The following is a 138,590-nucleotide window of genomic DNA, read 5'->3' as shown; positions in this document are numbered from 1 at the left end:
CCGCCTGCGCGACGTGGGCCTGGGCGCGTCGTGGCTGCCTGCAGTCCTTAGCCCAATGGCCAGCAAGACCACAGTTCCTGCAGCAGTCATCTTGTGCCGGCTTGGGTTTTTCGGCGGCGGCGCCTTGGACACCTCCGCGGGCGCCTCCGTTGGCACGCCCTTGCGCCCCGGCCTGGGCGCCTTTGCGTGACTTGCCGCGCTTGCCACGCTTGCGGCTGGCTGCTGCAGAAGAAGGCTCCCCCTTCTTCTTGTCACCTTGCCCGGCAGCCCACTGCTCCCGGGTGAGAAGGAGCTTGGGCCCCGAGGAGGGTTGTGGCTCGTCAATGTCGACGACCTTGAGGCGACCTATCGCCTCCTCGATCGACATCGTGGAGAGGTCTAGCAGGGACTCGATTGAGCGAGCCATCTGCTTGTACTTCTCGGGGACGCAGCGGAAGAGCTTCTCGACATCTCTCTCCTCGCTGTAGGTGTTGTCACCAAACTGCACCACTTTCCGCAGCAAAGTGTTGAGACGGAGAGCAAAATCATCAACGTCCTCACCTGGCTTGAAGGCCAAGTCCTCCCACTCCTTGCGGAGTTGCTGCAGTGTGGACTTGCGGGCGCGATCACTGCCGATGCGTGCTGCAGCAATGGCGTCCCAAGCATCCTTGGCAGTCCGCTTGCTGGTAAGTGAGAACTGCATCTCGGTCGGGACTGCAGCGATGAGGGCATTCAGTGCCCGTCGATCCTGGTCGTAGTCGACGTCGCCGTACCGGACTGCCTCCCACATGTGCAGCACCTGAAGTCTCACCTTCATCACCGCAGCCCACTCAACATAGTTGGTCTTGGTGAGGGTAGGCCACCCACCACCAGGGCCAACGTCCCTGGCAACAGCATGGTACCCGTGGTAGCCACGGTACCGGTCCGGGGAGAGAGAGCCACGCGGCCTGCGAAGGCCGTGCTCTTCCTCGACCCGTCCACCGCCGTTGCCATGTGCGCCTCCTCCAGGAGCGTCGCCGGCTCCACCACGGTACCGGTCCGGGGAGAGAGAGCCACGCGGCCTGCGAAGGCCATGCTCTTCCTCGACCCGTCCACCGCCGTTGCCGTGCGCGCCTCCTCCAGGAACGCCGCCGGCGCCTCCACGCCTGTCTGGACTGCGGCCACGCTCGTGGGCGTGCACAGCTGCCCACTGCGCCGCTCGCCGGCGTGCTGCATCTCTCTCCAGCAGCTCCAGGTCTGGGTCAGCACTGTCATCAGCAGCGATGGAGCTGCTGTGACTGCTGCGCAGGTCCTCAACCTCCGCTGCCGCTGCACGCGCTGCATCTGCAGCTGCTGCTGCCTCCACCTCCGCTCTGGCTGCTGCCAGCTCCGCTTGGGCCAGCCTCGACGCCCTCGCTGCTGCTGCAGCGGTCGCTGCCGCTGCTCGCCTGCGCTCCTCTGCTGCAGCGAGGTCGGCCTCCTGCCGACGCCGCGCGCTCGAGGTGCCCGAGTGCTGAGACTGCCCTTCTGCGGCCATTGCGCGCTGCTGCGCGGAGAGCAGAGGCAGCCGGAACAGCTGCTGCTGCCAGCCGGGGCTGCTGCGAGGCAGGGAGCTCGACTGGAGAAGGGATTGAGCAGGAAATGCTTAGGCTACAGGATACTACAGCTCTGATACCACTTGTTAGACGCTGGATCCTTGCTCTAGGTGTGAGCAGGATCCTTACTCTCATTGAGAGGATAGCACACTGAGTTGGGGCAATTTTCTGGGTTTATTTCTCACACAATGCTATGCCAACCTGAGGGGTTGGGGATACATATTTATAGGGCTGCTAACCAGCCAGCATATGCCAAGATGCTAGTCTAAGATGCTAGTCTAAGATGCTGTCCTACAGATGCTAACTGCTGTCCTAAAAGCAGTCAAGATGCTGTCCTACAGATGCTAACTGCTGTCCTAAAAGCAGTCAAGGATGCTGTCCTACACAAGGACAATGTGCTGCCTACTGCAGCCCACAACCACCAGCCAACAGAGACTTATCCATCATCTTGCAGTAGCAAGGAAGCTTCATGCTGTGATCATACCATCATGCCTCAAGACCCAGCCAATAACTCAAATATACAGATAGACTAGGGTTATACTAATGGATTCCCCATCACCCGGCACATGGCCTGTTCCCCCCACTTGACCACATACAGGTTGCCAAATATTGTATTGACAATTAACAAACAGGTTAACTTACAAGGTACCATAATAATAATAGTCTCATTGATGCCCTTTACTTAACAATCACACAAGCTTGATTAACAACACTGGAATAAAATCACCAAGTAGATTCTGGGACACACGGTAGGGGACATCACATAACACCAATCCAGCCACACACAGATAGATTATTGCTTCTGGTCCATGAACAAATTGAACAAGACAGGTCTCCCTCCAACTAGTAATTAAAACACATTATATTTCTAGAAAAACCGCAGCACACTGCAAGGGCACCATTCTTTTGACACAATGGGCAGCATCTTTAACGCTGCATCTTCTTCAGCTCTTGTTCTTGCACTTGTCCTTCGTTCTTGGTGCTGTATTTTTTAATGAAGAAAACATAGGCTGTTAGCATTGACGCGTAAATCTTATAATGGAACTATGGAAGATAATTTTATCTGGAGACACTAACCAAGACCTATGGCTTCAGAACTCTTCATGATCCTCAGACGCTTGCATGACTCGACAAACATCCTGCAGGGACAACAATCAACAAGGCAACATATAAGAAACTGAAGTCTGAACATTTGCTTGATCACACCCTAATTATGGGTCAGTAAATATGAAAGCAGATGATGGCACACTAGAATGGAGAACATACTCCCATGGGACGTCACCAACAAGCATCCAGTCGCCGTCCTTGTCTTCGTAAGTAGTGACCACATCAGCACCGCTGACTGGATCAACCAATTTCCCCTCATTCATGTTGTTCCCTGGTAAGATGGATCATGGATGCAGCTTCTATGAGTTCAGGTCAACTTTGCATCTGCTGAATTTGTAACTGTGTATGCTGCAGATTCCCTATGCCAACGGGGTGACTTACCAGATGTGGTGAAGGTGCTGAACATCTTCTTCAGAGCAATAGAGAGGTCCTTGTAGCTGTTGTACATCTTCAGGTCCACCTTGCGCAGGTAGGGCGCGCCGTCCATGCTGACCTTCACGAAGGCGGAGCTGTTGCCGCTGGCGTTGGCAGCGGCCGACTGCTGCTTCTCAGGTTCCTCTTCCTTCTTGCTCTTCACAGACTGGACGGTCATGACGTTCCTGCGGTATGATCGGACTGGTGGCCAACCCACAGCTTGTGCCCTGATATGCAACACGGAGTTCTAGTTAACTATCACTTGATTTTGTGGGTAACAATTGCTCTAGTCATAGCTTGAAATAGATATTCTTTACTATGCTAACTGGAAGATCCATCGAGATTCCAGCCAAGATCATGCATGTTTAATTTATAATTCTTGTTTGCACCAGCTCAGCTTTCTGCTAATAATGTGTATAATGACAATGTGATTTGGTTAAGGCCACATGAATCATGACCATCATTATTATTCAGAAATCACTTGGGTACAAGTGTGGTTCTCCTGATATCCAAGATATTCCATTAATCATAACCGTTCATTCTATTCAGTATAAAAGGGGGAAAAAGCTACAACCTACAAGGCCACTTTTTCCTAATGGAATCTGCCAAAAGGTTAAGTAAGTACATCATTCTTTTCAGACATCGACCGACAAAGGCAGGCATCAAATGAACATACTGGTATGTGTTTTTTATTTTAAAATGGCGATGATAATTCGCGCCGCGCTTTACGAGCGACAATGAACATACACAATAGTTTCTCCGTATGCACTTTCTGCCAGAGGATCTGTTCTATGGATATTTTGCCCTGCTCAAAGTGTGTCTCGTTGATATGCTAAGATTACTCGGCGTACTATAAATGCAAAACCCTGAATAAATAAAAGGAAGCAAGGAGAAATAAAGAACAGCAAAGCACATGCACATAAAGTCAGGCACACGCTTTCTACCAAATGCCATTACGCTATTTTTTTTCCATACAAAAAAAAAGAGAGAGAGAGAAAAACATAGTCCCTTGTATCATATATGGCACTCACAGGAATTTCATGGCTAATAACGTTACTAATCATTAGTTTAAAAAGGTTATCATCGCGGATTCGCGGTAATTAAATAGCCACGGTAAGTCGGTAACTGCGATACTAGTAGCAGTCAATTTAAGCCTTTAACCCATGCAGATAAATCAACACGCGTGCAGATGTGTATACGTACTTGGGTGCAGGTGGCTTCTCGGCATCAGCTGCCGGCGCCTCGGCGGGCCTCTTGGCCTTCTCGGCTGCCGGCTCCGGCTTGGCGGCGGCAGCTTCCTCCATGCCGGCGGTGGGCAGCTTCAGCTTGAGGTCGATGGTGTCCTCGAAGCCCCTCTTCGCGGCCTTGGCCGCCTCGGCGCCTCCTCCCGGCAGGCCGAGCCGGAGCTCCGTCCCGACGTCGACGTCGGCGCCAGCCATCGGCTTCGGCTCCGCAGGAGCTAGCAGCTGGTTGCTAGCTAGCCTGTCGCGGCCGTCGTTGTCCCTCTCGCCTTGGGCACCTCCACGCTAGCTAAGCTTCTGCTTGCTCGCTGTCGCTGCTTCTGCTTTCTTCTTCTTCTTCTTGGGTCTCGGCCCCTCTGCTGCGCGTTTGTGAGGAAGGGGAGATTTGGGGTTGCAGTGGGTGGGAGAGAGGACCCAGGAACAGGGTGGAGATGTGTATATATAGAGGGAGGGAGGAGGATGGAAGAGAGAGAGAGGGAGAGAGAGAAAGTGGAGGTAAATACTCCTATTCTAGGGTGATGGCAGGAGGAGAGAGAGAGAGAGAGAGAGAGAGAGAGAGAGAGAGAGAGAGAGAGAGAGAGAGAGAGAGAGGGAGATGGAAGTGGGGTTGCAACTTACGATAGCAGTTAGTTAGAGCATGAGTGAGCCTAGTTGGAGGTTGGGAGCCAATAATTTTTGTTTCCATGTTTCCTCCGTTTGGATTCTCCATTCATGGGCAGAGGCCAACTTGCTAGCACTGCATGTGTTATGTGTATTGTTTATTTATTTTTGAAAACAAGTTCATGTGTAGAACTTTAATTGGATGCTGAAGCTAAAAAAAATGATGTTACATTTATTTAATTTATCTAGGAGCTTCTCTTGTTTTATAGTACTTTTCCAAAAGGAAAATATATTGAAACCTAATTTGGATCTGAGAAAGAATTATAATTCCTCCATATGAATCGAACCACTTTTTAGTGAAAGTATTTGTCCTCAAACGAAACAAGGAAAATAGCTTAGGACGCCAAAACCATACAAAATATAATCTTTCTTCCAAGATTGAGGATGAAATAAATTGTATAAGTGAACTTCCTCGATTTCACAATATGACGAGATAATGTAAAATGTAGTAAGTATAGAAGTCGCGATAAGTGTCGACAATCAAAGGAAAATACTATGATTTATGGCTTTCTGCAATGTGGCCATTCAGACTTTTAACTGTAATAAAGACAGTCCATTCGACGCAATAGCTCTCAATTCTCATAGCTTGCATGTGTCAAAGATCTGTTCCCAGCTTTCATCCATCGAGGTCCATTATTTGTGTTGCAAGAGATGAGTTTGCATTCAATATAACTAACCATCGTATAAAATCTCTTTGTCACAAACTTGCAAGGACCATAGCCTAATTTTAAGGTTACCTTTAAGCCCATAAACTAAATACCAACCGATCCAATGAATGAGTACTAAAGCACTCTTCCAAAAACTTATGCTAATGCACGGTTTATATGAGCAAAAGATGACGAGAGGTTCCCCTGAAAACAGGGGAGGAAACAGAGGGGGCATGCAGCACGGCTGGCTAGTGAAAGGAGCCGGGCCACCCTGCATGCTGGCTGCCGACACGTGTCGCAGGGTGAGCTGGACTACGCCGATTTTGCCGGTGCCCGGTGCCTCCTCCCCTTGCGTGATGCGCTGCCTGACGTCACCGTCCTTCCCTGCTGAAATCGGATGGGTTTTCACCGCCGGCCCCACGGGCGTGAGTTGGTGGGCCACCCCTGGCATGTGGCCCCCTCGGTGATGCCGATCTGTCCACCCGTCAGGCCCACAGCGCAGCACGCAGGATCTACCTCGACCCTTTTTCTCCGTCAGAATAAGCTCCCTAGGGTTGGGTCTGAATTGTGAAGAAGGGAATTTCGTCGAATTTTTTGAGCTTAAATGTGCACTGCTAAGTTGTCTTGTTCATTTTTTACATTTAAGATATCAAATAAATGCATTATCAAAACATATATTTCATAGTGTACTAATGAATCTTGTTTGATATTCTACTGTTTTGTATTTTCTATAAATTTTGTTAAAAGGTAATGAACTTTAACCTAGTATATATATATATATATACTTCCTTATCAGCCGTATTTTTTCAGCGAACACAATAAATCAACATCAACATCCGCCAAGTTTCAACGACATGGTGTATCTCTAAATGCATAGTAAAAAAATATGTGTCTTAAGAATATCAAATTATTTTATAATTTAGAATAGATCAATATAAAACTAAAACGACTTACAGTTTTAAATCATAGGAGCATTAAATTACTCCTACTTATTCTAAGAAATGTTTCACTACCCTAATTAGTAGTAGTAGTAGCCTTCTTACAGTATTTGGTTAGTCATCAAATTATTGTACCCTTCCACTCACAAAACTTGCCTAAATTCTTGGGTTTTCTGCCGTCCACTTCGAGATATGCGGTTCCCATACCGTCAAGGCGTCAACAACATGGCCATTACGATTTGACACCATCCCGGAAAACAGCCTTTAAGCACCATCATTGGCTCATTGCTATGGTCAAATGGTGAAAGAAACTGATGGCTCATTGGCTCGTCCTTATCTTATCTCCACTGCTCTTTGCTCGATATATCACTGCCATCGGCGTCACCGTAAAACACTGCTGGTTACGTGACCACAACAAAATAAAGCCACTAATTTCTCTAAATTAGGCCTTGTTTATTTTGCAAAAAAATTTGGTTCAGGACACTGTAGCATTTTTATTTGTTTATGACAAATATTGTCCAATTATGGACTAATTAGGTTTAAAAGATTCATCTCGCGATTTACAGACAAATTGTGTAATTAGTTTTTATTTTTGACTATATTTAATGTTTTATGCATGTGTCGTAAGATTCGATGTGACGGAGAATCTTGAAAAATTTTGAGTTTTTGAGGTGAACTAAACAAGTCCTTACTCATAAAAAATACTTACTTACTACTTATACTGGTAATAATAAGGCAAAAGAAACAAAAAAAAAGCAATCTGATCTTCCAGTATCAGCCAAGGCAAACGGATTGACGGTGACAGCTGTAGGGTGAAACGAACGACGCCTTTCACGATCAGCAGCGAGGAGAGAGAAAGGGAGGGCAGCAGGAGCAGGAGTGGTTGGATTCCCAGGCCTCCAGGGTCGGCGGGGCCCACGTGCCGGGAGCGGTGGGGACAGGTCAACTCAGGTGTCGGCCCCACGCCGTAGTGCATGTGGGCACGGAGCGGATTCCCCCAGCTCCACGCGACCATATTCCGGAACGGGTTTACTTTAATTAATCCGGGCATTAGCATGATGGAAGCAGCAGCACCGCGGCGGATTAGCAGCATTTCTTGGGTTCCAATCATTCTCCAGCCCACCAGAGGACCCGCGCGCTAACGAAAAAAGCTTTAAAATAAAATCACAGCCCTGCTGCTAGACAGCGGAGGAAATGCACTGTACTGACACAGCTCAGAATGCTTTGCTGAAAGAGGTAAGGTCGTCGAAATAAGGATGCAGCACTTGGATCAAGCGTCAGGAGAATCTTCATTGGACCTAGCCAGAAAAAACAGCAGATTAAAATGTTTATTTTTTAAAAAAAAATCACAGTACATTCATACATGTACACACTCACTGTACTCTACTTCTACAAGCATATCTAAAATATTGAGATTATGCATCCTTATTAAGTCAAGACTTGAACTTAGACGGATAGGTTTCACCAGAAGAGGCTCAACCGGTTAAACTACGCTCAGATTTCAACTTTCTTTACAAAAAAGGACGGAAATTCTTTGATTTGGCCAGGAATGGAACAAAAAAAATACCCCAAATTAACCATTTTGCCATTATTGATAAAACATGATTGAAGGCGATAAGGAGAAAAGAAATATGAAGTCAATCATACTTAATGCATTTACATTTAAGATTGATATCAAAATGATGTATCAATATTAAGAATACATACATACTTCAATGTGAGATTTAGAAATAATATAAACCTGGTAACATATACTATATAAAAGAATATCTATATTGTGAAAAAATATAAGCAACATTCTTGTTTATTGATCTACCTAGCCAAAACTATTGTCCCCTCACAAAGGAAGAAGATGATTCAACCTGAGGTCAAAATGTGTTGACACTTAGATGATGCTAAAGATTGTAGTGTTGTCAAATTGTAGTTGCAACTTACGGGAGGTTCTTCACTAGTTCAAGTTACAAGGGCAGTTCGAATGCAAACCTCGCCAAAAAAAATACATTTTTCTTTATTTTAAATTGTAAGTCGTTTCTTTTCTAGATACATAATTTTAATTTTTATTATGTATGTGGACATTGTATATTTAGGTGTGTAGTCTGGAAAAGTTAAAACGACTTGTATTTAAAATAGATGGAGTATTTAAGTAACTTTCCTAAAAGACCACTGTGTTGCAGACGGCAATGGCATGGACTACACCATGGATGAAGCAGGCGAACAAATGCATGGTTAAATCAACTAATCAAGTACATATACATAATATATGCAGCAGCGGCAGCATCAAAGAAGTCGTGGTGGAAATGGTGATGTCCCCTGGATGGAAAGCCTTTAACACAGGCACACCGGCCGGCTCCGGCTAGCATAATAATAGCGGCCATGATCACGCACAGTAAAGCGACCAAAGACACGGCGGTGGATGGGCGCTCACACGAGTATATTATTGGCAGCGACGGTCGGGCATTGGCTCGTACAAAAATGCACGGTACGGTTCGGTGCCGGGTGGGGTATAGTGGAGAATGGAAGCGAAGCCGATCGAAGGGGGCGCGCCGGCATGTGGGCGGTGTCGCCGGCGCCGGCGCGGAGAGAGACCCAGGGCCATGTGCCCCGGGCCGGTGCGCCCCACCACCCCTGAACCCCCTCCCCCCTCCCCAGCTTCCGTGCCCGCGCGCTTCCATGCGTATGCTAGGGCTATGTTTAGTTCTCCATCCAAATTTTTTTCGTCCATCTCATCGAATCTTTGGACACATGCATGGAACATTAAATGTACATAAAAAAATAAACTAATTACACAGTTTGATTGAAAAACGTGAAACGAATCTTTTAAACAGTAACTCACATGTGCTAATGATAGATTAATTATGCTTAATAGATTTGTCTTGTAGTTTCCTGATGAGCTATGTAATTTGTTTTTTTATTAGTTTCTAAAAATCCCTCCTGACATCCTTCCGACACATCCGATGTGACACCCAAAAAATTTTCATCTCCAATCTAAACAGGGTCTAGGGCTATGCTAATGCTATGCAGCTAGTGTATGCGTGCACAGGTCTAGAGCCTAGTGCTGCTGCCGCATCTATAGCATGCATATAAACAGATCCCGATGTGCATAGTTTTCTCCAACCTTGTCTTTCAGGGATCCTGCGTCATCATGCATGCCATCACCTTATTACTATCATTGACAGTTTGACACTAGCAGTGATCGGTGAATGGGATTTGATTAGGTTGCACGCGATGACCTTGTGACTGAGGTACAAGCTAGCAATAACGTTACCCACAGGAAAGCAGCTAACCATCAGTGGTACTGCTATGTGCTAGACTGCTATCTGTTCTCCGTGGCAACACAGCTAGTATACTTACTACAGTAAGTACACGTAGTACTCTCCCAATCTCGCTGGACCGAGACCACAACCAAAGCGTGTGTTGTCCGAGATGAGAAGGCCGGTCGGGCGGGCCGGTGATGAGATCGTGAGTCATCAGCTTGGGGCAGGGGACACTCCTATAGCTAGAAACCCGAGCATAACCTCGCTCAGGCCAAATAATCATGAAATGGCCATGATTGGCATCTCATCATCTTCCTTTTCATTGCGACTTGCGAGCAACGTCGGTGTGGTTGGGATTAGAGACACATGCATATCCTAACACTTGCATGACTCTCGAGCTAGCTCTAGCGCGCCCTAGGCAATGCACGCATCTAATAATATACTACGCGCGGTCTAGAAAATATGCTCCCATCCGTCCGTCCATCGCATGTGCCCGATTCTTCGGCCAGTCTCAATGCACAGTTTCATGGTACAGTTACCAAGACTATAAACTAGGTAACCGAGCCAGATGAGTTTCATGGGGATGAAACTCCTCTCTCATCTGATGAAACTCCTTTATTTAATGACCCTGCCAAGTCAGCAATTTTGCTTATGTGGCACCCTATTTAATGTGCATGACACTCTTATGAAATATGCATTGAGACTGGCCTTCCTATACCCTACCAAGCTACTAGCTAGGTAGAGCGGCTACACATTGTGCACACTGGTCGATCAGCTAGCAGCACGATCCAGGAAATGTCAAGGGACGGAGGAAACAGGAAACCCTACTACTGGCATCGCCTGCTGGCTGCTGTGCTGCTGTGCATGCAGCTAGCCGGCCGGGAGAGAGCCCAGCAAGTTTCTCGTATCGGCACGCAGCCAGGTCGGCATGCATGCACGCACGCAGTTTTTACTTCTCTGCTGTGTGCTGTCCTGGCGCACGGCAGTTGCCCGGCCGGCACGCGCTGGGGAACGTGTCGCCGTTTCAGATTGACAAACGGGGACGCCGCGACGGGGGCCGGGATTTTACACACCACGACGGCTAGCTGCTTCTGACCCGGACGGCCGGGGCGCAGGTGTGCTGTCCGAGCGGCCCGGCGCAGCGGCGTCAGGGGCCACGTCCCGGTGTCGCGGGCACCGGGCCGGCAGGCAGATCGGAGCAGGAGGGAACCCATGCTCGATCGGTCCGTGGATGTCGTACGCGCCTTGTACCGTCCTGTTGGATTCCTTCTTCCGCGAAGGAATGTACTATATATACTGTACGTACCTACGTACACTCCCGGTTTACGTAGCATGACCACTTCGATTTTCTTATCTCTCTTGCTTATTGACTTGGATTTAGAAAAGTTCCTTGTCGTCGCCAGTAGAAGTAATTAATTAATTAAAGATAGTACAATAGCAGGATAATTGGTCTGTGATTCGAGTCGACAGGTCAACTGAAACAAGCTAAGGCCGCATATGCGCGCCAAGTTGCCAACGGTTCACTCTCGCCATGTCGCCAGTCACCAGCAGACTTGTTTTGGTTATTGATTACACAAGTCAAAATCGCAGAGGACATTATTTTACTAGCTACATACCAGTGCTAGTTTCGAACAAAGGATATAGTCCTTGCAAATTGCAGAAACAAAGAATGAACGAAAAGAGCAGTCTCATTTTTTTTTTGAGACGTAACCCGACCAAAAATTCTGATTTTAAGATCGAGATCGTAAATACTACTAAGCCGAAACATGATGCGCGCCCGTCCGTTTGGAAATTGGAAGGTACGAGAACGCCACTACTACGATACATAGTCAGTATTATCAGATGGAGCACTCAACAACTGATCCGATGCGAATGCGATCGACAGAAACATGGCGCGTGGACCATGGAGCTAGCGAGTGGAGCGCGAGACGTGGAAGTGGAGTGGAGCAAGCATGGCCGACTCGCCCTCCCCTGCTTGCCTGCCTGCCTGCCAATAGCGCACCCCAAAAGCACGCGCCGCACTCGCGCGGCGCGCACATCGCCTCTAGCTAGCGACTCCCATATCATGGCACATTCCGGTGCGCATGCATGCCTGGCCTGCGCGATCTCGAGCGCGCGCGTGATATGATCGATCGCTATCTCCCCCTGTGGCTGTGTATGATCCTGAGACTGGGGCGTACGGCAAACCACCGATCGACGTGACGCGCGCGTATAGCGTAGGAGCGGGCACTCGATCGAGGAGCCGGCCAACGGGCAAGCGCCAAAAACTCCGGCGGCCGGCGGCCGTACCGTGCCACGGGATCTCTTGTCGCCGTCGACGCCCACTAGCTGCCGCCGAGGGTGTGTGTGTATGTGGCTTTCCACCATCATTGCGGTACGTAGTGGCAAACCAGCACTTCGGTGGTGATCCGGCTACAGTGATGCCGGATCTTTTGCACGCAACAAAATCCAATCAAACTGGCCAACTTTCCAAGGAAAACAGGTCCATGGGCATGGAGCAAACAGCGCAGACTTTGTAGTTTTGGAATGAAGAGGCAGGCTAAGAGTCATGTTATGTTTAATTAGAGATGCCAGCGTGGTCTTTTGTAAACACTACTACATAATTCTTTTACTGTGGCGGGCACAATCACTTTACCAAGGCAGGCAAACCGACCGCCTTGAAGAAAAGGTCACCATTAATCAATGTTAGCCGAGGCGGTTCTAATGCCCGCCACGGTATATCAATCGGGTAAAACAAAAAAAAAATAAAAACTTGGATAAGCCCGCTGAACCCATCCACAGCCCACCGAGCCCATCCCTAGCCGCTGGATCTGCAGTGCACGCCGCCGCTCGTCAAGGCTGTCCTCCACCAAATCAACCACGTCGCCGTGAGAGTCCTCCCCAAGTAGAACCGCAACCGGATCCACCTCCTCCAAACGTCGTCGTGACCGAGAGATGCCTCCTTGAGCGCGTAGCCGTGGATCTACCATAGAGAGAGAGAGGGGTGAGGTGGATCTGAGAGAGGAGAGAGAGAGAATGAGTGCATACCTCTTCCGTCGGGGCATGGAGCTGCTACCACCGGGATCCGACCCGTTTTGTTACACTTTTAAAAATGGCACATAACTCATCCGTGTGTGATTTCATTAAGTCTTTTTAAAATATATGAATGCGGACACATATGCCCGTATATCACAAAAGAGTTTTGAGCTACTATAGTCATATAATCTTGCGTGCGCCCGATGATCAAGTACACACATGTAGACAGGAATCAAAATCCTAGGTAATGGTGAGCATATCCAAATACTGATGGACAATTGATGCAGCTGCAGCCGCGGCAGCACTGCATTGAAAGTGCAGCTGAACAGACAGTAGGATAGGAAATAGTTTGCTACGAGGATAATATGTTTGCATTAGGTATCAAAGTATACAAATTATCAACAGAAAATCTCTCCTAATACACAAATCAACAATTGCAGTACCACTAATATTGTGCTCTGTATTAGAGATATTTTTCACTCATTATAGTTGATATTGACAAATCAATAGTCGCAACATCAAAATTAGGAGTGATTGTGTTCACCGTAACAAATCTAATAGTACTTATTTAATATTATAAATATTCTTATTTTTATTTATAGTTAGATAAACTCAAGATATTTGTGTTATAATTGTATTCTTATGTGGATAGAGAGAGTATCTATGATGCGTAATGAATATTATCAGAATAATCATGTAATATATTTGTAATAGATCTATTTAGATATATAAATGTTGATATTATTTTCTATAAACCAAATATTTTTTTAACAGATGCAGTAACGCTGCTGGTCTGCTTCATCTACTGCATCTATGACTATATCCTGCCATTCTACGAGCCTGAGTCCCCACCAAAGGATGCGTGAAAAACTACACATGGCATGGGCGCACGCGCACGGGGAGGAACTGAAGCTGTAGAGGCCGGGGGGACCGCGCGCCGTCGATGGCGACCGCGACGACTTCCGAGTCCCGGACCGTGTTTCGTGCAAGTGCACCTTTCCTAACCAGCACCGCAGCACGGGCACATGAACAATCCCCCGGAGCGCGACCCTACCGTGTGCACCCATCCGGCCATCCCAGCTTACACCCGAGCGCGCGTGCGATGCAAGTGCAAGCGGGCCAGACGTGCCGTGCGGGGGCGGGGCGCTTCGCGAGTCGCCACGCCGTGCGCGCGCGGACGCCGACGGGCCCGGCGGGCGAGAGGACGTCAGGACGAACTGATCATGCAACTGGGATTTGGCCCCGCCGGCGCGCGCCCACACGCCACACCACCTCGAATCCTCGATCGACGGCTGGGCGCTGGCCTCATTGCCCGAAGAAAGCGGTCGCAGCCGACGACGACGACGTACGGGCGGGCGGGCGCGGCCGACCGCCGACGCGCGAGTGCACGTGAAGCCCAAGTCCCACGCGGCCCGGCCGGCGGGCGGGCGGGCGCGAAGGGACACGCCCACGTGCGCCCATCAATGGACCATAACCTGCCGGCCATGGGCTACTGCCTACTGCCACTCCCGGCCAGTGCAGGCGTTTCGATCCCGGTGGACCACATAGAGCGAGCGAGAGGGCGACGAGACGACGACGTTCCGATCCGGCGGCATTGGCTGCATGCAGCAGGGAGCCCAGAGAATTCGATTCGACGCGTCGATCGTCTGCTCTGCTCTCGGCCGGCTAGCGCCAGACCGCTCATGCCGTCGTGCGCCGCCCCGGGGCTTTCCGCTTTCGTCCCGTCGCGGCGGCGTCGCCTGACCCGAGACCCCAGGATTCGCTGCAGCCTGCAGCAGCAGCTCACATGGTACGGTAGCAACGGTACCGAACACTGGCACCCGCAGTGATCGATAAACCCAGGCCAGTCGGCTGGCACTGGCAGGCCATGGCCCATGGCCCATGGTGCGTCTCTCTCTCGATCCAACGGTTTGTGGGCGGCGCTGACGTCTGATGGCGTGGTCGCGTCGAGCACCCGCGCGTGGCAAGCGGCCAGATGCTGACTATTCCGATCCGAGCACAGCCGGGACAGCTCCTGCAGACGAGTGATGAGTGAGTGATCGGCCGTGTTCTGTGATGACTGCTGAGTTCAGAGCACGAGCAGTTGAAGATGTTGTTGCCTCCAGCAGTAGTGCTGTCTGCATAGGATCCAACTGCCGTATATTCCGACTGGTCCACACGGACCACGCCGGAGCTTAAGCTACGGTTTGGAGGTTCGATCGGCGGACTTTCGAATCGGGTGAGAAAGAACTGTGCACGACTGCCAGTAGTGATACTGATACCAGTGCATGTGCTATTGTGCTCCATACTGGTGTACCGAACAGATATGCCCTGCCCCAGCATGCATCGTATCGCGGAAAGTCAGTGAAATCCCCGGTCCGAATGTCCGGCGATACGGTTCTGATACTTGAACGTTTCTAATGTCGCCCACTTGCACTTGGTACATTCTTGGCAAAACACATCGTGGTCGGATCGGATACGGTACTCCCTGCCTCTCTCTCTCTCTAGAGTCTAGACCTTGGCAGATAATGCTGCTCTTTTCTACCTTCCCATCCTCCTGTGCTGCCGTGCTGGCATGTTACAGCGTCGGCATCAACGTGACATATCGATGGTCAGTGCAGGATCAGTCGGCCCAGTGCGACATGGATCGATGAACAGTGCTGGACGGTGCTTCCATTCCCTGCCGGAACCATGACGAAGCCGGCCACTGCACGCGGCAGGAGACCGGCCGGAGCTGGACTTGAACTGACCCATGCATGGTTTCGATCCACACCTCTGAGAGACTGAAACGTATGGCAGCCACCACCGTCGACCGCACCGCTCGCTTGGTGGACCGGTCAGGACTCAGGAGAGACTGATGAGGCTGAGAGGGACGTACTGGTGATGAGGAGCACGCTCACCTGCACCCCACTACGACCCCGTGTCGCCTAACCAACACGGTGGGATCGGAGGGAGGATCTCCGCGGCCGTTCGCTGCTGTCGATCTGCCATGCACGGGCACGGCCCGCCGAGCGGCCGGCGCGGCGGCTCCTAGCTAGCATGCACGAGCCGGAGATCCCTTTTCGCCGATGCGGTCGATCGGCCGGGGGTGCGAGCAAGAGCTCGCGGCGGCGCGCGTAATCTCTCGCCACATGCGTGCTCGATCCTGTCCTGTGTGGTCGGCCGTCGGCGGCAGATGCGTGCAGCAGCGTGCTTACATTACAGTTGCAGACTTGCAGGGGCAAAAGGAGCGGTTACATAGATAGACCTTGCTGCTCTCGGCCGGTAGCAGCTCAACAAAGAAAAGAGACGATCAGATCAAGAGGGTTGATGCAACACATGCCAGTATCCAGTGCTGCCGCATGATATGCCAGTATCCACTACCCAGTGCTACCGCGGATGATATGATTCAGCTCGAGTGACAGCAAACGAATGATTCTCAAATCCCAAATGCATAGCGGATACTCAGAGCGCATGCGTATTACGTGGGGACAGGCCTGCCTGTCATGTTGAAGCAAACGTTCGTCGATAAAGTTTCAGTAGATAGAACGAGCTAGATCGAGACATGGATGTCGGATTTTCGACTGATGCTAATAGGTCCTCTTCTTTTGACTGATTTTTCCCTTCGTGCGTACAAGCAAAAGCAACTCACTAGTACTTGAATTTTAATGGAAACGGTTGTTTTTGGTTAATGGAGGTAGACCAATCCAACCGCCTCCAATAAAAGACCTCGGTTAATCGATGATGCGGTTACACTACTCACCTCCACTAAACACATTAATAGAGACGAACACTATAAAGCAACCGTCTTCATTAATATGATTAATGGAGGTGGGCACTTTATAACGTCCGTCTCAGTTAATTGATCAGAAAAAACAAAAGAAAAGAAAAGAAAAAAAAGCCTAGCGAGCTTGGCCCACCAAGCTCATGCTCATCTAGGCACTGCTGGTCGGATCTGCACCGCCGGTGCACTCGCACGTCGGATCTACACCACCACCGCACCCGCTAGCCGAATCCAGAAGTTGCTTGTCGGATCCGGCCATCCGCTTGCCAGATTAGGTCGCCTGCACGTGGATCTGCCGCCCCATCGACCCAATCCGCTGAAACCACGACATGAGGAGACTAGGAGTGGGAGCAGGCCGCCGATGGAGAAGCCGCTTGTCCGTCGTCGTCGCCATGGATCTGCGACAGAGAAGGTGAGGTGAAGGGTGACCCTAGATCTAAGAGAAGGGAGAGAGAGAGGATGAAGGCATATCGCCGGTGCCTTCTTGGAGTTGAAGGAGGGTGAATCGTCTACGCTGCTAGATCTAAGAAAGAGGAAGGGAAGACCGGCGGTGGGAGGGGGAGGCCTTCCTCCCATGGCCTGCACGCGACGAAAGGGTGAGGGAGGCCTACCTCCCATGGCGGAAGGGAGAGGGAGCGGAGCCGCCTTTTTTCTGAGGAGAAAGAGAACGAGAGAGGGAGAGTAAGTGTAGTAGAAATCCTAACTTCGTGTATTTATAGCAACGACAATTTATAGAGACGGGCCTTATAGTGCGCCTGTCTTTAAAAACCAATTTCTGAATGTGGGCACCTTAAAATGACCACATTCATTAATATGGATTAATGAAGGCCGACCTTATAGCGTGTCTGCCTCCAAAAATTGATTTATAGAGGCGGACACCTTAAGGCATCCGCCTCCGTTATTATGGATTAATGGAGGTAGGTCTTATAGTGTGTCCGTCTCCATTAACATTTAACCTATGTGGGCTATTTAGGGATCTGATGTGGCTCGCTTGGCTAAGAACAATGGAGACGGACAAAAAGTGTGCCCTTCTCCTATAAAAAAAATCCCAACACCACGTAAAAAAAAATCTATACTAGTGATTGATAATCCTTTAAATAATACTCCTAAGAAACACACATCTCGATTCATGTAATCATGTTACCATACTTATGAAAAGCGCTACTGGCAAGGCCAATTTTGTTTCTCACAGCTTCACCACATGCTGAACAATGGGTCATGTGAACAATCTCAAGTTGCAAATCTAAGGTTTTTCAATCTGCTAGTCAACCCTACTTGCCATGGTACCGACCAGGCGACTAGTTGACAACCAGATCGTTCAGTTGGTCCTAGTTTGTCATCAATGCATCCTATTATTACAAACTGAAAAATCAAAAAAATGGTAGTGTGTGTGCAGGTGTTCTCATGCTCATGTGAGCTCATGTTACCTTAACGAGCAGGTTCGTTTTTGTTGTTTCACGTTGTTCTGGGCATGGATTGCGTTGCGTATTTGTATGAAATTGCAAACCCATTAGCTAGCATTATCTGCTCCCCAACTCGGTTCACTTAAACAGTCACACAACAAAGTTCTAGTTTTTATTTTTTTAATAACAAACGACATTTCATTAAGCACAACGAACTGTGTGACATATTTACAGACGCCAGTGCATTCTTAACCGGGCACTGGTATACATGAGCACGATTTGTGCAAGAAAACACAGGCTGTGATGGAGGCTGGGACAGTAGTCTATGTGCCTGCTTAGCTAGGGAATGCGCTGTTATATTTATTTCTCTTGTAATCTTGTACACTTTGATTTGGTTCAATTCAAGAGAATGTATGAAGTCTTGGGTGTGCGGTTTTATTCTCCGGTCTGGTGGCGTGGACAAACTGTTGCTGTTGAAGAAATTCACCAGGAGTTGATTTTCTGTCAAATAATTTGCCTGCTGAAGACCTAGAGCTTGGGCAATTCTTGCTGCCAGAGCCATTGCTGCAGCTTCTGCCATAATCACTGATGATACGTTGTCGATGCTGCCTTGGATGGTGATAGTTTGTGTTTGGTTGGTTTGTGGATTGATGATTAGAACCCGAGGCCTGCGGCTGTGGCTCTGTGTGGTGCTGTAGTTTGATCCGTGGCTATTGAAGCATCTGCTAAGCATCTGGGACCTGGAAGTAAGGCAGGAATGGTGATCTTGTAGTCCGGAGGTCTTCCCTGTTGGATAAGCTCTTGTTGTTGTTGTTGTGCTTTTTGTGTCGTCCTTCCTGCTATTAAATTGTAGTACATGTCTTGGTTATTAAAATTACCTTCCTTGTTGAGGTACTTGGAGAAGGCACATTGCAGTTTAGTATTTCCAGAAGAGTCCCTGTCTTCAGAGAAGGGCACAACCTTTTCCAGTTTCCTGGCTTTAGTGTCAAGTGTCAACAGCAAACATCCAACCACTCAGCTCGTGAAACCTAAACAACTTGGACGTCAGGTAGACAGTATCATCATGGTACATGTCCAGTGTAGGGCGTGAGCTTATAACGTCCTTGCTCAAGACCGTCCTGATCTTCTTCTTTACGGACCCTCTGACGGACCCAGATCTCAGGAAACAGGTGAATGAAACGTTGGTCCGAACGCGAGAGCTCAGTAGAGGCCACGGTGTGGCACCTGTCCCATGCATTGCCCCGAAGAAATGCTTGTCCTGAACAAGGTGGCCCTCCATCGAAAGTCAAGCGGCTTGGTTGTATCGTCATCATCTATTTCATATGGATACTCGATCTCGATGCAACTGAAACGGCCGTCTCTGAAGGAGACATCACGAAGTGGATACAGAGGAGGCCTGGAGCCATCCAAACCCTCCCCGTGGTCGCGCTTGTTGCTGGGCAACAACTGGGGCAGTTGGATCAGCCGTAGCTCGGGTTCCTCGTCAAGAACGTCGCACATCATGATGCCGTGCCGGAGATCGACCCAGGCCAGCGAGCCTCCTCCGATGGAGAACACCTTGGTGGGCTCAACCCGATGCAACCCGCTGCCGTACCACTGCAGGTCCGTAGCAAGCCGGGTGACCTTAGTGCTCCACGACATTGTCTTGGTACAGAAGACTTGGAGAGAATAGCAATAGCTCAACCGACCAGGATCCCGCTCGGGGACGACGACGGAACAGTACCGGTTGACGGTGTCGCCGGAGTTGGCGGCTAAGACGCCGACGGCGGTTTTGTACTTTGTAGTGAAGGATTATTGGATAGGGGCGCGGGACGAGATGGAGCGACGGTGCCCTGGGGTCGGCCCTGTAGACGAAGACGTCGGGGAGCATCCATTTATCGCGCACGGGGAAGTACACGCGTATGAGGACGAAGGCGCCATCCGCGCCGATGACCATGGCCCAAGCCCTCGGATCTCGCTCCTGGTCGGGCCAGTGGACGACGCAGCGTGAGAGACAGGGCGGATCGACGATCTCGAAGGAGACCTTGATGGGCCATAGGGCGCTCGTCTTTGCTTCGGCGGTGGTTGCGTTGTTGCAGTGCCCGATGCGCGCTCTAGTGTCCAGAACAACCCAGTCCGGGAAGCCTGAGAGCAGGGACGTCGTGGTGGTGGTGTTGCTGGCGGCGGCGGTTTCCTGCATGGCAGGCAGGAAAGAGGAAGCGGCCGGCAGCCTGGATCTCGTAGGGGGAGATTCGGTTCGGTTGGTTACTTCGGTTTTTATAGAAATTCGGTTTCTCGAAAAATATAGGTACCGATCGGTTCCTTCCAAAAATCGGTACCGAAGAAATTCGGTTTCGATACTTTCGGTTCGGTTTTAATATTTATCGAAAAGTACCGAATTGATCACATAAACATATAATAGTAAGTTCAAAAGCTAATTTTGACATAATTTGGAAATAATTCTTAAAGAATATTAGTGTCAAATACATACATATATAAGTCTACAAAATTATGTGAGTAAAGTACCACATGTATAAAATATAATAGACTAAAATTGTGCTATTAATAATATAACTACACTCAAACTCAGCATATTTCGGTAAATTCGATTTACCGAGGTACAGTACCGAATTTACCGAGGTACATAATTAGGAACCGAACAAGGTACCGAAAAATTCGGTTTCGGTACTTTCGGTTCGGTTCTCGGTATTTTCGGTTCGGTTATCGGTATTTTGTGCCCAGCCCGAGGGAGAAGTCGTCGTAGGAGGATTGTGTTTGGGACTCACAAAAGTATCCAGCAATTTTAAAATTATGTCAATCTATATATACCTGTATATTAGTAAGAAGGAAAAGAATTCTTCTTCCGTAATTTTCTTGGCCCGTTTAATCAGAGTCCGTTCCGATTTATCGGTGTTTTTTTTTCTGCTATACTTTTTAGGTTCGAATGTTTCGGTATTTTCTCCTGCTGTCAATTTTGTGCTCATGTACATTCTATTTCGACTTTTAGCCAATATATGATATGTCTAAGGCCTTGTTTAGTTCCCAAAAAATTTTGTAAAATTTTTTAGATTCCTCGTCACATCGAATCTTTAGACACATGCATGAAGCATTAAATATAGACAAAAATAAAAACTAATTGCACAGTTTGGTCGGAATTGACGAGACAAATCTTTTGAGCCTAGTTAGTCCATGATTGAACAATATTTGTTAAATACAAACGAAAAAAGCTACAGTGTCCATTTTACAAAATATTTTGGAACTAAACAAGGCCTAACAAGTTTATAGAAATCAATGCACAGTTCAAACACAAATTTCTGGACAGACGTTCAAGCACAGTCCATTGACAGCATCGCACCAACGCTCATTGGGCTAGTCGCCCGATGGACTGTAGCATGGTCCCTTCCAAACGGGAAATGAGTCGCTCAAATCACCAGAGGCGTCTCCGTCCCAGCCATCTAGGAGTACCTCCACGTCGTGTGAGACATGCTTTGAGACATCAGCTGAGTGACCACGCGGACTCACTGGTTTTTTTATTGCCTCAAACTTTGATTACAAACTATAGTATTTGGCACTAACTCACACCCCACACACAATCTATATCTAGGTCTATGTTGAACACGAATGATAGGTACGATAGTTGTAGCGCATCCGTGCAAGGCAGCTGAAATTATTCAAGAACCTGCCTCGATGAGGCACGCAAGTTGGTTCATCAGGAATCAAACCCTCGAGCGGTGCCTTCACACCGACTCGCTCCGTCCCAAAACAAGTGTCGTTTTCGCTTTCTGAGAAATAACTTTAACTAAATATATAGTAAAAAATATTAATATTTATAATACATAAGTAATATCATTGGAAAGATCTTTAAGTCTAGTTTTTTAACAAATTTATTTAGAGATATAAATATTGAACGTATTTTCTACAAATCGAGTCAAACTTGTGGCAAAAAACCTAAAACGACACTCTTTTTGGGACGGAAGGAGTAGAAGCTAGACCAACTGAGCTATCACTTGGTCCTCCAGTGGTTTAGAGACAATGTTATCGTAAATGCTAAACGGTAAACAGTCGATTATCCTTCATTTAGCGTATAAATGGTTTAGATGGTGTTTAAACAGATTAAAACGGTCTAAACAGTTTCACACAACATTACAAAATATACATATTTTTTAATGTAAAATCAATTATTCTAACATTTATACATATTTATGCAACTAAAAAAATCATTTATTTTAGTATGTATATATGTTTATGCATATTAGAAGAATCAAATATATGTATTCATGCATGTAACAAATCAAGTGTACATATTTATAAGTATAATAAATTTAAGTATACAAATTGTTGGTATAAAATTCAACCAGATTCACCTGGTGTTTGCCTAAACGGCCGTTTAAACAGCTATTTAAAACAATTGTTTAGCATGTTTAATATTGTTTACAACCGTTCTATTTAGGCCTTTTAGACCGTTTAAATAATCAACCGTTTAATTTTCTGTTTACCCCCTAAATAAAATAATTTGCCACCGTTTGCCGTTTAGTGGCTGTTTAGAGGTGGACAACAGATGAGACATACAATACCCATCGAGGTCAGCACACCTGGCGCTCCATCAAACTTCGTATCCACTGGCCGCCTACAAACACATTTAGCGAACTTGGGCGCCGTGCGTGTCAAACTATTTTTATGGCTAGCGATATGGGGACGCCACTAGACAACAGACATAAAGGAGAGACAGGGGCTAGATGCAGAACACTGCTACTTGTGCGACCAAGAGCCCAAAACTCCAAAGAGGTATGGTGAAATATACTGACTGCACTTGGAATAGATGCGACCATTTTGTTGTGGCATACATGTTCATACTCCAAAGAGGTATGGTGGAGTACACTGACTGCACTCAGAGTAGATGCGACTCAAGTGAGATGACACTATGCTCGTTTAGTAGAACTCCTAGAGGGATCAATGGAATAGCCAGATGAGAAAGGGCGCCTGCTCCGCCTGCTCCCTCTTCACGCTAGTGGCATGGGGGCTCTCGAAAGAGCGAAATTGAAGGTGCTTTCGTGTCGACGCGACAAGCATAACCTAGCTGCTCGCTATAATTCGACACTCGACAGGACAATGGATCCTAGTAGGCATGACAGATCTAGGCTGCTTAGTTACTGAGTAATAGTCGTGTAGGTTCATGTCTAGGGGAGGAGTGCACAATTTATATTAGTTGCCTTGCCCTAGTGCGCAACTGCGATAGTATATCACTGTATTTTAATTTTATCTCGATTTTAATATAAAGATGTGCAAACTTTTTGCTTATTAAAGAAAAAAAGTTTATGAATCCATGAAAATTTAAGGAGCGCTCATGTATATTCTTCTGCTTTCCCTATATTTTGTTTTTCAACTTGCCATTTTTAACTAAAAAATTTTCAATGAAAACATGAACTGTCTCTGGCCCAGAACTAACTTGGGCCTCAATTGGATCAATGAAAATATCTGGGCTTAAAATTACTAGGCTCCTTGAAGGGTTCAATGTGCTGGCTGGGCCCATGACAGGTTGGGTGGTGCAGCCTGCTACACGCCGCCTCGTCGTCGTCAGAGCCGACGCCGCCTGAGACCCGGCCGCCGCGGGAATTCCGGCGGCCAGACAGCGGATTCCTCCACAGCTAGCGAAATCTCCCGGTGCCGGTAGTCTGGTACCGGGCCGAGATTCGAACCCCCTGACCCCTCTCCTGAGCACACGGCCACACACCCCATCTCTCGCGATGGCGGCCTCTGCCGCCGCGGGGCGGAAGTGGGACCCAACCGTCTCGTTGCGGCTGGGCCACCCTGCGCTGGTGCTCCTCGAGCGGTGCCGCGGGGCGCGGCCGTTCCGGGCCATCCTCGCCCACCTGCTTCGCCTCGGCCTCGCCTTGGAGACGTTCCCTATGAGCCGGCTCCTCCACTTCGCCACCGCCGTGTCCTCCCCGCGCCTCACGCGCGAGGCTGAGCTCCTCTTCCACCATTTCACGCCCCGCCCCAATCTCTACATCTATAACCTCATGCTCTCCGCGTCGGCGGCGTCGGCGGCGCGCGATTCCTCCTCGCCGCCCCAGGCGGCGGCTGTCTACCGTTCCATGCTCGCGTCGTCCGTCCTTCCCGACGAACAGACCTTCCTCGCGCTGCTGAGGTCGGTGGAACGCCTGTCCGCGGGGAGGCAGGTGCACGCCCATGTCGTCGTGAGCGGTTTCCACTCGCGCGTGTACCTGCGGAACTCGCTGATCAAGATGTACATCGACGCCGGGGATGTCGAGACGGCCGAGCTGATGTTCCGTTCTGCGCTGGTGTTGGATACCGTGTCTTGCAACATCATGCTATCAGGGTATGTGAATGAAGGGTGCAGCCTGAAGGCGCTGTGCTTTTTCCGAGATATGGCATCCAGGGGGATTGTTGCTGATCGGTATACAGCTGTTGCTCTGCTCACTTGCTGTGGGCGCCTGAAGACCGTGCTTCTTGGGAGGTCTGTTCATGGTGTCATTGTGCGGAGAATGGATGCAGGAGATAATTGGTTGATTCTGGTAAATGCTCTTCTGGATATGTATGCAAAATGTGGAAGAATGAATGCAGCTGAGAGAGTCTTTGGTGAAGCTAGTGAGAAGGATGGCATTTCATGGAACACTATGGTTTCAGGTTTTGCAAATGCTGGCATGTTGGACCTCGCTAGCAGATTTTTTTCTGAGGCACCTTCTAGGGATCTAATATCCTGGAATGCACTTCTCGCTGGATATGCTAGATACAAAGGTTTCAATGAAGTGATGAAACTATTCCATGATATGCTTGCCAGTTGTGTAAATCCGGACAAGGTGACTGCTGTTACCTTGATCTCTGTGGCCGCAGGTAAGGGATCATTGAATCATGCAAAGAGTATCCATGGTTGGGTGGTGAAACAATTTGGTCATCAGGATGCTTTTTTGGCATCGGCTCTTGTAGACATGCATTGCAAATGTGGAAATGTTAAGGTAGCTTATTATGTGTTTGAGAAAGCCTTGGACAAAGATGTTACCTTGTGGACAGCTATGATCTCTGGCCTTGCATTCAATGGCCATGGAACTGAAGCATTGGAACTATTTTGGAAGATGCAAACTGAGGCCATAGCACCTAATGGTGTCACATTGCTTGCTGTTCTCAGTGCATGCAGTCATGCTGGCCTTCTGGATGAAGGGTGTAGGATTTTGGATGCTATGAAGCAAAAATACAGTATCGAACCAGGGATAGAACATTTTGGATGTATGGTTGATCTCCTTGCACGGTCAGGTAAGCTGATTGATGCATTAGCTTTGGCTAGGAGGATGCCGATGAGGCCAAGTCGGTCTATATGGGGTTCCATTTTAAATGCGAGTTTGGCTGGTCAAAATACTGAAGTTGCAGAAATTGCTTCAAAAGAACTCCTTCGTCTTGACCCAGAAGACGAAGGTGGATATGTCTTGCTTTCCAACTTGTATGCGGCTGGAGGTCACTGGAACCACAGTGACGAAGTGAGGCAGAACATGAAAAGAAAAGGAGTGAAAAAATCAGCAGGTGCTAGTAATTTTGGATGTTGATGTTGTTGCTTCAGAACTTCAGATGCCAGGTAAGACTATGACTTATATATATATATATATTTTTAGAATGCAAGCTTCGTTCTTCTAATGAATGGATAATGTCTTGTACATTTCATTAAAAGTTACTAGAAAAGTTGGCGCAGCCTTGCCGTGCCCTCCTTTTCGAATGGGCCAGTGGCGATAATGATTGGAATGGGCCATGTTTTATATGCTAAGCCCAATGCTATAATGTCCATGGAGGGGATATAGTCCTTTGAATATGGACAGGACTGTAGTCTCTCTTGTTTGTTCCTGAATTGTGTTGCTGCTGGAATCAGTTGCGCCCTCAACATCTGTCGTGTGGGTGTTCACCCAATTGTGAAGTTTGTTCAGTCCGGTGATTCGCAAAGGAGTTTGCATGTCCTGGTAATCTTTTAAGTCACTAATCTTGAGTAGGTTCATGCATATATATATGTGTGCGCTTGTATGTACATATGTATCCATATACATGTACATATACTTATCTAGGAGCCCATGATATATTGGTTTGCATGCGGCAGTACGTGTGATTGATCAATGTGCAATACTTACCATGCTTGTGATACTACAGCTAAATCCACTGCTGATTACCATGCTTGTGATACTATTCAAGGGTCATGGAATCAGCTTAGACAAGCCTATGTTATGGATGAAATCTGCATTCACTTCACATGGAGGGACACTAAATTTTCTTCAACCGGAGAGGGGGGGGGGGGGGGGGGGAAGCCATGCTTAAACCAGGATATGGCAGTTTATAGTATAACAAACTTGTATTATATATATGTTTTGTATATAATTTAACATTAGACTATTTGTAGACCATGGTAAGGTAGAACTCTTTTTTAGAAAACGTTAAATATGTCTGTCCTTGAGCTGTTATATTTAGGGATATCGAGATAATAGATCTGTGCTAGAGCTTGAATATTGAGCTGTCTCTCAATCTATATTAACAAAGGTTACAGTTACTCATAGATTGTTCAAGAGCTGTAAAGAGCAAAGTATGTAGATAAGCTATTGAGTAATCTATCATAGTGATACTATATTTTTATTATTTTTACAGCAACAGATATGCATCTGCATTCTCTGCTACCTGCCTACCTATTGACACCAAAAGATCAGCAGCAGTTCTGTGTTGTCAGCAAAAGATATGCATGTGCATTATCTGCTACATATTTACACCAAAAGATCAGTAGCAGTTCTGTGTTGTCAGCAAAAGATATGCATAATGCATCTGCATTATCTGCTACCTCTTTATGCCAAAAGATCAGTAGCCACAAGCTTGATAAACGCACGATCCAAGGTTTAGATATTGCAGGCTTAATCGAGTACTGATTTGGATCTGTGGTCAAATTCCTAATTAAATGAAGATTTGGGCTTGAGAAAGAAATCAAACACTTTCTAGCCAGGTGGAGCAATAATCCGATGGCAACCTACCGTAGTCCAAACCAAACAAGATTCCCTAGTCAATTCCTAAATAAGGCGATATAAATGTATACACATACCAGGGACTTGATTGTGGTGCAACCTATCGTCATTGCTGACGGGAATATTGATTGGTCAAAGCTTGGTTTGTGTGGTCAGGTTTTCACGTTGTCTAGAAGAAAGGCCCAGTCCTACTACAGCTCTATTCAGCACTGAGATAAATAAAGTCTTGCGGAGGACGCTACAAGCCTATTCAGGAAGCGCCAACAAACAATGATAGAGTTTGCTGGGTGGTCAATAACTTGGCTCAGCAGGTCTCAAACACCTGCAGCATTTTGTAGTCCTACCTCACAAAGATGTAATTCATATATATTTGATAGATTGCACCTTACAATTCAAAATTGATGTAGTTTCGTACCTTCATATGGTTAGCTTATGATTACAAATACCATCATTTCAGGCCAAGAAAAGCTCCATGTTTCTCCTGACTCAATCTTTTGTGATAGACTGACTGATTGCTAGTAATTGCACATTCAAGAGCTAGCTGGGACACTCTGCAAACCAGCAAGAGGTACTACATTTCATCACTTGGATCCCCAGTACTTCCTATATGGACACCTTTTTTCTTTCTAAAATATGTTTTCGAGAAATGCCCTGCCCTTTTCATCTTGTATATATGAACACAAGTTTAAAAGGTGGTAGGTTATCAAATTGTTCAAGCCAGATGTGAGCTTTAATTTAACTAGCAGCTTGATGTCCGTCTAGCAGACAAATTGGCCGGATTAGCATGAAATGGTCCATGTATACACAATATAATCATTGCAAAACTTGCTGTATATTTGCACATTGAAAGGTGCACACGTAGGTACAGTACAAGGACTCGTTACCAAACTGTCTGATGTACAATATGGACTATACAGAAATAATAATAACCCTAGGTCATCTCTACTATTGCCGTGGATTACCGTCTGTAACAACACAACTGGATCCAATGGCCGTGAATTACTGACAACATGGCCCAATCAATAGCTCAAGGTTTGGTTGAGATTGCATATAAGAGATGGTTTGTCTTGATGAGGCAGAAAACTTAGTGCAGTAGGCTGTACCTGGATTGAGATGAAATCTGTGCTGCTTGTGTTAGCTGATAGCTATTCTGTCATATGTAAGTTTGAAATATACCAGGACACTGTTTCCAATTTGGTGATCTATGATAGTTTCAATGAAGTATGCCAACATGTCCATAGTTTATGCTAATATTGTGATTTAATAACCCTGCTTTCAACTTTCCTCCTGAAATTTGGGAATAATTTCTACACCGTTTAACGATGGTATGAGTCTGGTCAAATTATGTTATCTGCATGCTCTCTTGTGAAATTTTTGGGTCCTTCATGTTTATAAGAACTGAAGTCTTTAATTAACAATGAAAATTTCTATTGTGCTTGTAGCAGGAGCAATTCTCCAGGCTTTTGTACATTCAGAGGACCTAGCCCTTCCACTGGTAAGTGGTAACAAGATTTGCATCTAAAGTGATGTGTATTTGTGTTATTTCTTTTTGTCTGTTGCAGTTTCATGACGTGAACTGAATTGCTTGTTGACCTGATGTGCTTATGACTGACCAAGGCACCAACCCATTCAGGCAAGGTGGCAATGCAGTGATCTGGAAATTACAGTTTATAATCGCATTTGATAATGAAACTGATTGAAGGTAATGATTTTCTTTGTCCCATTATTTTTCAGGAAAAAACATCATGCGATTAATTCTGTCTAATTCTGTCCACACAATATACTGAAGATTGCACCGACCCATCACCACCTATATATTTTTTTTGGCTATGTATTTGACTGAACTAAAGGATTATGGCTGACAATCTTCCAGATTTTCACTCAATATCAACTGGGCAGTTCAGTGGCAATGCACACACGTACAACAAAGATGTCGAGTGACTGGTACAAATTTTTTAGATAGTTCTGACCGTGGAGAACAATTTTTTTTGAAACTTTCTGTTCGTGCTCCGTCGGCTTCTTGAAGATTTGGAATTTGGATCAGAAATTTCTGGGGCTCGCGGTTGCCCGTTTCCATGGTTCCTGCCCTGGCCCACTGCCCAGCCACCCACACAATATTCCAAGGGCAGTTACGGGAGTCAGGCGGCAGCATTTCGAAATTTTCGTCGCAGGCACGAGTAACCGCGCGCGCAACAAGCCCGCGCCGTCCTCACGAAAGCCACGAGCAGGCGACCTGAGCTTTTTGCCCTTTTTTGCAAATGCCACCCCACTTCTTTCCCAAACCGCACACTCAACCACAACTCTCGAAAGGTCCAAAACTCCGAACTCCTACGTCTCCCTGAAAAATATCTGCGTAGTTAGAGGTGCTGGATGGAGTTCTCCGCCTATAAGTCAAGTCGGCCGCAACCACCACCCAACCCGTAGCGCAAAAAAAAAAAAAAATCTCTGTTTCGTTAGTGCCTTGCGTGAGGAGGTCGGAGTCGGAGGCAGCCGAAAACTCAGGTAAGGGCTTCTTCCGCCGCGCTCTGGCCCCCGCCGTCTTATCCGAACCCGCTCGGGGCCCGATTCGCCGTTTGATTTCCCGAATCGGCGGCGAGATCCGCCTGATTCGCGCCTCGATCTGCGCTGATTCGGCCCGCGCGCCGTCGGATTCGGGTTTCTTCTGCCGCAGGGTCTCGAGTTTCCTCGGAGCGGAGGCGATGGCTGGGAAGGGAGGAAAAGGGTTGCTCGCCGCCAAGACCACGGCGGCCAAGTCCGCCGAGAAGGATAAGGGGAAGAAGGCCCCCGTCTCACGCTCCTCCCGCGCCGGCCTCCAGGTGACTTGCGCCCTCCCCCCCTTCCTTCCTTGCGCGTGCTGTGCTTTCCGCTCGGTTTGGCTTTGCGCGTCCCGCGTGCTAGGGCTCGTTTGGATTTGAACTGCCGCGGGCGCGCGGCCTCGCGCGCGGGCGTAGCTGCTGCGTATGAGATTTGTGTATTCTACGCGGATGAGATTTGTGTATTCTACGGGGCCGTGTGCGCGTTAGGTTTGACCATTTCAGGTTTGTACGGTTTGCTGAGGTGCCTTCGTTATGTGAGCGATGTCGATAGGCGTTAGATTCGCGCCCGAGTTGGATGAGCTGCGGCTTTGAAAAGCTTGCGCGCCCTAGTTGTGTCAGGTTTTTGAAAAATTAGGGCTTCAATTGTTGGTGCAAAGATTTTAGATCTAAAGCAGTGCTTGGTCTGTCTTTCTGTGTTATGTGGGCTACCGTGCACATGGCTGTGTCTGTTCTTTCGAGATGACTGTGTCTGTTCTTTTGAGCAATTGTAGGTTCTGTTCTTTTGAGCAATTGTAGGTTCTGGTAGGTTATGATTTCAGCGTCTATGTTAGGGTTTTAAAATTTGCGGTGATGCTAAGGCGGTGAGCAATTGGCATGTGTTTGGGCAGTCTATATTTCGTGATGATTGATTGATTATCTGGTCAGAACTCCTGAAGAGGAAATGGTACTTCCGTAATCCTTTCTGTTGCTTGGTAATGGGTATTTGGTGGGTCGACAAGATGGAAAGGGAAATCTCGTGGACGTCATCCATCAATAGTGCTAAATTGTCCTGTATGCAAAATATTGTACTTTGTTTTGGTTATGTCTTCTGTGTTGTCGCATCATTTTCACTGGTGGTGGAACATGTTTGTCATTACATGGTGCTGCTGACCAAGCATTTCTTGGAAATGTTATATGCAAAATGTTTGCTTATGTATTATTGTTGTCACTAGATTCTTGGAGTTTATGCTCTGCTAACACAGCTTTGATGTTGGTGTGATTTGATTAAGTGGTGCAAACACACTGACTCTGTTTTTTGTTTTTGTTCTGGTTATGCTGTGGTTATGCAGTGTTTACCTTGGCCTTGTTTAGTTCCCAAAATATTTTGAAAATTTTTTCACATTCCCCATCACATCGAAACTTGCGGCACTAAATATACATAAAAGAAATAACTAATTATACAGTTTACGTGTAATTTGCGAGACGAATCTTTTGAGTCTAGTTAGTCTATGATTGGACAATATTTGTCAAGGCCTTGTTTAGTTCCCCAAAAATTTTGCAAAATTTTTCAGATTCCCCGTCACATCGAATCTTTAGATGTATGCATGAAGTATTAAATATAGATAAAAATAAAAACTAATTGCACAGTTTGGTCGAAATTGACGAGACGAATTTTTTGAGCCTAGTTAGTCCATGATTGGACAATATTTGTCAAATACAAACGAAATTGCTACAGTGCTCATTTTGCCAAAAATTTTGGAACTAAACAAGGCCCAAATACAAACAAAAGTGCTATTGTTCATATTTTGCAAAATTTTTTGGAAGTAAACAAGGCCTTGATATGTGATTGCTAATTTTCACTGTTGTTGTTTCAGTTCCCTGTTGGACGTATCCACCGTCAGCTGAAGCAGAGGACTCAGGCAAATGGCCGTGTTGGTGCCACTGCAGCTGTGTACTCCGCTGCCATCCTGGAGTACTTGACTGCTGAGGTTCTGGAGCTGGCTGGGAATGCTAGCAAGGATCTGAAAGTCAAGCGTATCACCCCTCGCCATCTGCAGCTGGCCATTCGTGGAGATGAGGAGCTGGACACCCTCATTAAGGGAACCATCGCAGGCGGAGGTGTCATCCCGCACATTCATAAGTCCCTGATCAACAAGTCTTCCAAGGAGTGAAGACTAGGGATGTGCATCTTTAGTTTAAACTGGACTTTTGTGCTCTCCTCTGTGAGTCCCTGTCGTCGTGTAGGTTTTAGTTGAGCTGTCAGGTTGGAGTGATCCTTCTGTGTAACGCTTGCCTGGTACTGCTTCAGTTATTTGGACACTGTGTTTGTGTTGAGTTGTTAACTTCAGGGGTGCAAACCTGGATGCTTATTTAGTTATGTGACTATCTGGCACTATTCGGTTTATGCTGTGGTTTGTTTTCATGTTTTGCAATTTCTTTTTTTTCTCGTTGCAATTATGCTTTGAATATGTTGTGGGTGGGGTGCTGTGGGGCAGTGGAGGGCTCAGATTTGTCATTTGTGCTGGTTGGTTGGTTGTTTGGATGCTCTGCTCAGGACCAGAGCATACTGCTATTCTTCCACCTGTCTGCTGTGTGGTCTTGTTCATTTTGGCTGGCTTGTAATCTGTGAATGGATGGCAGTCGGGTTCTTTGTTCTGAATGACAGTTATGTTTATGTTTGTTCTCTGCCGGCCGCAGTGCAGTCTTATATGGCTACATATCCGTGGTGGATGGCTGGATGCTTGCATTGCCGCATCATAGGCAAATGAAGCAGTCACCTTATAGTTGAGCAGTTTCTCTAAGAATTCCTTGAAAAAGTCGGTATTCTTCCTGCACTACAAAACTCCGGACTCCACAGACCACAAGTACGTACGAATCGAATCTAGATGTCTGGGATTGGAACAAATCACTTTCACTGACGATTATTTTTCTTACTCCAGGTCCAGGGTGGTCTGGTCTTTAGAGCTGCTGGGTGTGGAGTAATCAAGGAGCCATGCTACACCATATTACGTCTTTTGAAGTCAAATTCCAACACAAAGGAACAGGTTCATCCCGAGAAACTTGCTCTGTACTTGCATCCCGGGACAGCATCTCCATCACCGCCTCTCGCTGCCCTCTTGCTGCAATTCACCTGCTCTTTACAACGCCAGTTCCAGCAAGGCCTTGCGTGGCACAGATGGTAGCGCCTTTTGTCTCAAGCTGCACTACGTGTGGGGCTGCCTGGACAGTGGCCGCTGTGCTGAGTTGGAGGCGCGGGCAAAGCGCCGGAAATGATTAGGAAAACCACGAGGACCGCCGTTTTTTTCCACAAAACCCACCGTCCAGTCATCTTTACTTACTCGTCCATCAGTTTCCAAGCACAGGATGCTTCCGCCCTGCTTCCCTTCCCTACTCCCCTCCTTCCCTCCCTATATCTCTCTGCTTGCTCCTCGCACCAGCAGCATACATACCTCTTCACCTACCTTCTCAATCTCGGTCTCTCCTCTGGCAACTGGCACCGGTCTAGTGACTAGTGTGGTTTTGGCGTGGCTAGTATAGCTTTTCCTGTCAGGGATTGGCAGTTGCATGGACGGGCTGACGGACGAGCAGAGGCTCGCGTTCCAGGAGGCCTTCTCCCTCTTTGACAAGAACGGCGACGGTATTATCATTACCTCTCCTCTGGTCTTCTCTCAGACTTTCACCATGGCTTAGCTTGCTTTTGATTTGAGTTGGTGCTTGTTCCTGAGATTGTTTCTTTTGCTTTCCCTTGCTCAGTTAGACTTGTAGTTGCTGGGTTTTGGAAGCAATGCACTCTTCTGCAATCTGCATGTGCCTTATACAGCATGTCCAATCCATTTTTCTTCCCAGCTTTTGATTAACAAGATATTAATCATGTTAGGCAGAATTTTTATTGCATCCCTATAGTTGAGGCCCGGCCTTTTTTTTAGAAAAATAGGAGAAAGTTTGTCAATAGAGAACAAGTGGTTCTAACCTGCATCATCTGTTAGTTTGGAGTTTTTTTTAATGTACTGTTCTAGTGTAATTTTGTGTGCTGTCAACTGTCAAGCAATAGCGTTCAAGAAAGCAATAGATGGACCACTGTATTTTGCGGCGAGATGCTTCCTTGAAAGTTCTTTTAGCTATGTAGTGGTGACAGAAATGTGTTGTATTACTACTAACTCTTTTAGCTTACTTTAGTCAAAGAAGCTTTCTGGTTGTGACAAAAAAAAAAGGTTTACTATGGGCTCAGTTTTGCTTTCCAGAAGGGTCTTAAATCTTTCCTGTGAGTTATCCGCTTGATTCTTTAGGGAAAGTTGAAGTAATCCTCGTCACGTCTTTGGAAACTATGTTTTGTGATGCTTGTGGTTGAAGTGTTGACATTATTAGCCAATCATACTCTAGCTTTGGACATCTCTATCCTAGTCAAAAGTTCTGACCAAGCTTTCCACCTGTCGTCTTGCATTGGACTCCTGATCCTATGCTTGGATTTGCTGAGACCTGTGTGCGTGCAATCACAGGCTTTTCTTTTCTATGAGTAGTTGACATGTGGAATGCAACTTTGCCATGTGTAGGATGCATCACCATGGAAGAGCTGGCTGCGGTGACTCGCTCCCTAGGTCTCGATCCGAGTGATCAGGAGCTCAATGACATGATGAGCGAGGTTGATACGGATGGCAATGGAATCATAGATTTCCAGGAGTTCTTAAGCCTCATTGCCCGGAAGATGAAGGTGAATTTCTCATTTGCCTATCACGAATACTTCAAAAGTATCTCAATCTGAAAGTTGACAACACCTGCTTGCAGGATGGCGATGGCGATGAAGAGCTCAGGGAAGCCTTCGAGGTCCTGGACAAGGACCAGAATGGCTTTATCTCCCCAATTGAGGTAATTTCTTTGTGCCCCAGCAAGTTTAGACGATGCTGTTTTCATTCTTTCATTCTTGTTCGTGTTGGTGGTGAAGCTGAGGACAGTGATGACCAATCTTGGTGAGAAGATGACCGATGAGGAGGTTGAACAGATGATCAGGGAAGCAGACACCGATGGTGACGGGCAGGTGAATTATGACGAGTTTGTGCTTATGATGAAGAATGCTGAGCGGAAAATATCTGGATGAAGGGTGCAATATGAAACTAGTAGTCCTCTTGATCGGATTCTTATGTCACAAATCTAGTACTGTAAATTGCAATTGTGTGCTCAGTATTATGATTGTGTTCTTTGAAGTGTTGTGAGCAGGTTGCCGTGTTTAAGGTTGTGCTCTGTTTCAGACTGGACTGTTAACTATGTAAACATTAATTTTTAGATTTCTAGATTTGCCACAGATATCTAGAAGTTCATGTGCACCCATGCTCGTTGATTCTTGAAGTTATGCTAAGAATCTATGTTGTCTTTTCCAGTCATTTCCACGTTCAGCCATTTTATCTCTTCTTAATCATGAATATTTTCTCTTTGTTTCTGCCATCTGGCCCTGTTTGAATACCCCCTCCGATTATAATGATCATATAAACAAATTTTGATCCAAACAAGATTGTTATATGATAGGTTATTATAATCAAAACTCTTGATTACCATAATCCTGTAATCCAGATGAGAGTAGGTTATAGGGGACTATGGATGTTGAAAGTCCAACTTGCCCTCAAACGATTGTCCAACTTGCTCTGAACCGATTGTCCAACTTGCCAAACTATAAAGGATAAGATAGGAATCTCACTTTAACCAACCATAACCAATCACCATAATCCATTGACCCAAACACTCATTATTAAAATCTATAATTCCAATTATAATAATTCTACATATGATCCAGATTACAATAAACCAACTGTGATCCAAACAAGCTCTTGCAAGTAGTGAATCCAATACCAAATGTGAAGTCACACAAAAAAGGTTGCGGCTTCCAAAAGATCAAAACCATGAGGACATAAGGTTAACCCAATAACTTATGCTCATTGATAAAAGTACAAAAAAGTACATGCTTAAAGAGAACTAGTGATAAAACAGGGTCATCATTACGGAGCCTGAACGGCAGAAGACAGGGTTTTAATTATATCACCACAATGTATATGTACAATCTGGCAGACGATACATAGCCTGTCCTTATTAACACCAAACATTTGATGTGCTCTACTGCATGTGCAGCACTGCCAGCAGATAGGGCACACCAGTCACAAAAGCACACATTAACGTCCGAACCAAGCCCAGTGTTTTTAAGTCTTACAGCCGGTATACAATCATATAACATCGGTTCTATGTCGCAAAGAACCGCTTGCGCTGATATAATAGGATTCCTTATCTGAAGCACTTCCCAGATTTTAGGCTGCAACTGGTTCTCGCAGCTTGCTGCTGCCCTCAGATGGCACCAAGCTGTCATAGTATTCAACGAGTACTTTCCAGCCACCCGGGCACATAAAACCATCTGGGGGATTCTCGCGGTTCTTGGCAAGAGTGCGCATCTGAACAAGGCATGATTTGTTAGGGTTTGGCCACAAAGGATTGGTGCTGAAATTTACAACATCCTAGCAATAGTGAAAACTTACCTTTGTGCCAGAGATGAAGAGGAAATCATCTTTCCTTGATGGATCAAAGAAATCCATTTTCTTTTGCTTTGTGTCATATGCAGCCACCTGATCCAAAATAAGAGAAAATAAAAATGTCAAGAAAACAGAAAAACAATCTTTTCTTGATAATTAAATGACGTGTTTGGCATCAAGATTGGCATGTGTAAAGATGTGCAGCAAAATGTTAATTGCAATATGTTGTTCTCTACTCACTGGATATGCATCGAAGGAAAAAAAAACTGGTCAGGAAGGATGACATACCTTGAATGGAAGGATGTTGAGCCTCTCAAGACCAGGAGCCATGCTCAAAACCTTCTTTCCATGATCCGCATCATAGAGGTCCCTTTTCTCTGTGGGATGGCTCATACCAGCAGGATCCCTTCCAACAATATAGAAATTTGCGCCAGCATTAATACGAGCCTTAGCATGCCACTGAACCTCGGTTGGCCCAGCATAATGCATTGGAGAGGGAAAGATCGCAACAACAGTTGATTCTGGGTTGAGGACACCTTCCTCAAGAACCTAGTAGAAATCAACAACGTTAGAACAGTACAAGAATCAGAACTTAAACATAGTATATTGGACCCATTAAACCACCTGCTTCATTACAGGAAAAGACATCACTCTATTTGCACTGGAGTTTTAAGTAATTGTTGTACTACAATCTAAGTGATGTTCTGGAATTTAGATAAACTTTGGGTACACTTTTCTGGAAGATTAGGCATATTTCTCAGTGCCAAGAGCAATTTCCATAAAAAAAAACTCAAATTCTTTGCTGTTGTTGACAACAGAATTTTTCAATGCTGACATAGCAGTTTCCATCAAAACAAGATGTTTAGTTCGAGGATATAGCTGCTACTACAGAGTAAACAGGAACCCAATTATTGAGAATTTGATATTCAAGGGAAGAGAAGAATTATAGCAGCTGAATACCTTCTCATGTTGCTTCATTCTCCAACTAAGAGGCACATCATCTGCTTTTGTGAATCCTCCCAGTGGATGGAGCAGAAGAACAGGATTTTTATAACCCATCTCAAGGAGGCGTTTACGTGTGTCGGTCATAAGCAGAGCATGCCCATTGTGTACAGGATTGCGAAGCTGAAAGGCAAATACCGCATCAGCATTGCGCCTGGCAAACTCTTCACGCAGCTGTGCTGGAGACAGGCGATACTGATCTAGACCATCATTGTACTTGATTGGTTCTATAACCTCCAAGTCCCCACCAATCAACCAGTCACCAGCATTGGTAATTGCCTCCTCGACATAAGGTAATCCAGGTGCAGTTGTCCCCCATGTCCTTGCTATTCTTTCTTCCTTATTATGCTTATAGATCTCGATGCTGCAAAAGAAAGGAAAGAGTGTTAGGTTTGCTAAGACCATGGTGTTGTAACTTTCCCTTCCTCTTAATGAAAGACTTGCTCAGGAACATTCATGAAGGAGAGAAAAGAGTGTTACAGCAGGGAGTGAAAAAAAATCTGACATTCGTTTCATATCAACAGGTTATGCAGTACATTTAATAATAACAATAACATCATATTTTCATTAGTAATCAGATAAGTATCTACAACAAAGCATGTGTTTTCCTCGTGCCTTAAGATTACAGAGGCACAGAGACGTATATGGTTGACGTTATTACGTCACCAGACACATTCTGTAAAACCGACATTCTATTTCCCTCTTTTCCTTTCCGATGATTTGACACCTCTAGGAGTTTGTGAACAAGGATGAGGTAAAACTATTAGCATGACATGTGAGGATATTATCACGTGACACTTTTAAATGAATATACTTAAAATACTGGGACGCGGCGAAATGTGAAACACAATATGTACTAGGGGAAGTGATCTAAGATTAAGAATAATACAGCCAGTCCGAGGGTATGTCTATTGGCATATACCAACCGCGACTTGGCTGACAATGACCAACCGTGACTTGGCATGACGCTACTTCTCACTAGAATAGTAGAATTGACCCTTGATATGAGTCTAGTTTATAGAAATTTCCCCTTACAACAGTTAGCTCTACATTACCAAGTTATGTATCATTCAGTAGATGACTGGTAACAGATAAACAGAATCAGTACTAACATAGTAACATTATGGAAGGCACCTAACAGAATCAGTACTAACATAGTAACATTGTTGAGAAGGTCAAGCCCTGCACCTGATGAAAGAGGTAAGGCATGGACGTTCTGAATCCATGTAACTTTTTGTAGCTAAAGAGGTTATTCAAGAACCTAATTAACCAGAAGCACAGGCTCACAATTCCAAACCCAACTTGCAACTAGCAGCAAATATGACTTTTGCGCAATCATAAGATCCTCACATGTTATTTCGATCATCTTCAGCTACCAATGCATATAGATACAGGCATAGGAACAGTGACAGGACAAACTGACAAAGAAACAAACAACAAAGGGGGAATCGGTTTGTCTTACTCGCTGAGGACGGCGATGGGGCGGTCGCGTTGGTCGACGAGCGCGACGCGCGTGGCGCCGTCGGCCTGGATGGCCCTCCGCTGTGCGTCCCCAAGGGAGAGCACGATGGGGACGGACATGTTGACCATCCTGCCATCCGCGCCGCGGATGGCATTGAAATGAAGTGCTTGGAGGAACTCATGCTCGCGCATGAACCCTTGCAGCGGGCTCGCCCACCCTTCGCTGAGGACGTGGACCCATTCCTTGTCGACGCGGCTGAGGCGCAGGCGGTGCGGCAGCTCGGCCGCCTCCCGCCGCAGCGCCGCGCGCCGCCCGCCCTCCTCGGGCGCCACCAGGTCCACCAGCCGCCCGCCGTCGGGCTCGATCAGGCTGGCCCGGCACCGCACCCCGCGGCGCTGCGCCACCGCTTTGGCCTCGGCGGTCCCCGCCTTCACGCCCACCCGCACACCCACCTTGGCGCTACCCACACCCACCGCCGCCACGGCCACCCGCGCCGGCGCCACGGCGCGGTCCCGGCCCGGCTGTGCGGCGAGCTGCGATAACCCCGCGAGGAAAGCAGCCTGCGTCGCCATGGCAAGGTGGGAGGGCGCTGCTGCTGCTGCTGCTGCTCGATTCGGCTCGGCCGGTGGCGCGCCTCGTCCACCTCTGCCTCTTCCACCTCACCACCTGGTGGTGTCCTCTTTATATCGCGGGTGCGTTTTGTTTGGTTTTGTAAAATTGGCGGCCACCACCGGACCTTCGCAGTGGCTGCGTGGGTGAATTGATTAGGAAAAGGCAAGAGGGGGAGGCGGGTGTGCGTGAACCTGGATGGGATTGCGGGGAGGGAGGCCATGGGCGCGGTGAACGTAGCCTGCCGAGCGGGGAACGTGGGGCAGGGTTAATGGGGGTCGATGAGGATGGATCATGCCTGCTTGGCTTTTGGTGTTTTGTTTAGGATGGTGAGCAGGTTGGATTTGGACTGCTGTTAGTGTGTGTGTGTGTGTGTGTGATGACACCTTTCTAACGTCTGAACCTATGTGTCTTTGGTAGTGAGGGATTCTCTGCGCAGACTAGGTCTGTGGCACACTGGTTCATAGCTACGGAGTTTATATCGTTCATGAATTGAGAGAAGATTTGGGTGACAGAACGGCTGCTCGTTTGCCTCGTAAGCCATGATAAAAAGTATTGTTAGCTGATTTATTATAAGAGAAAAACACTGCTGGATAGCTGATAGATTCGGCTGGTTTGTTGTGAGCTGTTTGTTTTTATCAAACACTCTTTTCTAAAACAGCTTCATACTGAAGCTATTTTTCTTTTTCTTTTACAAATACATGAGTTAAGATGAAATTGTAAAAATAGCTTATCCTAGTTCTCTCTTCCATTTCTTTCCTTCATCTATTATTTAGTTCCTGAAAATTTTTGTAAAAACCTCGAAACCGCAAAACCCTCAACAGCCAAACCTGACACCTTGGTTTTGGTGTTTAGTTTAAAACATTTTCATATTTTGATATGGTTAATATATATATAAAAAAACATATCTTTTTGTGATATTGAATGAAAAAAATTTTATATGAAAATTATAGATCCAGATGAGATCTACAACTTTTTAATTTTAAGTTTTTCCATTTAAAGTCATTAAGATGCTAAAAAAAATTAATAACATATTTACACCTAAAGATACTTTTGACTTTTCACAACCACGGTTTGACACTATTAGAGCCTAATCTAATGGCGGTGGTCTGGAGGGCAAAAAAATTGAATTAGTGGCGCTGAAGTCTGTTGAATTTTTTCAGTGGCTCACAAGTGAAGGGTCGAGATGGCGGACTAGAGGGGGGGTGAATAGTCATTTCTAAAATTTATTACGCCGGCTAACCGAAACAAATGCGGAATTAAAACTATCGGTCTAGCTAAGACTACACCCCTCTATCTAAGTTCTCTAGCACTTTGTAAAAGATCCTAAACAAGCAAACAAGGTGCTACCTTAGTGAAGGGTCGAGATGACGGACTAGAGGGGGGGTGAATAGTCCTTTCTAAAACTTTAACACGCCGGCTAACCGAAACAAATGCGGAATTAAAACTATCGGTCTAGCCAAGACTACACCCCTCTATCTAAGTTCTCTAGCACCTTGAAAAGATCCTAAACAAGCAAACAAGGTGCTACCTTAGCAAGAGCTCACCTAACCACAATTCTAGGAGCAAGGTCACACAAACCTATGCAACTAGTACTTTGCAAACTGGGGGAGCTCCTACTCAAACTAGTGAGGCAAAGCGCACAAAGCCTAAGCTCACTAGCAAGCTCAATAACAAGGCAACTAATGCCAAATTAGAGAGCGCAACTTACTTAGCTACACAAACTAAGCAATGTGACTAACAAGGTTACACAAACCAAATTAGTCACGCAAGGGAACTACTTCTAGCTACACAAGCAAGAAGGTAACTAGCAAGCTACACAAGCTTAACTAATTACAAAAGCAACTACACAAGCATAAGTATATAAAGAAAGTAAATACAAGCTCGTGTATAGCGAATGCAAACCACGAGAAGAGTAGACAACGTTGACACGGTGATTTTTACCGAGGTTCACTTGGTTGCCACCAAGCTACGTCCTCGTTGTGGCGATACACCCACTTGATGGATCACGAGCTAATTGCCATTCCAAAGCCAAACCCTCAGCGGGTGCCGCACATCCACTCTCAAGATGGGGATCCTCCAAGCCACAAGCAATCCACTAGAGTTGCTCTTCGCGATCCCCGCGGGGTGAGCACCGTATCCCTCACAATCTCTTCTCCGGAGCACCGCACAATCTCCTTGCGTGCTTCGACGGAGTCACAAGCCACCAAGCCGTCTAGGAGGTGGCAACCTCCAAGAGTAACAAGCACCACCGGCTTGCAACACGAACACCTAGTGCCACTCGATGCAATCTCTCAATGCAACGCACTAGAATCGCTCACTCACACAATCGGATGATCACTATCAAGCATATGTGAGTTAGAGGCTTCACTAGCACTCCCCAAGCATGGACACTCAGTCCCAAGAGTGCTCAGCACCAGCCAAGGCAGGCCACCACTTCTATTTATAGCCCCAAGGGCTAAACTAGCCGTTGCCCCTTCACTGGGCAAAACACGTGGGCACCGGACGATCCCAAGAAGCCACCGGACGCTCAACCCCCACCATCCGGTGCTCAGCTGACTGCCACGCGTCACTAGCCGTTTGAAGTCGACCGTTGCCGCCAACGGCTACATCGCACGCGCGCCTGCACAGCACCACCGGACGCTCTACTGCGTCACACCGGACGCGTGTGGTGCTCACCGGACTCGTGCGCAGAGAGCTCTGCAAACTCGCACGGTCACCGGATGCAAGCCACCGGACGCACCCTAAGCGTCCGGTGCTCACCGGTCAGAAACTCCTCGCGCGCTCTTGGTGACGTCACGCACCGCCGGACGCTCGAACAGTAACCGCCCAGCGTCCGGTGCCAGCGTCCGGTGCGCTCTGCTCACTGAGTCAAAGACACCACACCGGACGCTCTGGACTAGCGTCCGGTGCTGCCAACACCAGCGTCCGGTGAGTGTTTCTCAGCCCGTGACTTCTCCAAAATTCCCACCGGCGCAATAGAAAATATGCACTTAATTTTCTCAAAAGCGCCGAATCCCGCCGAGCAAGCTCGGCGGGAGGGAGAGAGAAACCCAAACCCCTCTCAACCCTAGGAACTCCACCTCCTTTGTAAATGTGCTAACACCACTAAGTGTACACCACCATGTGCAAGTGTGTTAGCATTTTCACAAACATTTTCTCAAAGGAGTTAGTTTCTCAAACTTGCCACGCCACTCGATCCTAACACGTATGCAAAGTTAAATCGCTCAAGTGGCACTAGATGACCGATATGCAAACAAGTTTGCCCCTCTTGATAGTACGGCCATCTATCCTAAATCCGGTCATAAACTTCTCTACACACCTATGACCGGTGAAATAGAAATGCCCTAGGTTATACCTTTACCTTGCGCTTTCCATTCCATCTCCTCCAATGTTGATGCAACACATGCACCAACCAATCACCAAATGATATGATCCATTTCATATCATCACGTGACCGTATTGGTTCATCGATCTTGACCTCACTTGCTCTTCACCGTTGCCTCGGTCCATCGGCACCAAGTCTTGCTCAAGCTTCACCGTCACACGCGGTCCCTCGCTTCAAAGCCTCCGACTTGCCCTTCACTCTTGCAACCGGTCCATCAAGCCAAGCCTCATCTTGATCTTCTCCACCTTGGTCACATGACTCCATGTCATGTCTCATATGCAATGAGCTCCTCCATCATCACATCATCACCCGTGGACTAATCTCCTGTGTATCTCACATAAACACTATTAGTCCACCTAAGTTGTCACTCAATTACCAAAACCAAACAAGGACCTTTCACTTAGCAAGAGCTCACCTAACCAATTCTAGAAGCAAGGTCACACAAACCTATGCCACTAGTACTTTGCAAACCGAGGAGCTCCTACACAACTAGTAAGCAAAAGCACAAAGCTCCTAAGCTCACTAGCAATGCTCAATAACAAGGCAACCAATGCTAAATTAGAGAGCGCAACTTACTTAGCTACACAAACTAAGCAATGTGACTAACAAGGTTACACAAACCAAATTAGTCACGCAAGGGAACTACTTCTAGCTACACAAGCAAGAAGGTAACTAGAAAGCTACACAAGCTAACTAATTACAAAAGCAACTGCACAAGCACAAGTATATGAATGTAAGAACAAACTTGTGTTAGGGACTTGCAAACCAACGGAAAGAACAAATGTTGACACGATGATTTTCTCCCGAGGTTCACTTGGTTCCCACTAAGCTACGTCCCCGTTGAGACAAGCTCCAAGGTTGCCGCCGGTCCTCTTACTAGTGGTGACCCGCAAGTCACACTCTCCCATGTGGAGTGCTTACCACAAGCTCTAGCACTTGACTCGACCGGACCACTCGTCGCTCTTCACGTCTCGCTCAACTAGAGTTGCTCTTCGCGATCCCCGCGGGGTGAGCACCGTACCCCTCACAATCTCTTCTCTGGAGCACCGCACAATCTCCTTGCGTGCTTCGACGGAGTCACAAGCCACCAAGCCGTCTAGGAGGTGGAAACCTCCAAGTGTAACAAGCACCACCGGCTTGCAACACGAACACCTAGTGCCACTCGATGCAATCTCTCAATGCAACGCACTAGAATCACTCACTCGCTATAGATTCACACTCTTGCAAGCACAAGTGAGTTAGAGGCTTTCCTAGCACTCCCCAAGCATGGACACTAAGTCCCAAGGGTACTCAACGCCGGCCAAGACCGGCCACCACTTCTAATTATAGCCCCAAGGGCTAAACTAGCCGTTGCCCCTTTACTGGACAAAATACGTGGGCACCGGACGCTCACAGGGAGCCACCGGACGCTCAACCTCCAGCGTCCGGTGCTCAGCTGACCGCCACGTGTCACTAGCCGTTTGAACTTGACCGTTGCCGCCAATGGCTACTACGTACGCATGCCTGCACAGCACCACCGGACGCTCTACTGCGTCACACCGGACGCGTCCGGTGCACACCGGACTCGTGCGCAGAGAGCTCCGCAAACTTGCACGGTCACCGGACGCTAGCCACCGGACACACCCTGAGCGTCCGGTGCTCACCGGACTCATGCGCAGAGAGGGTCGCCAAACCACCCGCACACCGGACGCTGAGCACCGGACTCACCCCGGTGCGTTCGGTGCACTCTGCTACACCCGACAGCACACCGGACGCTAAAGGCCAGCGTCCGGTGCCTCTGCGCAGAGCGTTCGGTGAGTGTTTCCGCGACTTCTCTAAATTTCCCACCGGCGCAATAGAAAATATGCACTTAATTTTTCTCAAAACCCACACCCCTCTCAACCCTAGGAACTCCACCTCCTTTGTAAAGTGTGCCAACACCAACAAGTGTACGCCACCATGTGCAAGTGTGTTAGCATTTTCACAAACATTTTCCCAAAGGAGTTAGCCTCTCAAACTTGCCACGCCACTCGATCCTAACATGTATGCAAAGTTAGATCGCTCAAGTGGCACTAGATGACCGATATGCAAACAAGTTTGCCCCTCTTGATAGTACGGCCATCTATCCTAAATCTGGTCATAAACTTCTCTACACACCTATGACCGGTGAAATGAAAAAGCCCTAGGTTATACCTTTGCCTTGCGCTTTCTATTCCATCTCCTCCAATGTTGATGCAACACATGCACCAACCAATCACCAAATGATATGATCCACTTCATATCATCACATGACTGTATTGGTTCATTGATCTTGACCTCACTTGCTCTTCACCGTTGCCTCGGTCCATCGGCGCCAAGTCTTGCTCAAGCTTCACCGTCACACGCGGTCCCTCGCTTGAAAGCCTCCGACTTGCCCTTCACTCTTGCAACCGGTCCATTGAGCCAAGCCTCATCTTGATCTTCTCCACCTTGGTCACATGACTCCATGTCATGTCTCATGTGCAATGAGTTCCTTCATCATCACATCATCACCTGTGGACTAATCTCCTGTGTATCTCACATAAACACTATTAGTCCACCTAAGTTGTCACTCAATTACCAAAACCAAACAAGGACCTTTCAACAAGGAAACGAGGGAGTATTTACAATAGAGTAGTTTTGGAGCCTGGATTTTTTGTGGAGCCTTTGCCACACATAACACCATACTAATAATAGCAAGGCTAGACAAATATATAATAAATAAATTAGAACACCATACTAATTATATATAGCATACAAAGAAACTTAGACAACCACAATAGTTTTAATCCTAAACTAAAATAATCACTACTCCCCAGTTCCATTAAAAGTGTCATTTTTTACTTTTGGATATCGTTTTTTATCATTCGTCTTTTTTTTATAAAATATAAAATAAATAAATTATTATTAAAGTATCTCTAATAATAAAATAAGTTATAAGAAAACAACTAATATTTAGGCCAGTCTCAGTGAGGGTTTCACCAGGATGTCATGCACATTTATTAGACCATCATGTCAGCAAAACTGCACTTTTTGCATGAAAGAAGGAAGTAGTTTCACCATAACTCCACGGGCGTTGTTTCCCACGGGATGAAATCCCCACTGAGGGTGAATTCGTTTCACCATCTTGCATATGATCCAATCATTTTGCAGCAATTAAATATTTTGCTTAGCCTTGGAAATAACAAAGTGAAATGCTCGATTGTTAGGGTTATTTCAAAGATGGTTTCATTTCAATCTCGATGACGTGTTGGTATGTGAAACCGTGCAGTGACATTGTCCATTGAGACTGTCCTTATACAAAAATTTTGAATAAGACGAATGATCAACAAGATAGTACGGAGTCCAAAACATCACTTTTAATGGGACGGATGGAGTAAGTTATAGGATCGGAGAAGCTCCCTCGCTGCCTCATTTGTGTACATAGCTAGGTGTCACTAAGCCTTTCGAGCATTTAGGGCTACTAGGGAGCCAGCAAAGCTCTGGATTCAGCCCAAGGTGACTGAGTCTTGGCTCCGCCGCTGTGACAGAGGGAGTACATCTTTGGACCATATAAGAGATATATGTGCAATCATATAGTCACTCCACTACAGATTATAAGACATTTTGTTTTTTTTTTCTAAATAGATACATAATTTTTTTCTATGTACTTGAATATACATTGTGTCTAAATACTTATCATATTTATTACTTCCACTTTGTGTATGTTTTGTATGACATTTTTACATTTGTAGATTAGTTTAGATTAGTTGATATGCTTAGCTCTAGATTACTAAACTCTCATGTGCTTTAACTTATCCTTTAGCTCTCGTGTGCAGTGTGCTCTAACGAAGAAGAGACGTTTTTTTAGGAAAAAAAAAACCGAAGGTGGAGCCTCTTCTTTGGAGCCAGAGCATCCGCGGCTACAAGGGAGGTTCAGGCCTAGTTTAGTTCCCACCAAAATTTTAATTTTTTTTTAAAAATTTCTGTCACATCGAATCTTATGGTACATACATGAAGTATTAAATATAGATAAAAACAAAAACTAATTACACAGTTTGTCTGTAAATCACGAGATAAATCTTTTAAACCTAATTACTCTATAATAAGACAATATTTATCAAATAAAAACAAAAATATTATAATATTAAAATTTAAAAAAATTCTACAACTAAACAAGACCTCAATAAAGCAGATTCTCTGTAACAACCGCTTGTCCTGGAGCTCAGGCCCATCGTTTGCAGGTTGCAGCAGATACCTGCTGATACCTTGAGAAGACGTTGGAGCCGGTACGGTACATGGACTCGGAACCAGTTCCTCTCTCGACCACGTCACGGGGTGCAGACCTGCAGCGCCGTTTGATTGCGTCCGTCACATCGAATATTTAGACACATATATAAAATAATAAATATATATAATTTATGAAATTAAAAACATAGCTAGAGAGTAATTTACGAGACGAAATTTTTAAATCTAATTAATTTATAATTGAACATTAATTGTCAAATAAAACAAAAATGCTATAATATTTATTAAACTTTATGTTTTGTAATGATCGATAGTCAATTTCTCATTTGTTCTTCCATTGTTGTGTGGCTAAACATGTTTGGGCTACTTTTACGTTCTGGTTGGATAGGAGGTTAGAGGATGGTTTTGAATCCGTAGCCTCCTTGTGGATTGCTAACCAGAGATGTATGATTTGTAATATTGTGTCTTCTGCTGTTCTCTGGGTTTTGTGAAAATTACGTAATTTGTTATGTTTTCAGAGGATGCCGTGGAGTGGAATGGGGAAAGTTTTTGCAATGATTGGGAGGATGCTAAGGCCTTGTTTAGTTCCGGAAGGAAAAAATTTCGCGACACTGTAGCACTTTTCGTTTGTTTGTGTTAATTATTGTCTAATTATAGACTAACTAGGCTCAAAAGATTTGTCTCGTCAATTTCGACCAAATTGTGCAATTAGTTTTTATTTTCGTCTATATTTAATACTTTATATATGCGTATAAAGATTCGATGTGACGTGGAATTTTAGCAAGGCCTAAGAGTATGGTTGCCAATGCTCAAGATGTAAGTCCAGGAGAAGTTGGAGAGGGTAATTCAGTTAGTGGAGGTAGAAGCTGGCTTAGCACCAATGATCAAGTGGATGGATTCATTAGTGTCGGTACAATCAAATGCTCAAGTTTTAGAGGATTCGGCAAGTGCGATCATTATACCATGTAATAGGGCGTAGTTTGTCTGGGCTTTGTGTTTTGTTCGCTGCTCAGTTTTAGCCTTGTGGCTGCAGTTGTGCTGTGTGTGTATAGACTAGGACCTTTGCCTGATGTGAATCGCTTTATGGTAATAAAGTAGGGGAAACCTTTTATTCAAAAAAAAATATTTATTAAACTTTAACAACTCCACACTGTTAGGTACCATAAAACGAGATAACCAAATCAAGTGAATAAAAATCACAAAAAGGAATAAAGCAAACGCTCAAAACGTCTTGGGGCTCGAGCACAAGCTCCGTCTCGCCCGACCCCTTGGTCTCGAGCGCAAGCTCGTCCGACCCCTTGGCCTCGGGCGCAAGCTCCGTCTCGCCCGACCCCTCTTGGGCTCGGGCGCAAACACCGCCTCGCCCGAGCCTCCATCTCAGAGTCGGGCTTCCAACTCACGACGGCCGTACCTCCGATGTGACACTCGCCATAATCCCTATGCCGCAGCAGGGCACGGCGACAACTATTCCAACCACTCCAACCACGGTGTAGCCTTACCTCTTTCACTGTGAAGTACCACCTCACAGTAAAAGAGGATATGGAAGGAGTTAACCCTTGTCACTGTGGCTGTCTTTTCCCTACTATTGCAGGACGTGCGACAGTGTCACCGACCCGACCACCACGACCTCAACAGGGCTCGGCAATCCTCCACAGGAGCAGCCACACCGTCAGCCATACCCCAAGGACGAGATGGGCAAGCTCTCACAGGGTCGGCACTGTTATTTCACCATTTACTAGGGGTAGATTACCAGTCAACACATGTAAAAGCCTTGTGTCCGGCTATAAAAGGGGAGGCATGGCACACTTCAAAGAAGGACCACGAGAACACCAGACCAGACTACGACATACACTCAAACTCCAGATAGTGCTCACTCTAGAGTAACGAGCACTACTCCGTCCACTCCTCGAAAGCCGAGACTTGAGACTTAGCCCTCTCTCGCAACCAGCTTGTACGCTCCTACTACAAGCACTCTCGGGTGCAAGGCAATACAGACTCCGACTCTCACACTGGACGTAGAGCACTCTTAGCCCAAACCAGTATAACTCCCTGTGTTCCCCTTGTATCACCATTCGGGTTTAGGAGGACACGCAGACTTATTACTCGTTACCGTCTAGACGACGAGTCTAGACGTCGACACACACAAACACTCTCTTAAACGATCTCCTGTTGCACTGGAGTCGCTCAGACAATGATATGCCTAAGCCTTAGATATGCTTCGTTGACGGGTCAATTGTTTATAATTTTTAAGCAAAATTTCGATATAATATCACCTTGCAATTCTTGTTTTAATAAGGAACCTTGCAATTGGTTGATAGAGGGCAGAGGCGTGGCAGTACGAGACTATGAGTCAGAAACTGTATCCTGACGTCTAACGATGAAATATAAGTTACTCTCGTTTTCTGAGAAATTAACTTTTTTTTTTTAAAAAAAAGGACCAATTCTATATAAAAAATATAAATATTTATAATATATGATTAGTATCGACTGCTAAATATATTTTTTAATAAATTTATTCTTAAAATTTGTGGATCGAATAGTAACCAGAAGAAGGATTTGAATTCAGAACATCGAGCTAAGGCGTTTTGCCGGTCGTTATACTCCATCACAAGTCCACCACCACCTTAATTAACACTGATGAAGTGGCCGCGTGACGTGGCACTCGCACTCGCACGCACGCAAAATGCGTTTAGGCCCGCGCATACGTATATGTATGTATGGCAATCAATCGCCGATATGCATGATTGTAATCAGTGGCGAGGATGACGGGTCGCGTGGACGTGGACTGGCCACCGCGCGAGAAAACGAGACAAAGCAGGCCGCCGCGGGCACGCATGCACGCGAACCACGCGCGAGCGGTCGCGGGGCGGGGCGGGGGGATGACCGGATGAGACGAACAAGGGAAGCTGAGGACGAGCAATTTTTAGTTTTGGTCTTGTGAACTAAACAAGACCCAACGCGAAGAGAATCATTCGAACGACGAGGAGAGGGAGGCCGTATCGTAAGGGAAAGCCGCCGCGGGTGCACAGCTCTCATCTTCGGAAATTGGAATAGGATATTTGGATTGGATGGCTGGGGCGCTCGGCCTTCGCCGCTCACTTGGCTCAGCCAGTTCGATTGTCTTTTGAGCTATATTTTTTTTTATCAGCTAATAGTTTTTTTTCTCTCACAATAAATTAGTGAATAATATTTTTAACTATGATTTTTCAGACCAGCAAAGTAACATGGGTTCGTTTTACCTTCTTCAATTATCCTCAAATCTACCTTTTCTTTCATAAGCCTAAAACCAGATAAACTATCTCCCTCAACTAAGAAAACTGTTCAACGTTCATTTTGCCTCCCTGGCCCGCTTATAGGTGGTTTTCAAAGGTGTCTTTGTTTTTTCTTTTTTATTTACTTCGAGCAATTTTTTAAAAAAATCATAATAAATTATATAAAAAATTAAAAAAAATTGTTGGACTCAATGAATAGATCTACAAATGAACACATAATATCTTATGCTTTAATAGAGATTTTTTTTGTTGTACCTTTGGATTTATACTTTTCTATATTTAATTCATAGATACAATTTCTATGGTCCAATTGTGGTGAATTTTTTTTATTGTTGGCTAATTATTTTATGATTGAACTGTAGTAAAAATTTCATGCTCATTGGATTATATATAACTAAGTTATAGATTTATTAAATTTTATGCTTGTTAAATATTTTTAAATAGTTAAAAGTGTGTAAAAATAGAAATGAGTATACATTTTTTTACTACTACTTAATCATATAATAATACCGTCATAAACTTTTCATCACAATTAGACCATAGAAACTACAACTATGAATTAATTACAAAAAAGCATATATCTAGAACTACAATAAAACTTTATACTAAAGCATACCATATTATATGATTACTGTGTATATATACCCATGTGGAGTCTAATAAAATTAGATTATCTATTTTATGGTGTTTTCTAGAATTTACTATGATTTTTTTAAAGATTTCACCAAAACAAATAAAAAAAAGAAAAACTGCCATTGAAAACCACCTATAACCGGGACAGAGAGGTAAAACAAACGGTCAGTTGATTTGGTTTTGGAGTTTAGAAAGAAAAACTAGACTTCGACGAGTTTAGGAGGTATAATGGATTTAAAATCGAATCAGCAATTTTTAGCGGCTGAGCTGAAATGCGCCCCAAAATCGAGGAGAGGACTAACACAAACCACTTGTGTTGTAGCCCATCAACAAGAATGCAGCCCAAGTCCAGTTAGCCTGCGTTTATCATCAACTCAATCCCGTCTCAGCAACCCCTGTCCTATCCTATCGACCCACCTATCCCCATTCATCGTCACTCCCCAGTCCGCGCAAGGGTGCCGGACGGCGAGGCAAGGGTGCGAGGTGCTCGGCAGTCGGCAAGACCGCAACCCCGTCGATTCGAGGCGCGGGCACCGGAAAGTGCCACTCGGTGAGGCACGAACGCCGGCAGGGCTGACGCGGTTGCCACAGCCGCCGCCCTCCTTTCAGAGTTTCAGAGTCCAGAATCCAAGCTCTAAACAGGCTCGACGTCCATGAGCAGATAAGCCACGCCACGGCGCGGCCACCGCGAGTACGCAAGGCGTCCCAGCACCCCCACGTAAACCCCATCGGCGCGCGGGCATGAGGGCGCTACCCGTCGCCCACAAGCTCGCTCTGACGGCCCCGTTGCTCCCGTGCCACCGCCGGCCCGCGGCTCACGGCCGGCGCCGGCGGTACGGAGCCGTGGTGGCGTACATGGAGCCGAACCCCAACTCGCCGGGGGCCATCGCGGGGCGGCTCATCGGCGCCCTCCCCATCGTGGGCCTCGTCGCGCGCATCCTCAGCGACGAGGGCGGCGTCGGCGGCGACATCATCGACTTCGCCGAGTTCCGCCGCCGCGTCAGCAAGAAGTGCACCGTCATGGACTCCAAGGCCTTCTACGACTTCAACCAGCGCCGCGGGAAGGTACCTTTCGCCTTTGCTCTGCTCTGGTTATTGTCTTTCTATAGTTGCTGGTTGAGTGGTTGGTACACCGCTGAGGCACAGCTTCTGACTGGAACGATAAAATATTTTCGTCGCGTCGTTCCGCAGCCAGGAGATCCCTTCTACGTTCTGCTCTGCTGCTGGCTGGCCGCCATTGGCGCCGGGCTGCTCAAAACAGAGGAGATCTTGGAAGGCGTGGCGCGTCTCCGCATCTCCAACGATATCGAGTTCGAGGAGGAGACGTTCATCGACATGATGAGGGCGGCAAGGGAGGTAATGTTAAGAGCTTTCTGATCTTGGTGACGATCTAACATTATTATTCTATACTATCTGCATTGCAACGGCGTATGCTAGAATCAGAGAAGATGAATTGTGTGTGATGATTGATGCAGAAAAGGGCGAAGCTGAAGGCTCCAGCACCGCAGATACCGATGGAAACGCGGGCGGAGAAGGCGCTCGAAGCCATCTACGTGTGCTGCTTCGGGCAGGACATGGTGGAGGAAGAGGACGAGAAGCTGCTCCGGACGATCCTGAACGCGGTCTTCCCTTCCGTCGGGAGGCCGGCGGTGGAGAGGATGGTGGCGTCCATGGCCAAGCAGGTGGCCTCCGGCGAGAGGAAGCGGGACGGGAGGACCGTGTCCAAGGAAGTGCAGCAGCGGCAGCTCAAGGACCTGGAGTTTCTGAAGCAGAATAAGCTGGAGTCATCGTGAAGCAGCGGCAAGCTGAAACTTGTCGTGGACACTCTGTAGTCCAAGAAACACAAATCACGCGATGTGGTTTGGCGGTTGTAGGCTTGCTCGGTTCCTTTTGGAACGACGGATTCGTGAAGGAATTTTGTAGGATTAGAACGGAATTCTAATATGAATCTGTCATATACTCATATGTGCAGCCCTTTGGAAGTTGGAACAACGAATAGTGAAATCCTACATAACTCCGTATATTCTTTTGGCTGGGAGATTCAACCTCCTTTGTGGCTACCTCTCTTTTAATTCCAGTATTGTTCTTTCTCCTATATTAGAAGCTTATCTAGTTTGTTAATCTCTTTAGGACAAGTGACATTCAGTTCTAATCCTATGGTTTCTGTGATCCTATACTTCATGAGGTGTGCGATTGGGAAGCAAAAGCAGTCGGGGCATGTTTGCTTGCCCTCCCAAATTTGCAGCCAGGCATGCATCCTGTCCCCAGGCATTCATAATTGGACATTTTTGGACGCCTCGGAGCAGCTGTAGCGCTTGGCAATGATGCATGGAGTCAAAGCAAACATGCCCTTGGCGGAGGTGACGAAGCTCTCTGTCACACCATGAATGATAATTATAAAAAGTAAAAACAAGATCTAACCTACTGTTCACTTGAACTTATCAGCACTACTTTTCAACGAGGAAACATTGTTCTTCTCTTACAACAAATCAACAGCAGCCGCCGCCGCTGAAATTGAAAAAAAAAAAAAAAAAAAAACCTGGGTGGTTGAGATGCACCCATCCCAAATCAGTTGAGTTGTACTCAACTCCTCTGTGAAGGATAATTGAATGCAGAACCTTTTTGTTGCCTATGTGAAAAAAAAAATCCCTCCAAAAACCATACGAGAGTCCATCAATATGCCAACAAACATCATTGCAATAACGTAGGTTCATGGGATCAGACGAGTGGCAACATCATTGCAAGCGCTAAGCATCTTTGGTTAATCTTTGCCATTTTCCCTGTTAAGAAACATTCATGGTTGCAGAGTACAATCGTAGATGAAAGAAGTACACAAGCTTGCTGATTGCAGAGAGTGGCAACTGGCAGTATTTGACAGAGGGAGAGCGAGAGAGAGAGAGAGAGAGAGGCAGCGCACCTGATTGCCGTGTTGGTTGTGAGTGTCTGCACTTCCGATGGACGATGTGCCCAAAGGGAAAGAGTGAAACTGTCACAGCATGATCTAACCATCACTTGCAAGCTTCACGCAGCAACCCGCCGCCAGCCCATACGAAAAGCCAGCAAGCTAAGCGAAGCAAAGCTAAGCTTTGCCGCTGTCTTCTCCATGGAGACAAGCAAAAGCAAGCACAGGGCGCTACACGGAGGAGCAATGCCGTTGTTAGATCATGCTGGCAGCTTCACTCTTTCTCTTGGGCACTCAACTCACACCATTCCTCCGGGCTCCGGTCGGGTCCATCCGCCGTGCACAGAGCTCGCTTATGGCCCCCCATGGCGCGGCAGCTCAACACACCACATGGCCGCCACCCCGCCGTAGCTTATATAGACGGACGGACGGATCGGCGGGCAGAGAGCCAGAGATGAGAGACCGGGCCGGTTGGGGGTCACATGGGGACGGCTGCCGGTCAAGGTGGCGCCCGTACGTAAACAAATCCGCGCCCTGTCGCTGACCCGGCGAGGCGCGAAAGGGGATCCGATTCCGAGGCCGGCGAACTGCCAATCGGCGCCGAGTCAAACGCGGGGGCAGCACATGCACGGCGCGGCGCGTCGCGCGGAAGAGGCGAACGTGGCCTTGCGCTGCCGCCGCGGGAATTAACTGCGCGCCCCCGCCCTGTCCTCGCCCGCAAACAAATTCCGTCTCGAGAATCCAAAACCCCCAGACTTTTAAAAACGGTTTCTTTGGAGGAAGTAGAGCTACTGTACAAGTGCAGAGGCTAGTCCATTCAGTTCAGAGACGCATGCAGGGATAGTCAAACATATCCGAGTGGCGTTGCTTAAAAATAATCAACCAACCAAACAAAAATATGCAGCAAGGTTGATAGGCCAGAGTAATACTACCAGATCCGTGCAGCATGCTACAAGAATCAGCAGGAGATCCAGCATAGCCCAGCACATGCACCTTCCAAAGGAAGCGTTTACCTTTGGAAGATGCCAAGGGCAACGGTTTAAATACGACGAACAGTGGCAATGTTATCACGACACGCGTATTACTGCACACAAGACGATGAACCACAGGCTGTCAAATTGTTTGGCAGTCTCTGACTGGAGAGAATGGTACACGATACAGGTTTCCGAGGAGCTCATCTCATGCACAAAAAGGCTGGTGAAATCAGCATAAATAACCTCGCTAAGATACACTCAAATGTCATCAATCAAATGTTACAAGTACACGGACGACAGTCGCCGACTGACTCAATTTTTCTCTAAATAAAAGAATAAAAATAAATAATACAATACACGTACAGAAGCCAATGCAGCGGTCTAGCAGACAAATGCCTTGGGGCACCAATGACCTAAATTGATAACTTAAACCCCCCATCAAGTGATGATGGCAACAATGAAAAGGGGAAAAAGGGGGGATGGGGTTACACACATGACCAGATGACAACTACTACAAGTGGACCCAGATGCCGTGCCGCTACAAAACTGACCAACTCAGGAGGAGCTCTGGCTAACTCGGGAGGAGCTCTGGCAACCAAAGCCGCTAGCCTTGGTCCCACTTCTCGTGTTCTGCCAGGCTGCACCTCAAGACCAACTCGCTGAGAGCAATGAAAAGGTCAGGTTAGAGCATCAAACCTGAGACTGGCCAGATGTCATGCCTGCAGATACCACCTGCCTTGACCTTCCCCTGTGCTTTCCCAATGTCGGTCACGACTTCACCACCAAGTTTCGCATCATACAGTATCCAAATGTTCACCTCATGTCATAACATGTGGGCAAGGAGCACAGTGAGTTGTAAATTTGCTCAGCTTTGGGCCGCTTGGATGCATGTCCTCTGGTACACTGGTAGAAGAGATCTACCAGATGTCTCATCTTATCTGCATGAGCATCAGATGTGATCCCTAGCTTCAGCCTCGTAGCTGGCTCATCCATTGTCCAGAATGCTTCTAATTCCTGACTTAGCCTTGGCCTCTGTTTCTTCCTCTGAAGAGACAGGATTAGGAAGATGGTTATATATTGATATGTAACCACTAGAACAACTAAAAAACAGCAATTTGCTTCTGATATGAAGGGGTCTTACCAGTATCATATCATATATTTCAGAGTCAGGAAGTCCCTGGTAAGGCGTGCCAAGCGTAAGCATCTCCAATAAAAAACATCCAAATGACCAGATATCTACTTCCTGCATCCAAGAAACATCTAATCAGCCAACTTGGGGATTTGGTTGACGGGGTAGATCTGTAGATGTTTGATCAAATAGTTTTGTACACTGTACATACCCAGGGGGCTAAGTATTAATACTAACACAGTTCTTCAGTTCAAATGGATCTCAATTTACTAAAATTAAAGTGGATTTGCAATGTGAATCCAACGGACATGCATTCACACAGGTTGCATGCTAGTTATAGTGGTCAAAGTAATGTTTATTTAAGGTCAGAGTAATGTTTGAAGTGTGAATATGTCTCCACAAGATCAGGACTAAATTTGATACTGCAAGGTAATTGATTCCCAGATCAGAACATATTTCAAATAGAAGTCACATTCAAAACATTGGTGTATAACTCAATAAACCATATAATATTTCACAATGCAGGTTGCTGAGAACAAAATAACCACCAAACTCACCAACAAGCATGCACAATAACTGTACAAATATAATCAATATAAACAACGAAACCATAATTATCTAACAAATTCTTACCAGTCCATAGTGGTGTTTTTCATGCATGGCCTTAACAATCTCTGGAGCCATCCAACAAGGTGTTCCAACACAAACATTGGGAGGGTGTGTACCAAGGTGAGATATACAGCATGTATGGGATAAAGAATGCAAAGGAACGGATCTGTCAAAATCAGAGAGTTTGACAATCGGTGTACCAGCATTCCTCTTGGAATCCAGATCAACCAAAACATTCTCACTTTTTATGTCCCTGTGAATAACTAGCTTCTTGTGCATCTCCAACAATGCACAAGCAACTTCCCGAGCAATGTAAACTGCCAGATCAATGGGGACACACTTCTTGCCCTCCTTCAGTAGCTTTGTCAAATATCCCTGATGAGAAATTAACAGGTCCGGTACCAAAAATGAACATCTGAATTGATGTTGAAACAATACAGGAGAAATTCATAAACATGATAAATGATTTTTACCTTAAGGGAACCTCCATTTACATATTCCATTAAAATTATAGACTGCAATATCCTATATTCTTTATCACCTTCGACTTGAACCCATTTAGATGAAAGTTGGTGTCCATATATGTTCACTATGGATCTGTGCTTCCTTAACGCACCCAGCATTCTTACTTCTCCCAGAAGCTTGTATTCAAAAAGTTTAACTTCATCATTTGAGGCACTGCGAGTATCCAGATATCGTATCTGCAATTGCAACAAAGTCAAGTACATACACCCAAAAGAATACCACACAGAAGGCACAAAGAATAACAGGTGAAAGAACAAAAACCTTTGCAGCAGCATCAACAGCACCAATTTTACAGTGATAGACAGAACTAGAAGCTGTAACTTCAATTTCTTTGCATGATGAGACTGATGGGAAGGAACACCGAGGAGTATAGCCCTCATCATCGAGTGCAATTTGAAGTCGACTGAGCGGTACATACCTGAAACAGCACAGAGATAAATGGATCAGTCAAACATAAGATGATGATCTTGGATTCAGAAAGAAATTGTATGTAGCATGTAATACTTGTGTCAGCGCCTCCCTGAAACAGCAAGACTAATGTGCTAGATCAGCAGACAAGATCCCCTACCATCAGGTGAACAAAATAATAAAGGATTAAAAGAGTATCTACCAGCAACAACCAAATCTTGAAAATATAAAAATGGGCTTAGTGCCTGCCACAAAGTGATGATATTTTCTTAGCTTTTATAAATTTTCTAACTGAAAATTGTACAGGAAAACGAAAACCTGCACAGGTGAAAATTTGTAAAGATAGGACTGACAACTTGTTGGCAGCATCATGGACCATACAAAAGGTAGCAAATAGTCAAATACAATACAATGTTCTACAATGCTGTTCTTTTCAGAATATGATATAAACAGAACCTAAAAACTGGAAATTAGCTGTTTTAGAAATCTGTGATGTGGCATTTTGTAGGCCATTCTTTATGGCAGACACAATATTAGCATACGCCGAAACAGTGCTAACGCAATATTGACCATGAGATAGGGCAAGCATGGTGCAGTTCTTATTGCAGGTGCTCTCCATGTAAATACAACAGCCAAAAAGAATGGAACACAAGGGAAGTTACAACGATTTCTACTTACAAAGAATATAGGAATATAATATCACAAGCTGCTCACCTGCAAAAGTACTCTGGATCTGTCTCTTCCTTTATGTTGGTGGGGTAACAAGCATCAAAAATCATCCTTACCCAGCCATTCCCTTTTCTAACAGGAACAACGTTCCAAGCATGAGGTGTATAGTCAAGATGGCCCCTCACAAGCTCACAAGGAATTGGAGGGTCTGCCCGGTCGCACAAATACTGCAAAGCATATGGTTACAGTGTTCAAACTTCAAAGTGCAAATACAGAATGTCAAAGTACAAATACAGAATGGAAGCTGGCACAGGAAACAGGGTTACTACCTTCATTAGGACAGCTCGGTGCCTACAAACACCAAATTGCAGTGCACCTATAGGTACAATACCCGAATTTCTTCTTTCCTTGATGAGATGTATTGATCTGTTACACAGACCAGTAAAATCAAAGTGCCCAGAAAGAGTATTTGTCTGCTTAGAAGCATCATTGTTGTCGCCTAAGTTCCCAGCAGAACAAGTACAAACAAAAGGCTGCTCCTTCCTCAAGCTAACAATAGCTCTCCGTGTTCTCCCAAGAGAAGCACTTCGGTCACAACCACCAAAGCAGTCAGAAACAAACAAAGCGAGCACTGAAGCCCTCAGTAAATCATTGCCTGCATCTTCCTCCATTTCAAAAGAGCTTGGCCTTGTCAAACTAGATAGCAGCAATTGTGCTGAAGAGGCAATTGTATCCAATTCTTCATCTTGTTCTCTAAGAAAAACAAAAAGAATATTAAAACATACAGCATGGAAAAAGAATGTAGACAGCCCCATATGGATAGGAATGGGCACTAACCTGTCCAAGAGAATAACCTCCCGTGCATACAGCCCAAGACTCCTCTCATACTCATCTAATGACATGAAGGGCATATCTCGGCCTGCGTCATAAAAACCATCTGGTAGATGGTCATCTATGCTGCAAAATGATTCCACACTGTATTTATATGAAAGTTTTGAGCGTTCATCAATTGGTCGAGGGCATTTGCTTGGTTTAGGATTGCTGTCCATATCAGGGTGCCTTTTAGATTTTAAAGCACACTTGGATGTTGCTGAAGGATTGTCACGAGTAATCTCACCAACATCATGGGCAGATGAAGCAGTATCATCTAGTTCATTTTCAATGCTGCAGATCCTGCCTCTACTGAAACAAGCAGGCTCCCCACTGATACAAGAATTGTCATCATCGTAACCTCTCATATTGAATTCAGGTTTCTCCTCGTCATAGTGATCCTGTACCATCATGCCACTATCCTTTGTAAGCCCATCCAAATCATCATCAACTATTGAAGATACATCTTCAGATATAGAACTCGTTTCTTTCAACGAATCCTGTACTGAAGTTTCTTCGTCAATTGTTCTGATGCCTAGCTTGTTTTCCATATCAGGCAAACTAGAAGGGCATTCATCTTCAGCCATGGTCACAGCCATTTCATCTATATATTTTTCATTGAGCTTGCTCCTGCTTGACTCCAAACGCTCCTGGCGAGCTTGTTGTTGCAGGCAATCCCGCCTCCTCCAGCCCTTCTTCATTTTCTGTGGGGCATGGTGTTTCAAATTCGGGGAAGCTTCTGGTTGTAAGCATAAAAGGGAACTGTCGCAAGCACGACTTGATGTAGTAGATTCTGCTAAACTACTCATGTCCGCTACACCTGTGTACTTCAGCTTGCAACCCTTCATAGCATTTTCAACGTTTCCCCTCATATCACAGCATATCCATGAAGGAATTACATAGGAATGGGAGAGCCTATTAAACTTGAAACAGAAAACAAAATGTCAATGTATGGTATTTATAAATTTATAAAAACAGCATCCATGATATAAAATAAATAGCACCAACGAGTAATAAGTATAACATCATTAGCACAAAACAAGTGACCCCTCCTGCTCCCCATAAAATCAACACATGCTTTAGTTTTGGGCTAAATACCTCCTCTAACACATCTGCCCTTAAATTTTCAACACATTTAAATGGATACATATTGCTATATTGAACCACATAAAACAAATATAGCAGAAACACTAGTATAGACAGTGGAATAGATGTTACAACAATTAGAATATAGCAAATAAAGAAGAAACATGTAATTTTACTCATGAGAAAAGACGCAGTAGATAGAGAAAATACCTGAAGGTTTAAATACTGCAGCGTAAGCATAGAAATAAGTTTAACTGAACCAAGAGAAGTCAATCTGTTGTTTGATAAGTCAAGGCTTTCAAGACACCTCAAAGAGGAGATTCCAGAGGGTACATCCACCAACTTATTATTGGTCACTTTGAGGAACTTCAGCGCACTCAACTCAATTATACAGTTAGGCAAGTTCTTCAGTTTGTTGAATGAGAGGTCAAGCTCTTGGAGCTTCCTGAGGGAACCAATCTCAGGAGGGAGGTACCTGTACATTGTGAGTTTGTGACAAGGGTAACAATCAGTCAAAACTCAATAGAGTAGCTCATACAACAAGGCAATTCAGTCAAGTACTCCAATCATTAAAGCAGCACATATCTGACACAATCACGGTCCCCAAAGACATCAGCTATGTCCACTGATTTGTAACCAAATAAAACTTTAATGCAGTGGAAGTAATTTACCTATAATATTTTCATGTATTCATTCGAAATATTCATAAATGACCAAAGTTTAACTGAAGATATCACAAAATGGCACTAGAATGAAAAAAGAGGAAAACCTCAACAAGACCTGGTTCCAACAAAAAAAGTGTGAGAAACTACATGTAAGTATAATGCATCACAGAATCAAAAGTTTAGCAAAAGTGATTCTACCATTGTGTTCAAAGCACATAGCACTGGTGCTCATTTAGTAAAGGTGTTGCCTAAATGGCCTGATTTGTTTTGGGATGAGGTGGGACAGCACGAGAATGGTGTCGCCACAGTTTTCTGGGATGGGATGATCTCATCTCCATGTCTGGTTGTAGGAAGGAATCAACCATGTTTTGTGTTTGGCATGAGGGACGAAAAAGGATAGGGTGGATAGCCGTTTTGCCTCCGTTCGCAACCGTCAAGGTGGGCCCACGTGTGCTACTCATTTTTTCCATTTCTTCCTCCTTTCCTCTACCAAAACATAGCACATTCATATAAAAAAGACAAGAGCAAATACATAGCCAGAGCAGCATCTGTGCCCACCGCTGCCTGCCCTGCTTAGTGAGGCAGCTCCGCATGGCCCAGCTGCGCTCCCTCACCAGCGCGGTGGCGTGGCTACCACAGAGGCCACCCTCCCTCGCCAGTGCGGCTTTGCCTGCTGCATTTGTCCCTGCGCTGTTGTCAGTGGTGGGGACATGTGGTGGCGTGCATGTGTGCAGGGTAGCATGTGGGTGGCGCGCGGCTGGCCCGCCAATGGCGTGCACAGAGGAAGAACGGCGCGAGGCAGGAAGGAAGGATGCCGTAACAGAGTAGAACAGCATCGATAGGGAACTGGTTGGTACCTCTGTTTTTGAGGTATGACGTCTTAGGGGAATAGTCTCTCTTGGGGACGGTTCATTCTATCTGTCCCTGAACCAAAACACATGGACATCCCTGTCCTGCCCCCCCCCCCCCCCCCCAAACACACACACAAAAAAGAAGAAGAAAACACACCCTGGCTAAAAGCCTAAAAGTTGTACCCAACTGATCTGAAACATCAGCACATCAGTATTTACACTCCAGAAACTAAGAGAACCCATGTCCACATCCCACAGATGGATGAAACTCTTGATGACCCTAACAGTGATTCAGCAATTTAAAGGTTGCACATGGCACATGGCTGCCATTATATTTTCAGCAACAAGGAAAGATATGGTTATTCCACGGAAAGCAACCGTCACAGAAGCAATGAATGTGCTATGTTTGAAAGCACCACCACTGAAGCAATGAAGCACAATAAATAATGCACATGCATTCTAGTGTATTTGAAATACAAATAGCAGCTATCCACAATTCAGTAATTCTGTACTGTGATGAATTGAACAGTAAACAAATGGAATTAATTCATGACAGAAGCAAAAAAAAAACATATACACAACACAACAACATTTGGTCAACCTAAATTAACACTTGACAAAAGAAATCACGGTTACCAGTACCTACCTAGCACAGAGAAATTCAGCCTAAAACGAACAGGCATTACTAATCATGGTTACCCATCCAAGCTTAGTCACGCACACCATTTCCCCTACCGTCATACTACTTAATTGAATTGAATTGATGAATAATTAGTAGGGGGGGGGGGGGGGGGACAGCTGAGAACACAATAAAGCAACCACATTTAAGCTTGAAAACGAAAAAAAAAACCCGGCAAGCACGGGGAATCGAATTTGTGGTTTTGCACATACCTTATTGAGAAGTGGCAAATGGTGAGCTTCGTAAGGCACTTGAGCCCGGCAACCTCCGCCAGTATGGAGCACGAGGACGGCCTGGGCGGCACCATTGAGAGCTCAAGCTCCTTGAGAGCCTGCATCCGACGGAGCGGCGCCCCTGAGACCCTGGGCGCGGACACCTTGACCTGGAGGCTCTCGAGCCCGTCCAGCTCGCCCCCGGCATCCGCGGGTAGCACCTCCACATCGTTGCCGAAGAACTTGAGCGACCTGAGGCCGCCGGCTCCGCCGCCGATGGAGCGCGGGACGAGGTTGAACGTGTTGCGGTAGATGTATATCTCGCGGCCGCCGCCGGCGGGGGGCGTGGGGAGGGTCGCGAGGTCCCAAACGTTGCCTGCGACGTCGGAGGCGTCGGATCTGCGGGCCGGGAGGTCTTCTGCGTCAGGGACGGAGAAGGCCGGGGCCATGGGGCGCCGCCCGACGGCGGCGCGGCGGCGAGGTTTTGGGCGGCGGAGCCTAGGGTTTCGTACGGGCGAGAGAAAGGGGGGGAGGGAGGACGAGCAGGAGAGAGAGACAGAGAAACGGAGGTGGGAATTAAAAAGTTTTTGTTTGTAATAAAAAGAAAGGGAAAAAAAAAGAGAGGAGCGCGTGATGGGACGCGCCGACGCGGAGCCCGAGAAGGGGAAGACGAACCACGAAGCCGAGCCTGGCGGGTTCGCTCTTGCGCAGCCTTCAGACTTTTTTTTTCTTCAGACTTGGGACGCGCGTTTCACTAGATTGTTTTTTGTTTTTTTATAAGGATGCGTCGACAGGGGCGAGCCTACATTGTAACTAGGGGCGAACCAAATTATAAAAACATTGATTAGATTTAAAATTTTATCATATATACAACTCCACGAAAAATGTCTATACCCGCACAAACTAAATACACTTTCATTTAATTTACTCTAGCTTCACCACTGTGCATCGATACGGGCCGAGCAAACTGACTGGGCCAGACTGCCAAGCCCACTCGTAGGGCTGGGCTCCACGCTGTTGACACTGAGGCCTTGTTTAGGCCTTGTTTAGTTGTAAAAACTGTGCAATTAGTTTTTGTTTTCATCTATATTTAATACTCCATACATGTGTCATAAGATTTGATATGACGGGAAATTTTAAAAAGTTTTTGCTTTTTTACGGCCTTTGCAAAAAATTTGCAAAATATGAACAGTAACACTTTTGGTTTTATTTAATAATTATTATTCAATTATAGACTAACTAGGCTCAAAAGATTCGTCACAAATTACATGCAAACTGTGTAATTAGTTATCTTTTTTACCTATATTTAATGCTTCATGCATGTGCCGTACAATTCGATGTGACGGAGAATCTGGAACATTTTGCAAAATATTTGGGGAAGTAAACAAGGCCAGTTCCAAAATATTTTAGGTCAAATGCAAAATTTTTTGCTATTTTGCATTTTGGAAGTAAACATGTCCAAAATATTTTGGTCCTAAACTATTTGCAAAATGAAATAGGGATATACCTGGGCATGCAGCCCGAGCCCGTGAGCACGGCCCGAAGCCCGTCATTTTGGCCCGGCCCTAGCCCGGCCCGGCCCGAAGGTCATTGGGCCCGGGCTGGCACGGCACGGGGCTGCAGGCCGTGCTTGGGCCGCACTTCAGGCCCGCGGGCCGGCACGGCCCGGCCCGCCAAATAACAACATTGTATAAAATAACTCATTTTGATATCTAAATCTATTCTCTACATCTGTCATATGTATTTGAATGTGTTCTTTATACTGATGAAGTGATGAATTGATGAATGTGTTTGAAATATGCTTTTAAATCTGTATTTATTGATATGTTATTGTTCAACGGGCTATGGGCTGGCCCGGCCTGACGGGCCCGCCCGGTACGCAAAATGGCCCACGGGCCCGTGCCTGGGCCGGAGGTCAGGCCCGCAGGCCGGTAAGGCACGGCCCGCAGGGCACGACGGGCCCCCTCGGCCCGTTAGGCAACGTGCCGGGCCGGCCCGGTGTCGTGCCGGGCCGGGCCGGCCCGGCCCGTTGCCCAGGTATAAATAGGGACATAAGGGCCGTGTTTAGTTTTCGAAAGGGAAAAATTTCGCGACACTATAGCACTTTCGTTTGTTTGTGGTAATTATTGTCCAAATATGGACTAACTAGGCTCAAAAGATTCGTCTCGTCAATTTCGACCAAACTATGCAATTAGTTTTTATTTTCGTCTATATTTAATACTTCATGCATGCGTCTAAAGATTCAATGTGACAGGGAATCTTGAAAAATTTTGGGTTTTTGGGTGGAACTAAACAAGGCCAAGGTCTTGTTTAGTTTCAAAAATTTTTACAAAATGAACACTGTAATACTTTCGTTTGTATTTGACAAATATTGTCTAATAATAAAATAATAAGGCTCAAAAGATTCGTCTCGCAATTATATATAAACTATGCAATTAGTTATTTTTTATCTACATTTAGTGCTCTATACATGTGCCGCAAGATTCGATGTGACAGGGAATTTGAAAAATTTTGTAAATTTTTTTTTTGAGAAATAAACACCAAAACCAAAAAAAATTGGTGTTAGAATTTTGGTGGGTTCTTCAAGGTATTGGGTTTTTGGGTTGTTCAAGCATCCATGTCAGATGTTCAGATAGGATAGGAGGAATGGGACAGGTTAAAATGATGCATTTCTATACTAGGGGCGAGGTACATGCACATGCGAACAGGCCATGACATAAAGTTGGCTGATTTGTTATAAGAGAAAAATATTGATTTGTTGTAAGAGAAAAATACTGCTGAATGGCTTGCAGATTCAGCTCATCTGTGATGCACATTTCCCCAATACTTGAGTGTTTTGCAATTAGGATGAATTTCTACTGTGTCTATGGTTTGTTAGATATCTTTGAGCACATGCACACATGCAAACAAAGCTTACGAACTAGGCAGAGTCCATGCAGTATTGCCCAGTGGTTGTCATGGACACCCATTGACCCAATAGTCGTATGCCCACTGTGCCCCAGTTGCCCAACTGCTCCACGGTAACGGTAACCGCCAGGCAGACACAGCCCAACGTTATGCTTTGGGGTAATGAAACGAGAAGAAAAAGAAAAGGGTGCAACAAAAACCGACTCAAAAGTAATACTCTTATTAGCATCACAAATCCACAGAACCAAATCGAGCCTCTTATTGAGCTTTATTGAAACATACGGGAGATAGATTCTGCAGTACATCTACCACCACCTGGAACACTCCGTATGATTAGTATATCAGTTACACGATAGCGTAGATAAACGCGATGTGAGAATCTCACGACGTTCGACAAGTGTGAAAGAAACGTGGCAGAAATCGTCTCATGGATCCATCAGATACACAGCTCGGCACCTCGTAGTAGGCAGCCGGGGTAATGGGTACCAAAAAGATGGTGAACAAAGCCAGACGATCAGAACTGGTTGGACCAGTCGGCGGCACTGCCGACACGGGGGATGCTGGCGTCCTGCTTCTTCTTGCTCTCGCTGTCGACCTTGAAGGTGGAGCCGCACATCTGGCCTTGGCTGTCCACGCGCGGCACCGCCTTGACCTCGTGCAGCGGGTGCTCGAAGCTCTGCAGCCCACCGGAGGTGGTGTAGAAGCAACCTGAGGGGTGGACATGTATAGTAAGTAGAATGAAAGGCATGTTCGCGAAAAAAAATGACAAGTACTAGAAGATGATTTGTGCATAAAGGATGACTGGAAAAGAAATGGTGTTCTGTTGTTGTAGTTACCTTTGGGGAATGGCGCATACGAGTTGCCGCAGCCTGTCTTGAGGAGCCCAGCATCGTCAGAAAACACAAGGTGGTTCTCAGAATCGACACCCCAGAAGAAAGGGATACTGCCATCAGCGTCCTGCATTTAAACATTGGCATTGCAACAAGGCTCAATCCACAGTCAACAAAGGTACGGTTGAGGAAAGAATTGTATATTACAATAGGTGAACTTACAGCAGCGACAAAGGTGGACTTCGACAGGGTGTCATACAGGATGAACGCAAACTTCCCACTGAGGTCTCTCACAACCTGGCTGGCTGGGACTGGACCCCTGTCCCTCAGGGTCCTGTAGGCCTCTATGAGGATAGTCACCTCATTCGCAGTCTTGCTCAGGCCATAATGCTGCTTCAGGTTGGCAATGTTCTCAATGTGCCCTTGGAACAGGCAGAAGATGTCATTCACAGCACCAAACAACCTGGACAGGAGAACAAGGTGCAGAATCAGCTAAATGTAATGCAATCAACTGTAGGGATATACCAAATACCAAATAACAAAAGAACTCCCAGGATCAATCACTATTCGAGATAAGTGTGTATGTGTTGCGATGCATCTTTTTTTTCCGAGTCAAAATGATCTTATTTAAAAGAAACTCCATGAAATGCAGTTGACCAAATCCTGCAAGCCTAAAACGAGTCTGAGAAATTTCCTTCCAGAGATTGACTTTCTCAGCACCAACAGCATGACACTTCAAATAAAAGCAGACCTACTATTATGTTGTTTTCGTATTTGGATGCCATCAATGCTAATTCTGTTTTGTATTGTGCAAAACTGAGCAGGCTAATAATAGCTTAAAGTACAATGCACTTCATTTTGTTTAAAGGGACTCAACTTCCGACAGGTCCACAACCATTTTCAATTGTTGGAACTACATGTTACTACCTAATAATAAACATCACCTGTCATCATCATCCCTGTTGACAAGGAACAAATGCTTACAAGTGTCAAATTGACATGTAATTCAGTTGTGTCGACAAGACATGGCCATGCTATTGGCCATCCTAGCCCATCAGTACAACGACAGATATTCAAATAACATATGTAACATAGAGAGCATGTGAACGAGAGTAGCAATACAGAAGGTTCAACCAAAGTTCTCATAGACTCATACCCATACCCATACCCATCTCCACAAAAGTCTCTTCATGTTGGATAACAATCATATATGCCAGATAAGATGATTGGATCTGAAACTATAATTCATAGCTAGGATTAAATGGCTCAGTTTAAGGTGAAAAAACATCAATCCCACGACAAATCTAAGAGAACCACAAACTACTAGAAGCACATACATCCTAAATGTGAATAATGTGTAAATGACCGTGCCATGTGACTGTAAACTAGGGATACTCTTTCTTCCTTCCCTAATCGATGTAAGATGGATTGTCAAATTGTCAAATTTCATTTAGAATCAAAAGCATCTCTTAAGTAAAGTGATTCCAGGTATTACTTGAAAACAATCCAATGTAGCACAGTCAATAGTACCTGATAAACAGCACTACTGTACCATGCTATCAGGTGTAGCTTGTGGCGTGTGTGTGAATCAATGCATTCATGATTCCACAAACTGAACTCACAGAGAACTCGACTGATCAAATAGTTTATAGGCATGAACCAACAATACATCTAACAACCCCAATGTTCAAATTCGTACAAAGCACCGCGTCATCACAAACGTGTGTTGATTTGGTCCGGAAAAAATCGCGAACTTGCAGACTCTACAAACGGAGCAGATCTAGACAACTAGAAGAGCATGACCAACAACTACGCCACAAAAACGCCCCAAGTTTATACCCACGAGACAAAACCATCATGAAAACAACATCTATACATAAAAACAGAAGAAATCTCTCCTCGAATCGCCGTGGAAAGCATCTGCAGGACTGATCGAAGTCCACATCGTTCGGTAGCCTAAAAAACTAGAGAAAAATAAGATCACACATCGGGAACCTCAAAAAGTTTCACCCCGTTCCAATCCAACCTCCAGGAAAAGATCACATAACCGAATCTCAGCCAAAGCACACAAACATGGTCCACAAACACGAACCATTTTCGCATCACGCAGAGGCGTCACATCACAGAAGCACATATTCGGCAAGCAAGCGAGCGAGCGAGCACGGGCCGGGAAGCAGAGCACAGCACCTTGGGACGAGGGGGTTCTGGTTGGCTGCCGAGTAGGCCAGCGCGCCGGAGGGGCCCAGGCTGACGGTGACGGCGCCGTCGTGCGAGTCGGAGAAGCCCTTCATCAGCGCGCCCGCGCCGGCTCCGCCTGCTGCTGCAGCGGCCGATCCGGCGACCGGCGGGCTGCGGAGGCCCTCCGGGCACTTGGCCACCGTGGGATCGAACACCGCCAGCATCTCGCCGCCGTCCGATGCGACCTCTCTGTTTCCCCTCTCCTCGCTTTCCGTGCGCTGTCCTCTTTCGCTAGTCTCCCCACTCTCCCTTGGCTGTTTGCTATGCTACGGCAAAGGATTCGCTCTGAATGCCACAAGCCCACACAAGTCAACATATATAGACTTTTTCCGTTTCCCATTTTACCCTTTGGTCGGTTGGTGGATAAAGCCATATTTGCGATTATTTATTTCCGGGAAGATTACGGAGGAATTTGGATAAGCTGCATCATAAAAGGCAACCGATGTTGCATGGTTTATGAATCGTCAAAAGAGATTCGATTCGATTCGTCTATTGTGGAGTAGATGTATCTTGGAATATTTTTGAGTCGGCTATTGTGATCAAAGTATCATGGAATAGTTTTGATGCAAGACAACTTGTATTCTATGGTCAAGTTTCTTGCTTATCCACATCCAGTTTTAGTTTTAAGATTCCACCACACGCTGACGTGGAAAAAGTCACAATAACCTCTATTATCCTATAAACCATGGTAGATTGAGCATAGTCAGCTGGAAATTTGATTAAGTCATCCTCAATGCAGGTTTCGTGGCTCAGTTTTTAACACATCTATATTTTGGAATCAGTGTAGAAAAGTTACATTCCCATGAAACTCTCTACAATCCCATAAAATTTTTATCACATCTCTCTTCATTAATATGGTGCTACATCAGCATATTTAATACTGTAAAACTCTATTAGAAATGGTCTTAGCACATGCGGAGAGAAACTTTCGACCAGAATCCCATATCTATCGTGGAAGAATTGCCTTCGAGTTCTCAAATCTAGACGCCGTCCACTGGATTGATGCTTTCCCTAATCCATTCTCTGTCTCCTAATCATCATGCTGTCGCTGTCCTTGTTTTGTTTGGAACCAATAATTTTGGATAAATTTTGCTGCGATTTTGCATCAAAATGTTTTATTCTCATGCGATCTAAGAGAATCTTCAAGTTTTTTTTAATAAATAAATTATGCATACTGAGAGCTTAGAAATACTAGACGCGTGTGACCGCGTTTACTGAATTTTCATCCGTCAGGTTACGATTCTTTATTCTGTTTCAGAAAGTAGCTATATGATTATTCGCTTTTTCACATGATTCATAAGCCACAAAAAGTCAGAAAATATCACAGGAGATTCGGGCGAGTTAGGTATTGACTATTGAGGAATCTGGATAAGATATAGCAATAGTCTTATCCAGTTTACGTTTAACGTTCCACCGCACGCTGACGTGTAGAAGTGTAGGACTTTGTGTATTATACGTAGTACACTAAACTAGGCTATGCATAAAGCATCTCCAACAGTTTGTCCTTCGGTTTTCTTATTCTTAATTTTTTGGTAAAACTAAAACAAAACTATCTCTAATATTTTGACATCTTCCTTTCCCATCTTTTCTGACCTCGTAAAATTTTATCCCGATCGCGTATATATCCGCGTGGACTAGAAGCGCACATCCAAAGTTTCTCGGCCCGTCTAGTAAAAGGAAAAAAGACATGGTTCGTAAAAGGGTTTAAACACGTACAGAAATAAAATTTAGGGTTCACAAAATATGAGACCAAGTCGTAGGAAAAAAAATGCTGAAAAAACTTTTTAGGATAGAAATATAGAAAATGACTTTTTTTTCATACTAATTAGGAGTTGGCAAACACTATACTTTAGAGAACAAAATATAAAAATCTCTTGGAGATGCTCTAACCAGCTGTGCAAGTTTTAATAAGCAGATGCAATACCATATATGTTACTAGTAGTATATAGCATATTTTTAGAAGATGTTGGACCGGACGCGAGTATCCTTTGACTGATCACATGGCCTCTCACCAAAACGTAAAGCCCGGTTGTCGGTTGAAGCGATGCTTTCAACAGCTGGCCATTGCACCTCGTGCCTCTCTGGTCTTTGCCACCTGTCCAGCTGAAAAACACTTGCAGAGCGAAGAACAGAGTTGAGACATCTGCGATTTTGTGCCTCCAAGTCTTGTAGATGGCTGTATCAGGGGATCATGGCTGCCGACGCAGTCAGTCAGATCCGAGGCGTCGGTCGGACCAAACGACTGGGAATGTGTCCTATCCGCTTGTTAATCCGTGGTGAACGGAAGGAGCACGGCTACACTTAATTAGTGTTACATCACGAATGTGCGAAATGGTGGCTTGATATACACACATTTAACCTTCCCCAAGTTCCAGTTCTAGACACTTGACTTCAAATAGGATTTCCAATCGAACCATGGACCATGGAAGGGGGCTTGTCGCTTTGTTCAGCAAAACTCTTGCATGTATGTGCAAATAGATTTACTGAACACAAGGGTGCTCAAATTACACCCAGTCAAAGAATGAACAACACTTCTAGGGGGGGAGGAGAGAAAATGAACCTAACACCTCTTTCCTTACTTCCGCAACCCCAAACAAAACATCGAGACAGTACACCATCATCGTCCACCTCAACCGGCACCACCAAAATTACCCTGTACAGACTTTACAAACACTGGCACCTACAGCCCACATGAATCCTTTTCTCCTCAAAAAAACAAGAAGAGAAGGTACAACCATCTGATAATTCACAGTATAAGATTATGATGTGAGCGCAGCGATGCCTCGATCGCCTCGTCCACTTCATTCTTTCAATGTGTCTGTTGTATTCTTTCTCCTGCCCGGACTGCTGCTGTATGGCCCAGGCATGGGGCATCCAGGGAACATTTAATATACCATGTAGAAGCTTGCTGATCTGAGCTCTTTCGTCAATGCACGCCAATGCTCAGTTCTGGACGAGGAAGACATCAGTGGTATAATTTAATCAGTGTTCTCTATATGTGCAGCTGAATCCCTATATTCCTCTGTGCTATGAACCCTTGAAACTGTCGTCTTTCAATGACCATGAGAGCAAGTGGCCGCTGGCATCCCCACTCAGAAGCTGCTTCAAGTCCGGTGGTATACAAAGGGCAGTGACAGGGTGTTTATGTGACTTGAGCACCTTCTGCAAAAGTAGCCTATACTCTGGTGTTTGGCCGTTAAGGGTAAGCCCACCAGAAGATACCGAAGGCGATTTGCTCTTTACTGCTTCATCAGACGAGCAGTGCACCATCTTCCATACCTTAACTGCACCACTTTGATGACCTGTCACGTACCAGTTTGTGTCCTGCCAATCTGAGTGTATCGTGCTTGTCACAGACAAGATGAGGTCAGAAGGAAGCTGGGAGGTGTTCACCACAGCAAGGCAGTCCCCATTGATGCTCCAAACAGCAAAAAGAACACCAGCACCAGTCAGGATCTCACCAGTGAGGTTGTTCACATGTAGCGCGGATACTGATGCTGGGAACCTTGGTAGCTGCTTCACAAAGACTAGGCTTGTTAGGTCCCACAAGATAACAGAACAGTCATCAGAGCCTGAGACAATCAATGAGTAAGGTTGGCTGACAGAGACACAAGTTATCTTGCCCGTGTGAGCACACAAAGCCTTCTCCATTCTCAGGAGACGGCGGATGCCATCCTTCACAAATCTCCACACTGCAACAACTCCATCATCACCACCAGTGGTGAGAATGTTGCCATCATGGCTCACTCCAGTGCACTGAATTTGACTACCACCATGAAGGTTTTCATGTGTAGACAAAAGCCTATCCTGATCATATGTTAATATTCTCAAGCTTCGGTCAGGGAATCCCCAGGAAATGTATTCATTATAAGTTAGCGGCTTGAGCAAGCAGTTAACTGAAGCAATTAGGATTTTATCATTGTAGGAGACAACCTGGGACACCGAAGATGCTGTCTTGCGAATCTCCTGCTGTGTTAGATAGGCGCTGTACCGTAGAGGATGAGGAGGTACTTTCCTGTCAGTCCGCCTCTGTGGATGTGGTTTCTGGAATAACTGTTTTGGGGTCTGACCAAAATGGTTGATTTGTGCTAGTATTGAAGCCTTCATGGTAGGATCTGATACTGCGTCTATGTCAACATTGCCTTCGTATGTGTAGTGATAGAAGACATTGACAGCATCTTCAGCTGCCTACCATATATATAAAAAAAGAAAATAAATATCAGAAATCACATAATAAATGAGAGATACTACCAAACAAAGTATATAACAAAGACCTACTGTAATACCCTCTGTTTCACATTACAAATCACTTTGTGCTCACAAAAGCTAAAAAAAAAGTATTCCCAACATAATATATAGAAATCGTTGGTCAAGATTACATCTGAGATGTTAAGTAAAATGGAGAACATAACACGGAGCAGATTGATTCATTAACTCATAGTCCTGCTCTCCCTAGGATGAAAACAAAACTATGCATGATTTAATAACTATAGTCAGATGGCACAAAATAATGAATCAGTAGAAGACTAGAAGACACTTCAATAAAAAGGCAAAATTATAGCTCACTTTGTGATCACAAATCCTGTATGTTCAAGAGTAGAAAGAAGACTATCCTTATTTCAAACCGAAACATATTTGTGCTACGGTGATTACAGCAACACTGCTAGTGCTAGGGATAAAATGCAAATGTAGAGATGAAGGTATGCTTAATACCTTTCCTCTCTGCTTATATCCAAAAATAAGATCAATCCAATGATGCAGATTCTCAGACACGTAATCTGATTCCAATGCTTCCCGATGCTTCCTAATGAATTCTCTAGCACTGCCTTTAGCCCAAGGTGGCAAAACAACATCACCAACCTGAAAGCATCATTTAAAGAAGTTACATGTTTGCCCCCAACTGAACTGAACTTTCTAGTATAGTGCAAAGATTTGCACACAATTTGTGAGAGTATACCTTCTCTCCTGATTGTTTCTCGCCCAGGTCCAGATTAAAACTGTTCTCCAAAAATTCAGGCAAATAATAGAACTCAGGAATTAGTTCTTTCACATCTGATGTGTTACTTTTGCCCGCAGCGCTGACCCATGTATCCCTCACACTGTTGAATAAGCGATCTGCATGGTCAAATTGTCCACCCTGCAGCTTCTGATTTTCTGTGCTAAAAGGAGGCAACCTTAAGAGATAGAAAAGGACAATCCCAGCACTTGAATAATGAGAGCCATAATGGAACTTTGGTACATCAGGGTCATCCCAACTATCATATCTGAAAGGAACAAAACAATAAATTCCAATTGAGTTATATGGACCCCAGCGTTTAGCAAAATCAAAGATGTTAGTTTTTCTAATTGAAAGTTGAAAGAGAAACAAAAGCATACAAATGGATGCTAAATGAACCAACCTCTTGCGGAATTCCTCTTCTCCTTCCTCCGTTTGGCATCCCATGGGTTTATCAAGCCTGCGAAATGTCTGTGGATTCCTCAGATCTAAAGCATCGCTCTCATAATCTGCAAGAACCCATGGAAATACTGGGTACTGTGTGAGATCACTGTACCCTCGACCGGCAAGTGTATTTAGATGCATGAGATATTGGAAGTTTGTAATTTCTCCACTTTGCCATCTTTTAGAAAATGATTTTGCCATGCCTTTAAAAAGACGGCTCCCCTCACCACTCTCCTGTTTAGAGGATGCTGATATGGTTGTGTCCAACCTGTGGAAAGGCATATTTTCTTCAATTGTTAACAAAGACACAAAGCTCCTATGCCAAATCTAATGATAAGTAATAGCAAAAAAATGCCAGGTCCTACAAGTTCAAATAGTTCATAGAATGCACAAGATAAAGAAAACATCCTAAACTATTAACTGAATGAGGCAAGAAGGAAGAACATATAGCAAATGTAATAATTGCTAGTAAAAAGGCATAATCGATATCTTAATTTCTTATGAAAATAGACAGCTCTTCCCAGCAAAATCAAGCTTGACAATTCTAGTAAACAGAACTACCGGGCAAAGAGTAAAAGGGTGAGACATGAACCTCTGGGAATTAGGAAATAGGAATATACTTGTTTTGAAACTATAGATCCTAAATACCAGAACTTATGACAATAAAAATTGACAGTCGCATGTTTAACATGCAATCTGCAGACAAAAAAAGGTAACTTCCCTCAGAATGAAACATGAATGTTAATTTTTCTGAAGCACAAAGTCATGAATTGGTACACATTACTCCATTCCAAATTATACGATGTTTTGGCTTTTCTAGATATATAGCTTTTGCTATGCACTTAGATATACACTATGTATCTAGAAAAGGCAAAACATCTTATAATTTGGAATGGAGGGAGTACCTTTCATGACACGATAATTATATAGACAGGCAATTAAGTGTTTTGAATAGCAAGTCTTAATGCTACACATGCACATGGTAACTACTAGGCATCTAGAGTTGCAAAGGATTAAGAATCCATACATGCTATTCCGCGGGAGATTCATGGCGATCAGATTTCTGAAAACTTCCTCTCTCTCCTTTTTGTGGAAAACTAGAAGTTCATTGCAACCATCCATGCTGAAAATTTCAATTGCAACAGGGCGGAGCTGGTAATCACGTTTCAGCAACTCATGAACACTATCAAGCTTCCACATATGCCATGGATGAGGCAGGTTGCTGCTGCTGCAAAGCTTCTCTTTACCCCAAGCACCTCCGTTATATGCCCATGCTCTGCCACCAAGCAAGACCTTTGCTGTCCCACCCCAAGTGGAAGGTGATTTCAACTGAGATTCACTGCTTCCCATTATATCCTTGTTCACACCTAAAGCTTGATCGATGACAGAGAGCTCATCTTCACTGTCCTTTTCACAAATGCAATTGGAATCATCAATGTAGAAGTTCTCGATAATGTATAAGCAAAGTTCTCCAATTAGAAATATTCCATCGTGCTTATCAAGACCAGCAACCCGTTCACAGTTGTATTTATGCCTTATTTTCTCATAGGGCTCCAGATAAGGCCTGATAAGATACTCACCATTGTCAAGCAACTCCTTTTCTGATTTATCCTCTGAGGTTCTTGCATCAGTACCTTTGACTGAAGGTGCCCTCCTTGGTGAACTAAGTTCAGATTTAACCTGGTGACTCTCAGTCATGTGAAAAGAAAGGGAACTTGATTTTGCTCCAAATTCCGTCGCAGAATGAAGGCTCTGTTCATTAATGCTGCTTTTATCATCGGTCCAGCCAATTGGAGCTGATTTTGTGCTTCCTCCTTTGAATATGTCATCGTCATCTTTGAATGATGAAAACTCAACAGCATCAAGATCCTTCGGCTCAGTGCCGTAGGTCAAAAGATTCAAGCCTGACATTGTATCTGACCCAGATGTTAACAATTCTCCATCCTCTTTATTGATCATCTTAACACCATTTGATCCAAGGTTGCTGGTTAGAACATTCTGAATAGTATCTATCTTAAATTTGGAGTGCTCAAGTTTCTTCCTCATTCTATATGGTCCTTCAACAGCACAGAGCTGCCACTCAGGTTCTGTTGATGATTGCCGCATGGGAAAAATACCTCTCTCATGAACAAGTTCTTGGAGCTGGCTTTGCCACTCACTTTCCCCGTGCAATATCCATCCGTATTTGTCTTGACGAATTGCTCTTAGCTCTGTAGACATCACATCACGAACCAAATCAAGATTGTATCTCCGCTCATTTATCTGCTCCCAGTGCCTGGCATCTAGTTTTGCAGATTCGCGAAATTTCCGTCCCATCTCTTTCTTGCGCCTGACCTCCATTCCTTTTATTCTCACGCCAGGAAACTTTGCTGAGCCGGTAATATATTGAACCCACATTATTAGAGCGCACTGGTCCAACACTTTACTTATTGTTTGCTGGGAACTTTGGAGCCATTCAAAAAACATTGACGTGCTTCCAGTGAGCAATTTATCAAGTCCTCCATGCAGGATGTCCAGTTGTTGTCCTTGGTTAGGCTTGCAAACTAGCAGGTCCTCAAGAGATTGGCGACGATGCACTACCAAGTATTTAAGTAAATCAACCGCCAAGTTTTGAGCAGTTACTCTCTTGTCATGGAGAAGTGCCATTAAATTTATGCAGAAACAACACATTAGATCTGTATCAACATTGCTTGGGCAGAGCACCAATCTCTTGTTGGCAATTAGTAGCTGAAGAACTGTACAAATATCAATAGAAAAATCTTCCTGGTAAGGTTTAGAAGCTAAACTCCTCCCAGTTTCTGTCAGGAATGCAAGATTTGCAAGTAGATCATCTTCCCCCATACTTTTGAGGAATGTTGGGAGGAAGCAGTACATTATCATCCGGTTTGTGTTCTTCAATATTGCGTGGATGTAAGGATCAAGTTGCTTGCTTCCTCGAGCAATGGACAAAATACCTTTACCTGGAGGCACAGCATCTTCAACACGGCCATCTTTATTAGCAAGCTGTAACATGGACATTAAGAATTCTAGTGTTTGTAGTACCCTGAGTGGGGTTGGAAAGCAGCCCATGTACACACGATCAACAATCATCCAGCAAAGTGGGTCCAAATTGACAGACCAGCGGCTCTTGTCAAGTTTCTTCCCATCTTCTTCGTCATCAAGCAAGAGCTTTCTTTCAAGGAAGTTCATCAATCTGCTTAGGCACAAGCCTTGAAAAACCAGAGCAGAGTCAACATCAACAAACAAAGGCACAGACTCCAAAATGTTCTCAACAAAGAGTGCTGCTTTAAGTTGATCTGAGATAGTGTCAGCAAGGATTTGAGCAACAAAATCTAGAACAGCTGTAGCTCCTGCAGAGCATGGACCACCCCCATAACCTAAATCATCTATGTCAAGCAAAAGCTTCGAATTGATTGGGAAAAAGGTATTAACGGCAGATGATCCCTGAATATTTGTCCTCGGATCAGGGGACGAGTCCAGGTCTATCCCAGACATAGATGAAGCCATGGATGGAGAAGCTGTCAGGTGTCTACCATCACTATATGATCCTGCACTGCCAGGCCAAGATGTGAATGGGGCCATTGGAGATGCAGTAGGGGTACTCGCTGCTCTGTGGGTTGACCTCTCGGATAAAACAGGAGATCCAACATTATTCATAGCAACCGAGTTGGGTGAATCAGTTACATGGTGGTGTTCAGCAATGCCATTTGCACTGGAAGCTGTGGTCTGCCCTTGATCATGAGCATTAGTAAACAATTGGTTTGCTTCTCCGTTTAAAATAATAGTGCTGAGCTCCTGATTCGAAGAATCATCTGCTTTGGCTTCAGCAGCTTCGAAAGAGTTTGGCATGCCAGTACTTTCTGAACTGGAACTTTTCTGCTCCTGAGGAAAACTTGTGACACTCAACGTTTTGGAAGATTGCTCCTGATCATGTGGTAAACTTGAAAATGCATCCTTTGAACTTCCATTGTCATCATCATGTACATTCCTCTCGTCAGTTGCAGCAGTTGTAAGATCTTTTGCCATCCTCAGGGCACAATCAGACCTACATAACAAAACAAGGCTTAATATAAACATTTAAAACACCAAGTAACATGATATATGCACATTGACACATTGTACAAACCTCACACAAGAGAAATAGAGATCAACACAGCTCTCTAGGAAATCATGTCGCCTGCAAACAGCAGAGAATGGTGGGCACATCTTTGCCAGATCAACCATGAACCTCAATATTGAAGTAGCAACAGCAGGTGCTGCTGCTTCACCACCCATTAACCTTGCTGCATATGTCTTATGCATCAGAGCTTCTCCTTGAAGATCACCTCCCATGTCCGATGTCGCCTCAACAAGATCCGCGACCAAGGTGCCATTAAGATGTGAAAGATTGTTATTCTCATGTGCAAGCATAGATTTCATAATCAAGGAAACAAATGTAGCTTTTGCCATTGCAATTATAGTGTCCAATAGATCCACAAACTTCAATTCTCCATAGTTTCCATCGCTAGGCATGAGAGCATGAAAATCAAGCATGCGGACCTCTGGCACTCGAGGATAAACAGGCTTCCCAAACACCAAACAGAACAATATATAGTATATTTCTGGAGAATCGTGAAAGCTTGGAAGCACATGATTCAATCCTTGAAAGCCTCCACTTGTACGGAACTTCAATGCAAATGTAGTTGATGACGTAAGGCAAACTCCTAAAAGAGTCGTGATCCATCTCATGCTAGTTGGATGTACTGCTTCGTCAAGGAAATATGTGACCAATCTGGATGAAACAACTTTATGCCATTGCTCCAGCAATTCTTCGGCATCTATGGTAACTTGTAGATCAATAAGCATTTCCAATAACATGTTCCTCACAATAACATGCTTTCCCATAGCCTCCCGCACAATCTGGCGGTTCGGTGTAAGCTCTGGAGGATCAAATGTCATTATTATGAATCTTACGACGAGCTCCAGCTCAGAAGCTAGAAAACCATCCTCCAGGATGACACCTAGAAGCACAACTAGCTTCTCCAGCACAGGAATTTCAACATCACCACGTTGTAAAGTAACAAGAAGATGTTGAACAAGATTAATTCGGCGCAGTATTGTAAGGTTGTGATTTCTGAACCAATGCATGGACACCATCCTCTCAAGAAACCCAAGAAGAGTTATCTGCACTGATATAGGAGCAGCAACCCATATCGTCCAGTCCAAAAGAATGTGTTCAACCATATCAGCATTTGACAAGACTATGAATTCAGAAGTCTCACCAGCTAGGTCAGCATTCTCCAGCTCAGACAAGTGGCTAAATGAATCCTTTTGAGCTGAAAAGTCATCTAGATCCCCATGCGATCCACCAGAAGACATGTCATCGCCAAACTTGGGTAAGGTAAGATCATCAAGGCTGGCCTCTGGGGACATTCCAGACGCATAGCTTGCTGTTCGATTTATCTTTGATTTCTGTGGCTCAGGAAAGGAAGCCTCACAAGCAGCAATACGAAAGAAGATATCAAGAGATTGCAGATCAAATAGTGACATTCTCCTATGAAGAAAAAGCGCAAGAAGATGATAACCCCTCAAGGCCTGCATGTTTTTTACATTTTGATGACTCTGCTGAAGAGATAGTGCAAGCAGCTCCAGCGCCATATGCAGCATATCCCTACTTTCAGCAGCTTCAACAAGGGCAAGTACCACAGGCATCCCACCAACTGTTTGAACAGTGTCACCAATTGTGCATTGATTACAAATGTAAACATCACCGCTTAGCCGCCCATATCTTGGTATACCTGTTAACATAACTAGTTGAATTCTGGCATATCCAATTCAAAAACAGAAAATATAAATTCAATAGCTAGATGACATTACACACCTCCTATAGGGGATGCAGCAGCAGAAGTTGGATCGACAAGGTTCAGCAGCGAAAGAGTACCAGATGCTCGAAAAGCATCTGATGAAGTTCCATCAAATGCAAATATAAGCTTCTTCCCAGACAATTGTAAGGAGAGATTTCTTAAAAGTTCCATGTCCCAAACAATTCCACTGCTCTCAAGTCTAGAGCTTCCTTGTTTCATTGAACTGTCAACACGCTGGCTGCTTGAAGGTGCAGGAACTTCCACTTCTAATGAATCCAGAATTGCCATTACCTCCCCACCACAGGCCCAGTTTGGGACAAATCTCAGAAGGTCAATGTCCTGGAACAAACCCCGATACCCTTGTCCAAGAATGTACATGAAACAAATGCTCCCTGGTGTCAAGACCTCCTCAAAAAGATAGCAACACCGGAGCCGCCATGAAAAGTCAGAAACTTTCCCACGTATAGTAGGCGTACCAAGTGTTACTTGCAAAGATTTACCAAATGGGGATGGCGAGTATCCAAGCTTGCCTGTGTGCCTCAGCTTTCCATCAAGATACAGGCTAGCCACACTTGCTTGGAAAAGCCCAGCTAGTGCATTTGGCTTACTATGAACGACAGCAAGATGATGCCATTTTCCTTCTTCCATTTCAATGCCTGGAAATGACAATGAACTTGAACTGCCTGTAGATATAGTAAAAACACCATTGTCATGGAGATAAAGCTCAGCAAACAGAGTGTTAGCATCGTCCACTGCACCCACAGAAAATATGCGTAAAACATGCCCACTCCTCTTGCTATATCCCCCTTTTGACGCTTTTTCTGCTTCCTTCGGTTGGCATTTAAAGAAGTCCTGAAATTGGAACCAGCAAACAAAGGAATACCCAGAAACAGGTGGCCATGTTCTTTCTCCTAATGAAACCTGAATAGATGCATGACCGGCTTTGCTCATGTCCATTTCAATGAAAGGAGCTAGAGAAACATGTCCTTGTCTGACATCTTCCATTTGAATTAACTTGTCCATCATATTAACAAAAAGATGACCTGAACGCTTCACTTTCAGCTGAAGAATATATCTCACAAGAAGCCTTAGCTCAGACGAAGACAACCTGGACAAGAAAAGAGTAACCATGTACTGTGAAACAACAAAACAAAATTGTTGCAACGAAACACATGGAATTTTATGAGATATGACAAACCTGTAAGCACCTAGCAGTTCAACAATTCTCAAGGCATGATTAAGAATAGGAGAGGAACCCTCCAAAAATGGGCTGATTGTCTCAAGTAGAAGGCCAACACATCCTATGTAATAAAAGAGTAACAAAAACATAAGGTGCCCTTGTCAAAATGAATCAAAAGAAAAAGGGTAGCAAGAATATCTTTTGCCCATACCAACAGAAGTTAAATTCTCCTGGTTGAAGGGACCAGCAATTGCTAGCTTCTCAATGAATCTCAGCAACTCAAGTTGAACTTTAGGTGTAAATACCAGCAAACAACGGATCAGCACAACAATTGCACTAGCATTGTACACACGCTCCTTGTCAAGCCTTGAAAGTCCAAACGATGTTGCAGACAAGAAGCTCAATTCATCCTCTGAGGTTTCAGAAGAAATGCTCTCTACCTGCAGGTTACTCGTGGGCGGGAGAACAATCTCAAGTGCAAGCTCAAGCAAAAGCAAAATAACTTGTTTTTCACAATCCACACAAAGCAGCCCAGACTCAGAGAGGAGATCATAGAAAGTGTTCGACGACAGTATTGTATGCAGCCTTATCCTATTGACAGAATTGTTGCATACTGCAGCTGTCATTGCTCGCAATAGAAAACCAAAGATCTTCATATGAGTATGCAAAGATGATTCGGTCTCTTCATTTTCACTGTCATTCTGGAAAGTATGCAGTGTCGTCAACAGCAGGGAAAATCCAGTGGCTTCTCCAAATATTCTTTGTGCTGAGCTGTTTGCCCCAAGAATCCGCCACAAAGCACCAAATGTATCACACTTTGCATCATTTTCAAGCTTAAACTGAGAACCAGATGATGTTGATACCATCCCACTCTTCAAAATTTCAATCAATGACCCTATTTCTTCTGGATGAGCCTGAAAACAGTACTCATGTCAATTAAGTCAAGTTCGCAAGCATGCTGCTAATAAAATCACTAGGCATGATTAGAAAATATACAGTGCGCATAGGAAAATGAAGTCTTTCAACTTGCATAAGTGCTCGACCAAGACTAATGAATTAGAGAATTCAACATTTCTGGCCCTACACTAATGGGCTAATTGGTTCAGCTGGCTGTGGCTGCTGCTGCAGCTCCACAGCTGTGCATTAATGTAGCTGTTGCTGGTGGAGCAGCAGCAGCTGAACCATGAATGCCCTCAAAAATTTACAGAAGAAAAATGGTTTGTTATATGGAATAGTCAGCTACAAACACAAACCTGAAGAGAATCTTCAATTATTAGGCATGACAATAGTCGCAATACACCAGATCTGTGGCTTTCGGATACCAAGAAAGGAAGAATGATGTTGACACCATTGGATGATCGAAATGATTGCTGGTTAGGCTCAGCTCTTTTCAGCAGATAAAAAAGACAATCCCAAGCAACAGTAATTGTCCCTTCATCTTCAAACATGGGAAATTTTGCAGAACTAGAAGCCATTAACTTTGGCGAAAGAATTGCATCTTTGTTGTCCACTGTCCTCTGAAATCTAGTTGCATTAGACATCCTCTCTGTAGAGTCAAAGGCCTTATTTTGCTGCTCATCTCCAAAGAAAAGCTTGTTTTGCTTCAAGTCATCTAACAATACCCCCAGGACACCAACTTCTCTAAGAACTTTCTTGTACTGCTGATCAAAGGAAAGTAGCTTTACAAAGAACGAAAGCACTGTATGCTTAAGACTGGTAGAAATTGGTTGTTGCAATAAGCAACAAAGTGACAACAACTCTTGCTCTGGAATGCAGTTTACTACAGTGACAGCATATTCCAATATTTTTAAGATGACCTCTTGTAGTGCTGCAGGGAAGCTGCCCATGTTTAGGATAAAAAGAGGAACAGTACGTAGTTGTTGGCATAGCTTGTAATTTTCAAGATGGCTTGAGAAAATCTTGAACATTCTATTGAGAACTTCAGCTTGCACTTCCAAGTTGTCTGCCTTCAGAAAAATATCTTGTAGCATCTGAATGGCATCAAGATCTTTTACCTTGGGGCTACTAACTTCCATCAAGTCATCAAACTTGTCAGCAGAAGGAGTTCGGCTTCTGCTGTGCCCCGTTCCTTTCGCATGAGAAGATTTTAAACTCTTACCACCACCATTTTCTGAGGGGCCAATTTGTGACAAATTTACAAGAACATCAAGCAACCTAGACAACTGAGGTGAAAGGTCACATGAGAATACATCTTGTTCTAATCTGTCAGAAGGAAAGGATGCATCCTCTTCGGATGCTAACTTGGATGAGGATTGGAGAGTCTGATTTTTGTGTAAGCTACAAAGCGTTAGAGCAAACTGAACAAGGAACTGGTAACCATGAGCATTATGTATGTCTTCCCTCAGCCTTATGGATCCAGACTCTGCAAAGTAAACCAAATATTAAGATATTAGGCACACAACAATAGTGATCGTTCAAATTGTATGGCAACAAAGTATTTAATACCAAGCAACGATAAGCTATAGGTGGAAACACAACCAGAACCACACAAACAAAAGAAAATTATTTAATAATTTGTAAACTTTGAAAAATATTGAATCAAAGCATCTTACTCGGAAGAAATGCATGAGTGGCAAAGTTCATCAATACTAACCAGGCCTGTATGACAGCTCAACACATTCCAGTAATAAATCCACAATGCCCATGGTGTAAGCAGCATCGCAACTCTGAGGATTGAAATCTTTCACAGCCATAAGAAGTACCTTAATCTAAAAGACATGGTGGAGAAAGGGTTAACAAGATTGAATAGAAATATATGCAAAAGACTAGGTGTTCCAGTAAATAATAGAAAGGAACTGCTACCAGATGCCCAACACCCCAGCGGGAAGGGGTTGAACCCTGGCATGCCACCAGTGACTATTCTTGAAAAGAGATGAGAAAAGGGAGAGAAAACAGAACTTTGGTAAATGGTAGCACAGTTACCAGGATTTAGCTGGGGGTCCAAAAAGGATGTCTATGTCAGAAAAAATGCCTAAATGAAATACCAAGGTGCTTCAGTGAAGATTTTCCCACTTTTCAAGAGTTTATGTTCTAAACTTCTAATCTTAGCCAAGTGAAAACAGCTATTGTTTGTGAAGATTGAATAACTAAGAATACATTGCTATGTGCTGTTTAGTACTTTAGTGTGAAGAATCCTAACTAGACCCAAGAACAGGACAACATTTCGTCCACAATAAAGAACAGATGGTAATGTACCAGCTGGTGCTTCCTGATGTACTTTGCAGAAGTCCCATTGTCATTTGCAAGAAGAAGACCAAGGACCTGTTCAGTTATGAACTCAATATATTTAGCAACTATTGGTGCAGCAGAAACATGACCCTCCAAAACATAATGTTACATAGTTTCAAATTACCTGCATCGCATGGCGATGGAGCTGAATTGTGTGAAGGGGAACAATACCATCCCTGAACTGTGAAAACACAGATAATGAACCATTTGCAACCATCTGGAAAAGAACTTGCAAGGCATCATCTTCAATTAAACTTGGTGCAGCAGATTGATGGCTCGCCAATGCTTTCATTATATGTATCACGCTTCCCTCAATCTCCATAGAACAGAAAAAAGAATAAAGATCAAAACCCCAGGTTGACAAGGAGAAAATGAAGGGAAGGCATATAGTTACCATATAACATATATGAACACAAAGCAAAAGACGTGTAATAATACAGACAAAGCAACAACCCTATGTTAAACAATTTACGATTTTGTGGATGTCAACAGTACATTCTTGCAAATAAGGCCCTGTTTCTATGAGAATCAGAAGATTGAGATTACCTCAAGCCGTCGTGATTGCATAGGATCCAAATTTTTGTTTTTCTCAATTATCGATCCTTCTTGGTGAACAGGCAAGGTATTTGTGGAGTTCTCATTGGGACTCAATAGAGAATTGAGGATATATATAAGGCAGCACAAAATACCAGAGTCCAACAGAGGCTGCTTATCATTTGTCTGTAACCATGAAATTAAACATGACAAGAGATGCTTGTTAGTTTAAACGTTTGGTAAACTGTGTTTCATATTGGATAGGAAATATAATATCAGCAAGCAAGTCCATAGCTAAGTAAATTTTTATCCATGAACCACCGGACACCCCCATTACACTTGGATATTAATTGTGTCAGAACTCAGGAAACAGATGCCTCTTGCTTCTTAGTACCATTAATAGTATGCTTTAATAAACGTTGCAATAACAGACAATATACTGCATGAAAAATGGACTTCTTGTTGTCATATTATAGCAATTTCACTAACCTCTGTCACAAGAACTTCGACTGCATACAACAAATTTGATCCTGGACATATACCAAGCTGGATCATGGAACCAACGAGTTAAGACTTAGAGAGTGCATGGCCTCCTGGAACCAGAAATTGCACTAGATAATAATATAAGAACAAACCTCTGTGGTATCTGAAAAGAAGCCAATAACATCAGCCACACGCAGTGATCTTCCTTTGCTATGGATTCTTAGTTTCTCCAAATCAGTAACAAAAGCTCTTCCAATAACAAAAGAAAAAACATGTCCTTCTACTAACCTGTAGAAATTATGAAGGAAAGAAACAGAAGACCATTATTCAGTTTTCTAAAATAGAGAGTATACATGAACCCACTGAAATAAATGCAATGTAACAGCATAATTTATTGAAAGTAGTGTGTGCAATTGTAAAGAGTCATACTTTGTAACTAATTGAGCTACACTAGAATATTGCTTCACTAGCCTACAGAAGACATCTACAGCCAAATTTAAGGCCCTTTCTTTCTCCTGCAGAGGGAAAACAGAATACAATGTCAAGGCAAGAACCAGCTCACAAGGTCTTATTATTGATTTATGGTGAAAAAAATAAAACAAGTGTCAGTGTACCTTTTCAGAGCTGGAAGAGCGAAATTCTTCCCATAATCTCCTAAAGTCTGACTCCAATTCATTTTTGCCCCTGCGTACAAAAAAAAATAATGTTAAGATTAGGGATGTGTTGGGTCATTGGGTCGACCCAAACTTGCTACAATGAACTAGAATCGCATGCCGCATAATTAATTGAAGGGGAGACATGAACTCAGCTAGCTGACCCACAAAACACCATTGGAGACCCACTTGCATCCTTGGTTAAGATGGGGAACATAAATATTTTTTGCAGAAGCATATATTATTCACTTAAAATAGCAGAACCAAACTCCTAATCAATATTTGAAATGGACATAAATTCTTGATTTAATTGTTGAAAGCTAGAATACAGGAACTTAACCTATGTGAGAATGCAATCCATACACATACATAAATTAGCTTGAAGATATTGGCAGAAAAAAATACTATAAGAGGTACAGACTTTTGTTATCAGGTCCAAGTGCTATACAGTGTCCAAGAAAAGATAACTGATAACATACTTAACTAACAATCATGACCATAGTATTTGTTCCTTTACCAAGTGATTATATAGTTAGTTCAGGCAAAGGATAAGTCACTGTTTTTTTTAGAACAGGGTAAGTCACTGTTCTTTCATGGTACTGTAATGCTAATATGCTATTTAACAAACACTGCAGCAATGGCAATAGAAAAAATGAACAAACAGGAATCGTAAATCCAGACCAAAAGTTAAGCATGTATGGCTTACAAGTCTCCATTCCCCAGTAAACTAGATATCTTCTTCTCTTTTATATATACAATCTCTGTGATATGGGTCCAAAGCAGCTAAACCATGTTTAATCAAAGATTGATGGCATAGCAACCCTCATCAGCTGCTGTGCAGCCAATGCGAGTGACTGTGCAGCAGAAGGGGGTCACAGAGAATATGGTAGTAGTAGCAACAACCATCATTAGAAGTATCTAACAAAGGACATCTAAAAAAAACAATGAAGGAGTGTATCCCTAGCAGCGCGGTAACTTGAGAAACAATGCAACACAGTCAATCAAACTTCACACCACCTTAGAATGGCATGTGCCACAATAATCTTATAACATCCCAGTTCAAACATAAAACGACAAATCAAGCAAACCAGACTCATAAAGTTGACTCCAATCAAGATTGCTAAAATTTCCACTTTCTCTGCTACGAGAAATGCAAAAACACATTAGCCCCGTTGTTCTACAAAAGCACAACAAACAAAAGGACAAGGGCCGTAGCCTTCAGGCATGGCATACAGATCATAAAATTGACTATGCAGCTACCGACTCGCCCAACCACCGTCCTAGTCCAGCATCATTTCTCTCCAAGGCACCACCATCCTAGTCCAGTATCATTTCCTCTGAAGACACCGTCATCGTCTATGATCAACATAAGAGCAAAACCAAAATAACTGCAGCACTATCGCCAAGCTCGAGCTAAAAAAACATTCACTGATATCAATCCTATGAGTCAAAACGTTAATACAACACATAATCCACATCTACCAACTAAATCACCAAACAGCCAGAGACAGGAAGATGAAACGGAGAAGCAAGCATCTGCGATCGAACCCTCTCCGAATCTAAATCCGATTGCCATTGCTAAACCCGGAAAACAGGAGTAACGGGATCGCATCGGAGCTGGCCATGCATCACCAGACACCGGATTTGATTCAGGCAACGCGAGGCCAGTAGAGAGACGTTTGACTCGGCTGGGGGACCCACCTGGCAGGGGACGCGGCGGCAGAGGGCGAGCTCCCGGCCGCCGCGTCGAAGCCGCCCTCGTCCCCGCCGGTGGAGGCGGAGCTGAGCCTCGGGGTGGCGAGGTCCTGGACCGCCTGCTGGCGGTGTAACGGCGACCCCGGCGGCGGCGGCGGGGGCGGCGGCGGCTGCTGCTCCTGCTGCTGGCCGGCGGCGAAGACGACCTTACTGAGCAATGTGGACCATTTCATGGTGCCAACCCCTCATCCGGCGCGCAGATCCCGGCCGGATCCCGCCGATTCGCCGGAATTCCGACGCGATCCCCCGGCTTCCCTTGTTTCTCCGAATAAAATTTTTATTCACGTTGTTCCTCGCCTCCGCCTCCCGCTCGTCGCCTCCGACCTCCTATTTTTGCTGTCGTCTGTTTGCTTGTGTTTTCTCTGCCTCGCTCGTTTTCTTTTTTGTTTCCTCTTTTTTACCCACGCACCTTCACCTCCTCTCTCTCTCTCTCTCTCTCTCTCCCACCTCGCCGCGACGCCGCCTCTCTCCTCTACCTGCTCTGCTCCGTCTATGCGGCCTTGCCTGCGCCTGTGGTGAGTGTGTCCTCTGCTTCGGCTCTCTCTATTCGGTTGTTGGCTCGAGCCCCCCTTGCCTGGTTGCTTGCTACGCTTCCCTAGTATTTTCTTTTTCTCCTTTTTGTTTTTATTTTTTGTTTCTTGTAGGTAACAATACTACTATGACCTTGTCTTTGTTCGTGCGTGTTTATATTCTATCTTTACGACTTTGGCAGAGGAGAGCTATTGGTTCCTGTCTCTAAAGCGTGATGAAATTTCCCTTTTCGTCGGGATGCCTATTTGGTGTTTGGTGAATGACACTAGAGGGAACTTTCAATGGACAGGATAGTTTATTTCCCTTTTTCTCTTCTATATAGGCCTTGTTTATTTACAAAAGAAATTACAAAATGAACATTGTAACATTTTCGTTTGTATTTGATAAATATTATTGTCCAATCATGAACTAACTAGGTTTAAAATATTTGTCTCACAAATTACAGATAAACTGTGCAAATCTTTTATTTATATTTAATGTTCTATATGTACCGCAAGATTTGATGTGACGGATAATCTAAAAAAATACAATTTTTTTTGGAAAGTGAACAAGGCCATATTATAAGTACTTTCTCATGATAAATAATAGATGAATATTTGCAAAATTAAATACACTTTGGAGGGTGATTTAATCGTGCCTTTTTGCCCAGTCCAATCATAGCAAAGTAATCTGACTCTATAATGCAGAAAGGAAAAAAAGAGGCAAGATTGTACAGACCTATAACCTTAGATTAGTAGAGAGTTGTCAGAAATGAACGTTAAAAAAGCATGACATTCGTCAACCCTAACCTTTTATTAGTGCCCCTCAATATTAGATCTAGATTGGCAGGATTCAGTCACCTAGGACGAGGATTGAGTAATAGTAGCATCATAAGTCATAGGAAGAAAGGAGTTGTTGGATGGTACTCCAAGAGAGGAATTATATAGTAAATTGTTGTATATCCATAAGGCATGAAATGGAGTTGAAGCAATAAGATTGCAATCTAATATTGGCATAGAAACATATGGAGCTAAGTAGCAAAGATGGACAATGATTGATGTCAAACCTTATTTGAGTAAGGCATAAATACAGGAAATGGTTTCAAAAGTTATGAGAGAGGATGTGATACATAATATATATTGATGTTAGGAGACATAAGACGGCGGTGTGATTAGTTAAGTTTAAGATCGACGATCTAGGTATATTTCTAGAAAATGCTAGAAAGAGTAACATCATACGTTAATTAAGACATGAGACATCATACAAAAATAGACAAGTACGTCTGCTCCCTTAGGTTACATAAAAATTACAAATACAAATACGACACTACTCAGACATGATTCTCGAGTGACAATTATCAATATTATTTATTATTCAAATAATATTATTGCAAAGACAATGAAGAAAGTTTTTTCGCACGTAGATGGTTGATCTCGAGATTAAAAGCATCTCTAAGAGATTAGTCAAAATAACTATCCATATCTAGTGATTTAGAACATCTCCAACGGACTAGGTAAATTGTTTTCTAAATATAAATATAGCTATTACTACGAAAAATCCAAATTGGATAGCTAGCTATCCATGTCCTGCAGCTTGCCATACAGCCTCTGCGCACGCTAGCGAATCTTACCACGTGCGCTAGCGAATCGTTCCCACACATGAGGCGGCTCTTTCTCGCACGCCTTCTCCTTCTTCCCACGCGATAGATGCTTTGTCATTGACAGTAGTGTCCAGCATAAGTCCACAATTAATTTTGGCATTGATATCCTTAATCATCATCTATTGAAATATACTTTCATGTGCCGCTTTTAAAGGTTCACCAATTTTTTTTCATCATACGTGCGTTGTTTTCTCTTGACCGTTGATGTGCAAACAGAATGTTGAACATGCATCACTAGAAAGTCATTCAATGTTAGAGATTCTATGCAAATCTTGTCTAAACTTTCGTATGATATACCTCAACTTATTAGGCTTTGTTTGGATGTAGTCGAATTCGCATCAATCCACATGTGTTGGGGTGGGTTATAGTAGAATTTAAACTAAATTCCACTCCAATCCACTCCAACACAAACAAGGCCTTAATAAACATCAAGTCTCTAAAACAACTAGTGGGAAAACTGAGGCCTTGTTTAGTTCGCAAAAATTTTCAAGACTCTCCGTCACATCGAATCTTTGATCGTATGCATGGAGCATTAAATAAAAACAAAAATAAAAACTAATTACACAGTTTATCTGAAATTTGTGAGATGAATCTTTTAAGCCTAATAACTCCGTGATTGGACAATGTTTGTCAAATAAAAACGAAATTGCTACAGTAGCAAAAAAAAAAACCAAAATTTTGCAAACTAAACGAGGCCTGATTTTCCTTTATCACAGCGGAATAAAACACAGGCCGCATTGCGTCCCGGCGTCCTGTACCTGTTCCTGGCCGCTGACCACGTCGGACCATTGGCCTCTCCCACGTGGCGTCGTCAGGGTCAAACGTGCGGAGCGGAGGCCTCTCCTTCGCACACCGCCAAGCGGGCCCCACCGACCACCCGCTCCTCGGCCCCACCACTACTACGCGCAGACGGCGCAGACCCCGCCCCCACCGGATCTTATCCACCGCGACGCTCCCGCTCGCAAGTCGCAAACGGCAAAGCGCGCGGTGGGGCGCTGGTCGCGCGCGCCGACGCTGTTCTGCTGCGGCGCAGGGGATCGTGGTACCCCGCCCCCCGTGACGTCGCAGGCGTGGAGACGAAGGCTGGCGGTGGCCCGTGGGTCCTGGCGGTCCGTGTCATCAGTGTCACGCCAAGGGGTCTCGCCGATTTTGAATGCAGAGTCTGGGATTAGATTAAGCTGGGGGCGAGGCTGCCGATTACGATTAGCTGGTAAAATTACTCTCAGCCGGTGGTCGCCGCCGCCGTCGGGAGACTCCGGCAAACACGGACGGAGATGTTTCCTAGTGGCGTAGTACTACTACGTAACGAGCATTGATCCCGTCCTCCGTGCTGGTTCTTAATTGCCATGTTCGCCCCTTTTGTTTACCTGCTGCTAATAATACCATACCTTAAATAAAATACTTCGCAAAATCACATTTTACTTCCATTAAAACAAATAAGTTGCACGTGCACGTATTACTTTTCATCTGGGGTACGTTTATGTAGCGTTGATTTTCTTTCGAATTTGGCTCCTATGTGGACGTACTGTGGTTTATAAAGTTGTAATAATCGTTTTTAATTTAAATTTACGACGGCACCGTCATGTGTGCATGCATGATTCTGCGCGGTGGTTGGCGAGCCCGGAATGTTACCGCGCGCCGTCCGGTGCGGCGGTGCGTGCGCACGCACATGGCGGCAATAATTTTGCAGTGACGGGGAAGCGAGTACTTTTACACGCACACACGGTCTCGCTCGCTCTCGGAAGGTCTGGTGTGGTCGAGCATAAACTAGCAGAGTAGCAGTGCTGGTGCTGCTTCTACTAGTATATAGCCGCTATATATATGCTACACCAAGCAATCCAGCATGATGACTTGCAGCCTGCTGTGAGGGAGTAGCAATAATTCCGAGCCGTGACCCCGATCGATCGAGTCGAGTCCCTAAAGGCCTAAAGACCCTGACCGACCGGTGGGACAAAAGCCGTGTGAACCCACGGGTGCGTGAGCATGCAGGCAGCGACGACGACGACGACGCCGGTTGGTGCGGCCGCGCGCGTAGACGTACAGTGCTCGTGCTGCCGACGCAAGATCGCGACAGCATCTGAAAAATTATACTAGTAGTAATACGCAATCAAAGCATGCATGCATATGCGATCCAGAGGGCGATGCATGGATCGATGCCTCGTTTCGGGGGTCTTGAGTCTTGACACGGTCCATCATCTATACATGGATCAAAGAGCTAGTACCGATGTAGAGCTCCCGGCCGGTTGACTTTGATCATCGACTATACCAATTAAAACAACGCATACTCTTGATCTTATTTGTTTGAACGGATCGCATAAACTGGGACCGGACGTAACGTATGTAGGCGTGCAGATCTTTAGCAGGTGATCGATCGAGCGTTAATTATTCCAGCGTCGATGATTGGTCGACAACTGGTTGTAGTAGGAAATTAAAACAGATGGAGGAATCCTAGCTACTCGCGATCGACAAGGATCCAACAAGGTTAGCTGGTGGAGAGTTCAGACTGAGACTGAAAATTTCTTCTTGTTACGCGAGAGCTCCAAACCCCCGCCCCGGCTCCCAACCTCCGCCGCGTCGCTCCGCCGTCGCCGCCCTCCTGGCGGCGGCGGCGGCCCGCCCGCGCCTGCTCCTCCCCCTCCCCTTCTTCCCCCTCCCCCGTTGGTCTAGGGGCCTGCAGCACCGGCTTCGCCGCGCGGCTCACGGACGAGGAGGCGGAGGCGCTGAGGGCCACGGACGGGTGCGCGCGGCTGTGCCCGGAGGTGTTCCTTCCGCTCGCCACCACTTGCTCGCCGGGCTTCCTCGGCCTCCACCTCGGCAACGAGGGCTTCTGGAGCGGCTCCGGGTTCGGTCGCCAGCCACCCGTCCTTCGGCGAACGGGCTCCTCCGTGGTGGTGGGTGTCGGCGGCTTGGGCCGGGGGACGGCCGGATCTGGGCCCCCAGCCCCCCTTTTCTGCTGCTGCTGCCACCCCCACCGTTCTCCTCCGTCGCCGGCCTGCCCGTCCTGTCCCCGGCGTCGGCGGCTTGTGTGACGGCCGGATCTGGGCCTCCGGCCTCTGATCTGGCGCGACTCCCCCTGTTCCCTCCGTTGGCCGGCCTGCCTGGCGTCCGTCTGGGCTCCGGCGTGGTCGGGGTGGGGTGCAGGACGGTTGGGCTCGTTCGGGGCGGCTGCTAAGGCTTCGGCACTCCCTCCACGACTGCGGTGGTCATCTGCTTGGCGGCGGACGGCTACGGCGGCCGGCTCGCCTCGTGCGCTCCCTGCATCGTGGTGATGTGGGCAGATGTTCGAGCGGTTCGCCTTCGGCGTCATGGCGGCGTGGTCGGCGTTTTGGAGCGGTCTGTGCACGAGTGGGTGGCGCTAGGCGAAAGCCGTGCCTTCTGGCCGACTATGGCGACGCCTTCGGGGCGTCGTTTTCCTCGTTGGAGGCATATGTCGTTGCGTACCCCTCCTTGGCCGACGGCGCTCGTCCCTTATGGGGTTGTTGGTTGCAAGGAACTAGGGCGCCTCGCCCGTATGGGCCGGCAACGGCGGCGCTCCCCGCGTCGCTTCCCTTCTTGAAGGCGTTGCCGCCGAAGTTCTTTCTACGCGTGGCCTGCTGCCCGTATCGTCCCTCGAGCGTCGTGCCGAGCCTTTTCGTGCTTCATGCTGCTCTCCACTCAGGTTTGCTGGCTAGTGTTTGTTGAAGCTGCAGTTGTGCTCTTTCCGGTGGATGCTTTGCCACCGAGGTGTTCCCGGCGGATGCTTTGTCGCTGAGGTGCGTTGCTTTGCCACCAAGGATGCATCTCCGGCAGGTGGGTCGTTGAGGTTGCTGAGGTGGGGACGGATGCTTGGCCGTCGGATGGTTGCTTTGCCACTGAGGACGCGTCTCCGGCTGGGTTGGTCGTCGAGGTTGCTGAAGTGGAGACAGATGCTTGGCCGTCGGTTGGTTCGCTTTGCCACTGAGGACGCGTCTCCGGCTGGGTTGGTCGTTGAGGTTGAAGAGGTGGGGACGGATGTATGGCCGTCAGTTGTCCTTTGTGTTGCGGCTCCGAACACTGCTGGCTACCTAGGTATTGAGTTGTTCTTCTTGTTTTTGGCTTAGCTGTTGGGTTGTTAGGTGGAGGATCCCCCTCATGTTTCTTGCTTTTGTTTGTGTTCTGGGTTTCTATGGTAATCCTTGGATTACTTGCGAACTCATTGTATCGGTTACCTGCCATTTCTTTCGGCTCTTCTTTTTAATGAAAAAAAGATCCAACAAGGTTGGCTTTCGTCGGGTACGTGCTTGCACGGACTGTGTCCCGTCCGCCTCTCGCTCGCTCGCTCGCGCGCGCATGACATGTTCCACTACTCGGGGCTAGGAAACGAACGGGCTGACCGCGCGAGCAGGTCATGGCTCGGCCTCAATTGAAGTCTATTAACGGCCCACCATACATTTCTCTTTTTCTTTTCCCCCCTCCTTTTGCCTCTAGGCGATCATGCTGTAGTCCCCAATGCACGTTAGAGACAGCCAGACACCACGCATCATGCGCTCATGCCTAATCTAAATCTGCAAGCGAGGCATGGGAGTCGTCGTTATCTGAAGACTGGAATCTAAGCCACATTTTGTCTCATGGAAATAACAAAACAAAAGGCAACTGAAATGTAATAAGGGGGTGTTTAATTAGTTCCCTTTCATCCAAAAAAATCTTGGTTTTAGTCTTTTTTTTGTTTAATAAAATTAAACACATGTAAATTTTTTGACAAAAAGATGGTTGTTCTCCATTTTAAATTTTGACCTCAAGAGGTCAAAAAAAAAAACCTAAAAGAGTATCAAGAGGTCATAATGAGACCAACAAATCCTGCATTTTAAATGGAACTAAAATAGCACTGAAAATTTTAGCATTTTATATTTTATCATTATTATTTCAAAGCAGTTGACATTTTACTTTTTGTATTCCATAAAAAACTAAATAGAGCCTAATTTTTCTATATTTTGTACGGAGTAGTTCTCAGCTATGAAAAATAAAACCAAGATGATGAGCACGCCATCAACGTCAGGAACAAAACGCATGGAGTAAGTATTAACCCACGAGGTTTGTTACTGTACTTGGAAGGAACCATCGGTTCCTCTCTTCAGAATTATTTGCAGCCATTAATAATTCGAAAAACTAATTAATTATGTTTAAGGGTAGTTAGGTACTTTTCTTACAAGGCTACAACTCCCTAAATCCCCGAGACGGACGGCGAGTACCCGACGCAGGATTTCACGAGCGCCGGCGTCCGCTGCACTGAGCCGCCGAGCAGGAGCAACACCTCCACCTGGCGCCACCCTGCTTGTCGAGCGAGCGCCCAAGCCCAAGCGACACCCTCGTTGGTTGCTGTGGGAGTATAAACCCCTATACCCTCATGGACTGATATGGGCCGCACCATCAACGGTGGCTCGGCTCATAAGATGAAGACGTGCGGCGCACGACGCTGGTTAGCGTGCACCGCAAGGCTACAAGATATTGTACCAAATAGGATAGTTTACTTGTAACTCTGTCCCTTCACGATATATAAGGAGGGGCAGGGGTCCCCTAAAGGACAGGTCATAGACATTATTATCTCAATACAATCAGACGCAGGACGTAGGTATTACGCCCACACGGCGGCCGAACCTGGATAAAAACTTTGTCCGTGTCTTGCGTCACCATCGAGCGTCTACCGATAAACTACTACCGTGGTATACCCCAAGGTGACTGCCGACTAGCTTTCGTCCACAGTTGCTCACCCCTTGTGGCCACGCAAGCTGCGCGTCGGCGCCTGCCGCCGCCGGCCCCCGAGAGCGCCAAGATGCAGAGGACGCTCCCAGAAAGCTCTGCAGATCTTGCTTTGTGATCTCAAAATAGATTACTTTTGACATTAAACCAAGGATACATGCATGAATCATTAATTTGTTGATTTGTCATTAAAGTGGAATTTTCTTAATTTACTATATTGAATCAAAGATACGTGAGCGACTGAACGTTGATATCTGCTAAGTGAATTTTTTTTTTCTCTATAGCTCATGAGTTTCTCTATAGCTCATGAGCTTACGAAGATAGCTCGAGCCAATTACCAAGCCGAGTCTGTGGCACCGCCCCCAATAGGCCAACACCAGCCTGCACCCGTTGTTCAGGTCCACGATTGGACGACTCAAGCTAGGGTTGATGTCTACTCGGCCATGGTTGGCGCACCTACTTGCTTTGGCATTGGCCACCGGCAATGCGGCGTTGGGATTTCTTGGGTGACCGCAGCGGCGGCCGCGGCCACGGCAGAGGTTTGGCGATGGGCAGCGGCGGTGGCGGCGAACAAGCAGGCCTGTAAACGACTATGATACGATAACAGAGAAAGATAACACATACGGGAGATGGATGAAGGTACTATGCTATCATTCAGATTAAAATTTGAAACTGGTTCCTGGCCCACTTAGTATAGGTTCCGACCCACAACTTAAGTTCCTCTCTATTGGCTCTTCTCATTTTATAACCATCCGATCTATTTAGATGGATGGCTCTAGTTTTTCTCGAGCACTGTAAAATTTCTCTTAGGGCACTCACAATGCAAGACTCTATCACAGAGTCTAAGATAATTAAGTACATGTTATTTATTGTATTTTACCGATGTGACAGCATATTTATTGAAGAAAGAGGTAGAAAAAAATAAGACTCCAAGTCTTATTTAGACTTTAAATCCACATTGTTCGAGGTAATAAATAACTTTAGACTTTATAATAAAGCCTGCATTGTGAGTACCCTTTACCCACTGTTCATGCGGCGTGAACCGCGCGCAAGGAAGCAGACCGGTTCGTCTCGCGCACCACGCGAGCACGAGGCGGCGGCGTGAGCTCGCGCGCGCGACGACCCAGCTCCTGGAGTCTGTCTGGTTCGCCTCGCGGCACGTCACTTGCGAGCTGTGCGATCTTCAGTCAGCACGCCGCGCGCGCCGGCCGCCGGGAAACATCGACCATCGCGTGCGTGTCCAAAAAGGCCTGGAATCTGCATGGAGGAGCAGGCTTGGGCGGCCTGCACGGCTGCACGCACAAACACAGCACGACCTCGATCGTTTGGCAAGACGCGACGCGACCGCTGAAGCGCGTGCACGGCGGCGGATAGGCCACGTGGCACGGCGCACTCCTATGGACGGACCACGTAGGCACGCACGTACTACTGAGACCGACAAATGATGATATTTCCGCTCCGCCACTTTTTCCGAGAAAAGAAATGTTTGTCCAAACACATTTTTTCCCCCCAAACTCTGTCAAAATACACGAGTGTCCGCAACAAAGAGCAACCGTGCGGATCATCGATACTTTGGTTTTGGACCGGTTCCAAATTTGACTCGTCACGATAGACCGGGCACTGAAAAGGACTAAAAGTTGAACTAATCCACTCGTGAGAGGCAAATCGTTACAGCAGTGGCTTCTTCTAACTTTCATCCACAGGATTTACGATTTAACTTTCCGTGCCTGCCATGGAACATTTGGACAATATAAGGTGAGGCACAATTAGCCCAACTGCCCAACTTTCATCTGCACGGAGCAAATCTGGCGGTCAAAATCAAACACCTAAGCAGGACAAGTTTTTTGTCTAGGGTTAAACGAAGCAAGAGTACTTATAGAGCATAATAATGCAGAAGGAAAAATAGTCACTGTACGTACGTTGGTCGCCACTCGCTAGCTATGCTTATAGTTAGACACGTTAAAAAGGTTTGTTGAATCCATCACCGTTTGTGTTTCTTCCAAGGACCCACCCACAACGCTAGTGGAGTTTGCCTTGCAGCACCGATCAGGCATCAGGGTCACTGATAATAAATAATGCACGACAGAAGCCAGAGAAAGGCTCGGAAAGTCTAGGACGGGGCCGGAAGTCGCGGAACATAAAGCGAGACAGCTAAAGTCAAGGTCGCTCCAGAATTCCAGATTCAGAACCTGCAGTGCTGGGAGACCGAGGGAGGCCGGTGGTCGGGGGTTCGTGTTTCAGGAGCTGGGTTGCTGGAATCCGGCGGAGGGAAGTCCATGTTACCGTCGGTGGCGGTCGCTAGAGCGTGGCAAAGGCAAGGTGGGACGTTGGTGGTCTAGAGGTGGAGGAGCACAATTTACATTTTCGAGGAGGGGGGAGGGCTTTGGGCGGAATGGCTGGCGGCGAGATCGCTGCGGGCCGAGATGGTGGAGGCTGTGATGATGAAATTTGGGCAGAGGCTGGTGCGAGAGAGAGAGGATGTACTAGGGTATAGAAGGAAGAGGTTTTTGTTTTCAGGTTTAAAAAATAGATCATACAAAAAATATGGATTTTTTTAGATCATACAAGTAATATCTCAAAATCTTTAACCGCACAGTCCCTTTTGAACACCGCTGAGATTTTTTTTTTTGAAAATAGAATATAATGACATCTTAGTCTCTGCATCGGATAATGTAAGTAGTTGTTTCTTATTACAAACTAAAGCAAAGAGATCGAAATAACTTTAAACATAAAACTTTGAAACACAAAGGAAGAAGGAAAAATCCACTGAGATTTTAGCAATCGGAATTCTTTATAGGGATTTTAGAATCCAGATTCTAGATCCAGATAATAAAAATATGTAATCCAGATCCTAAACAGGGATTATGGGTTAGAATAGGTGCATTGTTCATAATAATATACTGAATATTCTCATACAAGAGATATATTTATTCTATATATATAAATGATGTTTACATAAACAGAATAGGATGCAAGAAAATCTTCACACAAAAAAAAAGATGCAAGAAAAAAAACGAGTAAAAATAACAAAAAAGGGCTCCCTCACGTCATACATCTTTGGCCCTTCTTTTGCCCAGATTTTTTCCCCTAACCTGATCTTGCCCACCAAGCTTAACTCATGCCCGACTCGTGTCTGTGGGGGAAGAGGCGGCGTCGCTACTCAGGGAAAAGGGCGGAGCAGCAGCGGCCCAGCTCGGGCGGCGAGCGGCAGCGCCATTTAGGCGGGCAGTGGCAGCACCGTCGTTGGCGCTGGAAGGGCGGAGCAGCAGCGTCGTCGTCGTTTTCGCAAGAGGTGCATCGCAGAGCGCAGTGGCGGCGTCATTGGGGTCAGGCCGGCGGCGCCGAGCGGCGAACCTGTTGACCCGAGAGGTGCGTAGTGGCTATGATGGCCGGCCGGTTCCGGCTGGATAGCAGGAGCCGGTGGAAGAGGATAAGATGGGGCTAGCACGATCTTTTTCACGCGTTGAAGGGAAGTAGTAACCGACATTATCTAGGCCTTGTTAAGATTTCTCGTTACAACGAATCTTACGATATATATATAACATTAAATATAAATAAAAAATAACTAATTATATAGTTCGTCTGTAATTTATTAGATAATTTTTTAAAATCTAATTAATTTATAGTTAAATAATAATTGTCAAATATAAACAGAAGTGTTATAGTAGTATTTTATAAATTTTTTCAGCAACTAAACAAGATCCTAGCTTTCAATGGATCCTGAGATTGCAAGAATCTTACGCTCAGATATTTTTCACCTTCTCCGTTCCCTCTGTTGGGAAGCTGTGTGTGTTTATCCGGATAGTAGAATCCAGACAGGCCTACGTGTCCTTTGTCCTTACACAAAGTGCATGCATCAAACTTACCTGATCAGTTGAGGGCTTTGGTCCTGTCCACTTGAGCTTATTTATTAAATATGCCAATAATTTAATAATATTTTTTCTTTTAATAAATTAACGAATAATACTTTTAGCTATAATTTTTCAGATAAACGAACCGATTTTTTGTAATGGGCCAGAGCTTTCTTCACAAGCAACATCACACGATCGGGACCTGTTTGGTCTGTTTGATACTCCGAAAGATTACGCATGTCGGCATGTGATCATTATAGATATCTTCTGATTTGTTCGTTGGAGTGTTGTTGTTGGAAAATACCAATCGAAATTCTTCAGGGCCTCTCATCCAGATGCTTGGTTAATCTGAAACAATATCCATTTATTCCTGTGGTTGCTGGCATTTTAAGATCCATGAAACGATATGACTTATTTCAAAGAAAATGGAGTGATCATTCCATGACCTTATTTTTAGTAGACGCGATTAATGCTTTGATAATGAAAGAAACGTGTGAGCTGTGCACATACAGATTTTAGGGCAGTCAAGGGTGCAGCTTGTGTGTGACTGTGAGTTTCACAGGATGGTTTATGGATGGGCGAGACGCCGAGACCCAGAAGGAACAAGGAAGAGCCCAGACGGATCCCCTTTACGGGCCATAAACAGCCAAACAGGCCCATCTTGAAAAACCATAAACATCCAAACAGGCCCATCTCGAAAGATTCAGCGACAGCTACAGCGACAGGCCGAGGGCTGCCATCCTCGCGCTTTCCTCGGCGCGCCTTGCCAGTCGTTTTTTATTGTGGCCTTTGAGAATTTCTTGCTCGCTTATTACATTTCGCTCGCCAAATTTTTTAGCCACTTAACCCCTCCACGTATCTATATATTTCCACGTCCCCACCTCTCCCGTCCCACTCCCACCTTCTTGGAGACACCGCCAGGCGCCAGCCATCTTCCGGCCGCTGCCCCCCCACCGGGAGGTGAGTGAGGCCTGCTCCCCTTGCAGTTCGTTGCTCGCGTTCGGATTGTTTCAGCTGAGTACCTGGTGATGGGATCTGGACATCTGGTACCCGTAGGCAGGTTGCTTGTTTGGGCTAGTATTCATGAGCCGGGATCTTCAGTTTTATTTCATTGTGTTGTTTGAATGGGGAATATGCCTTTTTTTTTTCGATACTGATTTGTTTTCTTCTTCCTATGGACCATGGCTTGCTTCTTTATGAAATATAAACCCGCAGGTATTTAGTGTTACATCGGTATTCAAATGAGTGTTAACTGACATCAAGTATTCTGGGTGGAATGATGCTAGTAGAGAGCTTTGTGGGGTGTTTCTTTTTTTTTCATTTCTTTTTGTTTTTTAATGTGTCTTAAGGCAATTGTATTATGTGAAGAGACGTAAATGTCTGTTTTGAAACTTAAGCAGGCATGAAGATGAAGTTCGTTGTTGGAAGTTGGAACATGATGGTCTGTGAATTAGCTTTTCTTGCTGAGTAACATGGGATAATTTCTGCTTCTCTTGTATTCAGTATATTGATAGGAAATATGTTTTGGTCGGTTCATTCAGCAACAGTGCTCATGCTTTTAACTTATGATACGCTGTGTGAGAAAGAGTATTCATTTTGCTTGATTTGGACGCATTCCACCTATGCCACTAAATTTGGGAGATTAGCAGACTGCTTGTTATAATTGAGCATAATTTAAGCATGCAAAATCTGAGGTGCTCCTACTTCTTCTTGGTGATTGATTAAAGCATACTCTGTCGTAGGTTGAATTGCCTTCTGGAGTCCTCTCCTGTTTTCAGAGGAATGTGCAGATAGCTTTGTGGTGTGTTTCTTATTTTTCATTTCTTTTTGTTTTTTAAATGTGTCATTTTGGGTTATTAAGGCAATTGTATTATGTGAAGAGATGTAAAAGTTTGTTTTGAAGATTAATTTTAATGTTTCGACGCATCTCACGATGTGTGAGAAAGAATAATCATTTTGCTTGATTTTAATGTTTGGATGCATCTCTCATATGCCGCTGAAGTTGGTTTAGGAGGCTGCTTGTTATAATTAAGCATAATTTAAGCATGCAAGATCTGTGGTGCTCCTAGTTCTTGTTTGTGATTGATTAAAGCATACTCTGTCGTAGGTTGAATTGCCTTCTGGAGTCCTCTCCTGTTTTCAGAGGAATGTGCATATAGCTTGGAGTCTGATGAGTAATCAGTCATGCTGATGCTACATGAAACTGTTCCTTTTGTGAGGCCTAGTTCTTGCCGGGACCTAAAACTCTCTGAAAAGAGTGCCTCTGCTTTTCATTGTAAATTAGGATGCAGTGCAGTTTGCAGTTCAGCAGAAGGCCATCATGTACAGAAGCCACACATTGTTCACAGCCACAAAGTTAACTTCACTAGAACCAGCCATCTTCTGTGTAAAAGCTTAAATAAAAGAACTACAAGGCACTGGCTGGTATTCCTTGCCCTCCTTTTTGTGATTTTGATCACTGTTTTTTTCCCCTCTTATTAAAGCATTTTGTTGTATGCAGCATCGATTCCATGTTAATGCTTCGCCCGATGATGAATTCCGCTCATCACGTAACATAGCGATCAGTTTATTCAAGCGATATAAGAAAATTATTGATCGAGGAGGAGGTGGAGAAAACCTAAAAGTATTGATTCTTGTCGAATCTTCACCATATTTGCCAGAAGTTTTTTCGGTTTGCTGATTAGTAATTACTGTATCTGAGGATATAATCAGGAGTTTGTCAGTGCTGGAGTGACCGCATATGCACTAGGGTGTACAGATGAGGGGCTTAGAAAGGAACTTATGGATCTTGAAGATTCTGGTCTAGAGATTGAAGGCTTAGGGTCCTTAGGGGGGACCAGCTCGAAGTTCAAAGTCCACTCCTTTGAGGTTAGCATGCTCTGACAATCATGTGCTGCATCATTTTTTTTATATTGCTGTTCAGTATCATTTTCTGTTATGCATTTACATTTTTATACTGCAGCTTTTGTAGTCAAGTCGAACTCAAACAGTTTTGCTTTGATCTGTTGCTTTAGAAAAAAATGCACTTTGATTTGTTTTACGCAATATCTTTATTTTTGTCAGTTTTTGTATTCAGTAGAGTAAGCCCACTCACTAGTTCTCATTGGCAAGATATGAAGCTTTTATAAGGTATCATGTAACTCAGTAGTGGGCATGTTTGTGATGCAAATGCACCCCCCCCCCCCCCCCCCAATAAGAACTTCTCTAGTTTCATTATTTGCCTCAGCGATACTCTTTTATGCAGATTCGTGAGTGCATTATGTGGCTCAGTATAGTGTTCATCACAATATTGTGCACACCACAACTAACAGTTACCAGGTGGTCTACTAACCCACCGGTGTCAGCTGACGTCTTGCATCAGTGGAAAGGATTTTGTGCTATAATCGCAAACGCTTACTATGTCAAAGGAATGGCATGGTAAGGGGCAGCTTCTGCCAGTAGCGTTGTTCTTCTTTTATCTCAGAATCTCATACATGTTCCTAAAATAATTGACGCTGCAGGTTACCAGTGAAAACCTTGCAGCTGGAACAGATGGCTGTCACAGGAAATTCAGAGGAACCATCAGTAGTTGCTAGCCGCATGCAGTTAGTTTTCAGCACATTAGAGGTTTATAGCAGCACCGTCAAATATGTACATGCTAAGTAAAAACATGATATGCTCGTTACTGATGATTTTGTTTATTTACTCTGCAGGTAGTCAGCCCACAGTGGCCAAGAGTGTGATTATATGAAAGCAATACGATCAAACAAAGGTCTGCAGTTTTATTCTGACCAGAAAGATATGCATGTTCAAGTTCAAACCTCTGTCATGGTGCAACAAATGATACTCCCCTATGTAAATTTTAACTCAAATGTCAAATAAAAATGTTAGTGTACTTTATTGTGAAGTATTTGATTTGATATACATATACAACAACTTCTATGTGCATCAGGAGTTCTAGTAAGTAAATAAGTATTCCCTACTGCTCCAATAGAGAGAGAGTCGAAACTGGGGCATGGTGATGCTGCTGCCTGTGATGTGGCATTGTGGCTTGGTATAGCTGTGAATTGCACAGTTTTATTTGACCACATTATTGTTCAGCTTGGTTTCGATCTCTTGATTTTTCATACAAGAGGTGCGAGTTGGTGACCCAGTTTGGTTCAACAAATTGTACAGTTTTTTCAAAATAAGTGTGGTGGAAACCCATTTTGAAGACGCCACCTTAGAGTCACTAATTTGAACCCCTATTCTTATTGAAGAATACTATAAACTAAATTAGCACAGTTGTGTCGACCATGCTACGGATGCCATTCCCATTGCCTCTCCAATTTTTCATTTTTTTATATAGTTAAAAACACTAATTATGTGCCAGATGCCCGGAAATGTGCACTGCAAGTGCGAGGTGGAATTCTGTTCAGAGTTTAGGTACACACACACACACACACACACGTTTTCCATTAAACAACTTGTTATGTTCAATCTAAGTGCCTGTTTGGATGACTATGACTAACAACTAGTGAACTAATAACTAGTTCATAACTAGTAGAATAACAGTTAGTCCGCCTTAGTCCACCTGTTTGAATGTTTAGGGACTAAAAATTAGTCAACTAGTTGTTAGTTCTATGGATCCAAACAGGGCTTCTAAGGCGTGAAATGGTGCCACGAAACAAAATTAACCCACAATGTCACCACGGTCCTACTGTCAGATGTAACACTCTTCTGCTCCTAAGAGTGGCATGGAGACATAACTGTTCTTATAGACATCACAGGATTAACAATCAAATCGGTAGCAGAACAATACTAACTTTCATAACAATCCTCTGAAGATTAATTATGGACTATGTTCAGCATCAAATGCACTTAACATATCACAAGTGTTGCTAAAAGTACACGATGATATAAATTAAAAAGTGTTTCTCATAATCTAACAAAAGAAGAAGAAAAAAGAGAGGGTGCAGAGCTACAATTTGTCAAATTGGCAGAGAATGTTTCCCGTTCCGGCCATGTGGTGCTTGCAATGTCGCCTTTGAAGTAGAGTTGTATCCTACACTCTGTTGTATCCCACATTTTTACTGAACAAGCGGCGGATGTAGAGGACTTGCAACGCGCTAGCTGCCATGAAAGCTATGTACTCTGCCATTGTATAGAACATGACACGCTTTCTGGTACTCTCATTAGCTGGGAATCAAAGCATGAAAATTAGCTCCGCATTGTCATCAAACGGTAGCAATAAATACATGAAAAGATCAACAGAAGAAAATGTATCCATAATGTCCTGTCCCCTGCTACGTAATTAGACATTTGTTTCCTAGATTTTCTAGAGATCTCAGTACAAGGCATTTTTTTACTTGAATAGAAAGTAAAACTGAAAGAGGCAGGCAAAACAGAACAGGTTGAACAATTTCACTAGGCCCCGTTTGGATCCTTAGAATTGAATTCATTTTAATAATCATAATCTAGACACATATTAATTAAGCTAATATGGTTCTATATGGATTATATTTGTATATTATTGTTGGCTATACGAGAGAGATACTTATGTGTTGCATTTGTACCGTAGGGGAGTGAGTTGAATAGCGTGTTATAAGTTGCAAAGTAGAAAACATAGCGCGGTGATCTATAGAATCAATTTCCATCTCCCACCCTATGAATTTGAGATAGGCTTATATTATATGTGAACTTTGGAAAGTGCTGGAATGTCAAATTCCAAGCCAAATAGCCTAGTTTATTAAGTAGATTTCAATTCCTCCAAGTGAAAGGATCCAAATGGCCCCTAAACAAAATTATCTGGTTGTCCCCTCTACATTGAAGAACACATTGATTCAATAAGTATGCCATGATAAAACTAGATACAAACTTAGATAGGTGAAGAATAGACGGATGCTAATCTCTTAATTTGTTGCGCTCTAACTCTAATGCATTCAGAAATGATGACAAGAATGAGTTCTGACTTCTAACTGATAGGGGGTCCTTCTTGCTGTTAGCATTGACGTTATTATTTTTCAAAAGAAAAAAGAACTAGCATAATAAATGCTTATAATGTGCTAAACATTCCAGAGATGTAATAATAGCACATGCAAGTCCCAAGTCCATTGAGCTTACTGTGTCGGTGACGAGCTTCGCGTGCTTTTAGGTACTTCTGCTCGGCGGTGACAGATTCTAATGCTTCCTTCAGCTCCGCGATTTTGACGTTGATAGGATCCAAGTGCTCTGCAACAGAAATGAGACATTGTTTACACATGGCAGTGCTAAAGTGTTAACACTGGACGAATGACACATAACTCTGAACAGTGATGAAGGTAAAAAAAATCAAACGAATTGATGGTTGTTTAGTGTTTGCAAAACGGTTAAGATTGATAGAGTAGGCAGGTGCTGAGAAGCTTAAGATAGAAAGGCAGTAAACTAACCATCTTTCGCCAGATTGTGCTCATTGGGTATGTGCCCAACATGAATGTAGAAAGAAACAGTTTCAGGCGCTCCATATGGGTTATGGAAGCAGAACTTGTACATGCCACCCCTCGGAGCTTTAAACTCAAATTTGTCACCAGATTTTCCCTTCAATGTGTGCACAGTGTTGCCACCTGGTGACGTTACCTGTATTTACAGAAGCAAAAAGTTAATATAGAACATGATGTGTATAACGCAAATATATACTTTACTACCCACACACAGAGCATATTTAAAAAAATATATGCAGGTACTTTTTTCCCACCATGGCCAAGCCAAATTTCATTACTTGACACTAACGAAATTACAATAGTTTGTAATAGAGCAAAAACAAAACGCAGCGAGCCTAAAGAAACCATGCTGAAATGAACAGAGGGTTCACCCAACTGACACAAACCGATCCACGAAACCAACAAGCGTTTTAATCGCAGCGTATAACGTCCCGCAGAACAGAGCATCCAACCATGCGCAAAAAACTGTAATTGCATTAATTTTAGAAGTACTAATAATATTAATAGCACTTGTAATTGCATTAGACCACTTCAGACATTTCCAAAAGCAACAAACATCATTGCTTTGTTGCCTTGTTGGGAGTAAGAGGTGACCGGTAGTTGGCATAGTGCCAAGGCCCTTTCAATTTTGGTGACAGATTGGCGATAGGAGCACTCCAAGATGAAGAACGATGAAGAACAGGGCAACAAATGAAAACATCAGTAATGCAATAGGTGAAAAGAAAAATTAGTTCTAAAGCACTGAAAGATCCCGAGAATCGTAAAATACCACCAAAATGTCATGGCAAGGAAAAATACCATCGAAACATTCAAACTCTAACCGGATCTAGCACTCCATTTGATTTTATTGACAAAAATCGTGTTTTCATGTTTGCAGCTAACACAACGGAAAAGGATGATAATTGTACCCTTGTGCGGAAGTCTAACCAAACTTATCCTCATCTCCCAACCGCAAGCACTGTAAAGAGCCTGCAATCGTATGACACCTCCTGCTTCGACACTATAACACCGCTCCCACCAGCCCTCTTTGATCCCATTCCATGCAGCGCCGACCACCCACCGGCCTGGGCCCAGTAAGCCTGCCACCACCGGCCTGGTCTGCGACACCGCCTGATGCCATTGGCTTCCCTGCCGGCATCAGTGGCGACCGACTGTCCTGGGCGCTCAAGCTGCGGCTTGTTCCTCTGGCGCCATGGTGTTCAGGGGTATTTTTTTGTCTTAGCTGACACCGTTGATATCAAAATGTAACGGAGTGCTAGATTCAGTTGGTGTTTGGATGTTTCAGTTGGTGTTTGGATGTTTCAGTGGTATTTTACATTTGCGTGATCTTTCAATGGTATTTTACCATTCTCGTGGTCATTTAAAGCTATAGAATCAATTTTCCATAAGTGAAACCCATTATTTTCCCAAGTGCATTAGGTTTCATTCAGTGTAATTGACAAAAGTTTTCTGAGACATCAAAACATTGCTTCCTCTCAAAGAGAGATTTATTTTCATATGCGAATCTATAAACTAAAATGTTCCCAAATAGAGTGTACCTTCTACAGAAACGATATGCTAACTTTAAAATCAGAGAGAAAAATGGTTTCCACTCAAAAATGAATTCTTCAGTGCTAAGCATGTGAAAGCACTGCACAGAAGGATACATCTGAAAGTTCAACAGAAAAAGGCCCAAACTGCCAAATATGGGGCAAGAGGGAAGCCCTCCTTTCCACTCAGATAGGCACAGATGCATCTCCAAGCAAAGAATAAGTATAGCACAGTAAAACTACTAGCACAAAACAAATGTCCAAACTATCAGGAAGGCACAACTGTCAGCTTATCTAGACAGGACCAGGAGGTATATGAATCAATTGCAGCATCCGCGGTAGTGTTAACTCAATTGAATCATAAGACAGACTAGAAAGTTGAACATCTATTAGCATCAATTGCAGCACAAACCAACAAAGAGAGCCAACAACATAGCAACTGAATATGGAAGTACAGATGGGCCTTTCACTATTTTCAATTGGGAAGAAGTGAAATTGGCGTCATTTCACCCCAAAAGTTACTCCTTCCCACAAAACCAAAAATCCAAACAAGGTAACCAGCAGCAAAACAGCTTATCATCCAACCATACTACTCGCAAGGCACCCGCAGCAGACGTATACCAAAGCAGTGACAACCCGCTGAAATTCCCCAAAAGGTCCGAACTTTGCAAAACCTATTACTGAATCAACTCCTATAAGCAGCGAACACTACTAATTCATCAAGCTAAACTATATAAAAGCCTTGTGCCAATCATAGAAAGATATTTTAGATCGCCAAACTGGTGCATAAACAAGAGATCGCGTCAGGGGATCACGAATCATGAAGGCACCCGATCCCCAATTCAATCTACCTGATGGCCAGATCCCCATCAAAACAACCCATAAACCCAACCGAACCCCGATCCACCCATCAAATTTAACCGCGCAGGATTGGAGTACGGCTGGGGACAAGGGGATCGGGTGTGTACCGTGAGGTCGATGCCTGGGTGGTCGGAGCTCCAGAAGATGTCGTGGTCGACGACGACGAAGTTCCCGGACACTGTGTCACCCTCGTAGGGCACGAACTCGTGGATGCACTCGGTGTCGGTTACCGTCACCGATAGCGCATCCGCCCGCCACGCCGCCGACAAAACCGCCGCCAGAGCCACTACCAGCAGCACCGCCGGCCGCCACCTCGCCATCGCTAATCTCCAAATACCACCTCCCTGAGCGTGGGATCAGGACTCGGGCCTCTCGGAAGGGGAAAAGAGAAGCGGCGGGAGCTCCGCTCCTGCACGGCGGTCGTCGGGAGAAGGAAGCCAAGCCGAAACGCGACGGGGTGGGTCACGGGAGCGAGATGGCAACGGAGGTGATGCTTGTTTTTGCAATAAAGGACCCTGAAAATCGTGTAATCGCGTGGGTAACGGGGTCGTGCTCGTTGCGTGGCCATGTGGTGCGATTGGTTCCCATGTGTTGACGTGGCGGTGGGATTTGATGCATTTTTTAAGCTCACTCAAAAAATTGCGGGACGGTCATAAAGCGTTTCCTCTACTTTCTTTACGTGAGTGGAAGTAGAAAACGTATTCTCTGTCAAGCCTAAGGCCTTGTTTAGTTGCAATTTTTTTTTTAGATTTTGCTACTGTAGTATTTTTGTTTTTATTTGACAAACATTGTCCAACCATGAAGTAACTAGGCTTAAAAGATTCGTCTCGTGATTTACAGGCAGCAAACTGTGTAGTTAGTTTTTATTTTCATCTATATTTAATGTTTCATACATGTGTCGTAAGATTCGATGTGACGGAGAATCTTGAGTTTTTTTTTGTTTTTTTTTGGAACTAAACAACGCCTAAGAATTTGAGGGAACAACATGTGGCTGCTTTTCAATTTTTTCTAGACACTTTTTTTCCGTAAAAGCATCTTTAGAAGCTTCAAAAAATTAGATTTAGCTATAAAAAAGTGTCTAGAAAAAATTAAAAAGCAGCCACATGTTGTTGTTACAAAATATTTTCAAAATACATTTAGACATTAATTAGAATGTTTTGGAAATTTTTTAGATATTTTTCTATATTCTATAATAAAATGTAACTTTAAAACCTTTAGGAGATATTTGTACTAGCTCTAGATATTTTTATTTGGGTTTGTCGTATCCCAGTCTATCTATAGCAACTTTTGGAATTTTGTAAAGGCTTAGAGACATTTTACATGGTTTAAGTTTTGTCAGGTATTTATGATTTCTTTTAACTAAAAAATATGAAACCGTCTTGAAAAGTACTTCAAACCAGGGCAAACAAGCTAATTTGAACTTTTTTAAGAGTTGAGAATATAACATTAGCTTATTTTTTAAGTTCAAGAGGTATAATCAAACCACGTGATAGTTGAGGGAATGTTATAAACTATGAAGTTATAGATTATGTTAAAAGCTACAACTTTTATGTAGACCATGTCAACATTTGAGGTCATTTGAAAAATAAAATTAATAGCAAATCAAAGAACTTAAAACAATTACGTGTGCCTCTAAACGATATCAGATGAAAAATTGTCAACTTAAAAATTGAGTATCTTATTCGTAACTATGATTTTCATATAAACTATGTCAACTTTGAGGTCATTTCAAAATAAAAATACTAAAATATGGTAATTTAAATTAAATATTTAAGCCTCTAAAATATATTAATTAAAAATTATCAGATCTAAAGTTGTAGATCATGTTGAACTTTACAAATTTTGTATAAATTTTATATTCATACGACTTTATATAAAAAATTATGGGAGTGACTAAGAGGGTGTTTGACACTGCTCCACAAACTCCATCATAGAGCAGCTCCACAAAAAACTGGAGTTCGTGGAGTACCTCTTTAGGTGCTCTCATAACTCTACGATTTTTTCTCGAACTAAGTGCATGGAGCTAAAGCTGTTTGGCTAAAAACCGTGGAGCGGAGCTAAAAAAACATAGGGCAGAATAGTCCCAAACACCCCTAAATAATGAGAGGACTCCAGGTGGGCTCTAGTGCCACGTCAGCAAACCTTGTCTTGTTTTAAATGTTCAGATGTGTTTGTTGTTGGACTTTGCTCAATATAATACTCTAGTAAATATGAGTTGTATGAAAAGCATTCTGATAATTTAACATTCTTATAGAGCAGACCAAAATAATTAATTTTTTTGTTCCACAGTGTAGTCTATATCAACACATGACAACATCCAATGTCACCATACTACTTCGTTGCTTTGTCAGCAAAAATTGTCAGCACTCGGAGGAACGGCAGTTATAGACAGGACGGACATCCTTTCAGAACTTCAGAAAAATAGGAGTATTAGGTCTTTGCCTTGTTTAGTTTTTTTTTTTAGATTTTGATAAATATTGTCCAATCATGAAATAACTAGATTTAAAAGATTCGTCTCACAATTTACAGGCAAATTGTACAATTAGTTTTTATTTTCATTTATATTTAATGCTCCATACATGTGCCGAGAAATCTTAAAAAAGTTTTTGGTTTTTGTACCTTGCTTCTTCCTGATCTAGTCAGAATAATGGCACCATCAGCCACATTTGGAAAGTGCCTTTGCTTCATCCTGATCTAGTCAGAATCTAACTTGCCACTGATAGTACAGTAGGCTGGAGCCTTGCTGCTCCATCTTCTAGAAACTTCGTAGTCCGACGAGCTTCCTGAACATTCCTTGGCAACCGGCCAACCGCAACTTTTGCAACTTGCACACAGCCCGCGACAAAAAGTCAGGCGCCGGATAAAAAACTATCGCCTACTTGCAGTGCCCACTGGGAGCTTCCATAGACCATAGTGGGTTCTGGAATATGGAACGTTCTGGAACTTTCACTTCCCACTGGGGCTGCCCGGGTTCGGGTTCAAGTGGTAGATGCTCTGCACCAGCACATCCACGTCGTCGTCCACGTCAGCTCCGCTCCCCTCCTCGCTGCCGCCGCCGCCCTCCAGGTGCTTCTCCTCCAGGCCGAGGCTGAGCAACTCCACCCAGAAGCTCTCCGTGTCCCCGCCGCCGCCGCTCCCCTCCAGCCGGCTCCCGTCGTCGTCCGCCTCCGCCACGCCATTAACGCCGACCGGAAGGCCGCAAATGTAGTCGTTCACCGCCGCCTCCGTAGCGGTGCCGCTGCTCTCGCCGTCGGGCGGGAGGTGGTACTCGATGGGGCGGCGGCGCTTCTTGGAGAGCGCGTCCTCGAGCTCCCTACGGCGGCCACCAAGGCCCTGCCGGTCGACCAGCATCCGGATGAAGCTCGGGTTCTTCAAGGCGCGCGCCAGGAACACCGTCATCTGCAGCTGCTTCTGCTCCGCCGTGGTGATGCGCTCCTCCATGGCCTGCATCTGCGCGCGCGTCGCCTGCTGCTCCTGCCGCAGCTTCACCACCTCCGCGAGCAGGATGCGCTTGTCGCGCTGCAGCCGGTGCACCTCGCCGTCGAGCCCGAATCGTCCCATCTCCAGACACGACGATGGCGCCTGCCCCTGCTGCGCCGACGGGCTCGACGGCGGGCGCCGGCGCTTGATCGTTCTCAGGAGCTCCTTCTGGCCACGCTGGAACCCCTCGTTCGCGAACTCCCACCTGTCCGGGTCAACCTTCCTGAACCCCTGCAATGCCGGCGATCGACCGCCATTGACGGCTCAAGCATTGAACAGCGAATTGAAATCCAACAACAGACTGGACAGGACTTACGTAGGTGTTGAGCTGGCGGACGAAGCTGGAGAAGTTGCTATGCTTGAAGTAGCGCGGGAGGATCACCGTGGCGAAGGCGTTAGCGTCCCAGACCACGAAGCTGTTGCCGGCGAACCCCCAGGAGACGACGGTGTCGGTATTGGGGTCGTCCACGACGTCGTAGGTCTTGGTCAGGAATGGGGTGGGGCCCACCTCGCCGAGTCCTTCCATCGGCCGGGGCAGCTCCGGCAAGGCGACGGCCCACGAGGACGCCGCCGCCGCCACCGCCGCGTCCCCCGCAGAAACGCCGGTGAAGTCGAAGTCGAAGTCGAACTCCTCCTCCTTCACAATGCCGCCGTGGAAGGGATCCATGGCCGCACCAACAAACCGAACAAGCAAACAAACAAACAAACAAACGCGACCGAGCAATGGCCGAAAAACAGAGGAGGTCCGCTTGACGGAGCAGAGGAGCAAAGGAAAGTCGAAACGAATCAAACAATCCAAACGAACGAATCAAGAGCAGGTCCAAAAGATGGCGATCTTTGGCTGAAAAAAACGCCTCGGCTGAACTAGCTCGATCTGAAAATGGCCTTCCTGAATGTCGAAAGAGCACGAGAATTCAAGAAGCACCAAAGGTTGGTCGAAAACGAAAAAAAGAGGTGGAAGAAGAAGTTGTCAGTAGACTGCAAATGCTCGCAAAATCTTAGCTATCGACGTTAGCTTACCCGATTAGAGAACGTCTAAACTGAAGCCTCTGCGAATCGAAAGGGAAAGAAATTAGTGAAAACCGCAGCGGCAAGACGCAGAGCTTTGGCAGAGAAGGGGGAGGAAGGACCAGAGCCAGAGGTAGAAGAAGAAAGCGAGTGAGAGCAACAGTGCATGAACGTACAGAGCGTGAAGGACCAGAGACCGGAAAGTACAGTCTCCCCAGTTGAGGTGCCCGGCGAGTAGCTTTCCCTTTGTACTTGAGGCGGGTATATACGGCGTCGTCGCCTCGTCGGGGGACGTTCTACCAGTAGGCAAGCACACGCGGACCGCCACGGGCAGGCGCGAGGCCCCACGTATGGCGGGCGCCCGGCGTCGGCGCCGAACATTCCAGACGGTTCTGGAAGAGGTGGCCGCGAGGCCTTCGCTGGGGAGTGGGGCGGGGAGGCGTTGTTTAATCTGGAGCGGGTGAGGTGATGTGGCGACGAAGTTTCGCGAAGGCGCGGGCGAGAGTTCTGGAAACGTCCGCCGCCCCCCGTTCAGCTTCCCGAGCGTATTTTATTGCCGGTGGTGGCCCGGTGCTCTCCGGCTTTTGGCCACGGGTGGGGACCAGCTGGATCGCGGGAGAGTGGAGACGGGAGACGCTGGTTGGCTGCGCCGTCGCCGGGGGCGTGCGCGCGGATTGGACGAGAGTCGAGAGAGGTGTGGGATGTGGGCAAGTGGGGTCTGGTCTGCTGGACATGTCTTGAAACGAAAATATCTACTAGGGTCTTGTTTAGGAAAAAAATTGGGTGAACTACGGGTCCATTCCACCGCTGGTGCGCCCCTACACTGGATGGTAGACGTGGGCAAAGAAATGAATCCAGGAAAAAAAATTGGGTGGACTATGCGACCATTCCACCGCTGGTGCGCCCCTACACTTTGTTTAGGCCTTGTTTAGCCCAAATCCAATTCCACGATCGTTGTCGAATCTTGTGCTAAATGCATGAAACATTAAATATAGACAAAAACAAAAACTAATTACATAGTTTGCCTGTAAATTGCGAGACAAATCTTTTGATCCTAGTTAGTCTATGATTGAATAATATTTGCCACAAACGGTGCAATTAGTTTTTATTTTTATCTATATTTAATACTCCATGCATGCGTCTAAAGATTCGATGTGACAGAAAATTTTGAAAAAATTTGGGTTTTTAGGTAGAAGTAAACAAGACCTAGGATGCATGTATTCGCCAAAGTTAGGCCTTGTTTAATTCAGCCCAAAAATTAAAATTTTTTTAAATTTTTTCATTACATCGAATCTTACAGCACACATACATGAAGTATTAAATATAAAAAAAATAAAAACTAATTTTATAGTTTGACTACTTACTTTATAATTGAATAATATTTATTAAATTAAAACGAAAATATTACCGTATCAAAATCGTAAACAAGGCTTTAGTATTTGTTCCTGCTGAAACACTGAAACTTGGACTTACGGAGTAGACACGAGTGTGTCTGGTTGGTTTGCTAGTCTAGACGAACCAGTAAAATTAAGACAGGTTAGATCTAGGCCTTGTTTAGTTCATCCAAAAAATCAAAAAAATTTCAAAATTTTTCGTCATATCAAATCTTACGGCATATGTATGGAGAATTAAATATAGACGAAAACAAAAACTAATTATACAGTTTGTCTGTAAATCATGAGATGAATTTTTTGAGTCTAATTAGTCCATAATTAGACAATAGTTGTTAAATAAAAACGAAAGTGTTACAGTACAAAAAAGCCAAAAAGTTTTCGGAACTAAACAAGGCTCTAGTCAGCTTTAGCTAATGCAAACAATACATATTTGGTTGCATGACTACCAGCTAAGTGCTAGGAATAGATGTGTTTAGTTGTCTGATGTAGTTTGTATAAAATCACCTCTTCCTTGAACTCGTAAGTTTACCCTGTGATGTTTTTAGTCGAACAGGTGGCAAGCATGTGAGCATGATACCACCTTAGTCGTCGAACCTCCTCCTCCATCCCACTTTGGTTTGTGAGCAAGGTAGGACTTGGCACAACACGAGAGACTATTAGGCGAGGAGCACTAGATGCGTCAACCGCCAATTTGCCATGGAGGACCACTAGATCCGCACAAGTGGGGTGGTAGAGGGGAGCAAGGTCGCCAGCGGGCGAGGTAGAAGAGGAAGGAAGCAGGGTCGCTGAATCACAAGAAAGGAGGACGAGCAGATGCGCCAGCCGCCGAGCTCGCGGTGAAGGTGGACGACGAGCTCGTGCGATTTGGTCCTTCGTGCGCCCACCTCACCGAGGTTGAAGGGCACTAGGCCGTGCGAGGTGGTCCTTCGTGCGCCCACCTTGCTCCTCTGCGCGGACGTCTAGCTCCTCCTCCACCACTGCTTCAAGCTCAACACATCGCTCGTGGAGCACTCCTCGATTTCCACCGAGCTCCACCGTGTCCTCCTCGTGGTTGCAGCGCAAGCCCACGCCAGCGATGGTATGGAGCGAGATAGAGCCCATGATGGGGCAGCAGAGGGTGGAGGAGGGGCATGCTTGCGCGACCGACGGGGTGAAGAAGGAGATGACCAGAGGAGCATACTCGCGAATGAGGGGGTGAGTGGACTCGCGCTCGAGCCTAGCGCAAGCTTGACTCCAGCGAGATCTTCAAGTCTTGTGAATCTGGACATGAAGATCTCGCTCAGACTGGTCTAAGAGGACAATAAAAATGTGCGGTACTAGGGTCGAAGTGTATGTTATCAGGATAATTTGCACAAGCCATTTCACTACTTTGGACAAGGATGTTCTAAAATTTACTATTGGTCCATTTGGGTCCGCTGAATTGAAAATCTTTCTGGCATCATCGAATAAGCATGCTAGATAATGCTCTTTCCACTTAGCTGATGGTGTCGTGGCTGTCCAACGGTTCCAAGGATGCACACAACAGGTAACTGCTTTGGATGAGGAGGGCATCAAGCGGGTAAATATAAATAGTAAAAATAGGGAGCGTTGCTCGGTTGCACTTTGAGGCAGTGCTGCTGTGGCTGATGATGACTGCTTAGGAAACCAGCAGCCGAATTATAATTTAGGGCGGTGGAGCTTCACTTCTCAATTCTTAAGCTTCACTCCTTATTCTTCGAAGAAGTGATTCTGATGAAGAGCAAAGTGAAGAGCAAGTGAAAATCAATTCTATAGCGATTATTGTGAGAAATAAATGGAAAGCAGCGGAAAGCGATGGATACCGGTTTTTAAGCTCCTAACTCACAGTATAAATGGAGAAGTGATTCTCTTGAGCTTCCCACGAGAATCCAGTTGCATTTGAAGTACTTGGTAGAGCTTTGCGGAAGATGAGAGTGAAACAGAGGCTAAGAGCTGTGCCAAGGGGCCCTAGATTCAATCTAAGGCTATCTCCAATAGAAGACTCATTTCGGAACCCAAACCTAAAATGGGTCTTCAACACAATACTTATAGCCTCCAACAGAGTACCCATACAGAAGACTCATTTTGGGTATTAGGAGAGGCATAACCAAAATTTGGGTATTCTCTCTCTTCGAGACCCATTTGCAGAGAGTGTTGTCTTTTAGGTCTTGTTGTTGGAGAATACTAAAAATAGGTATGGAACCTTTTACTTGTAGCGCTAGCTAAAGGATCAATGAGTCTTGTATTTTGGGTGACGATTGTTGGAGATAGTCTAAGATCTTATTTAGTTACAACCGAAATCCATTTTTTTTTTAAGATTTTTTATCACATTGAATGTTGCAGCACATGTACAGAGCATTAAATATTAACTAAGTACATATTCTTTTGTAATTTACAAAACGAATCTTTTGTGCCTAGTTAGTTTTAATTGGACAATAATTACTAAATATATAAATAAAAATGCTACGGTATAACTAAACGAGGCCCCATTCTAGAGATCGAAACGGGCTTTGAGAGTAAAACTTGGCCTTCCCAAAAATGGAAGCATTCATAAAACTTGGCCTTTCCAAAATGGAAGTATTCACATTTTGCCTTGCCGAAACTGTCACCTTTTATTCTGTTTTCTAGCCTTACATACAATGTATGCGCAAAAACAAATTAAACCTGGATGGAATTCCCTTGTGGCAACCCTGAGGCTCTGGCCTGCAGGAGATCATCGATCAAGCGGTTTACGTCACGCCAGGACAAGCCATCCTCACCTACAGCGGCGCGCGCGCGCTCCGCTAGTTCCCCGGCCCTGGCCTTCAACCTGTCGCGCTGCTCTCCGCCGTCCATGAAACCGGCGACGGCCCGCGCGATTGCCTCCGCCGGCACGGTCTCAGCATCCTCGGGCCTCTCGCTGCGCCTGCCGCCGTCCCAGACGCGCGCGCCGAACGTGGCCACCTCGGTGACCAGCCGCTCGTTGATGAACTGCTCGAACACCAGCGGCCACGTTAGCACCGGCACGCCGGCGGACGCGGCTTCGAGGACCGAGTTCCAACCGCAGTGCGTCAGGAACGCGCCCACCGACGGGTGGGCCAGCACCGCCAGCTGCGGCGCCCATCCGCGGACGACCAAGCCACGGTTGGCGACGCGCTGCTCCCAGCCCTCCGGTGCCCACTGGTCGCTGGAGTCATGGCAGCGGACAACCCAAAGGAATGTCTGGTCCGACGCCTCGAGCCCCAAGGCGAGCTCTCTGCTCTGAGTCACGGAGAAGTCGGCCCAGCTCCCGAAGCAGACGAACACTACCGACCGCCTCGGTTTGGTGGACAGCCAGTCCAGGCAGTCCACGTTGCCGTCGCCGCCGCGGTGCAGGGTGGAGCGCGATGGCAGTCCCAGGGGCCCGACGAAGTAGGCGCGGCGCGCCTCCACGCGTCTGAACTCCTCGCAGTAGGGCTGCTCTAGGTCGACGAAGGTGTTGACGATGACGCCGAAGCCAGCAAGCTGGCACGCTCTCTTCCGCTCCCACCATTTGGAGAGGTGGTCGTCCTGGACCAAGAAGTTCGGGAGCTCGGACACCGGGATGGCGATCTCCTTCCCGGGCAGGCCAGGCACGGACAGCACCGTCCCAGGGGCGGCGGAGCTGGTCCGGATGATGTCGGACCGTATGGTGAACAGGCTGTTCATGGCGAGCAGCGCGAAGATGCCGACAGGGTGGAACGTGAGGCGCGGCACGCCGAGCTCGGCGGCGACCTCGTTGGTCCACCAGAACGGCACGTCGGCGACGATGGCGTCGGGGCGGTGGTCCCGGAGAAGCGACTCGTGGGACGGCTGCACGATCTCCATGGCGCGGTACACACGCCACGCGTCGTGCGCGGCGGCGGTGGTGAGGCACTCGACGCCCTCGCCGAGGCCGACGTCCGGGAACGGGTAGCAGAGCACGCGCACGGCGTGGCCGGCGGCGGCGGCGCGCGCCACGGTGGGCGCGATGAGGGCCGCGTTGGCCGGCGTCACGACCATGGTCGCCTCCACCTCCGTGGTCCTTGCCGCGGCGACGCGGCACGCCAGGTCGGTGTGCGGGATGAGGTGGCCCCGGATGAAGGAGGGTAGGAAGAACACCCTCAGCCTCCTGCCCGCACCCGCCACGGCCGCGGTGTCGACTGCGGCGGTCATGGAGACCGCAGGACGCTCTGCAGCGCGACACTGGTGGAAAGGCTACGACGAGCGTTGTTTTGTACTGTAGATCCCTTTCTTTCGGGTCTCGGCACCCGTTTCCTCCCGTCCCTGGTGCAAGAGCGTGCCGTCGTGAGAATAGCTGTTGGAAGCCATCAACACACACATCACACATCAGCAGACATGCAAGCCGCCCCAAGAATAGCTGGTGCTGGGGCAGCGGATCCGATCTGCGTATCCATGGTAAAGGTGAATGGTTTCGTGATCCATGTGGGACGCCAGCGACATGCACTGAGAAACTTGAGACCATATGTTATATGTACACGTCCGCCGATCCGATGTAACGCTGCCGCCGGCTTCGTTTGTGGAACCCAGAGATTCCTTAACTTGCAAACAATGGTGGTTTGGGGTGGATAACGAATTAGCGCCTCACTCGCATAGTCAGGATGCAGTCGTGCAGACACGGTTTCCAATCCAGACAGATCAAGTATTAAAACCTGCTAGTACTCTCCACATGGGCGGATAGGTATGGTTGCGAACAGCACGGCAGCAATGCGATCAATCCATAAACATATGGCCACAGGGCACATGAAAACCAAATGAAGTGCTACAGAGTATGCAAGACAAGTAAAGAGCATGGATTTTAAGTTCAGGGGAACCAGCAACAGCAGCACAGCAGCGATTCTTGTTGCTCCGTCGTGGCACTGGTAGGTTACTCCTCCTTTACGGCCTTCGCCCCGAACACCACCTCGGCGCCGTGCCGGAGCACCTCGGGGTCGCGGCAGATCCTGGCCGTCGCCTCCGCGGGCAGCGTCACCACCACGTCCCGCGCCTCGCCGCCCTCGGCCGCGGGCAGGACGAGCACCAGGCCCTCGCCGGCGGCCCCGCCCACGCGGCACGACACGCGGGCCGGGGGCACACCGGCCTCGAACTCGGCGCCGTACATGAGCACGTGGTCCAGCGCCGCGCAGGTCAGCTCCGGCCCGTACATCTGGAACGGCGCGGCGGCGTCGCCCTCCTGCTGCTGCCGCGCGTGGAGCCACTCCAGGGCGCGCCACAGGTCGTCCTCCGGCACGCCGGCGACGTGGCGGTCCAGCGCCGCGGCCACGGCGGGCAGCCCGGACGCGAGGTCGGCGCGCGCGCGCGCGAAGTGGACGGAGCTGCCGTAGTAGCCCAACGGCAGCGGCGCGTACATCCGCTTGCGGAAGTCCAGCGCCAGCGTGAGCTCCCCCTCCCCGTCGGCGGCGCCGGTGATCCGGAGCCAGAAGAGCGCGGCGAGCGCCGCGAACGGGGTGGTGCCAGGCTCCAGGGTGGAGAGCAGCGCGCGCACCGCGGAGGCCGGGAAGTGGAACGTCGCGGAGGACATGGCGGTGGCATCGGTGCTGGCGGGGGAGACGGCGCTGGCCTTCTCGGCGAGCAGAGGCGGGGGAGGGGGCGGCGAGGTCGGGGAGACCGCCAATGCCGGCGCGTGGAGGAAGGGCGGGTAAGGGCTGGTGGTCCGGCGGTGCGCGGCAGCCCAGGCGTGGAAGAAGAGCGCGGCGGCGGTGGGGTCGTTGTGGATGTGGGTGCAGCTCAGCCCCAGCGCGTACGACTTGTCGGCGAACTCCGTCAGCTGCATCCATAGACATGATCACCAAAGAAAATTAATTAAGCAGAAATGTATTATCAGGTTCGCGTCTCTGGTCCTATACTGCATCTGCAGCTCCTGCATATACGGGTTCACTCTTCAGTGATGCAGCCATGTGACGCAGTCAATTGATGCCCCAACTGGATAACGGTACAAGAGCACAAGACATTTAATTCTGGATCTGTTCCTACCGAATTAATAAGTAATAATCTCTCACGTTCCAAATTACAAGACATTACAAGAATTTTCTAAAAGCCAAAATATTTTAAGTTTAATCAAAATTATAGAAAAATACAACAATTTATAACATCAAATAGGTTTATTATAAAAATATAATTAATAAAAAATTCTAATGATACTTAGTTGGTATCATAAATATTATTATCTTATCATATAAATTTGGTCAAACTTGAGATCTTTCGACTCTCTAATATTTTTGAAATGTCTGGATAACCAAACTCTACTCAACAGCCGAGCCATCAAACTAATCAAGGCAACAGAACGCGCGCTCCTGCTGCATGCTGAATTAGCTCACCAAATTCCACCAAGCAGAGTTAATGAGCTATGATGAGATTGATTAAGTAGTTGGTCAAGGATACCTGGACGTAGAACGGAGACCAGATGTAAGGATCGGGCCCCAAGGGCTCGTAGTAGAGGAGGTCCATCTCCTCGTCGCCGGTCGCCGTGGCGAGCCACTCGTCGAGCGTGACGCCGGCCCTGGCATCCACCATGCGCACGCCGGCGTCGTTGCACTTGACGACCCAGCCCCGGTGCGCGTGCGCGGCGTCCGCGCTGCCAGTGCCAGCCCCGTCGCTGCCTTCGCCGCGCGTGAGCCGGCCAGTCATGGCCGGGTAGAGCGACAGCACCTCGGAGAGCGACTCCTTGAGCTGCTCCCGGTCCAGGCCCGGGGCGGCGCGGAGGTAGAGCACCACGTGCACCGTGTGCCGCTCCATGGCGTTGTCCAGGGGCGACAGCGCGTGCGTCTTGCCCGGCCTGACGGGCGTCACCGACGCCGCCGTCGACTTGGCGAACCGCGTCACGCGGCTGCCCGGCCCCGTCGCCAGCCCCGCCGCCACCGTCATCGCCGCCGAAGGCATCACCGATCTGCGCGCTACAGAGCACACTAGGGAGGCAGATCGCGAGATCAGTCAGATCTTACTGCTGCTCGACCTTTTTGCGGGATGGATTGGGGCTGGCTGGTTGGGGATTTAAGGTGGCAAAGGTGGGCAGGGTTTAGCTGCTGGTAGTTGAGCGCATTAACGAACTTTTGAATTCGTAGGTCACGTGGCGGCTCATGTATGGACAGGCAGTATTACAAGTGTCAGATTGGTTGGTGGGTGGTAGGGGCGTCCGGGGCATTAGATGGCGGCTTCAAGCTTCAATAGTTTAATCTATTATTTTTTCTATAAACCTAAGTTATTATTATTATTATTTCTTTCATCCTAAATTATAAACATTCCAAAAATCTTGTAAAGTTAAAAAAAATCTCAAATCTGTATAAATTTTATATGATAAGATAATAATAACTAAATATCATTAGATTTTTTATTAATTATATTTTCGTAATATAACTATTTGATGTTATAAATTTTTATATTTTTTCTATAATTTTAATCAAACTTAAGATGTTTTGAGTTTCTAAATTTTTTAAAATGTCTTGTAATTTAAAATGGAGAGAGTATACTTAGTATTTTTCAACAAAATTCTTTCGATCGAGTCTTTCTTTTTTTTCAGAGCATCAGAGAAGCGAAGTCCGAAGAGATGTGTGTCCAACTTTCGGATAGACCTGGTAATGGATAAAAAATTATCCAACTACGAGAAGCCCGAGTCCATTCAATCCATTTTACACAGCAAAAGAATCCAATCCAATACAAAGGTGAAATATCCACCCAATTATCCAATCTCTTTAGAAGATGACGTCTATGATAATGACGAGCGCAGAGCTTCGCCGAATCTATCATTCAACGATGTTACAATTAATCAGCCAAAACAAGGCGGCGCCTCGAGCAGACTGCGGTGGAGGAAGCTTATCTCCAAAAATTCTCCATCCGCTGGTGGAAGATGCATGACAGCCTTGAGGAAGGTGAGCATGCTCTACTCGTCGCCTCGTCGGATTGGATGCGTTCCTCAGCGACCTGCCGGAACTGCTCTGCTTCTATCCCGGTACGAGTTACAGAGCGGAGCCGGAGGTGGGAAGAAGCTCGGCGGGATCGTCGGGACCGACCCTGGATGCTCGGAAATGGCGCAGGCGTCCTCCAACATCAGCCGCGGCAGTGCCGCCGGAACTCCGCGCGGAGGACGACGCCAGCTGCTGCTCAATGGCGGCGAGGCATGCGGCGCCGGCAGCCTTGACCGATGGTGAGCACTGGCGCCGGCGCGCCCGCAGCCAAAGACCGCTGAGGTTTAAGTAGCACTGTAGCAGTGTACGGGGGAGAGCAGTAAGCAAGAGCAATGGCATGGCTCCAGTACCTAGTTGCCATGGTGTCAAACTGTCAATATCCTTGGAGGTAGTGAGCTGTTAAGCTATTTTCCCCTCCTTTCATAAAGACATAAATTAGGTTGAAACTGTAAAATGTAGCTTATTGCAGTTTCTTCCTCATTTCTCTCTCAACTATGTATGAAGTAGTTGGTGAAGCTATTTTGCCAAACACTTTCTCCAAAACAGCTCAACTTCGGGACTGTTTGGTACAGCTCACAACAGCTTCATGGGCTGTTGTGAGCTGTTTTTTTTGCCAAACACTTGTTTCCAAAACAGCTTCATGGGCGAAACAGTTTTTCCTCTCCTCTCACAAAGACATAAGTTGGGATGAAACTGGAAAAAGTAGCTTATTGCAGTCCTCATTTCTCTCTCTCAACTATGTATGATGTAGTTTGTGAAGCTATTTTACCAAACACTTTTTCCAAAACAGCTCAGCTTCATCCAGAAAGGCACTCATGAAGCTAGTTTCTTACTAGTGAAGTTGAGTTGCGCCAAACAAGCCCTTCATCTAGAAAGTCACTTATAAAACTATTTTGTAAAAAAAACAGCTTTACTAGTGAAGTTGACCTGTGCCAAGCCCTATTCTCCTGTGCACATTATTATTGGCCTGATTCTCACCCACTCGTAGTCCAATCTAACATGATTATTGGCCTGATCTCCGGTGCACATTACGACGACGGTGACCATGATCTTGAGCGTGCCGAAGCTGAAAAGAAGTTCAGAGAATTGGACGCCGATATGCACAAGTAAAGCATTCTAATAATAATTTGACAAGTTTATGAAATAGTAGAGTTAACCTATATATTTTTTTTTAAAAAAATGGTTTTGCAAGATTTTATCCTTTTTTGAAGAAGCACGCTCTGTACTGCAGAGGCAGCAGAGCCTCACTACAGTGGATTTCTCATATGCTACTGTGACATGCCAAGTGTTTGATGAAGGTGGTGGTCACATCAAAGTATTAAGCTTCCTGAAAAGTGACCCGTCAAGAACTCTGTTGAATAAGTCTGCAAAAAGTTTGTCGTAAGAATCAAAGTCTGAAAGTAACTGTGTCAAAAAAAAAAGTCTTAAAGTAACCAGAAAAAAAAGGAAAGAAGTCACTAATCAGAATATGGTGGCATAGGCGTGCGCTGTTCTGATTTTGATGACCATCTGAAACGAACAGGGCGTATCTAGCAACTAGATTTACTTTCCTTGTTTCTTACTTAATTGCGATTAAGCTTATTGGCATAGGCTGATGTTAACCAAGACGGAAAATTATCGCTCGAGGAGATGCTAGATGACTACATATCCTTTACAGCAATGATGAAGTTGATAGTGATTCCGCGACGAGCTACGAGCCAGCACAGAGATATGGAAGGATCGGAGGAGATTCTTTACTTTCAAATAGGAGTTCGCAGCCAAAAGAAATGAAAAATGTACGGCAGACAATCAACTGCAAGATCAATTTAGTTCATCGTGACCCACTGTCTGTTTTACGGCATTTTTCATTAAAGAAACTTTAGGTTTTGGAACTGTCATCTCCAACCCCATCTAATATTAAGTTCCACACGAATACACAATAGATGGCCAATACAAAGGTAACAACTAACAGGGTACAGTAGGTTCACGAATTGCCCAAAAAAACTGATGAACCATGTACGATTGGAGTTACTTTCACTAACAGTAACACACCATTGATGTTCAGCACAATTCTTCTTCTTCTGACTAAAGCAATACATGTATCTCCCAGCTCTAATACTACAACGACGTACGGCAGATGTCGAGACAAACAACTTGTCTAATTTCCCACACTTCATACAAAGACACTAGATATACCATATGTCCCCATGCATAAAGAAAAAGCACATGACCAAGTGCGGTATGGGCTTTACGATACAGGTAAGGTATCATGTTTCTTGGCAGATGACACTTGGCATATCCGTCTATTCGTGTTGTCAGTTTGCCGGGTTCATAAAATACCAGTTCGAAGGGCACAAGTCCTGTGCTATGTTCCCACATCCTCATCCTTGATCTGAAGATCAGCATGATGCAATGTCTTCTCTTTCACAAACGGCAGCACAGGGGAGTGTTGTTTGCCCTTCATTGTCCTGAACATGGTAGAGGCAGTTAAGTTCAGTTCATTAGGCTAAAAAATCTAATGGCCCAGGAGATTGTGGCTGAACTTTGAAGCTCTATGGTGCCATGGTATGCTGAAATACTGACAGCATCAATCAATCAAGTGTCATAATGAGCATAGACAACATGTTTTCTATTTAATGTAGTTTAATATGCAAACAACTGAATGCACTTCATTTTCAGCTATATGATTAGACTGACACCTATTGCTCCACGTTACTCATCAAATAAATCTGCCATGAATAGTAGAACACAAAGGAATACAGTAATTCCAGTTTACCTTAGCATTCAGATCTGCATTTGCTTTTGCAAGAGCCTCAACAGCACTAAGATGGCCACAATCAACAGCCCAGTGCAACGGAGATCTACCTTCAGTATCTGAAGATAGTACCATATACAAACCATGTTTGAATGAATTATGCTTATAAGCATAACATAAGCATTACATGGTTTATAGTTTGCAAACACAAACCTCTCGCGTTGACTTCCACACCATCTGACAGAGGCTTCACTATGTCATCATTTGCTCTTTCCCTCGCTGAAACATGGATGTCACCAAGTTCTCTGCATATACATTTAAGTTTGTTCCAATTAAAAACAGTAGGCTAAGGTAGGTAACATTTATAGCGTAAACACTTCTGAAGAAGACACCCATGAGGTAAACACCACTTACGAATCATTTCCTTCCTCTTCCTCGTACATCAAACTGAGGTCCCGTGGGCCCCTTGCAGAAGCAATGCTATCTTCATCTTTCCCTTTCTGACATTATTATGTGATGGATAAGCCAACACTGTCACGAGGATCATTGTACACACTGCTGCAAGAGTGAGGTGAATAAGGAGATATCGAACTTACCGCACTTGCACCTGCATCCCAGTTAGGGAACAGCTCCTGAACAATTGTGATGTACTCTTGCATAGCTTCTTCTCTAGGCATAGCACCCAACTTATGCCAAGCATTCCTGGCATATTCAGAACACATATGGACAATGTTAAACTGAAGTAAGTTTTTCAAAATCAACAAGCACAGAGTAAAGCCAACTACCAAATCCGCGTTCGTAGAAACCCTAGGGAATAGAAGAGGCGGAGAACTCACGTCGTGGTCGACGCTGAGGAGGGAGAAGTTGCGGAGATAGATGCGGGGGTGGCGGCCGAGGCGGAGGTGGCGCCGAAGAGCGACACGTCGTGGGGCGGCGGCTCCGAGACGGCGGCGAGGCGGAGCGGCGGTGCCGAGACCGCGGCGAGGCGGAGTGGCGGCGCCGAGACGGCGGCGAGGCGGAGCGGCGGTGCCGAGACGGCGGCGAGGCGGAGCAGCGGCTTGCGGTTACTCGCGAACGAGGCGGAAGCGTGAAGGAGCAAGGCCAGCCCCACCGCTGGGTCGTCGTTGTCGCCGCGTTCGTCCTGGACGCAGGCGCCTCGGTGGCCGGGGTCGGGGAGGTGGACGTAGTTGAAGAACCACCCGCGGCGCGGCAGATGCCACAACGCTGGCAGGCGAGGACGAGTGCGTTGCGGCTACCGCCAGCGCCACCATTCGTCAGCACGCTTGATCGGCCTTCCGCCCGCGCTTCTTCCTCGGGTAGTACTATCACAGTCGAGGGCGCTGCCGCGTTCGCCGCCTTCGCCTTCGTCGTCGATTCCTCCGTTGGCTTCGTCGTGTTGTGAGGTTTTTTTTTTTTTCAAACACTTATTTCCAAAAACAGCTTCCCCTCCTCTTACAAAGATATAAGTTGGATGAAACTGGAAAAAAGTAGCTTATTGCAGCTTCTCCCTCATTTCTCTCTCTCAACTATGCAAATAACTAAAAAGCCCGAATTAAACTAGGTCTTGTTTAGTTCGCAAAAATTTTCAAGATTCCCTGTCACATCGAATCTTTGATCGCATGCATGAAACATTAAATATAGACGAAAATAAAACTAATTGCACAGTTCATCTGTAATTTGTGAGATAAATCTTTTGAGTCTAGTTACTCTATGATTGAACAATGTTTGTCAAATAAAAACAAAAGTGCTACAGTGCCAAAAACGAAAAATTTTGTGAACTAAACAAGGCCCTAGCTTCAACACCTGTTTGCCCTGTACGCCCTCCACACCCGAGATGGGTTTCACACATCACTAGAACTATTGGGCTGTTCATTATGGGCTGGGCTAGCCTGCTGCTGCTGTTGGGCTGGCTACAAAAGTTCCTTACCCAGGGGCCTTTTTGACGAGGCCTACAAGATGCAGGCCCAAATTCGGTCCATCTTGCACGGCTGTCGCGAAGCGCGTCCGAGACTTGCGAGTCACCGAGTCCGAGTGGACGTCTGCGGTCTGCCTATATACGGCGTCTGCCAATCGTATCCTAGCTAGGGCACAGGGGTTTGGGAGAAAGAAGAAAGCGTCGGCGACTCGAGCTGCCGCCGGCCGGACCGCACGCAGGCCGCCAGCGTTTCAAGTGGTTGTTCTCCTATCCAGTCTCTGGACGTACGCCCCTCTATTCGGTAATTTTGCGTAACTCCCAATCTTGTGTATTTTGTTCCTGTTTGTGTGATGACGATCTTGCCACGGAATTAGTAGTGCTTTTGATTTTGGAGTAAATTGTTCCGCACACCACTTCTTGGTAGGTATACGTGCGATTGCGGAGTTCGAATTCTGGTGTATCCATACTTTATACGCCCCTGAATCTGTGTTGACTGTTCGTAGCCCCAAAACATCATGCATGGCCGCATGGATGCTTCTTTAGTGTGAGAAATATCGAATAGCCATAACCCACTTTGAAGGTGATGTTTATAAACTTTGGTTCACACGCTAGACACATATAGCGACAGTTTGAGACGACATCAGGCATGGACATGGCGATGCAAGGGCCATCTAGCCTGAATGGTTGAACTCCTAGGCCGGTGCATGGTTTTGCCACCAGAGCTAGAGGTACGTACCGTACCGCCCAACCCAAGTCCTCAGGTATCCCACGGCCATAGCCCCAGCCGTATTGTGCCCCTGATGCCTTGGCAGAAAGCAACCAGACTCACCTAAATTGGAGCAGAGATTGGAGTATTTATATTTTGCTTGGACATGGACTCAGCCACTACGTCTTAGTGACAGTAGTGGCAAGCAGGCGAAGGACAATTGCATGTAGTGGCATGGAAGGAACATGAGTTTTTCTAGTGGAGATTTTAATCTTTTCTAGTGGCCATACATGGAATTATATCTTAACTTTTTTTGGTGAGGTTATATATCTCATCACAGGCTTTGCTTAATGATGTGTGCAGGTCATCAAGGACAAGGTTTAGGATGCCTCGAATTGGGGATCCAGATGCAAATTCGCTCCATAAAGTTACTTGGGAGTTTCTATTTCTTTTTGGTAGCACCGCAGTGTGCTATTTTCAACGCGAGTACATTAGACCTGGAAGACCAGACTTGCTTCCTAAGTTCATAGAATTTGGAGTTGGCTTGTTAGGACTTTGGGGTTTCGCGTATAGCGGTATATATCGATTCCTTGATGGAATTGATTCTCCTCGTGCACGACTGAGGAGGCGTGGTAGAAATAGAATATGATATAGCTAATGTTCATAGTGTATCTAATTCCAGACAGAAAATGATGTTTAATTTGCCTCAAACAAGGCTTCGACACAATATTGTATAAGCTAGCTTTATTTTGAAGCAAGCTAGGGAGTACAACTGTTCATGTTGATTTCTGTTTATTTATTATATATATCCGTATTACTACCTTCGGTGAAACTAGCTTATTTTCTTCAAAAATATCACGTATTTCCCCTATCCTAGAACAATGATACATCTAGACTTTACACCCTGTTTGGACGTCTAAATTGGAGCCTGGAATCGATGATTTGGAACTGTTGGCCGCCAATATTGCTGTTTGGATGTCGCTAGAATTGGGTATTGGAAAGACACCTGATTGAATACCGCGTGGTATCCATAACGCTTGCTCATGCCCTACATCGATTCAGAGATGGCAACATCGGTTTTGCCTACCCCTTCGCCCTCCCTCGAACAAAAACCAAGAAGCCCCATCTTCAGCTACGTTTCTGCCCCAACGGGTGACACGACGAAGTCCCCTACTGCCTCCTTCTCTAATTCCTCAGGGTCATCGCGCCGGAGCTCCTCGTTGAATCTTCTTCCTCAGGACTGGCACCCCCTATACCCTCGTATCCAATCTGGCGCCATCGGAAGTTGATTTGGCGACAACGGGTCTCGATTCGATGGTGCATAGTTTGATCCAACAACAACGGAGATCGATACAAAGAATGCTCTTCTGCTAATCAATGATATACCTTCATTACAAATTATAAGCCACTCTAATTTTTTTGGAGAGTCAAAGTATTTTGAGTTTGATCGAAATTGTAGATAGAATTACAAAGATTTATGACATGAAATATGTATACTATAAAAATTAATAAAAATCTATCTAATGATATTTATTTGGTATCATAAATGTTATTATTTTATTATATAAATTTAGTCAATCTTGAAATACTTTGGCTCTCGAATAAAGTTATAATGACTTATAGTTTAGAACGTAAGGATTATAACATATAGGTTCAATGTATCCCCTTTTAACATAGTTCACCTACACACATGAGAGATCAAGCTTGTCATTTAGGCACCCAAGTTTGATGGGGGCCAATGACTTTCTCAATAAGTGACTTTGGAACCTAAATTTGCTTAGGCCTATTCTTGTCAGGTGGACCTAAGAACATAGCTTTGATCTTCCCACTAGTGTCCTTTCTAAGCATGTAGTGAGCATTAAAGGGAAAGGGTCTAACATGCAAGAGGAGCTCACTTTGAAGATATTGACCACTTGTAAACTTTTGTTGACCAATAATGATATCATTTTTATCCATCTTGAGTCTCTTGTTTTCCTCCTTAATCATTTGTCATTCTCAAGAGTTATGTCATAGTCACCATCTGGCTTCTCAATGACAACCGCACCATTGGTTGATAGCTTTTCAATGTCTTTATTAAGCTTCTCATTCTTAATCATGACATAATCATCATAGGACTCGACCACAACCACTTGCTTGCCTTTGCTATTAGAAAACCTTGTTCAATGCTCTCCACAACCAAGTCATCACATGATTTAGCTATACCCACTTTGACAACATTGTTAGTAGCATCAAGTGTTTCATTGAATAAAAGATCATATGAAAGCACAAGGTTGTCATCATTGAGCCCTAGGTGTGCCCCTGAAGTTTATCATGTTTTTATCTAAGCTCTTTGTGTGAGGTTTTTTGCTCCTTGAGGGTGGATGACACAACCTTGTTTTCGTTTCTAAGCTTATCACTAGACTTTTCCATTATGTCATACTTAGCTCGAAGAGTTTTGTTCACAAGTTTAGCTTTCTATTTTTACCTTTTTCTTTCTCGTGACTTGTGTGGGTACAATGAACTCATCATTATCACTACCACTACTATCTAGGTGTGTAGATGATGATGGAGGTGGTGATAGCAGAGTAAGAGATGTTCCAATAACAAGCACAACCACCTTCTCTCCTTTATCATCTATCATTGGAGGATGAGCCAATCACAAACAATGTAAGCCTTGGCATTATTCTTCTTCTTGTGGAATTTCTTCGTCTTGACATCCTTCTTGTATGTCTTATCTTTCTTCTTTTCTTTGTCATCATTACCACTTGTGTCTTTCTTGTCCTTGTTCTTATTCTTGTATTTTCCTTTCTTGGGATATGGACACTAATGAGCTAGACGACCAAGCTTGCCACAAGTATAACAATTCATTTGCTTAATTTGTTTCTTCTTGCTACTTGTGAAGAACTTCTTCTTTGGATGAAACTTGATTTCCTTCTTGCTGAGACTTTTGAGCATCTTGGTGGTGTTCCTCACCATGAAAACAATCTTCGCATCACCACTTTCATCATTACTTGAGCTCTCAATAACGTTCTTGACTTTGCTTTTGCCCTTATTCTCTTGGCTAGCCTTTAGTGCCAAGTCTTTCTTCTTGTTGTAAGAAGAGCCATCTAAAGGAGTGTTGTGCTTGTTTATCTCATAAGCACCAATCTTCCCCAATATTTGAGTTGGAGTGGTGGTGGAGAGATCAACTTATTGGAACATAGTGACAATGTGCCCATACTTCTCAATTGGGAGGACACTCAAGATCTTTCTCTCACAACATTAGGTTGTTCATTTATGTGAGTCTAAGCCCATTTACTTCCTCTACAAGGACATTCAAGCGAGAGTATATTTCGTTAGCACTTTCATGAGGAAGCATTTCAAAGGAATTTAACGTTTTCATTACAAGATGATAGTGTTCCCCGCGCTCATTCTTTGTTCCCTCATGGAGCGCACAAATGTCCAACCATAGTGCATGGGTGTCCTTGTGGTTTCGAACGCGGTTAAAGACCTCTTCACAAAAGGCCTCTAAAGATGGTATTTTTGGCCTTTGCATTATACTTCTCGTAATGCACCTCATCACCAACTAGGTTGGCAGGATCCTTAGGTTTTGGAAGTCCTTGTGTGGTGGCTCTAAACACACCAACTTTGGAAGAAGAGCACGACGTGGGTGTCGGGCACCGCGAGGAGTGCACGCAGGTTGAATTCAACCTTTTTTATGGTGATGATGATATTGAACTCCTTATCATGGTGGCTCATCACCACGATGCTCATCTTGGAGCCATAACAGTCCTCTAGTTCTGCCTTCGCCCGCTTGAGGACAGAGAGCGGGAGCACAGCCGGTCCTACCGCAAAGTTGTAGACGCTTTCAGCCATGGGGCAAGGACAATGATGTGAACGGGTGCGATGGGGTAGGGGCGGGGGAGGAGGGGCGGAGTGTTTGGGGTTGGGGACGTGGGGGTGGGGTACGGGCGGTGTGGGTCGAAGAGATGGGGATTAGGGAGGTGCGGGACATGCACGTGGTAATGGACGAGAGGGTGGACCATGTGTTCGGGCCAAGCAATTGCACGAAGATGGTAGTTACGAAAACTGACTGAGCGACACTTCCATAGCAGAAAGATATAGAGATATCGTGCACAAAGATACTGCAGCATAACAATAGACATTTTTGGGTACGAGAACCGACTGTGGGTCTGTGGCAAATGAAGCGACACTTCCATAGCAGAGAGATTTCGTGCACAAAGATACATGCATTACAAAACAACAGATATTTTTGGGTAGTTCTTAATGAAAACTTCGGCCGAGTGCATGTGGGAAGTCCATACTTTTATCCGCATATATAGATTGGCTCAAAGTTGGGCTGCTCCAAACCTCCAAATAGGTTTTTCAGGAATTCTTCACAGACTCATAGTATAAGGATGTGTTTCCTCTCATATTCCCCTCCGACGCACATATATACCCGTTCCGCTTTAGGGCCACCGCGCGCCGCCACATCTGTTGCCGTCCGTCGTCAGCAACCTACAAATCCTGTAAGCAAAACCACTACTATTATCAGTATGAGAATATTCCACATCTTAACTTTTTCTTGGCTCGTACTCGAGTTCGCATCAGTATATCTTGTCAGACTTAGGCATCGTCTCTACTCCCGACAACTATTACTTTATCTGGGTGTTGGTGGGATGGAATCTAATTAAATCATATACAATAAATAAACACTGAAAGTTCCTAAATAAAGCAACACATATAAATGGTTCTCTATAAAAGTTACAGAGTCAGGCTTGTAGTCTGAACCGTTTCTGCACCTCGAGTTCATCTGTGTTAATTTTTGGAAGTGGAGTGGACAAAAAGTTTTTTTTTCTGGCCTATGCATGCAGATCAATCGGACTTTATGATATAGTAATCTGAAGATTGTTATTATTGTCTGTCCTGTAGAAGACCCAGGTCGACCTTTTGGTTGTCCTTGATCTGGTGCTCAATTCTTAGATTAATAATCGTCCATATCTCTATTTACTGGTATTATATTATTTGAGTTAGTAGTATATATTTTAGTCTCGCTAAGTTAGTCAGCATGAGCAGTGCATACAAATTTGCTTTGAGTCTCTGACTAGGCTATAGTATAAACATGAGAAATCTGAATCATATTTATTGGTATTAATATCTGAAGCATGTGAAATTTGTCATTCTATGATTCCTGCGTTGTTTCTTTAAATATATTTGTGTGTGTGTGTGTGTATATATATATATATATATATATATATATATATATAGTATAAACATGAGGATCTTGTACTGCAGGTGCTATAGATCTCCAAGGAAATACAACAGTTGGAAACTGCAGCAAGCAGGATGCCTCGAGCTGGGGATCGAACAGCGTATTCGCTTCCTAGAATCGTCGCCGAGCTGGGATACCTTTCTTGTGTCGCCGTGTCATGCTACGTGGAGCGTGAGTACCTCAGAATAGACGGGCGACACATCCCTCCCCATCTTGTCAATTTGGCTGCGCTGCATATAGGAATTTTTGCTCTTGGAAAAAATATTATATTGTTAATCCTTGACAAAATAGATTCGCCCAATGCACGGGAGGACTGGAGAGATCGAAGGCTAAGATAGATCATCATATGTTTAGTCGCTTTTGGAATGGATGCGCAAGGACAAAGGACTACAATGGGGACGAGCATAATTGGGGAAGACCAAGCTGGTGCTCCATGTGAACTCTTTTACCACAACAGTAATTTCTGTATCGTTCATTAGCGTGTTTAGTCCTCGATTATATAGTCTATCCCCCTACTCCTATTGTCAAGCTCGGCCACCGAGCTCTAATAAAGTGATGTCTCTAGAACTCTACTGAAATACCTGTGTTAGAAGATAAAATAATCATAATAATAAAGTTTATGTTTCTTTGGACATACAAAATTTTTGGACTGTGTACTCCCTCCGTCTCAAAAAAGACTGGTGTTTTTTACTTGAAGACATCATCATGTCTGACTGCTCGTCTTATTCAAAATTTTTGTGCAAATTACAAAATAAACAAATCATTATCAAAGTATCTCTAATGATCAAATAAGTTTTATCAAAATAGACGATATTTATATAAAAAAATTTAATAAAACGAATGGTGAAACAAGATATTTGAAAGTCAACGACAACGGTCTTTTTGAGACGGAGGGAGTATGTGCCCAACAGCTCATGGTCCTGTTTGGAACTGCAGCGACCGACTGCGTGGGCACGGTAGCCCACCTATGGTTCCATGTCGGCGATATGGGGAATCAGCGATGCAGTTCATTCTCTAATTATTTGGTAGGATTCTTCTATTCCCGCTAACACCATCACGAGATAACTGAATTCAAATAGGGTATTTTGTGTTGGTTGATATATGCATGCAAGACATTAGTTCTAATAGGTCGAACTGTTGTTTTATTGGTTTGCTATCGGCTCTCCTCTTTCTCCATGACTTATTCAAAGTGCACTTAGATTCTAAGTGGGTTTTGGTGGATTAAATGATAATGTGATTAAAGAACCAACTTATTTTATGAGATGATATATAGGTGTTTAGTCCCATGTTAAGTTGAAAGTGATTGTGCTCATATTGAAGCAAACGACAGGTAAATGAGAAATGAGTCCAAGATCAATTGATGAAATGCTGAAATGACAAACACTTGGTGACAATGGAAAAGGACATGGTTTCATGATTATTAGGTAGTCTAAACGTTGGTAAATAAATCGCCGTGTCTCATTCCTTGGTTTGCCTTATATCTATATTATTTCTGTTTGAACACTTCTACTTTTGCTTGTGTTTATTTGTCTGTGTTTATTTTTTACTACAGAGACTATGTGAACCTATCGAGAAATACTCCTGCTACATCAAGCAGTTGGGTTTGAATTATAGCAAGAGGCGCCGGACAAAAACTAATTTGTCTGTATGTTTTCTAGAAAACCTTCTGAGCCCATTGACAATCACAACAGTACCAGATACGATTTTTTTTAAAAGACAGTACTACCAGATAATGCCGCATCCACTGTTGTTCATGCGTTGCTTTGCCCAGAGAAAAATCTCGATAAATTAGGTCTTGTTTAGATTGAAGATGAAAAAATTTTAGGTGTCACATCGGATGTGTCGGAAAGATGTCGGGAGGGGTTTTTAGAGACTAATAAAAAAACAAATTACATAGCTCGTCTGAAAACTGCAACACAAATCTATTAAGCATAATTAATATGTCATTTGCACATGTGGGTTACTGTAGCACTTAAGGCTAATCATGGACTAACTTAGCTTAAAAGATTCGTCTCGTGATTCTCAACCAAACTGTGTAATTAGTTTATTTTTTTATTTATATTTAATATTTCATGCAGGTGTCTAAAGATTCAATTGGATGGATGAAATTTTTTTTTGGTAGGAACTAAACAGGGGTTAGGCTGGACACACGAAAAAGCGCAGGCGAACCCCAGAAGAAAACGCATTGCGGCGATACCCCCGCCGCTAGCAAAGGCAACGCATCTCTCCCGAGTCCCGACCCCCGTTCTCTCCTCCTCCAGAGTCCAGAGTCCACCAGACGGACAGGGACAGAGACGTGACTAAACGCGGCTCGCGCACCTGGACCCCACGCGTCAGCCTCCTGTCCTCGCCACGTCGGACCACCCGCACCGCCAAGGGACGGAATCGTCGCGAACCTTCACTCCCCCTCTCGCGCTATCCACCATTCCGCGCCTCCTTAAAGACCTCCCCGCCCGGCGAGCCATTCACCGCAACAAACACCAGCGCACAAGGAAAACGACCAAGAAGCCGTTCCCGTGAGAGCTCCGAGTGCCGGCCGCGTGTCCGCACCCGAGCAGTGAGAGGAGATCGATCGAGGGCGGTGAGGTGACAGAGGAACAGAGGAGGAGAAGCAGAAGATGTACTTCCGGCCGCCGCCCAAGGGCCCGGAGTGGTACGCCGGCGATGCGGAGACGGGGCAGGCGGCGCGGCCGCTGTACCCAATGATGCTGGAGGACCCGCGCCTGCGGTGGTCCTTCATCCGCAAGGTCTACAGCATCCTGTCCATCCAGATGCTGCTCACCGTCGCCGTCGCCGCCGTCGTCGTGTACGTCCGCCCCATCGCGCTCTTCTTCGTCTCCACGCCCGGCGGATTCGGCCTCTACATCTTCCTCATCATCCTCCCGTTCATAGGTAAGTACGCACGCGCTCGATTCGCTTCGATTTCGATTTGTTGATGATGGATGCAAATGTATTGCGTGCGTGTCGTCGTGCAGTGCTGTGCCCTCTGTACTACTACTACCAGCACCACCCGGTGAACCTGCTGCTGCTGGGCCTCTTCACCGTCGCCATCAGCTTCGCCGTCGGCCTCACCTGCGCCTTCACCAAAGGGGAGGTAATCCTGGAGTCGGCGATCCTGACGGCGGTGGTGGTGCTGAGCCTCACGGCGTACACCTTCTGGGCGGCGAAGCGCGGCCACGACTTCAACTTCCTGGGCCCGTTCCTGTTCGCCGCCGTCATGATCCTCATGCTCTTCGCGCTCATCCAGCTCTTCTTCCCGCTGGGACGCATCTCGCTGATGATCTACGGCGGGCTGGCGGCGCTCGTCTTCTGCGGCTACATCATCTACGACACCGACAACCTCATCAAGCGCTACTCCTACGACGAGTACGTCTGGGCCGCCGTCGCGCTCTACCTCGACGTCATCAACCTCTTCCTCTCCCTCCTCACGCTCTTCCGGGCGGCGGATTCGTGAGCACGGCTCTACTCCTACCTGCCTGCCTGCGCAGCCAGAGAATAATGATGTTGGATTTGGAATGTGCCTTGCCTTGCCCCGCCTCTGTTAATTGGTATCTGCTGGAATTCAGTTCCTCTGTAAAGTGAAATAATTGTTTTGGCTACGTGCTTTGCTTCGCTTCGAAGATTGTTTATTAATTTAATGGAACTTAGTAGTACTAACTTAACTGGTGTGTGTTCTTTCCTTTGTCATCCCAGTTCTTCTCTCTCGAAACGATCACTTAGCCCGAGTATAGGTTACTCAAAAAGAAAAAGAAAAATTCTCGTCTCTGCAAGGAGTATAAAAAATGAGAGAGGAACTTGCTACTAGTATATCCAATTCTCGTCTCTGCAAGGAGAAAAAAGAAAGGAACTTGCTATATATAAAGATAAAATCTCGTCTGCATCTCAAATTGTAAGTCTATTTCAAAAATCCTAGAGAGTCAAACCTTTCTAAGTTTGACTAAATTTATATGATAAAATAATTATTATTATTATGATACCAACTAAGAATCATTAGATTCTTTCTTAATTATATTTTCATAATATACTCACTTTACGTTATAAATCTTAGTATTTTTTCTATAAATTTGGTCAAACATAAAAATACTTTGACTCTCTAATATTTTTATAATGAACAATTTGGGATGGAGGAAGTATAAAATATGATACACATACACTAGTCCTTGCCATCGGGCCCCCTCCCACATCCTTGCCTCCTCTCGCTTTTCCTTCTATAGCTAACTTTTGAACATTATTTGATATTTTAAAAGCTATAATATAAAAGTATCATATTTTATAGTGAAGGAGTTATACAGTTAACCACTGATATGTGAGGAGGCTATATAGACCTTTTATTATATTCTATTAGCAAAATCATCTCTAAAACTATCTTAGGAGGTTATTTAGATGGTTTTCAATAAACTAAAGGTAGAATATCTGGTTTTATAAGGAGGTGATGAAGACAACTACGTTAAGTAGATTTTTTCAAAAAAAAATTTTATATAAGAACATATTTTGATTAATCTAGCCATATTATTACTCATAGTAAACATTAGTGTTCTTTATAATATTTGGTTAAAGTTATATCGTTTCACCCTTCTAAAAATGATTTTTTTTTTCATTATTTGTTAACGGAGTGAGTAGCAAAATGCCGATGGCAGTGATTCGTACGCGCGCCCCGTTGGGAGGTATATTCCATTGTTTTTTTTTATTTGTTTGAGTGGATTCCATTGAATAATCGGTCACACTCAGAAGTCAGAACCCAGTGCAAGCCCAGTCACACTCAGAGCCCAGTGGAAGCCCACTCTAGGTCTCCACCCTTGACTAGCCACAACCGGTCCTGGCTACCCATGGCTTCTACCGGAAGACGGCGGAGGTTAAGCTGACAGTAAGGCCTTGTTTAGTTTACCCAGAAAATAAAAACTTTTCAAGATTCTTCGTCACATCAAATTTTATGGCACATACATAGAGCATTAAATAGAGAGGAAAACAAAAATTAATTATATAGTTTGTCTGTAAATCGCGAGACGAACCTTTTAAACCTAATTACTCTATGATTGAACAATGTTTATCAAATAAAAACAAAAATACTATAGTGACAAAATTCAAAAACTTTTTAGATCTAACAAGGCCTAAACAAAAAAAAACAAATTTAATAGGTGTTTATTTAGCATTATTTTTACTTAATCTCAGCCTTTCAGGTGCGCTGTAGCTTACAAACCACCTCTAAAAGTAGTTTAAGTTAAGTACACCGCCTCAAAAAATATATTCATTTTTAGAGGTAATGGTTGACAATAACAGTCCATGAAAATATGATTTCTAGAGACAGTTACTTATCAACCGCTATTGAAAAATAGAGAATTTCTAGAAAACTATTTTTAGAGGCAGTTTACTAAGTCTACTATTCTTAAAAATAGACGCAAAACAAATAAATTCATAATATTTTTCAAATGAAGTAGGATGAGGATAAAATTTATATGAAAACTGTAGAGACCAATAAGATCTAAAAACTATTCTTAAAAATAGATGCAGAGCTAATAAATTCATAATATTTTTCAAATGAAGTAGGACGAGGATAAAATTTATATGAAAACTGTAGAGATCAATAAGATCTAAAAACTTTATAATGAAGACCTTTTCATTTCATACTATTTAAGATCGTTTAGAAATTGAAATATTCACTATAAAATTTGTACACGTCGAACACACCTACTACACTGTCACGACTCACGAGTGATCTAAAGTGGTATAAAGTGTTACTCTCTTTGTCCTAGAATACAATGCATTATAACTTTTAAAGTTTATGTATTTATGTGGTGTCTATGCTCAGATTTAGGCCTTGTTTAGTTCTCAAAAAATTTTACAAAATTTTTTAGATTCGCCATCATATCGAATCTCTAGACACATGCATGAAGTATTAAATATAGACGAAAATAAAAACTAATTGGACAGTTTGGTCGGAATTGACAAGACGAATCTTTTAAGCCTAGTTAGTATGTGGTTGGACAGTATTTGTCAAATACAAACGAAAGTGCTACAGTATCGATTTTCCAAAACTTTTTGAAACTAAACAAGGCCTTAGAAAAAAATGTTGAAAAGAAAATTATGATTCGAGGAAAAACTATATTATCTAGTTTAATCCATGGGTACACGTGTTTTTTTGTGTATTCCCTTAAGTTCTCTCAAATCTTTTAGAATAATATATTACAGCCTACAGGACAGATGGAATAGTCCTTAGCCAACTAAACTTTATACTATAGGATCCAAAGAGAGCCTTAACCACAGCTGTGTCCGGATAAATATATGTGTAATGTGTTTGACTTCTCATTTATTTAGGCCTTGTTTAGTTGACCCCTAAAATCAAAAACTTTTCAAGATTCTCCGTCACATCGAATCTCGCGGCACATGTATGAAGTACTAAATATAAACGA

General features: G+C 45.2%; 15 protein-coding genes and 1 pseudogene across 33 annotated transcripts; 6 read left to right on the top strand and 10 right to left on the bottom strand.

The window, feature by feature from the left end:
* LOC8085959 (auxin-responsive protein IAA13) lies at nt 2,187-4,949 on the bottom strand. The gene is made up of 5 exons (XM_002463853.2): nt 4,278-4,949; nt 3,042-3,301; nt 2,820-2,931; nt 2,631-2,692; nt 2,187-2,535 (listed from the first exon to the last, which is right to left on the bottom strand). Exons 1-5 carry the CDS (start codon nt 4,511-4,513, stop codon nt 2,498-2,500), a joined length of 708 nt encoding a protein of 235 aa, XP_002463898.1. The 5' UTR covers nt 4,514-4,949; the 3' UTR covers nt 2,187-2,497.
* On the top strand, nt 23,474-29,156 carry LOC8060485 (pentatricopeptide repeat-containing protein At3g04750, mitochondrial). 13 transcript variants are annotated; one of them, XM_021448326.1, is made up of 7 exons: nt 23,474-25,541; nt 25,635-25,917; nt 27,112-27,310; nt 27,413-27,523; nt 28,398-28,450; nt 28,589-28,657; nt 28,829-29,156. In XM_021448326.1, exon 1 carries the CDS (start codon nt 23,698-23,700, stop codon nt 25,510-25,512), a length of 1,815 nt encoding a protein of 604 aa, XP_021304001.1. In that variant the 5' UTR covers nt 23,474-23,697; the 3' UTR covers nt 25,513-25,541; nt 25,635-25,917; nt 27,112-27,310; nt 27,413-27,523; nt 28,398-28,450; nt 28,589-28,657; nt 28,829-29,156. The 13 variants fall into 13 exon arrangements, with proteins under 13 accessions (XP_021304001.1, XP_021303671.1, XP_021303318.1 ...); XM_021447996.1 differs by having other exon boundaries at nt 28,398-28,593; nt 28,690-29,156; XM_021447643.1 differs by lacking the exon at nt 28,829-29,156 and having other exon boundaries at nt 28,401-28,450; nt 28,589-28,696.
* On the top strand, nt 29,327-31,875 carry LOC110431421 (probable histone H2A variant 3). The gene is made up of 3 exons (XM_021450704.1): nt 29,327-29,457; nt 29,627-29,771; nt 31,346-31,875. Exons 2-3 carry the CDS (start codon nt 29,655-29,657, stop codon nt 31,640-31,642), a joined length of 414 nt encoding a protein of 137 aa, XP_021306379.1. The 5' UTR covers nt 29,327-29,457; nt 29,627-29,654; the 3' UTR covers nt 31,643-31,875.
* On the top strand, nt 32,425-34,846 carry LOC8085958 (calmodulin-like protein 4). Its single transcript, XM_021450203.1, has 4 exons — nt 32,425-33,108; nt 34,022-34,179; nt 34,254-34,334; nt 34,411-34,846. Exons 1-4 carry the CDS (start codon nt 33,036-33,038, stop codon nt 34,561-34,563), a joined length of 465 nt encoding a protein of 154 aa, XP_021305878.1. The 5' UTR covers nt 32,425-33,035; the 3' UTR covers nt 34,564-34,846.
* On the bottom strand, nt 35,434-39,174 carry LOC8060484 (ATP-sulfurylase 3, chloroplastic). Its single transcript, XM_002463851.2, has 5 exons — nt 38,442-39,174; nt 36,938-37,343; nt 36,266-36,526; nt 35,984-36,070; nt 35,434-35,899 (listed from the first exon to the last, which is right to left on the bottom strand). Exons 1-5 carry the CDS (start codon nt 39,011-39,013, stop codon nt 35,759-35,761), a joined length of 1,467 nt encoding a protein of 488 aa, XP_002463896.1. The 5' UTR covers nt 39,014-39,174; the 3' UTR covers nt 35,434-35,758.
* On the top strand, nt 50,952-52,662 carry LOC8085957. Of its 2 annotated transcripts, XM_021458103.1 has the most exons (4): nt 50,952-51,117; nt 51,229-51,632; nt 51,759-51,923; nt 52,043-52,662. In XM_021458103.1, the coding sequence occupies exons 2-4, from the start codon at nt 51,309-51,311 to the stop codon at nt 52,358-52,360; spliced, it is 807 nt and encodes a 268-aa protein (XP_021313778.1). In that variant the 5' UTR covers nt 50,952-51,117; nt 51,229-51,308; the 3' UTR covers nt 52,361-52,662. The 2 variants fall into 2 exon arrangements, with proteins under 2 accessions (XP_021313778.1, XP_002466474.1); XM_002466429.2 differs by having other exon boundaries at nt 50,952-51,632.
* Nucleotides 54,652-62,722, bottom strand: LOC8085956. The gene is made up of 10 exons (XM_002463850.2): nt 62,147-62,722; nt 59,950-60,214; nt 58,621-59,576; nt 58,113-58,536; nt 57,829-58,010; nt 56,968-57,124; nt 56,655-56,882; nt 56,206-56,556; nt 55,585-55,686; nt 54,652-55,487 (listed from the first exon to the last, which is right to left on the bottom strand). Exons 1-10 carry the CDS (start codon nt 62,593-62,595, stop codon nt 55,257-55,259), a joined length of 3,345 nt encoding a protein of 1,114 aa, XP_002463895.2. The 5' UTR covers nt 62,596-62,722; the 3' UTR covers nt 54,652-55,256.
* On the bottom strand, nt 65,258-68,419 carry LOC110433555 (stem-specific protein TSJT1-like). The gene is made up of 4 exons (XM_021455938.1): nt 68,071-68,419; nt 66,106-66,346; nt 65,890-66,010; nt 65,258-65,761 (listed from the first exon to the last, which is right to left on the bottom strand). The coding sequence occupies exons 1-4, from the start codon at nt 68,283-68,285 to the stop codon at nt 65,568-65,570; spliced, it is 771 nt and encodes a 256-aa protein (XP_021311613.1). The 5' UTR covers nt 68,286-68,419; the 3' UTR covers nt 65,258-65,567.
* LOC8085954 (protein SPIRRIG) lies at nt 70,500-87,871 on the bottom strand. Its single transcript, XM_021455936.1, has 19 exons — nt 87,205-87,871; nt 85,465-85,534; nt 85,280-85,365; nt 85,003-85,138; nt 84,857-84,913; nt 84,380-84,553; nt 83,958-84,149; nt 83,801-83,866; nt 83,199-83,313; nt 81,838-82,967; nt 80,796-81,498; nt 80,603-80,705; nt 79,422-80,512; nt 77,688-79,338; nt 74,589-77,606; nt 73,521-73,829; nt 73,079-73,385; nt 72,835-72,981; nt 70,500-72,309 (listed from the first exon to the last, which is right to left on the bottom strand). The coding sequence occupies exons 1-19, from the start codon at nt 87,429-87,431 to the stop codon at nt 71,149-71,151; spliced, it is 10,743 nt and encodes a 3,580-aa protein (XP_021311611.1). The 5' UTR covers nt 87,432-87,871; the 3' UTR covers nt 70,500-71,148.
* Nucleotides 99,840-102,959, top strand: LOC110431858. Of its 6 annotated transcripts, XM_021451549.1 has the most exons (9): nt 99,893-99,954; nt 100,395-100,435; nt 100,737-100,795; nt 101,102-101,418; nt 101,495-101,617; nt 101,707-101,862; nt 102,239-102,411; nt 102,495-102,600; nt 102,687-102,959. In XM_021451549.1, exons 4-9 carry the CDS (start codon nt 101,179-101,181, stop codon nt 102,714-102,716), a joined length of 828 nt encoding a protein of 275 aa, XP_021307224.1. In that variant the 5' UTR covers nt 99,893-99,954; nt 100,395-100,435; nt 100,737-100,795; nt 101,102-101,178; the 3' UTR covers nt 102,717-102,959. The 6 variants fall into 6 exon arrangements, with proteins under 6 accessions (XP_021307221.1, XP_021307220.1, XP_021307223.1 ...); XM_021451546.1 differs by lacking the exon at nt 100,395-100,435 and having other exon boundaries at nt 99,840-99,954; XM_021451547.1 differs by having other exon boundaries at nt 99,878-99,954; nt 100,395-100,795.
* LOC8085953 (transmembrane emp24 domain-containing protein p24beta3) lies at nt 103,759-108,356 on the bottom strand. The gene is made up of 4 exons (XM_002463847.2): nt 107,929-108,356; nt 105,381-105,567; nt 105,076-105,183; nt 103,759-104,151 (listed from the first exon to the last, which is right to left on the bottom strand). Exons 1-4 carry the CDS (start codon nt 108,139-108,141, stop codon nt 104,018-104,020), a joined length of 642 nt encoding a protein of 213 aa, XP_002463892.1. The 5' UTR covers nt 108,142-108,356; the 3' UTR covers nt 103,759-104,017.
* On the bottom strand, nt 110,463-112,884 carry LOC8085952 (heat stress transcription factor A-2a). Its single transcript, XM_002463846.2, has 4 exons — nt 112,486-112,884; nt 112,322-112,350; nt 111,618-112,190; nt 110,463-111,532 (listed from the first exon to the last, which is right to left on the bottom strand). Exons 3-4 carry the CDS (start codon nt 111,966-111,968, stop codon nt 110,768-110,770), a joined length of 1,116 nt encoding a protein of 371 aa, XP_002463891.1. The 5' UTR covers nt 111,969-112,190; nt 112,322-112,350; nt 112,486-112,884; the 3' UTR covers nt 110,463-110,767.
* Nucleotides 116,224-118,234, bottom strand: LOC8085951 (scopoletin glucosyltransferase). The gene has a single exon (XM_002463845.2). It carries the CDS (start codon nt 117,850-117,852, stop codon nt 116,359-116,361), a length of 1,494 nt encoding a protein of 497 aa, XP_002463890.2. The 5' UTR covers nt 117,853-118,234; the 3' UTR covers nt 116,224-116,358.
* Nucleotides 118,385-120,681, bottom strand: LOC8085950 (protein ECERIFERUM 26-like). Its single transcript, XM_002463844.2, has 2 exons — nt 120,079-120,681; nt 118,385-119,464 (listed from the first exon to the last, which is right to left on the bottom strand). The coding sequence occupies exons 1-2, from the start codon at nt 120,574-120,576 to the stop codon at nt 118,565-118,567; spliced, it is 1,398 nt and encodes a 465-aa protein (XP_002463889.1). The 5' UTR covers nt 120,577-120,681; the 3' UTR covers nt 118,385-118,564.
* On the bottom strand, nt 123,569-126,205 carry LOC8085949 (annotated as a pseudogene).
* Nucleotides 134,651-135,845, top strand: LOC8060482 (BI1-like protein). Its single transcript, XM_002466428.2, has 2 exons — nt 134,651-135,075; nt 135,159-135,845. Exons 1-2 carry the CDS (start codon nt 134,802-134,804, stop codon nt 135,635-135,637), a joined length of 753 nt encoding a protein of 250 aa, XP_002466473.1. The 5' UTR covers nt 134,651-134,801; the 3' UTR covers nt 135,638-135,845.

This window comes from Sorghum bicolor, chromosome 1, assembly GCF_000003195.3.
Source record: "Sorghum bicolor cultivar BTx623 chromosome 1, Sorghum_bicolor_NCBIv3, whole genome shotgun sequence".
Lineage (NCBI taxonomy): Eukaryota > Viridiplantae > Streptophyta > Magnoliopsida > Poales > Poaceae > Sorghum > Sorghum bicolor.
Note: the sequence above shows the minus strand (reverse complement) of the source record. Positions and strands in the feature narration are given on the sequence as shown.

Excerpts from the sequence above, each read along its gene's own strand:
- LOC8060485 (XM_021448326.1), top strand. The coding sequence starts at position 23,698 with ATGGCGGCCTCTGCCGCCGCGGGGCGGAAGTGGGACCCAACCGTCTCG.
- LOC110433555 (XM_021455938.1), bottom strand. The coding sequence starts at position 68,285 with ATGCTGGCGGTGTTCGATCCCACGGTGGCCAAGTGCCCGGAGGGCCTC. Across the intron at positions 66,347-68,070 it reads CAGAACCCCCTCGTCCCAAG|GTTGTTTGGTGCTGTGAATG; the intron begins GTGCTGTGCTCT and ends TCTCCTGTCCAG. Across the intron at positions 65,762-65,889 it reads GTATGCGCCATTCCCCAAAG|GTTGCTTCTACACCACCTCC; the intron begins GTAACTACAACA and ends TCCACCCCTCAG.
- LOC8085959 (XM_002463853.2), bottom strand. The coding sequence starts at position 4,513 with ATGGCTGGCGCCGACGTCGACGTCGGGACGGAGCTCCGGCTCGGCCTG. Across the intron at positions 2,932-3,041 it reads CAGCACCTTCACCACATCTG|GGAACAACATGAATGAGGGG; the intron begins GTAAGTCACCCC and ends CCATCTTACCAG. Across the intron at positions 2,536-2,630 it reads TTCTGAAGCCATAGGTCTTG|CACCAAGAACGAAGGACAAG; the intron begins GTTAGTGTCTCC and ends TAAAAAATACAG.
- LOC8085951 (XM_002463845.2), bottom strand. The coding sequence starts at position 117,852 with ATGACCGCCGCAGTCGACACCGCGGCCGTGGCGGGTGCGGGCAGGAGG.
- LOC8085952 (XM_002463846.2), bottom strand. The coding sequence starts at position 111,968 with ATGGATCCCTTCCACGGCGGCATTGTGAAGGAGGAGGAGTTCGACTTC. Across the intron at positions 111,533-111,617 it reads TCCGCCAGCTCAACACCTAC|GGGTTCAGGAAGGTTGACCC; the intron begins GTAAGTCCTGTC and ends CCGGCATTGCAG.
- LOC8085954 (XM_021455936.1), bottom strand. The coding sequence starts at position 87,431 with ATGAAATGGTCCACATTGCTCAGTAAGGTCGTCTTCGCCGCCGGCCAG. Across the intron at positions 77,607-77,687 it reads CTCTATTTCTCTTGTGTGAG|GTCTGATTGTGCCCTGAGGA; the intron begins GTTTGTACAATG and ends TTTGTTATGTAG. Across the intron at positions 72,310-72,834 it reads GATATAAGCAGAGAGGAAAG|GCAGCTGAAGATGCTGTCAA; the intron begins GTATTAAGCATA and ends TATATATGGTAG.
- LOC110431858 (XM_021451546.1), top strand. The coding sequence starts at position 101,179 with ATGCTGATGCTACATGAAACTGTTCCTTTTGTGAGGCCTAGTTCTTGC. Across the intron at positions 101,419-101,494 it reads GAACTACAAGGCACTGGCTG|CATCGATTCCATGTTAATGC; the intron begins GTATTCCTTGCC and ends TGTTGTATGCAG. Across the intron at positions 102,601-102,686 it reads TAGTTTTCAGCACATTAGAG|GTAGTCAGCCCACAGTGGCC; the intron begins GTTTATAGCAGC and ends TTTACTCTGCAG.
- LOC8060484 (XM_002463851.2), bottom strand. The coding sequence starts at position 39,013 with ATGGCGACGCAGGCTGCTTTCCTCGCGGGGTTATCGCAGCTCGCCGCA. Across the intron at positions 37,344-38,441 it reads CCCATCGCCGTCCTCAGCGA|CATCGAGATCTATAAGCATA; the intron begins GTAAGACAAACC and ends TTTCTTTTGCAG. Across the intron at positions 36,071-36,265 it reads TCAACATCCTTCCATTCAAG|GTGGCTGCATATGACACAAA; the intron begins GTATGTCATCCT and ends ATTTTGGATCAG.
- LOC8085956 (XM_002463850.2), bottom strand. The coding sequence starts at position 62,595 with ATGGCCCCGGCCTTCTCCGTCCCTGACGCAGAAGACCTCCCGGCCCGC. Across the intron at positions 58,011-58,112 it reads ACCGAGCTGTCCTAATGAAG|TATTTGTGCGACCGGGCAGA; the intron begins GTAGTAACCCTG and ends TATGCTTTGCAG. Across the intron at positions 56,883-56,967 it reads CTGTTGATGCTGCTGCAAAG|ATACGATATCTGGATACTCG; the intron begins GTTTTTGTTCTT and ends TTGCAATTGCAG.
- LOC8060482 (XM_002466428.2), top strand. The coding sequence starts at position 134,802 with ATGTACTTCCGGCCGCCGCCCAAGGGCCCGGAGTGGTACGCCGGCGAT. Across the intron at positions 135,076-135,158 it reads CATCATCCTCCCGTTCATAG|TGCTGTGCCCTCTGTACTAC; the intron begins GTAAGTACGCAC and ends GTCGTCGTGCAG.
- LOC8085950 (XM_002463844.2), bottom strand. The coding sequence starts at position 120,576 with ATGCCTTCGGCGGCGATGACGGTGGCGGCGGGGCTGGCGACGGGGCCG. Across the intron at positions 119,465-120,078 it reads GGTCTCCGTTCTACGTCCAG|CTGACGGAGTTCGCCGACAA; the intron begins GTATCCTTGACC and ends CTATGGATGCAG.
- LOC8085958 (XM_021450203.1), top strand. The coding sequence starts at position 33,036 with ATGGACGGGCTGACGGACGAGCAGAGGCTCGCGTTCCAGGAGGCCTTC. Across the intron at positions 34,180-34,253 it reads TCATTGCCCGGAAGATGAAG|GATGGCGATGGCGATGAAGA; the intron begins GTGAATTTCTCA and ends ACCTGCTTGCAG. Across the intron at positions 34,335-34,410 it reads GCTTTATCTCCCCAATTGAG|CTGAGGACAGTGATGACCAA; the intron begins GTAATTTCTTTG and ends TTGGTGGTGAAG.
- LOC8085953 (XM_002463847.2), bottom strand. The coding sequence starts at position 108,141 with ATGGCGAGGTGGCGGCCGGCGGTGCTGCTGGTAGTGGCTCTGGCGGCG. Across the intron at positions 105,568-107,928 it reads ACCCAGGCATCGACCTCACG|GTAACGTCACCAGGTGGCAA; the intron begins GTACACACCCGA and ends CTGTAAATACAG. Across the intron at positions 104,152-105,075 it reads CGAAGCTCGTCACCGACACA|CTAATGAGAGTACCAGAAAG; the intron begins GTAAGCTCAATG and ends TTTGATTCCCAG.
- LOC8085957 (XM_021458103.1), top strand. The coding sequence starts at position 51,309 with ATGAGGGCGCTACCCGTCGCCCACAAGCTCGCTCTGACGGCCCCGTTG. Across the intron at positions 51,633-51,758 it reads TCAACCAGCGCCGCGGGAAG|CCAGGAGATCCCTTCTACGT; the intron begins GTACCTTTCGCC and ends GTCGTTCCGCAG. Across the intron at positions 51,924-52,042 it reads TGATGAGGGCGGCAAGGGAG|AAAAGGGCGAAGCTGAAGGC; the intron begins GTAATGTTAAGA and ends TGATTGATGCAG.
- LOC110431421 (XM_021450704.1), top strand. The coding sequence starts at position 29,655 with ATGGCTGGGAAGGGAGGAAAAGGGTTGCTCGCCGCCAAGACCACGGCG. Across the intron at positions 29,772-31,345 it reads CCTCCCGCGCCGGCCTCCAG|TTCCCTGTTGGACGTATCCA; the intron begins GTGACTTGCGCC and ends TTGTTGTTTCAG.